The sequence below is a fragment of the Xyrauchen texanus genome, chromosome 16 (assembly GCF_025860055.1).
Source record: "Xyrauchen texanus isolate HMW12.3.18 chromosome 16, RBS_HiC_50CHRs, whole genome shotgun sequence".
NCBI lineage: Eukaryota > Metazoa > Chordata > Actinopteri > Cypriniformes > Catostomidae > Xyrauchen > Xyrauchen texanus.
Window position 1 is genome coordinate 26,187,570 of NC_068291.1, and position 126,531 is coordinate 26,314,100.

Sequence of the window (126,531 nt, forward strand, 5' to 3'; positions counted from 1 at the left end):
AGCAAATGATGGCAGAATTTTCATTTTTGGGTTAACCATCCCTATAAATAAATAGTTTCAAGATTTAAAAAAGTTTAGGACACTATAGAAAAGTCCTTTTTGCAGTCTCTTTAAAAAAAATAAAAAATTATTGTGATATATTTGACTAACCAGAACATGATTAACTCGTATACATGCTGTAATACAGATCTTCTGTTAGATGAATTTCAACACTCGATTCGCAATCTGTTCACCATTTTTCCCTGGAGACTCACTGTCTCTCAGGGCTACAGTATGATGTCTCCTTGATCTATTCTCTCCATTAACAGCTCCAAGAGATCTTGCCAGGACATATTATTGTGTTAGTGTAAGCACATTACTTTGTTTGGTTGCTCACTTGGGGTTTTAGTCCTGCCACTTTGAAAAGCATCACGGAGACAATCTCTACTGTTATATGCACTATAAAAAAGTTAATTAAGTTTTTCTGTCTTTTTTTTGTTTTACAACACAGTACAGTGAGTCCTTCCCATAATCCCCTCTCTCTCTCTCTCTCTCTCTCTCTCTCACCGAGTGTTCCTGCAATGTCCGTCTCTATCCCCACTTTCCATCTGTTCCTTTTCCTCCCACGCTTTCAGACAAGGCATGGATGGATGGATGGAAGATTTCGATAGATGTATGAACAAATGAAAATATATCAAATACAGTGGCACCCAAAAGTATTTGAACACTTTAGCCACAACCTATTGTTCAGAATTAAGACACTTTCTGTATATTTGAACAATTTCTAGTTGTCGAAGTTTGTGGAACATGTCCACGTTTGATGAATTACACCTGTGGTTACTATGTTAGGACACTTATGTGAACTTGAGAGGAACTGATTCCACACATCCACTAAAAATAACCTCGGGAGCAGCTGGTTAAAAGTAAAGGCAAAAAAGTGAGGTTATTTCTGTAGCATCCTTTGTTTGCAGATGCCAGTCGGTTTGATATTTTGGTTTTAATACAATCAAATTAATTTTGAAGTGTAACCTAAGTGTTTAAATTCTTTTTAGGCAGCACCTTATTTAAGGAATATATTTAACAAGTAATGCATTCAACAGCAAGTTTGTGTTTGTATGGCTGGTAGTGCTGAGTGTGTGTGTGTGTGTGTGAGGGATGTGCTGATAGGACAGTTTGTCCTGCTGTAACAGTTTTCTACAGACTGGACAACCCTGTGGGAAATACATAATTTGTACCACCTTGTGTCAGCAGTCCTGAGGAGATTCAGAGTGGAACAACCATAGATGTGTGTGTGTGTGTGTGTGTGTGTGTGTGTGTGTGTGGGGTTACAAACTGGTAATTACAAGGGTATTATGCTAAATGTGGTTTGTGAGGACATTTCTAGTGTCCCCATAATTCAAATCACTACTAAAGATATTTTTTGACAGGTCTGTTTCAGAATGACACAACAGTTCAGATCAGATCACCAAAATGGCTGACACAACAACTCAAGTTATTCAGACTGCTTAAACCCTTCTGAAACTTGTGTGTGCATGTATTTTGAGTTGATCTGTATTAATGAGAGAAATTACACAACTTTTAGATGTAAAAATAAAAAGTATTTGAAAATTGGAGAAGAACACAAAGGTGTAAAGAGTTTGCCAAAAACCGAACATGCTCTCATCATTAACTCACCCTTATGCCATCCCAGATGTGTATTACGTTCATTCTTCTGCTGAACACAAATATTTTTATAAGAATATTCCAGCTCTGTAAGTCCATATAATGCAAGTGAATGGGTACCAACATTTTGAAGCTACAATAAGCACATAAAGGCAGCACAAACGTAATTCATCATACTCCAGTGGTTAAATCCAAATCCAATATATATATTTTTTACTATCAATCTCCACTTTCACATTGTTCTTCTTTAGTTTTTGGTAATTCACATTCTTTTTGCATATCGCCACCTAATGGGCAGAGAGGAGAATTTATAGTAAAAAAATATTTAAATATTGATCTGTTTCTCACACACAATTATAGCACTTCTGAAAATATGGATTTAACCACTGGAGTCATATGAATGACTTTTCTGCTGCCTTTAAGTGCATTTTGTAGCTTCAAAATGATAGTACCCATTAATTTGCATTGTCTGGACCTACGGAGCTGAAATATTCCCATGAAGCCTTGTGATTACATAATAAAACATAAAACTACCTAAAGTTGTTGATTTTAAGTATATAATCAATATATCTAAATTAGATTAACAAAATATTGAGATATATACAAATATATAACATTGTCATTGCATAATGGCATTAGCGCAACCATGTCAGGGCATATGTACTACCCACCAGGCCACATTTACCAAAGAGGTTACAAATATTGAATTCACATGCTAGAACTATGTGATTACATGTAATAGTGTATTAGTAGTTAGAATGTAGTAGTAATGTCAGTTACAATGGTTACTATCACAGATATTACACATTTCACCAACCTGATCTCATGAAAATTAGATGACTGTTGCAACGTTTTAACAAAATGATATTATGTGGTTCATAGAGCTGTTCAGCTTGAAGTCCAAACATCTGTAAGATCATTCGCCATGGGTTCCCTCTGGATATTTCTGTGGGTTTTTATAATGGGGTTTCTGAACTTATAAGAAAAATAAGGTCTGTGGTAAACATAACTTCACAATACTTGGACATTTTGTTCTACAACTTAGATTACACATTATCACACATCAAACATGAATTTAAATCCATACTGAATGAAAAAAAAAGTCATGTAAGTAATGTTTACCACAGACCTTATTTTTCTTATAAGTTCAGAAACCCCATTATAAAAACCTAATGGAAAATCCAAAGGGAACCCATGGTGAATCAGAACAGCTCTATTACACATATCAATGCAGTTTCAAGGTGAAATATCTACTGAGGGGCACTAAAAGAGAATTTAATGTTTTCCCCAAAAAGATGAGGATTTTAAGGTTGGATCCGTACATTTAAGCTCAATGGAGTTTAAATGTATAAAAAGACCCTAACTTAAATGCTACATTTAAACCTTAACAGTTGTGTGATAAAAGCAAATGTGAGATGAAAAACGCAACAACTAAAGCAGCCACGTAATTTTGTGAAAACTGCACGGACAACAAGATATGTAAAAGTGATTTAGCTAAAATTTTGTTATAGTAACATTTTTACTGAGATCAGCTTGCATTTCACCTTTAGCGTATCCAATGTCTTTGGAGAGATATTCAGTTAGGCCTGGCTGGAACTCTGATACGGATCCAAACAGTAACCCAAGATTGCAGAGAATGCAGATCTCCTGAACTTAGCAAAGGGTGACGACCTCTGAGAATGCCCAGTGTGTGATACCAACACCAAGAACTGTCACGTTTACAAAACAATGAGCAACATTTCTATGGCTTTCTCACTCACACACACACTAATCTGCTGATGATAGACGACATGTTGCTATCAACACTGTGCACTGTGAGACAGCAAGGGTCACAGCTTGAGGAGTCATCTTACACACTCTGTGTCTGAATGAAAGTTTGTGAAAAGTATAGATGCTTCATCAGGTTGGTTAATGCTGATGGGACATGAAGGACAGTAAATGTCCTTGTGCAATGTCAACACCCCTCCCTGGGATAATCGCAAGCAAACATGTAGGCGGGCATGCGAGGAGAGGGCATATGGATCCACGGGTAATCACCTTCACATATTTTCAGGAATAGCAACTGAATATGTCAAAAATATCAGAAATATTGCACAGAAAATTGTTTGTTAGTGGAACAGGTCACCCCAAAAATTTAAATTCTGTCATAATTTTCTCACCCTCATATTGTCCCAAACCCATATGACTTTCTTTACTCTGTGGAACTCGAACGGTGATGTTAGGCAGAATCTTGGCCTCATTCAACATTACATTTTAATTGCATCTTTTTTTCAATACAATGAAAGTGAATGGTGACTGAGGCCAACATTCTGCCTAAATCTTCTTTTGTGTTCCACAGAGGAAAGAAAGATGCAAATAATGATGAAATGGATCTTCATTTTAGAAGAACTATCCCTTCAACAGAACATCACCATGGATGCAGCACTCAAACTTTCCCACCGATGAGATGTGAGAATGTGACCACACGCTCAAAAATCAAACTCCCCAAGGTCTATGTTATTGATTCTGTGCTCTCTTTTGTGAGAATTGAGCTTGGCTGCCAATCAGTAACAGGATCAGAGCTATAATACCCATGTTAAAACAAACATGTAAGTCATAAATGACAGGGAGTTAGGTCAAAATAAATAAATAACATAAAATTGCTTTATAAATTCATTTATTTCGCTCACTTAACAGGGTCAAGCCTCGGTCACACTACACTTCGCTCTCCTTTCACTCACATTCAAACGCATCTGAATGCAGGAGAATGGAAACGCAAGATCGTGCAAAAAAATATCACGATATCCACAGGGGAACGTCACCATTAACCTCTTGGCTCAATACAAAGAAAACATTTATCAAATCCGCATTTTTTATTGTTGCAGAAAAGTGATTAAACAATATATTTTAACAGTACCAACTACAGCTCTGCGCATGCGTGAAGCATTAGGAAGTGTAATCCAGCTTGAAATCATTATCGCCAAGGAAACTACTGTCAAGATGTACAGTAAGAAAGGAGTTACATTTTGGTGTTTGTCACCCAAAACCAAATTTATCGCTTCATAAGACATCGATTAAACCACTGGGTGGCAGGGCTGAGGGCAGTCCGGGTCGTGATTCCGCACACACGGCCCCTAATTAGGCTGATGAAGACCGAGAGGGATAAGGCCGACAGGAGACAGCAGTGCGACAGAGAGAGAGAGTTACGGCAGCTGCCCGACATCTGTGGCGGGACAGTGGCGCCCGGTGAACAACTTTGGGGGTGTTCTCACCACCAGGGGTGTAAAGAGTCCTGAAAAATCATACTCAAGTAGAAGTACTGTTACGTCCCCAAAAATTTTGTGTGAGTAGAGTAAAAGTAGCCGTCCTAAAGTACTCACGAGTAGTGAGTATTGAGTACTGAGTTGCAAAACCTATGCCCCATTATAATGAACACTGTATACCATCTTTTTATATAGTACATCACTTATCTATGATAAACACTACATGAATCTGATTCCAAAAAAATAAAAGGGAGACATGATAACAGAAATTAAAAGATTAAAAAGTTATTTTCAATACACTGATCACCATATTAAATTGTAATATATAAAATAATTACATTAAAATCAGTTTATGTGTAGAGTCTAAATTTCCCTGAATGCCGACAGAGCATTATTGTTGTGCATAAAACATGTTCAAACAATGCAAGGAATGCAAAAAAATGCTAAATAAGCAGGATCACTTGCCACGTCATGTCCTGCACAATAGAGGAGATGGAGCAGGCATTGGAAAAGATGTTTGGTACAGGGGCTACATCGCGCTTAAAAAGGAATAATTCACCCAAAAATGAAAATTCTCTCATCATTTACCCTCATGCCATCCTGGATGTGTATGACTTACTTTCTTCTGCAGAACACAAATTTTAGAAGAATATTTCAGCTCTTTTGGTCCATACATTGAAAGTGAATCGGTGCTAAAATATTGAAGCTCCACAAATCACATAAATCAGCATAAAAGTAGTCTAATCCATGTGCCTCCAGTGGTTTAATCCATGTCTTCAGAAGTGATTTGATAGATGTGGTGAGAAACAGATCAATATTTAATTCCTTTTTTACTATTAATTCTCCTCCCTGCTCAGTCAATCACCACCTTAACTTTCTTCATGTGTTTTTAGTGATTCACTTTATTCATGCATATCGCCACCTACTGTGCAGAGATAATAATTTCTAGGAAATATTGACCCTTTTCTCACCCACACCTGTCATATCAATTATGAAGTCATGGATTAAACCACTGAAGTTGTATGTATTGCTTTATGCTGCTTTTATGTGCTTTTTGGAGCATCAAACTTTTGACAAACTTTTTGGGCACCCCTTCACTTACATTGAATGGACCTACAGAGCTGAAATATTCTTCTACAAATCTTAATTTGTGTTCTGAAGAAAGAAAGTCATAGACAGATGGCATGAGGGTGAGTAGATGATGAGAGAATTTTCATTTTTGTGTGAATTATTTCTTTAGCACATGGGGGACCACATTGTCTTCCTTTTGAGATACAATGTTTCACATTGATTTAGTTCTTGTATCTTTTTAGCTCAGAAATAGTTGTGTTCTCATTCTAATGCATGATGCACAACTTTTAAAGTTTGTGGCTGGTGGAATGTTCTGCTGAAATATTGCTCTGCAAATGTTGATACTTTCTATCTTTATAAAGGCTAAGCATAATTATAAATTATTTTGTCATCTCTACTTTCCTAGTAATGTATTATAACAATTAACACACTCTACATCAGGGTCAGTATTATTAAAAAACAAACAATATTAAAAAAAAAAATATTACTATAGCTACTCAAGTTAATCAGCCAAAAGTAGTGAGTGGTTTTCTCATTTCCTTGTTATTGTTGTTTGATTAATATCCTTTATATGACATGGCCTATAGACGGTTACATGTACACTTCAAGTCCAACATTTTTATGCAAATACGCTTTTTGTCCCAATGTTTAAGTTTAATTTAGACATAAACGACTGCGTTTACATTAAATCCTCATCAAGACGGGCATTTGCGGAATTATAACATTAAAAACATTAGCTGCCTGTCAATTAAACAGCACACAGCTACTGACGCTCCCCGGCCTGAGAGAACGTGGGATGAATGTGGCAGGGCAGAGTGTGGGGCTGGATCGTGATTCCACACACCTAATTAGCTCGAGAGGGATAAGGCTGACCGAAGATGGCAGTGCGACAGAGAGAGTGTTACGGGCAGCTGCCCGACACCTGTGTGTTTGTCTTTTTGGTTCAATTTATCATTAAATTATCCTTAAAATTGTCAAGCCAGTTCTCGCCACCTGCTTTCCATTGAACTGCGTTACACACTGGAGTCTGAAGGATTACTTTTCACCATTCCTGATCCCCGTTCACTTGCATTGTATGGAACTACAGAGCTGATATAATCTTCTAAAAATATTTGTGTTTATTTTATATCTTAAATATCTTTAAAAGCACCTTTAATGTCATACTCTTTGGCTTGTTGCTCAACCGACTTTCTGTGACCGTTGAAATTTCAAATGGGAAGCTTCCGTGTTTTTGATCACTAGTGGAAGTTACACGGCTGTAAATGCTTGGCTTAAATGCACATTTGCACTATATGCAGATGCCAGTATGAAATGAATCCGCAAATATACATGCTCAAGATGTTTGATGTTGTTAAATTGCATTTTATGTATGCAATATGTTGTTCAATTATAAGTCAAGAATAGAGATAAAACTGTCAAGTTTTTAGCCTAAAGGAACCTTTTGTGCATAGAGCCTTTTTGGATAAAAGGGTTCTTTGTAGTAGAGTAAAGAATCATTTTATATAAACCCAAATTAACCACATTAAAGTGAGTTCTGGGAGGTCGCTAATTACCCAAGTCAAAAGAGGTTACCTCCAAGTCTCTATGCCAATGATATTCTGATTCCTTGATGTAGATTAGGTAACTCCTTCAGTTTAAGCCTAAATTATTTTTTTTCTTCAAGCACCACAAATGAATGATTAAAATGCAAGATTATAGCCTACCATATAATGTAAATAAAATGATTATAATTCCATAATTAAATGTGAGAGCCTAACTTGGGGAGCTCAACATCTATGCACTAACCATTCAAACTGTTCAATGGTCAGATAAATGAAACCACTCAGCCTGCTCTCAACGCACAGTGATGCTCTACAACAGCAGAAGGAAAGCCCTCAGATATACACTGGTCAAGATTAGTCAAAAGATCTGCTGTAGCATCTACAGACACCAGAGGAATTAACCTGTCAGTAAATGCTTATTAAAGTTCGATGTGCTCCTGACACAGATCAAAGACCCAGTGAGTGACTGTGCTGGGCTGTTTACAGAACGAATGAGCCAAAGACGTCTCTGGGGACGTAAACACTCTAGAACACACTAAAATACACCTCTTTATTAATGACCAAACTCTTTCTGCAGCTCTTTTTTTGTACTCAAAAACCTCCCAGAAGCCTCCTTGGTGTGTGGCCGTTCCAGTAAAGAAGCAAGCTGCAAGCATCATTATTTTAAAACAGGCTAGTAAGTGCATTAAATTATTCACCCTTTACATTTCCCACCTCACATCCTTCTCTCCCCTAGCAGCACAGATGCAGTACATCAGGACAACTTTAGCAGCAAACAATGCTTGTTCTTTTACATAGGTGTTGTGCCGATCTGCCCACCCCAACCCTAACCAATGTAGGAAGTCATTGGTCCATATCCCTTAAGGCCACACTTACAATGACCTCTAACCATTATCATACTAGGGAGACAAAAATCGGCATGACAGCGGCAGAGTTTCTGTTGAAAAAACTGCTCCGCTCTATTAAAAAAATTTAATGTTTATCAGGAGTGAGCTATTGATAAGTATTGATTGTCAAACAAACTTGATTGTCATGAAATCTTACTTACACGATGCTGGTGCAATCTAATGTTATAAGTTTTGAAGAATTCTTTCATGTGGTGACAGCCAATACAATGAGCGCTGCTCATTTCAAACATCATCATTCAGTGGAATGGGGAGGGTGAGGACGATGAGCCTTTGAATGTTGTTTTGCACAACAGAGGATGGTTTGACTCGATCACTCTTAATATAGCTTAATAATATAGTAAAAAATAAGTAATTACGGAATGTACAAGCATTGAATATCAATGTCTCTTTGCTCAAACACCAGCTAAAACTTTGAAGTGTTTAGTTCTTTCCTCTTAAAAAGGACGCACTCCCAAAAATGTGTGTAAACTTACAATCTGCAACGAGCCGATGTAACTGCATCCCACGGTTTTCCCTTAGTTGAGGCCCTATTCCGTGCAAAATCTGCTTTCAATGTAAATACTCTTACCTGTGAACATGGGCACTGAAAAAATATGTGCTGCTTCTGCTCTGGTTTGGTGTGCAACATAGAGGCCATGTCATTAATTTGTTCTTCAGAGGCAGTTGGCCTGGTCTTATCTTTACAGTGTTGTTCTTACTGCTTGTGAGCTTTTAGACCTTCATCAATCTTTGAGAGCATTTTAAAGGTATTCAACCATGCCACAAGACAGGGAAACAGTCAGCTCATCTAACATACATGAGTTATGTTGAGCAGGGTGTACGAGGAAGTACAGTATGTGTGTGAGAGAGAGGAAAAGTAATTAACCGGAAAAAGTCAGCTTTAAATCATTATCTATGCATGTGTGTGAACGCAAATGCTTATAAGCTTGATTTCATAAGTTATTGAGTTTTTAAAGTTGTCAGACCTGAACCATACTCTACAAAAGTATGTAAATGCAAAGCAATCGCATCTAACTTGTTCCTTTGCACATGTCGATGAGATCTGACAATTGTCAGAACAGAATTCACATGACCAGAAACATACTCTACGCAAGTATGTGAACGCAAACGCTTCTTGCTCTCGATTTCACACATTGTTGCATTCCAAAATAATAATAATAATTGCAGTTCGCAAGGCCTGAAACATGTAAGGTTGTAAACAAATGTTTCTAATCTAACAAGCTCAATTTCACATCATTGAGTTCAGGAAGGTGCCAGGACGGAAATCAGAAGTCCTGAAACATACAAAAAAAGTGTGTGATGGCAAATGCTTCAAGCTACGCAAGCTTGATTTCACATGTCGAGTTTGCGAATGTGCCGGAGCGCAATAATTCATAATGCCTAAAACATACTCGATGCAAGTGAACGCAAATACCTCTTGCCACTCAAACTTGACTTCATGCATTGCTGCATCCTGAAATGTGTCAGAAGGAAAATCTTATAGCAAAACAAGTGCACGTTACAAACTGTCTTGAGATAAGGGACAAAACATTTCCATGTACAAAAATCATCTTTATGTTAACAAATTAAGACATTCTTAATCAAAAAAAAAAAAAAAAAAAAAAAAATTACATCTAAAGGAAATGTGTATTTGTAACATATATTTTCAAATAATTTCATTATTTAATTTTTTAAAATGCATGTTCTATACTCGGAAGCACATGTAAATTAACCTGTCCTCAGCAAGATGTCACGATGGAAAACTGCCAAACAAAGTGTTTGAAAATGCAACAAATTCATACAGTAAATATAAATATCTACTGAAAGGTAGTGTGATATCTGTAAGATATCAAACAATAGGTAAAGTAAAATTTTTATTTTAATTCCAAAATCAAAGTGGTGTCCTCAATTTGAGTAAATGTTTTTTATAATCCTGAATAAATCAGACAACGTCATGGTCAGCTATAACTCTGAGTACCCCTTTCCCACTTCCTGCTCATGGTAGATACAAGGACACATGGCCTGGTAATGTTTATATATTTCAAACACACAATTTTTAAGTCTCTGCGGTCACAGCTTTGACATGTCAACACGTCATCCCATTGTGATCACTTCTGTTAAGATTTGCAGAATAATTTTGGCATTTTAGTTTAGGCTGCAGAAGCTGCTTCAACTGAGGACAAACAAAATGGCTCGAGTGTACAACACACGATGTTGTTCCGCATCACTCAAGATCTCGGCAAGACTAAACCTCTACAACTGATGCAATATCAGACCCTTCAGAAATACAGAAAGTGAGACAGAAAGAATTGAATGTTCTGACTATTTATTCTGTTCTATTTTATTGTAAAGTATATTTTACTGAATACTACAGGTACCTTTTGTGTGTGTGTACTAATACTTTGGTAATATTGCCGGAAAAACAAGCATGCCAATAAAATATTAACAACTACAAAAATAAATGCAATTAATGCAGTTTCTGTTTGTCCCCTCTTCCTGTGGCTAAAATTGGCATATATACATTTCCATGAAGTACACGCTCGACTCAACTGCACATCCTAACACATGTCGTATAGGTATAATAACAATAAATGTATTTACTGTACAGAGAACAGAGACATCCCCCTCAAGTGGAGAGCCAGGTGTGAGAGAGATACAGGCAAGATCATTTCTGTTAAGACTTGCTTAATTATTTTGGCATATTAGTTTAGGCTGTAGAGGCAGCTTTAACTGAGAAAAACATAAATACATTTGCTCCAGTGTACAACACACGATTAAGATGGAAATATATTTAATATTGTCAACTCCGTCAGAATTGTCAGAGTAGTGTGAAAACAGAAAAAAAAATTATTATAGAATGCATTTTGTCACTTAACTCCTTTACTGAACACCATTATTCGATAATTAAAGACACTCTTGTTTGATAGATCAAATTAAAATAGCATGTGTTTAGTGTCTGATGGAGTTCACAGATATTACACTAAGATGCAAGTTATAAAGTGAATAAATGTCAATTTTCAGAAAAAAAAAGCGTTTTTATAAAAAACATGTTCCCTTAGCTCATTAGCCGAGACCTTTGTCTACAAATATATCCATTTCAAATTAATATATTATTAAAAATAAAACTAAGATTTTAAATGTTTTGTCCCTCAACTCAAGAATCAGTGCAATACTTGTGTATACAAATGTTTGTGCCGTTAAATCAGATATGTAGTTTTTTTGCAAGAATGCATAGCAAGTACAATGGAACTGCGTGCTTGTAAAGCCTTGGCCAAGCATATGCGTCTTGTGTTCTTGTATAGAGAATGGCAACATTTCACTATCACCAATTTTGTTTTAAATTACTGCATGTTGAAAGGGAAAATAATGCAGTTGCTTAAAACAGATATTAGAGAGAAACCTTTGTGGTGGTTGATATGATTTCTGACAGATATTAGAGAGAAAACTTTGTGGTTGTTGATATGATCTCTAACAGTCAAATCGTTGCTGTCCTGAAGTAAACATTGATACCTGGGAGGAAAAAGCAGATGACCGAAAATGAGAAACACTTAATTGGATCAAGTAATATTTCTACTTAACAAGCATAACCCCATGGATTGTTTTTTTTTTTTTCCAATTAATCATTTATTGACATCATAAAACAACGTTTTCCAGTTGTGTGTTTGGCCCTGTGCATGACATGCTAAGACTTGAACACATATACGATATTTCTCTTTCCTTCACATGGCTGAAGTCCCTCTGACCGTTATGAAGAAAGTGTCTGTATCGGAGTTTGATGTGAGAATTATGCCCATCTGTAACAGTCTAACATCCTCCATGTTCTTCCCTAAGGTACACACACATGGAATACATACATACATATATATATATATATAAAAATATGTCTTCATCTGTCTAACACCCAGCCACTGGAACACAGATAAATTAACATATAACACGTCTGTTAAATCAACAATATAAATCTGACCTCTGAATCATGATACAAGTGGAAAAATAAACAAAACAAAATGTCGAAAACTATATTTTCTTATCTTTTAACAAGAGAATCAAGGTAAAACATTTGCTTTTAAATTAGTTGTGTTCTATTGGCATCCATACATTTGCTTAAAGCGATTTATTTGTACATACAGTATATAAACAGTGTTTGATTTAGAGGGAGATGTAATGTGTCTCTTTGAGTCATGTCATGTCATGGTTGACATACCTGACCTCAAGAATAACAGCATAGAAACACAATCTTTATTACTTGTGGGATCCAATGTAACAGTGTGCAGCAGAGCACTCCATTCAAAGTAAACACACACACACCAGGCCATCACCACATTTAAACAAAACACATACTCTGTCCACTTAAATCTGCACAAACACATGCAGCACACTTAAACACACTTAAAGCGATTCACGCAAAAATGAAAATGATGTCATCATCTTCTCACCCTTATGTTGTTCCAAACCTGAGTGAATTTGTGGAACACTGACAGCTTTAGTCACCATTCACTTGCATATTCTTTTCTATTCCACGAAAAAAAGTAAGTCATACAAGTTTTTTTAACAACATGAGGGTGACTGAATAACGACAGAATTTTATTTCTGGGTGAACTATCCTTTAAAGTTCGCCTCTGTGTCAGTGTTATTACTTATTCTTATAACACACAGGTACAATAATCTAAAGGATGTAGATTTCAGGATGTGTTTTGGGAAAAAGGAAGCACCGTGATTTGATGACATTCTGCATCAATTACCTGCTTCACCCTCACAACAGCTTGTACAGGTGTCACATTGGTCCAATCTTACAGTAATGTGAAACCGACAAGGCCCACAGGCCAATGAGAGTTCTGGAGGGGGCGGAGTTTTGAGGGAGGGCATCACCACCTGAGTGTACAGAAGCAAGAAGAAAGAGAAAATACTAGCAAAGAAAGAAGGAAGAAAAAGAGAACGAGAAGAAACAACAGTGCTGAAAAGATCACAATGATAAAAGCTGTATTGTGAGTGGTTGCAAAGTCTATTGGTCGGAGTTCTCTCACTCTCTCTTTCTCTCTATCTCGGCACGTCACGAGGGGTGATACAGGCATTCCAGGACTGCAGGGGAATTTCAGGGTCTTTAGGGGTTTGCATTGTGTGTAAGGGCTGTAGTTCATGCATGACTCTAGGACAGAGGTTATGTTGGTAGTGAGGGCTAAGAGTCTCAGAGGCTGCGGGGTATGATGGTGAAGGGTAAGATGGGGCAGCTGGCCTCCAGCTCCAGGGCAGTGAGGAAGCATTCGGTTGCTGCCGCGTCGTTGCCCTGTGCCTGCAGAACTTCACCCAGACTGTTCCACACGTCATGGGCTGTGCTGTTCACCTGCACCGCATCACGCAATATCTTCTCAGCAAGACTAAACCTCTGCAACTGATGCAATATCAGACCCTTCAGAAATACAGAAAGTGAGACAGACAGAATTGAATGTTCTGACTATTTATTCTGTTCAATTTTATTGTAGAGTATATTGTACTGATTACTATTACAGGAACGTTTTTCCCAAAAGTCTCTTTTGTGTGTGTGTGTACTAATGCTTTGGTAATATTGCATGCAAAACAAGCATGCCAATAAAGTATTAACAACTACAAAAATGTATGCAATTAATGCAGTTTCTGTTATTTGCATTTCCTGAAACTTTACTAATGTTTTTCCCAGTTCCTGTGGCTAAAATTGGCATATAAAATGCTCAACTCTGTGTACATCATGGAAAATACAGTGCAGTGCATGCATATTCATTACCTATGTTGTATGTCCCAGGCATATACATACATACACACTGCCTAATATTGTTTAGGTCTCCCTCGGGTCGCCAAAACAGCACCAACCCACATCTCAGAAAAGCATTCTGAGATGCTATTCTTCTCACCAAAATTGTACAGAGTGGTTATCTGAGTTACCATAGACTTTGTCAGTTCAAACAAGTCTGGCCATTCTATGTTGACTTCTCTCATCAACAAGATCCATCCACAGAACTGCTGCTCACTGGGTGTTTTGGCACCATTTGGAGTAAATTCTAGAGAATGTTCTGTGTAAAAATCCCAGGACATCAGCAGTTACAGAAATACTCAAACCAGCCCATCTGGTACCAGAGGCAGTTCTGCGGATGGAAATTTTTAAATCCCCTTTTCTCCCAATTTGGAATGCCCAATTCCCACTACTTAGTGGTTCCTCATGGTGGCGCGGTTACTCACCTCAATCCAAGTGGTGGAGGACAAGTCTCAGTTGCCTCCGCTTCTGAGACATTCATTCCGTGCATCTTATCACGTGGCTCATTGTGTATGGCACATGTGGAGACAGTGCCTCCGCATGTGGAGGCTCATGCTACTCTCCGCGATCCACGCACAAATTACCACGCACCCCACTGAGAGCGAGAACCCCTAATCGTGACCAAGAGGAGGTTACCCCATGTGACTCTACCCTCCCTAGCAACAGGGCCAATTTGGTTGCTTAGGAGACATGGATGGAGTCACTCAGCATGCCCTGGAATTGAACTTGCGACTCCAGTGGTGGTAGTCAGCATCAATACTCACTGAGCTACCCAGGCTCCCGGAAACGTCTTGTTGATGAGAGGTCAAAAGAGAATGGCCAGACTGGTTTGAACTGACAAAGTCTATGGTAACTGAGATAACCGCTATGTACAATTGTGGTGAGAAGAATAGATGCGGGTTGGTGCTGTTTTGGACCTACACAATATTAGGCAGGTGGTTTTAATGTTATGGCTGACTGGTGTGTGTGTGTATATATATATATATATATAAAGAACAAAAACAGATTATAGTTAGAATACAAAAGAGTTCAGTGGATGAATTTGCGAAATATGATACGTACATACTAAATATATATACTATCACATTGTATTCCTACTTATTTTGTCTCTATCTTTTCTTCCTTTTCATTTCCTATAATTATTTATTTACATCACTTTTATTTTCTGTACCGTCTATTTCAGTACTATAAGTTATGTATACATTTCTACAACATTGCAAATGTTAATTATCATGCCAATAAAGCTTTGTTGACTCAAGAACCAAAGCAAGATGGGCAGGGATGCCAGATGCCAGTAAATATAATCAAGGTTGTAATGAATTTTGATCTTGTATGAGCAGCGTTTAGTCTTGCTTAAAGGATTCAGACAGAGTCCACTCTCTTAGAACAGTGTCAGACACATAAACAGACATGCACAAACAAAAGAAGGTCACAGAGAGAGAGAGAAAGACAAGTTTGACAGAGACAGGGGTAATACATCCCGCTGCTGCTGCTGTCTAACTAAAGGGGAGTTCCTTTATAAGACATGACATTTCTGCTTACTATTAAGAGACACACACACAAAGCATGAGACCGCAGAATGTGATCACACTCAAACACACACACACACACACACACACACACACACACACACACACACACACACACACACACACACACACATGTTGTGTTTCCATGTTTTATGGGGACTTTCCATAGACATAATGGTTTTTATACTGTACAAACTTTATATTCTATCCCCTAAACCTAACCCTACCCCTAAACCTAACCCTCACAGAAAACTTTCTGCATTTTTACATTTTCAAAAAACATAATTTAGTATGATTTATAAGCTGTTTTCCTCATGGGGACCGACAAAATGTCCCCACAAGGTCAAAAATTTCGGGTTTTACTATCCTTATGGGGACATTTGGTCCCCACAAAGTGATAAATACACGCACACACACACACACACACACACACACACTATCAAACTCTCACACTATCACACCCTCTCTGCCAAGCTTATATATACTGGACTCAACTACTAACACTGGATTGAGGTCTCCTATCTTTCCCCCTTCTCACTGTCTATGTCTCTCTCTCTCTCTCTCTCTCTCTCTCTCACACATGTTGGTATGGCTATCCTTATGAGGACTCTCTATAGACATAATGATTTTATACTGTACGAACTATAGATTCTATCCCCTAACCCTAACCCTCACAATTAAAATTTTCAAAAAAACATAGTTTAGTATGTTTAAGCGATTTGAGTTGATTGATTTGATGGGGACACGAGAAATGTCTATATTTACAGCATAATACCCTTGTAATTACCACTTTGTAAGCTAAAATTTTTTCCTCCTAAACCACCCTCGTTACCCCCCCACACACATACATGTTGCAAGTAGTGAATGTGTTGTGACCAGAGGGAGGACAGTGGTCTTGATGTGGGCAGTATGTGTGTTTACACAGAACCAGGAATTAATTTATTTGATTAAACTTTTGGTATTTACATTAAAGACCCCATGAAATGCCTTAGGAACCCCCAAGAGATCAAATACTGATTGAATGTATACCTTGAATGCACTGTCAGTCCAGTATTGATAATAGCATCTACCAAATGCATAAATGTTATGAAGGTTGAAGGCATAATTTTTGGAGACTGTGTGTTTACATGCTCACCAGTCTCTGCATGGTCTTGACGTGGGTGGGACTGATGGACAGCGCCTCCTCATACCAGCGCTTGGCCTCGTCCACGTTCCCCCGCAGCTCTGCCACCTGACCCTTCATAAACAACACATTATGGGACATGGGGACCAGGTTGGCTGCTTCCTGTGTACACGCTGTGGCCTCTGCCGCCTTCCCCATTCCAATATACACCTCCGCTGTAGAGGCAGAGAGGATAAGAGATAAAGATGTGAAGGAGTGATAAAGAGGAAATATAGAAAGATTTATTGTTGGGGGTAACTGATCAGAGTCGATTATCTGATCTGAAGTCAAACAGGAAATGAGATTCTCAAACAGGCTTTAAGGCTTACATCATCACACCTCAAAGCTATAACTGTTTTTCTCAAATTCAGGTCATAAACAGCAATGAGCAGGTGATGACAGAGGGGGACTGACTCGAGACAAATGATGGAGGTGTCTCTTCCCTCTTCAGGTTTCAGACAACATACACTGTCAACAACAAGCGAAAATGACTACTAAACGAGCTTCACTCTTGACACCTATTTAACCCTGCCAAGCTCTGCCAGGGTTTCCTTACTTGGCTTGATGACAGGCAAACCGATTAAAGAATAATTAGTCTTAACGGAGTTGACTGTATTATCCTGAGACAACAAATTAAAGCATCCACACAGTGAAATACAGAATTAGCGGTGGGTGGAATGATCCAAATTGTATTTCACAGTTTGAGTAATTTTATATCACAGTAATATATATTTAGTAAATTGATAAATTGTATATATATCACAATACAATTATTTTTTTCTGTAAATTATACCCCTAAATGTTTTATCTATTACATGTATTCTTTTTAACTTTAATATTTCAAAAACTAAAAGAAACTTCATCTAATTTTATGTTTGGGCTTTATAACAAATCAATAATAACGGCATATTATAAAAAGCTATACATTATTTAACACTTGAGTAACAAAAGACTAAAAACAGTAATATAATTGTAATACATTGTAAATATTCTAGTTACAATTACATTATAACATGCAACATGTCAAAACTAAATTGCTTCGATTATAATTAGTGCTGTCAGTCGATTAACATTTTTAAATCACGATTAATCGCATCATTATTCGTAGTTAATCGTGATTAATCGCAGCTATTCAAAGTGCTGAAATTTAACACCAAGTAGCCTTCTTTTCCTGTCATAAAGCATTTATTTCCATTTTAAGAAAACAATACAAAATGTAACAATATATTGCTTTATTAACATTTTCCAAACAAAGACTTCCACAATATAAAGATAAAAATGCACTAAAATAGCACCAATTCATGTAATATTAAACATTTCCCAAGTCTAAATGGGAGTTTGACTTATTAAAAGAAGTAATCCCGCCATAGGTTGCATTATCATTGCAATGAGCATTAAATCTCTTAATCTCTCATCCTCCACAATATCAAACTTCCAGTAGATTTTGGCTACCCGCTTTGTTACCGCAATCGTTTAGACATGTTCACCCATTTTGTTGATAGTTAAGACTTGCCGTGCTTCTGTGATAATTAAAATGCAGATTACCTGGGCTGAAAAATGCTTGATTTGTACAACAAATTGAGTCAAGAGCTCCTTTAGTCATCATTTGATCAAGAAACAGCTGTTGTTGTGTGTGTTTGTGGTGTGTACATCAGTGTAACTCCGGGCGGACTCGTCGCAAAGGTTTCGCCCTTCTAACCAGTGTTTATGCTGTGTTAACGGTAAATGCGTTAATCGCGATTAAGAAAAATGTATGCGTTAAAACATTTCAATTTACTGCATGCATTACCGCGTTAATTTTAAAGCAGTCTATACAGGAAGCGATGATCTGTGCCACAGTATGCAGACTAGACTAGGGTTTTCAGATTTTCTAATTCACACTGCAGATATACCATGGAATAAGCAGTACAGCAGATTCTCCACCTATTGACACATTTCTACCATCGCACAGAATGTATACCAGAATGTATACCATCGTAATGCCCTTCCCAAATTGTAACTGTTTTGAAAATGCAATGAAATAAGCATACAGTAGGTTCGGCATGGATATGTTTGGCAAAATGTGAAGCTTTGTCTGCAATCAGCATCTCCGTATAAGTAATGCAAAGTGCAAAAGCATCCAGTGTAATTTCACCAAGTTTTGCCAATGTATTATCCAAGACAATGACAGCTATTAATAACAACATTGGTTCACTAAGGATACAGTGAGGAATATTCTGTCTATTTTTAAAAATGGTGTGCTCTTAAAATGTTATTTTACAGCAGCACTATTTTTTTTCTTCATTATGTACAGCACAAAAAAAAAAAAAAAAAAAGAGATGAATAAAACCCTTTTTTTTTTTTTTTTTTTTGTGAGTTATAGCAATGTGGACAAGGCTTGTGGGCATGAGATCCAAATTAGGGTGGAAGGTATGGCATATACCTGCATGAAGCCAGATCTGGGCGAGGGTCATCCAAGGGTGGAGGGGTCCCTGTTTTGGAGCGCTGCTCTGCAGGGAGGAAGCCACCTCTGACAGTGCCTGCTCCACCCGTGAGGCTGCTATGGAGGTGGCATGGATGGAACCTGCAGTGGAAACACAGACAGTGAGCAATGGCATATCCATTGGAGCTTCTCTCTATTTAGGGTTTGACTCTATATATCCACAACACTCCACATATTAGGGGTTATGTTTTTCAGGACTCTCTGACTGAAAATGCTGAACTAGTATCACCATATAGCTAAACTCTGTCCTCGCATATTTAATACACAGGGGCCGGCTTTGAAATTTCTTAATTCCATAGGGTTTGAAGGTTTCATGGAGACAAGGAAACAATGATTTCTCATCTCAATATTCAAGATTGTAGAAAAGTGGCCCTCCAGGAGTAGGGATGAGAAACTGAGCTTAATTTAAGAGATTAAATATCATACAGGCTTGAGGGTCTGAGACATTTTCTAGAATCTGAATGCATGAAAAAGATTCAGAAAACTAACATTGTGGACTCTGCTGTCGAAGTTTAAAAAATGTGGACAAAACTTGAAGGGTGCTTTCACACTTAGTTTGATTGCTTGGTCCAAACCAGAGTTCTATTTCTACCCTCTCCTCCTGCAGATTTAGTTTTTGTTGTATTATTTGGGTCTGAACTGCCGCACAATTTCGCCATCAATGCGGCAGCTATTTACCAGTGTAACTAGGTAATGGCCTAGTAACAAGAGAAGATGCCAGTTTCACTGTGTTATTGAAGTATTTGTATATTGGATCACTTACAATCAAAACTTGAATGTGCAAAGATGTGAAGACTGTTAGCGTGGCTGCCACGGGCCGACAAAATATATTTGAAGAAATGTGATCGGACAGAATTTGGGAAATGGTGTTTATACCAATCAAATGAAAATTTGACATCAGACAAACCCGGCTGTGTATCAAAAGCACTAGTGTGAAAGCACTCTTACACAAAACACATATGGACATCCAGCAAAAGTATGTTCATAGTAGATAGTGAGCGTGTTTAAATGCACACCAATATGCTGATTACTTTTAAAAATGTGTTTATTCCAAAAATCTGACCACGCAAAAACAAACAAACAAACAATCACGTTCAGAACACTGGCATACATTGGACAAGCTGGTAAAAATGCCGGTAAATGTGTTTACATGCGATACAAATTCAGAGTAATGGGCAAAAATCTTCCATATCGATCGGTTTATGCTAAAACGGATTTCCTTTATACAGTTTATATGGTCATAAACAGTTTAAGGCATTTACACACATCAGCTTATTAAGCATAATTGGCGTAAGATTGTGCATGAAGCTCTAATAAGGTTTAGTAAAGCAGCAGCAAATATGTAAAGGATTAGTTTACCTAAAAATGAAAATCCTTTCATCACACATCATAGATGGCATGAGGTTGAGTAAATGATAAGAGAATTTTCATTTTTGGTTGAACTATCCCTTTAAACCTTGCATTTGAAGCACTGGTTGCAACATACAAATTTCAACCAGAGCAACAGACCAGTGAAAATGAAGCATGTCTTCCTGTCTGAATAGGATTGTTTGGGCATGCCGATGTAGCAGTTATTCATGCTGCAATCCACCGAATATTCAAACAAAATCTACACCTTTGTCTTCTAATAAAATGTTACCAATTTTTTCCAGATTTGGCCTTAGTTGCTTTTTAATTAGCCAGATTCAGAAGATGAACCACAAAGAATGAACAAAAGACACCACAAAAGTCTCCTGCACTGAGTGAACTGAAATTGCAGTTCAGCAATCATGTAGTGCCTATTTGTCTGGACATGTGGCTGCCCAGCAGAGCTCTAGTCAGGGTATCAGTGTGGTCATTAAAGTCTCTGAAGATCCTAATATGTTCCTCTGAACCCCAACAGAGTCTTCATGAGTCATAGGCTGACTTTATTGACCAGACCAGCGGGATATAAAGCACATTCAGCCTGAAATCGATCCATGTACATCCCAGTTTCTCTCTCTTTCTCTTTAGCAATGAGCCTGTTGAGTCAAATCCATGGCTGCTGCTCCTATGTTTAGAGTTTCTATAGTGACTGTGGACAAAGGCATGGATCACTGGACAAAACACCAAGGCTATGAGTTTAAAAGGCTTCCAGGGGATCTCTTACTGAATGTCATATACCATAGCCTTAAAAACCCATGCAGACCACAAGAATGAACAAATAGGAGCCATAAAATAGAACGTTTGGTACATGAGTGTTCCTCAATAATGGATTATCAAGGTCATATAGAAGTCTTATACAGAACTAGACTGATAATGTTTGACCCAGTAAATGTTTCTTACAAACTACTAAAGTAAAGGAAACTATCAGGCAGGTGAGGGGTCACAGAGCTGGTGTCACTCTTTAGGCTGAGTTTCATTAGAAGTACTTTCTAGATAAAGACTAGATTCTAGATTTATTAAGAGATTCACTTTTCTCTTAAGCACATGCGTGTACACACAAATTTAAACAGACTCTCATGATGCATCAGATCTGGCTGTAGGAAGAGCATGACTATGGAGCTCAATGCTAACAGCGGAAGGAGCTTTTAAACATCATCACACAAACACAGAAAAAGCAAATATGTTTTTAAAGAGACAGTACTCTTTTCACCAGAACCTAAATATTCAGTGTGCATTTTTTTGCCATAATCTTTCAAAAAAACATTTTATACGAACAAGCAATTTTAAGTTTATTTAGATATGATTTATACATTTCAGAGGTGTTTATAAATGCAAACACTGTTGCCACAAAGTTATGATGTTTTGGGTGGTTGTTAGTGTTCTGGGTTATTGCTATGTGGTTGCTTTTCTGGACAAAGTCTATGATATTCTGATCCCTAGATGTAGCTCCTCCAATGTAGTTCAAAGTCTAAGATGTTTTCACTGTATTGTCTGACAAGTAAAAATCGTTAGTCTGATTGCTTAGAAAAGTAATAGCGCACCTCTCCTCAACAAGCTGCACAATTCCAAGCATAATTAAAAGTCCATACCATAAACAGTGTGAGATGAGATACAGTTTTGTTCCAATCCCTGACCCTAAATATAAACAATTGTAATTGTGATCTTTGGCTTGGATCAAACAACAAGCCAATACTTTCACCGGCTAAGATTCATTTTGGATCTCATGTCCATCCTTCTTGCCTCTAAATGAGCACCTCTCAGTGAGATCTTGAAATCATTACAGCGCTCCTGTGCTCTGAAATGCTTCATTACTATGTTAACAGAGCCCAGACATGGAGGAGCTGCTAAACTTGAGACACTAAAGGAAATAAGAGCTTTTGGTCTATGCTCCAGAGACCTGTATGCTATTCCATCAGATATCTCCCACTTTATATCAAGTGTTCCTAATGACAAATAATCAATATTTAAACAATAACTTTTGAAGTAATTAAAGGATCAGTAAAATTCACCCTTAAAACACTTTTGGTTGATTTTACTCAGGTTTCAAACTCTTTTGATATAAAATTTAAAAAATAAACAAACATGGATTAAACGGCAGAATGTCAGATGGAATTAAAAAGGCTTATGTCTAATTTTGGATTAATGGATGAAAAATTAGAGTGCTTTTTAGACAAGGTCACTGCTTTCCTCAGGCAACAAATCAATTTAGATTAGTTTACAATTTTTTAACCACAGAGTAAAAAGGAAAGTGATTTGCCATGCAACGATGCAAACAAAGAAAAAACTAAAACAAATACTGAATGCTGATAACAAGAGACTAGTAGCATCTCCCTATCCTTAACTATGAGTAATAGTAATTGTGATGCATGCATTAGCAAGCACAACTAATGATTAATAGTAACAAGCCAGAATACAAAAAGATCTGAAAGTGGATTGTGTACACATTTGTTTGTGTATTAAAGTGTCTAGCTTTGTGCAGATGAGTGTGTTACACCCCATTTGAAAGGCCTGGAACAACAATACTGTCTCTTTAATTATTAAGAACTGAGGCAAAACGAGTGCATTTATGTCTCTTTCCAGCACAAAGAGGCCTAGAAACACAAAATGCCAGGAGAGGACACACAATAAGAGGGCAAACAAAGGTAAGAGGCAATGTGTCCACTAAACACACAATGTGAGAGTGTGTTAACAGACAGGTGGTGGGGTGCACTCTGCAAAGGGGAGAAGGCCAGCAGGGCAATGAAGCAGGTGTATGTATGTGCGTATAGATGCAGAGCAATAACAGCAAGAGCTACTTACAAACCCCAATTAAAGAGTCAAAACCATGAAAGAAAGCATCTGGAAGGTTGCCTTGAAAATCAAAAGAACAACATAAACACAAAAAGGGGGCAATTACTCACCAAAATTTTTAACAAAAATAACAACAGAAATTTTACTAAGAAAAAAAAAAAAAGAAAAAAGAAGAAGAAAAAAAGAGAAATATAACACAAACCCTGATGGTAAATCCAGCTTAGGTTTATAGCTGCATTTTGGAAAATGGTAGCTGGCCCAAACTGGTAGGCAATAGGTTTCCAAGCTGGTTTTGGAACTTGATGCCTGCTTGACCATGCAACAACCAGCTTAAACCAGCCAAGGACCAGCTTGGACCAGCAAATAATCAGCTTGGAATAGTCAATGACCAGTTTGAACCAGCTTTGAGCCAGTTTGACCAGCCAGTGGCCAGTTTGGACCAGCCAATGATCAGTTCAAACCAGTCAATGACTAGTTTGGACCAGCCAATGATCAGCTCAAACCAGTCAATGACTAGTTTGGACCAGCTTTAGACCAGTTTGAACCAACCAGTGCCCAGTTTTGACCAGCTGATAACCAGCTTGAACCAGCCAATGACCAGTACGGACCAACCAATGATCAGCTCGAACCAGCCAGTGACCAGTTTGGACCAGCTAATGACCAGTTTGGACCAGCAAGTGATCAGCTTGAACCAGCCAATGGCCAAATTAAGGCAGCCAATGATCAGCTTGGACCAGCTTGAACCAGCCAACGACCAGCTTGGGCCATCTTAGACAAGTTAAAAAACAGCTAACATATTGCAAAATAGAGCTAGCAGCTTAAGATGTATTTTCCATTGTGAAAAGAAAATAGCTTTTTGTCTTTCTTTATACCACAAACCAAAGATATTGAAGGACTTGGTCCTGAGTATTGGCCTTGTAAACCTAGTATCTGCAGCAGATATAGACTGGCAGGTGCCAAGGTGTGAAACATATTGTGTGTGTGTGTGTGTGTGTGTGCATGTGTGCAAATAATATGCTTTGAATCTACACACAGCATGGTGAGTAGTATTACAGTAGTAGAGAACAGTGAATCAGATGCAGAACATTCAGGAAGACAGAGATAGCGAGTATTTACACTTGGTCAATTCATGTGTTTTACTGTTTGGACAGCTATTTGAACATGAATAGACCATGTGTACTTAAATTACCTCTGGAAGCCCAAAGATAACAAAGAAAAAGTGGCACATAACAGCTTTTGCCTTTTGTACCATAATCAGTTAATCTATTTTTACTATTTTAGCCTCCTACTGTTCTTAATTTTTATGTGCCACATCACGCCCAGAAAAAAACGTGTTGCTCGGATTTGGATCTTCATAGAAGTGAACTTCATTAAATATTTGCACATAACACTGGAAAAATAGATCACATTATGTGGCCAAGTGTAAATGGAATGTGTATACCCAAATTTATAGCAATATGGTCGATTGAGACACAAGTGACTACGCATAAAATGTAAAAAGAGAGAAAAAGCCTTAGATGGGGAGAAAGATGGCAAAATTGCAGTATGAGTGAGTTTTAGAAGAACACATGAAATCTCTTGACGTAAACTCTTCTCTCTCTCTCTCTAATGATAACATTGTGGTGGCTCAGTGCTGGATATGATCCGGTGTCTTAAACGGCTAGCTGATAACAAGTGTCACTCCTCTGTCTTTCATTTCCTCAGGAGCCTCTCAGTGGAGATTAAGAGCTTAGTGTCACTCTCATAGGCCACTGGATCCCTGAACCCACACTATCACAACAACATCACATTATCCAGACAGAGGCATTTAGAGTCTTATAACAGCCCTGTACTCACTGAATGCCTCTTGCAGCTGATCTTAACCATAACTGGACAAATCACTGAAGGCTACATTTACACCCTCCAGAGATCTTGATACCTGGACACAATTTTGAAAGTAGGCTATTTTTGAACACTGCTCACTTTGCCCTCATCATGTTAGGGGATGTCACAACTATCGATTGTTGTCAGTAAAAACTCACCACTTCTCTTTGAAATAAAAGAGGTGTGATCAATTAAACTAGTGTTCTAATATTTCTCAATGACTCCTTGCCACATATTGCATTGGCCAATTTTAGCATCCAATTAAAATGAAGCGTCACGTAATTCACTTAATCAAATATTTCTTCTTCTAGAACTTCTGGACAACCTTCTCGGAGTACTATTTTCAGGACACTTTTAACTATTAACAGTTATTAACAGTTAGTGGAGCTGTTTGGGCAAATGTATACTTACAGGCTAACAGGCTTCCTTTATTTTGGCAAAAATTATCACTAAATTACGTTTTTGTTCTGCTGAGGTGTTTGGTGATATTTCTTTTGTTTGGGCACATCCCTGAAATACTTGACCTAGGAGAACTTGGATAGTCAAAGAGCATAGATGATTGTTCGCTTGAACGTGCAATTCTATATTTATTTATTTTTCTCATCAAACTAATTTTGTTCAGGAGAAAAAAGTTCAGCTTTTTCCACTGTATAAATTATGCTTTAATGTTCACCCACTTAAAGACACAGACGCATGCATAATCTCCCTTGATTTTTCAAAGGCTTATGTAAATGTGACATGAAAACATCGGAAAAATTGTGTAAAAATGTGTTATAGGGCTAATTAACATCAACACATTACCAGTGTTGGGTGTAATCTGATTACAAAGTAATTTTTTACAGTAATCAAATTAACTTTTTACTCTGAATGTAGATGTAATGCACTACATTTTAAATTCTTGTAATCAAATTACAGTTACTGACTTCCAATTAAGGTCGTTACTTTTAAGTACATTACATGGGTTACACATATCTCTAAAATAATATTATTTATGTGTTATACATTTAAAATATTAATTATGTGGATTAGACCTCCTTTAGACCTGTAGAAAACAGGGTCTTTGACAGCAAGTTAAAAGTAAAGTAACTAGCAATGTAATTACTTTTTGCTGAAGTAATAAACAAGTAATTTGAAGTAACTTGAAGTGGATTAATTTCTTTGAGTAACGTACCCAACACTACACATTACAAAGTTGGAGCTGTCATTGCTTGAGAGTCTTTGAAGACTTCAATAACAGGCCTGCAAAGCTCATGCACTGTCAACAGCAGCAAACAAGTCACAAATCCCACTCAATAAAATCACACACAAATTGGGCTACTGGGCACGGGATTAGGGCAGAGCAGTGCGGTTAGTGGCAGGGGATTGGCTGGTGAGCAGAAGGTCATGCCAGATTATTGGCCGAAAAAAATAAATAACTCATGGTGCATGGTGCATAGTGCATTACTGGCTGAGGAGAATTGCTGGTGAGGGGCGTGGTCACAGAAAGCATGGCTGCTGCGCCTCTGGGTGGATTCAGTCTTGGGTGGAGATGGAGAAAAGTAGGATGGAAGAGGAAAGAGAAGAGAGACAAGTTCTGACCCCAAAAGGGAGGAAGAGGTGTGACAGCTAAAAATGAAAAAATGGTGAGAACAAAGTGACTTTTGGGGAAACAAAATACAGAGAATAATCTGGCCCAGTGAACACAAAAAGATAATGGAATGATAAAAGGAATAAATAACCAGAACTGAATTGTTGGAAAAGGACAGGATAAGGTTACAAAGAGGACTGATGAATTAGGCAGGATGACGTGTTTACTGTCTGCATACACAGCACAGAAATCCTCCACCATCAGTGCTGTGCAAACACAGCAAATCACCACCTGGTCTCATTTCAGACCCTCTTTATCTAATTACCTTACTCAGTGCTCCAGATACTGGGAAAAATGTACTCGTAAATTTAGATAAAAACAGAAATGATTCAAAGCAGTTTTTCACATAGTATTTGATGAAGGCCCACAGCTTGTTTAGGAATTTAAGGGATCTCATACTTTATTTTATTTGGTGATTTTTAGGAATAATAGTATTTATTCTATTTCCTCCTAACTAAATTATCACCACTGGGTGGGAAAGATGCAGCTTTGTTTAGATGGGCTTTTTGAACTGGGGAGAAGGTTTTGAGCTCTGAAATTTACAGTATGTTTTCATAGTACATCAAACTGCTTTATTTCAAGAGATTAAAGAAAACTAGATTTTCCATGATATGACCCCTTTAAAGAATGCATGACAAAGTACAGTAACTATAAAGTTCATTCATTGTAATTCTAGTTAAATAAATATTCTGGGTTCAATTCAAGTTAAGCTCAATCGGCAGCATTTGTGGCATGATGTTGATTACCACAAAACATAATTTTAATCGCTTGATTGTCCCTCCTTTTCTTAAAAAAAAAAAACATTCATAATAAAAAAATTAAGGTTAAAGTGAGGCACTTACAATGTAAGTGAATGGGGCCAATTTTTGGAGGATTTAAAGACAAAAATTTGAAGCTTATAATTTTATAAAAGTACTTACATTAATTATTCTGTTAATACTGTAAAGTTGTTTAAATCGTAATGTTAACAGTCATTTTAGGGTTTGTTGTCATTACATCATCATGGTAATAAAGTTGTCAAATTGGCTATAACTTTCCACAGAAAGGTTAGTAAGTGATTTTACATGCATATCCTTTATGTCTTGTGGCTATAGTTTTGAAATAGTGAGTATTTTAATGTTTACGGATTGGCCCCCATTCACGTCCATTGTAAGTGTCTCACTGAAACAAAGATTTTTGCATTTTTTAAAGAAAGTTAAAATTACTTTTTGTGGTAATCAATATTATGCCACAAATGCTGTCGATTGAGCTTAACTTGTGCTGAACCTACAATATTCCTTTAAGTATGTGTATGTGTGAGATAGAGAGAATGAGTGAGCAAGAGAGACATTTGGAGGAAATACAGATAAAATGTCAATAAGCTGATGTCATACAAAGGGAGGCAAAAAAGACATTTCCACAATAAATATAGAGATATAGAGAATGTGATGGTAGTATGAATGTATGCTCACCTGTTTCTGGATCACTGAAGTCAGGTAGTGTCATGGCGCTCAGCTGGCGACGGTCAGCGATAGCTCTGTCTAACAGACTGCTCCCCCTACCAGAATCACTACAGACACAGACACACACACATCCTTATGAGGACTCTACATAGACATAATGATTTTTATACTGTATGAACTATAGATTCTATCTCCTAACCCTACCCATAAACCTAACCCTCACAAAAACCTTTCTGCATCTTTACATAAAAAAAAAAAACCTAGTTTAGTATGTTTTTTTTAAGTGATTTGAATTATGGGGACACTAGAAATGTCCTCATAAACCACATTTATAGCATAATACCCTTGTAATTACCAGTTTGTAAACTCCCAAAAAAGTCCTCGTAAACCACCAAAACCAGCCCCCACACACACGCACATGCGCACACATGCACAGAATGATGAAACCCTCAGAAATTTCACATCTCACGCATTTAGACAGATCTCAAAATCTCATGACACACTACCGCAGCACACACATTCAATGACAATGCTTCTGTAACTGACATTATTCTAAAAATAAAAATAATGCCAAAATGCAAGGGTGATGTGGGTGATATGTTGGAGTGTAGCTATGCAGTTGTGTTGTTAGTGTTTCTTTAGCATGTTGCTAAATGCCATTGTAATTTTAGGCAGAATGACAACCTCAAGCATCATTCACTTTCATTGTATGGAAAAAAGATGCAATAAAAGTAAATGGTGACCGAGTCTAAAATTCTGTCTTGCATATACTTTTGGAAGAAAGTCATACAGGTTTGGAACAACATGTGGGCGATTTTTGGATGAACTATCCCTTTAATAAAATACAAAGAAATCCAAGAAAACAAATAGATTGGTAGAAATACAGACACAGATTTTAAAAAATTAATGATTTGATTACTATTTCATTTGTTACACATGACTAATTTCTCTGCCACTTGCATTTCAAGAAAACCCCTAATCACATAAATGCTAACTAAACCTGGCACAGTCTCTTAAAAGCACACTTGTCATCCACTTCCCAGCAACAACACACCAGCTACCAAGCAGTCTGCTGAGAACTGTACTTCCATGGTGACTGAAATGTAGATGTAGGAGGGGCCTCGGCAACCTCGGACGGGTTTAGGGAAGACCCGAAGGGTCATGGCATATTGGCACTACCCAGTGTATGGAGGGGGACTCTGAATATGAGGCAGTGGTGAGGTTTGGTAACCATGTCCAGATGCTAATTGGTCTCTAGTGGGCTGTCACTGGGTTCTGAGTTCAGGACAGTTTGACAGGAAAAGCTGGAGTGTTTTGACAGGAGGGGGCTGCTATTCAAGCCATTAGCACAAGAGAGAAAGAGAGAAAGTAGGACTGAATCCTGGTATGCTGCACTGGTATGAGCTGTGCTTTTATTTATTTTTAATGAATGTGTGGTGAGATCTTCACAGTCAGAGAGACGTGCTGTGCCGTCTTATGTGTGAAGGTGCGTGCGGACACTTGAGCTTCTAGCATTAATGTGTCAACAGCTGCAGTGTGTGTGTGTGTACCTGGGGTTGGTGAGGTTGTAACAGGACTTCCAGATCTGCAGCATGCGTTTGCAGGTGAGTAATGCCTCTTCGGGGCCTCGACACAATGTCTCCAACTTTACCTTTGTGAATAAAAGACTGCAGAGACAAAGAAAGGTTAAACTCAAACTTCTATCTCATCTTCTCACATTATTGTTATTCATCCAATCATCTCTCCTTTCTTCCTGAATATCTAATAAAGTGTTTTAAGAAACAGAGTGAAGTGAAGAGAGAAGAGTTGAGTTTATTGAACACAGATTAAGGTGAATCAGTCTCTGGGCTTTTTATGGAAAACTGTAACCTGTGTTGAGAAGATTCTGCGTTTTCTGCAAATAAATAGAATGAATAGTTTCAAATAAACATCGACAGTGCTCATCACTAAATTTACCTCTTAATATATGATATAAAGAAATGAGAAACGAGAGATAAAAAATGAGAATATGAACACCAAGTTCAGATATGTACAGAGTATGTATTGCATATTTGTAGTATATCGTGTGCTGAACTGTGTATTGAGTTTATGTACTGTGTATTTGTGGTGCATTGTGTTTTATATTGTGTATACTTTGTTATTGTGTTATATTGTTTGTTGTGTTGCATATTTGTAGCATACTGTGTGTTGTATATTTTGTTTGTGTATTTGGTTTAATGGTGTGTATGTGTTGTGTTGTATATGTGTTATATTTAGTGCAGTCGAAGGTAACACAAAATTCATTTAACACCACTAATTTTTTTAACACCGTTAAATCATAATATGACCCTTTGAATAAACCGTAGTTCATATGAAGAAAGTTAATTTGCACATACGTCAAAACCGCTGCCATTTGGACACCAGCATTGAACTGTGAGGAATGGTGCGAGTTCAAGGCAAAAGTTGCATCATAATCATAATCTGGGGCCTGTTCCCTGGCATTATTACATGACACGTTCTCTCAGACAGGTTTGCAGACAAGCTGAGCACAAATGGAAAAGATAAACTTCAGGTAATGTTTGTAAATGAGAAGTGGTTCTCAAACAGTTTACCTGGATAAATAAAGGTTAAATAAAAAAGGTTTCACATGAAATCATGAGAAATTCTCTCACTATATTCCAGAGGGCAGCTAAGTCTGCAAAGTGCAAATACCTCTCTGATCTGATTACAAAATACTGTCATAAACCCCAAGTTCTTTTCTCCTCATTGACTCTGTGTTTAATGCCCTTTTAAAACTCTTTCCTGAGCCTTCTAAATCTCTTTGAGAAAGTTTTGGGACGTTTTTCACAAATAAGATCACGGCTATAAGATCTCAGTTGTCTCATACTGGGTATACTTTGCCTGATGTTCCTTTATACTCTTCTACATGGTCTGTGTTTGAGATGGGGTTGGCCCGGGTCTGTTCTCAGTAATCAATAAGTGTTTATATACTGGTACCATTCCTGCCGGTCTTAAACTTGCTGTGTTGTCACTGTATCTTAAAAAAACTAATCTTGATCCTACATCCCTTTCTAATTTTCAGCCTATCTCCTGCCTTTCATTTAAAAAATCATGGAGAAAGTTGTATTGTTTCAATTACAATCTTTCTTGTCCAAATATTCTATCCATGAAGTTTTCCAATCAGGTTCTTATGCGTTACATAGCACTGAATCTGCTCTCTTTTAAGAGTCTCAAATGACATCCTTCTCACGACTGATACAGGGAAATCCAAGCTCTAGTCCTATTAGATCCAAGCACAGCATTGGATTTGGTTGACTAGGACATACTCCTATCTTGCCTGGAGACATGTGTGGGTCTTCGTGGTACTGTATTAAAATGGTTTCACTCTTATTTGTCAAATAGGTGGTTTACTGTCCGTTTGGGGCATCATATTTCTTCTAACATACCTATTGGTTGTGGTGTTCCGCATGGACCAATTCTTGGACCGGTGTTGTTTTCCCTGTATTTTCTCGCTTTGACCTCTATTTTTGAAAAATGTGGAGTGTCTTTTCATTTATATGTTGACGACACCCAAATCTATCTTCCCTTACACTGTAACAATAAAAACTCACTTCAGCCACTGTTAGATTGCCTAATTGAATTTAACTATGTTTCAAGTAATTTTTTAAACCTTAACAAAAAGAAGTCTGAAATAATTTTGTTTGGCCCTACTGCAGCTGCTTACACTCCGAACTGAACTGAGATCAGTCTAAGCCTTTAACACACACTGCAGGCTCTGAAGGCCATACTGATCTAAGTTCAGCTTATTCAGAATGCTGACAGCAACATTATCATCACCCATGCTTTCATCTCAGCTGCACACTACACCACTAGGACGCCCACACAACCACTGAATTAATCCAGTACTGTTTGTGTTGAATAGGGAGGGCTGGATGTTCTGTTGCATTTCCTTTCAAGGCAATGAAGCAAAATGCATGAAGACAGTCACATACACACACATATACAGTATATGTGCACACGCATTCTGGAATTCACAGAACTGGACAAACCAAAATCCCCCAGGACAAAGCAGGGTGAAAAAAGAGGGGCATAGGATAAGGGGGAAGAAAGAAAAGCTGTTTTCGTATTATTTGTCTACAAAGCCCTCAATAATCTGTCTCATCAATACTTCACTGATTAATTGCTCCAGTACACTCCTTTTCGAACCCTAAGTTCGTGTGACCATGGCCTACTCACTGTCCCTAGTGCCAAACTTAAAAATCGAGGTGATCGCGCCTTCGCTATCGCTGGTCCGAAACTTTGGAATAGCCTTCCTCTTTATATCAGATATGCTCCATCCATCTCTGCATTAAAATCTTCTTTTAAGATTTATTAACATTCCCTAACTATGTTATTTTGGGGTCTTTATATTCATGATTGTTTATTTATTTCATTTAAATTTTTTGTCTTAATTTATACCTTTTAATCACTGAACAGGACTTTGGTCAACCTCGGATGTTTTTAAATGTGCTTTATAAATAAACATCGATTGATTGACTGAACTACAAAAAATTATGAAATTAATCGTGATTAAATATTTTAATAATTTGACAGTCCTAGCTATATTATGCATATGTGTTTTATATTTGTGCATTATTATGTTTATGTGTGCATATTTGTACTATATTGTGTGTTGTGTTGTATATTGTATTTGTGTTTTGTGAATTGTGGTGCATGTTCTGTATTCTTGTGTGGAGTTTAAAAAAAAAAGAAAAAGCTGTATTTCACACACTAATTATGGCAGGCAGCCGATCTGCTCACAGGCATATAGAGGCTTGAGTGTGTGCTGAGTGAACGTCCCACCATCAGTGCGTCACTGTCGAGAGTACAGATGGGCATTTCTATCATCAGATATGGCAGTGAGTGCAAAGATCCAGCTGGGTGTGTGTGTGTGTGTGTGTGTGTGTGTGTGTGTAAAGCAGACATCATATATAGAGGTTGCTCTTCCACAGCTCACTACTGCAGCTGCTTACACTCCGAACTGAACTGAGATCAGTCTAAGCTTTTAACACACACTGCAGGATCTGAAGGCCATACTGATCTAAGTTCAGCTTATTCAGAATGCTGACAGCAACATTATCATCATCCATGCTTTCATCTCAGCTGCACACTACACCACTAGGACGCCCACACAACCACTGAATTAATCCAGTACTGTGTGTGTTGAATAGGGAGGGCTGGATGTTCTGTTGCATTTCCTTTCAAGGCAATGAAGCAAAATGCATGAAGACAGACACATACACACACATATACAGTATATGTGCACACGCATGCTGGAATTCACAGAACTGGACAAACCAAAATCCCCCAGGACAAAGCAGGGTGAAAAAAGAGGGGCATAGGATAAGGGGGAAGAAAGAAAAGCTGTTTTCGTTTTTCTATTATGTAAGTGGCTAAAGCACATAGCCTGAGGAGTGACAAAACAGAAAACGCGCACACAAACACAGAGATGGAGGGGACTAAAATCAAATGAGAAGAGAATTTGCGTGGGGAGTGCTTGAAACATCCAACACACACACTTCTTCTCACTGCTCTAATTGAAGATGCCAGCAGCAGATATCTACCCATCTATGCCAGCTGCTACAGCAAACACAAACATTCTCATTAGAGTGGGCACTGTGGCACACCTCTAAATGTCTAAACACTGCCTGCCTTTGTGTGTCTGTGAGAGAGTGTCTTTAAAAATGCTGTTTATAAGAACACTTTATCACACCTTCTATGTGTGTGTTAAGTCGACCAATTCTGATTGGTTCTCTGATTCTTGTATAGTCTCCTCGCATTATCTGATTGGCTGCTGACAACCCTCTTGACTCTGACCATATTTGTACACATGTAATAACTTAGTCCAGGTGCATAACAAAACAACAACCAAATGAAAGCTCAAGAGGTTAGATAGCATTTGTGACAGTGAGTGTGTGTGCTGGACTCACATGAAGTTCTCTGGGTATTCACTGAGGGCCATCTCAATGATGTTGAGAGCATCATGGTAGTGTTTCTGAGCAGACAGCAGCAAGGCCAGCAAGTGCAGAGAATGAACATCATCCCCCTGCAGTTGTAATGCCTGACGTACATAACCCAGAGCCTCTGGAATCTACACAGTCAGACAGACAGACAGAGAGACAGAGAGAGAGAGAGAGAGAGAGAGAGATCGACATTTGGGAACAGAGACAGAGAGGGACAAACCAACAAGAAAAGTCTGGTAAAGTATTTGGCACAGTTAAATGCTAAAGACAAAGCAAACTTTGTCTACAAATAAAAGTGATATGTGGCCTGAATAAAATGTATTTTGCCATAAGCATCTTTCCACTGACTGCTATAAGGTATCACCAAGAACACAATAGATGTTGATTCTCCTACCTGTCGAGATACAGCCAGCTGCAGTGCCAGGTAGAAAACAGCCAGATGATCAGTGGGAGATAGACTCTGTGCCCTGTGAGACAGAGAGTACGTTCCATAAGTGTTTTTAGTCTGTAGTCCACTAAACACTAAACTCTCTCACATAGAGCACAATCATTCCCGTCACCACGTATAATATGACTCTCATTTGACAGACCATAAAAAAAACCTGAGAGAATGCTCAGAAGGTCAACGGATCTCCAACCTTCTTTTAGTTATGATTTACAGGTACCAAGAATAGATAGATAAGATAGATGCTAGATAGAAAAAGAGAGAGAGACTTTAGAAAGAGTCTGTAACTCACCTCTGAAAAGCACTCAGTGCTTTTTTCTGATACTCTTCCTGCATTCCTCGAAGAGACGCTGTACAGATAGAGACAGAGAAGAGAGATGATGGCATTGAAAAGAGAGAGTAAGACCTGTAAAGTTTCAGATACCTTAAACCTTTTATAAGCCGCAGTGTGCAGATTAGAAAAGAATGAAGAAATAAAGTATCAATCTATTAATTTAAAAAAATATAAATAAACCAATTTATAAATGGTAAATAAATAGACACATTGAAACGTGTTTATTTCATGTTTAAAATTGTAATTGTACTTAACAAGATTGTGCATTAATAAATCATTTTTTTACTCATGTTTAAAATGCAATTAAATGTAACAATAAAATAGCACATTAATTAGTAATTTTTAAACGCATCTTATAAATTGCGTTTTAAAAAAGCATTTGGCAATTGCTTTTCATCATTCATTTGTCAGTTGCTTTTCTTCATCTATTTGCCAATGGCTTTTCTTGTTCATTTTACTTTGGCTTTTCTTTATCCATTTGACAATCGAGTTTAAAAATGCCATTGGACAGTTGACCCGTGGGAGCAACCAAGGAACTTTCGACTCAGTTTTAAGACACACACTCTCTCCCAAGTCCCACTCGAAGGAGCTGTAATATGTTCTGTCATTGGACAGCAATTGATAGAGGTTTACGTGCACTATGAAACCTGCGGATAAAGTAGTCATATAAAACAGATTAATAACTGGAAGGTCAGGCAGCACAGAGAAGCATTCGCTTCAGGTAAGATCTAACAGCCGCTGCAGCCTGGATGTCCGGCGTCTTTCTCCAGCTGCTTGGTACCTTACCCCAGTGGAGCGCAAGCGTGGCGGCCGCGTGCTTTCTGTCAGTGGCACGGATCGGTTCTGTTTACAGGGTCGCGGTTAATGGCACCCTTCCTGGACACATACAGAGAGGGCCGTGCTCAGCATTTAACTGCAGCAGCAACGTGTGAATAGAGTTATGTGTGTGCCACAATTCTGCATGCATAAAAAGTACATTTTCAGCTCACAATATGATATTTTGAGAGCACAATATGTTCTGTGTGTGCAAAATTATATTTTGATCATGCAAGATTTTATTTTAAGCACACAAAAATGTTCTGCGCTAGCATGATGATATTTTGCGTGCACAAAAAGGTATTTTTGTATGTGCGTTTTTTAAAGCAATTCACTTTGAGCAAACAAAAATCAATTTTGCACTTGAATACAGTTTATTTGAATGTGAATTTGCACAGAATTCTGAAATGTAAATAAGTCCACTGATTTTTGTGTGTTGTCAAGATCTCACTTGCTCTCCTACCCCCTATGCATGTGCTCACAGCTTTGACTGCTTATTTGCACAACAAGGTCACAGCATTATAATGTGCCACAATGTCAGCCAATCAGCCATAATGTGGTACATTTTGATTGGCTGGCTAGACCATAGATCATCCTACTAATAAAAACAAGAGGAAGAGAAGGGGATAGTTTGTTTTCAAGAAAGCAAATGTGTAACGCACTATGACCACATGAAAGCAGCTCTTTTGTTGACTAAACTGTTTTTATTTAACATTTATGTAACATATTATTTAGTCTGTATACTGCCAATAGGCTTACTAGCTAGCAAACAATCTGGCTAGCTCTCTTAGTATGGTTCTCATGGCTAGTATTTGGTTATCTAGGTTACCAAGTTACAGTTACGTAGCTACTAGCATGTTAGCTAACAATTTCATCAGAATTGTTTTTATTAATTTAATCTCTCCCATGTGTAGTCTGTGTAGTTTTGGGGGAACTTAATTTGACTTCTATCTATCCCACAGGATATTCTGAGAGAGCAGTTTATTAGAATAAATGTGACCAGATTACAATATACCATGGATCAGCAACCACTGAACCTTCTTCATTTTGCTATTATTATATGAAATATTTTTTCTTTAATAAACATGTTATTTATGTTATTTATAGTATGTCCTCTCCTATTTTTTCAACAGCCTTGTATATTATAAATATTAAGCATATTATAAATATTGCATAAATTAACATTCTATTCTTGATAATAAATTAGAAAAGCTGTTTATGTTTGCATTTCAAAGTTGTGGGTTATCTTGAAATGTTCAGTATGCTGTTTAGGCTACTATATTTTGAAAAACGTACAGTATTCCTGGTATGTCTATAATCCACAGGGGGAAATAACTTTTGTAATGATAATTGCATACAGTATATTATGTGTGTACTGAACTTGGAGCATTGTGCCTGTTGGCTCTTCTGCTACATTTACACTGAGATGTTCATGGTTGCCGTAACTACCTCAAATGTCCAATCACAGAGCACTTGTAAGCAGCTTCAAATAGCCAATCATGACATAGGAGGTGGGACGTGTCAGAATACGGTTTGGAAAGCAAACGAGCAGCCTAAATTTCTGAGCGCACACAAAAAATTATATAATCTTTGCAAGAAGGTACATTGCTCAAAATACAATTTTGCACGTGCACAAATTTGGCACATATATAACGGCATACAAGTGGCAATTAACTTCTGGTACGCCTCACATCCATTTATTTTGCGCAGGCTTCATAGTGCATATAAACCTCTATCAATAGCCATCCAGTGACAGACCGTCATACATCATCTTCGAGCAGGATGTGAGAGAGAGAGTGTGTCTTAATACAGAGTCAAAAGTTCACTGGTTGCTCCCACGGGTCAACTGTCCAATGGCATTTTTAAACTTGATTGTCAAATGGATAAAGAAATGCCAAAGTAAAATGAAAAAGAAACACCAAAGTAAAGCAACTGGAAAATGAATGAAGAAAAGCAATTGCCAAATGCTTTTTTAAAACGCAATTCTAAACGGTGCATTTAAAATGACTAATTAATGTGCTATTTTATAGTTACATTTAATTGCATTTTAAACATGATTTAAATACATGATTTATTGATGCACAATTCTATTGTTAAATATAATTACAATTTTAAACGTGAATTAAATAAACACATTTCAATGTGTCTATTTTATATCCATTTATAAGTTGTTTCATTTATTCACATTTTTATTTTCAAATGAATAGATTGATCATTTATTTCTTCATTCTTATTTAATCGGCACATTGCGGCTTCCATAAAACCTTAAGGAGAAAGGGAATAGGGTATTAGTAAAGGGATTAAAGCTAGTGGTGCACCGATCAGGAAATTTCTTAAAGTGAACCGTTGCCACACTTTTGCTAAGTTATATGCTGCAGTTATATGTTTATGGCCCACACAGTAGCACTTTACAAAAAAGGATCCATTTATTAACATTATTTAACAACATTACTGTAGTTAACATGAACTAATGATCTTAATGTTAGTTACAACATATACCATTTACATTTTTAAAATCAAAAGTTGTATTAGTTAATGCACATTAATGCACTATGAACTAACATGAACTAACAATGATCCATTGAACTAATGTAGATTATAAATGCTATAAAAATATATTGTTCATTGTTTGTTCATGATTAAATTAAAATTAAACTTTTTTATTTAGTGTTACCAAAATTACATAAAAATGACATTAATAGTGAATTGCTAACATTTATTTGTAATGAAAACAGTTATTAATACTTCTGTTGCCAATATCAAAAGGTCATTGTGACAAACTGGTAAGCAGTAAAAACCATGAGACCATCACACACAGCAGAGATACTTAAAAAAATAAGAAAATATATCCAATACAAGCTCTAAAACCGCTCCAGTGAGAAATAATGAATATCTATGATTTATTTACTGTCTTTGGCATCTTGTTGCAACAACAAATCACTCATTATTAAGCAAATGCAGATGAAGATGCGGTGACATTATTGAAGGTTAAACAGTTAAATCTGATATTAGCGGTATTGTAACCAACATTAATCTGATTTAAATTGGGATCCTCTAATGAGTTACTGAGAGCACATGGACAGCCGCATGTTTGACTGACACGGAGAGCGCTCATGTTAAAGAGAGTAAAGATAAAAGCGCTCATGATCGCTCAATCAGTCTCTATCGCTCAACACAACGTCTGATTGTTACGACTCCCGTTACATCACGTGCACTCAGATTTGTATTTGCATGTTTTACATGTTGTTTAATTAGTTTTTATACCCGTTAGCAGCCTGTTTATCCTCTTCCTGCTCACTGTGCAGTGAGTCAGAATAACTACATTAATGACTCTAGAAAATGGGCTTAATATTCATACACATGTAATTCTTACATATTTAAAAAATAAAATAATGGCATTTTCATCTGAATAACAGCCTGTCTGAAAGTTTAAAATTGTGAATGCTTAGAATTGCCAAACAAATCACCCTCCAAAAGGCCACTCTGTCATGCATCAAGTGCAGAGCAAGCGCTCATTCATTAGAGTAGCAGCGTATGTGTGATTCCCTGCGTGCTTCAAAAAAAGCCATTGGCCTTGATTCAAGGCACGATTGGCCAATCGAGGATTAAAGACGAATATTGGCCGATTTTGATTGGTGGCCGATCGATCGATGCACCCCAAATTAAAGCGATTATAGAAAGGGTATAGAGTGTGTTATAGAGGGCAGATAGATAGATAGATAGATAGATAGATAGATAGAGAGAGAGCGAGAGAGAGAGAGAGAGGGAGAGGGAGAAAGAGAGAGACTGTTTTTTAGAAGATAAAGAAAGGTTTTAGAGTATGTTATAGAGCGTAAAAAAAGGATATTGAGTGTTTTATAGAGGGGTAAAGAAATATTATAGAGTATGTTATAGAGGGTAGAGAAAGGGTATAGAGCATTATAAAGAGATTATAGAGAGGGTATCGAATGTATTATAGAGGATACAGAAAGGATATAGAGTTTTATATGTTTATATGCAGTGTGTCCTGCTTCAGATATACTTACCGTCTGTGGCTTTCAGACTGTAGACCAGACCAATAGCAAGATACCCTTTTGACCTGAATTCAGCTGCCTTCTCACCCATATCAATCACTATTTTAGCAAAGCACTCACCCTCTTCCAGCTGAAATGCACAAATACAAATTCCATGTCATCACCACCTCACTGATCATGTAAGGTCTTACAGTAGTGGATTTATAGAGTTGTAAACAGGTCAGAGTCAATTCTCTGGTTAAGCTTGCACATATTTCCCATGATTCCGGTTTCATTACCCAATGCAGGTTTCCAATACACAGCTTGACAGCCAGCAGTGGAATAGTGGGATCATCCGGCTTCAATCTTATACACTCCTTCAGCACCTTCACTGCTCGAGCCGACTACACAAACACACACAGATGAAAATGTACAGGAAAAACACGTACATATAGTATGTGTATACATATAGTACGATGTTTCTTTTGTGATGTTTAAGACTTGAATAGTTTGGTTTGTCTACCTAGGTCACTGAATGAGATTGTGAATACTAGTGATGGGCAGGATGGTCAATTAGTTGACTAGTTGTCCAACAACCAACTAGCTGATTCCTAGATTAGCTCAATTATTTTATTTTGTTTGCTTGAATTTATTTTAGCAAAGATGCTTTAAACTGGATTTAACAGAATTTAAGCAGAATTACAAGGCAACTACGGTCTGACTTGTGAGCAATATCCCCACTATTCTAAATAATAAAAATGGCTAAGTTATTGAAACTATGACTTTTTGTAGTAAAGGTCATAGCTATTGAGTCAGTTTTCCCTTGAATGGCTTGGATTCCTGGATTTTGTCTGTGCTACTTTTAAAAAATTTTGGTCTGTGTACACATGCAGACGGATGTCTTTGGTCGTTGTGATACAACTTGCTGTGTTTTTAAGCATCTTGCACAATGAGTGTTGCAATTTCAAAACAGCATGTCAAGTAAAAAATTGGTCAACTTTTAAAAACGCACCTCCGCCCAACTGTTTTGAAACACCAGAAAATGTATTGTGTGAACTTAGGATATGAAAGTTGTTTGTGGATCCTAATAATTCAGGTCTTTCTTTAGACCGACTTTTTGACAGGTCTTACAGACAAACAAATGATTCGTTGATTTTAAAAAATACAGTTTTGCACATCTCTAGTGGATACACAGGGGCCGAACATGGATCACTGACCTTCCCAGCAGCCATCAGGGAGAGAGCGAGCTGGAACCAGAGATGGAACTCTTCAAAGGCAAACTTCATGGCTCTTTCGAGACACTGAGAAGAGGGGACATTAAAAACAATACTGAAAACAATAGTTGTAATACACACACATACAACGGTCAAACGCAGAGCCAGGCTGTCTCCAGTTGCATATTACCCATAGTGCCACAGGGTTTCCAACATATCTCTGAGGCATTACAGTTAATCACACTAGCAGCTTAGCAGCAAGCATTTTTATTGAACAATTAAATCTATATAACAAACAGCCACAAACACACACAACCCTGCAAAGGGCATGCACATTAAATATGGCAGACTCTTGGGGCCCTGTACTTGCACATCTACAAAATCTGAATATAAAAGACACAGCCAAAAGGCCAACATCAAAAAGTGATGCTGAGTCCAACATTAAAAACAACAGCATGATCAACAGTTGCTCACTGGAGAGAAAATCTGCCCAGGTACACTCATTTAAACATCACACTACTAACCCCAGAGCAAAATATCTCTCCTCTTTGCCATGCTGTTATGCCCTAAACCTATTTCTAAAAAAATATTTAGGTTGTCCATGGCTAAAAGGAAACTTTAAGTAAAAATTATGAATTATGCTGTATACTTTATGATTTGTCCAAATTTGTGACATTAAATCTTCTGCTGAAATACAGAATCTGGTTCAGTTCTTCTGTTAAAGTCTACAATGCAGTGCTGGTCTTGTTACCAAAGCAACCACACCAGGAGGTATTCCTGTATGTTCCCATGGCGACAAGCGTGGGTGGGGTCTCACCTCTGAGAGCATCTCGTACTGTCCGCGACGGCCCAGCGCTATGGTCAACAGGTCGTACACCAGCGAGGCGCTCTGCAGACTGATCATACGGTCGTTATTGTGCTCGGGTATTCGGCTTAATACAGCATCTCTGTTAGCCTGTGATAGGTACACACAAATTACTACATACACACATCTTGACAGATAAAATTACATTACTCTAAGATAGTATGCAAACAAAAAATAGAGTGCAAGCAATCAGATTAGATATCTGTATTCACTGACTTACAGAGGCGAGTGTTTGTTGAATGTGGCACTAATAGAATTGTTATGACATCTTATGTATTATTTACAGATACTTATGTATTTTATGTTGATTTGAATATATAATTAACAGTCATAATTGTTTACAATGACATTTCTTTGTTAAATAATAATTATTTGCCATAAATTGACTTTTGAATCTATTGACTTACAGCTAAAGGCATCTCATTATGATAGCCCTTTCATACTGAAGAATCTATGTTTCAGATCTCAGATCAAAGTTGCTTCATTTAAGGTGGTAGCTCAATGGTAAAGACGCTGGCTACCACACCAGGGCGTGCTGAGTGACTCCAGCCAGGTCTCCTAAGCAACCAAATTGGCCCAGTTGCTAGGGAGGGTAGAGTCACATGGGGTAACCTCCTCACGGTCGCTATTATGTGGTTCGTTCTCAGTGGGGCGTGTACTGAGTTGAGCGTAGATGCCACAGTGGATGGCGTGAAGCCTCCACACGCGCTATGTCTCTGTGACAACGCGCTCAACAAGCCAAGTGATAAGATGCGCGGGTTGAGGTTCTCAGACGTGGAGGCAGCTGGGATTCGTCCTCCGCCACCCGGATTGAGGTGAATCACTACGCGACCATGAGGACTTAAAGCACATTGGGAATTGGGCATGTCAAATTAAGAGAAAAAAAGAAATAAAAATCAATTCAGAAAGTACAATGCTTACTTACCATAGATTCACTGATCAATAACAGGAGTAAGGCCTCCTCTGTGTTCTCCTGTGGACAAAACAAACTAGAGAAGGAGAGAGAGAGAGAGAGAGAGAGAGAGAGAGAGAGAGAGAGAGAGAGGGGGGCCATCATTAATTTTTCCATCAACTATATCATAAGTGACACATTTCCATGATTTATTTCCATGTGAGAAAAGCAGATCCTTAAAATGTTTAGCCTTGTTTACACCTGGTATAAACAACACTTATGGCGAGCTGTTCACAAGTGGTTAGCTGACCGAGATTTCAGTTTAAACCTGGTATGGTCTCAAATGTGTTTTCTGTGACCACTTGTTTATTCATCAAGGGGAAGGTCTCTAATTTTGAGAATACATACATACTACATGAGTGTGCTACTGCAATTTAATAAAGCAACAACAAAGTCCTAGAAAAATAAAAACTCACAAATCTCACCACAAACATGACTTTTTAAGTAGAATGCTAATTAAAAAAAAATTGTCAGATCAATTGTTTTAACCAAACTTCAATTGTGCTTCACATGATCTGTGTAGCTAAATGTTGATATCATGAATACCGAAAATATTCCATGCAATCTTACATCTAGTTGCATCATGTGTGCTACTGTGATGCAACTAGTTTTACATTACCAACACAGTAAAAGATTAGTGGGATTTCTTATGGTGCTACAAAGCCCCAGTTGTTGCCATAACAATCTGGAGATGAACTCAAAGTCAAGTAATAGGCATTAGGCATGCATGAATGAATGCATTCAAAGACACTGTATGAGCAATGCATAATTTCACCACGTGTCCTGATAAATTTACTACAAACCTTCCCCCAAAAAGTTCTGTATGTATATTCCAATTGTACGGTTGCTTTCTTTTAAAACTGTTCACAGCTCAGTTTTAAACCCTTCTTTTGCTGCTATGACTGATGACCAGATAAAAGGCAGTTTCAGGGAGGCATCTGGGTGTATTTGTGTTTGCACTACAAAAGAGTGGACACATGGGCTTCCAAATGTGGTTTTAGTGATCACAAAATGTTTGGACCCCGTTTACACCAGTATGTAGCGCTGTCTATGTTTACACCAGGTGTACAGTAAACTGGTCATTAGAAATGCCATTGTACAGAAGTGAAGATAAAGAGAGACAGAGAGGACAGAGAGAGATGGACATGGAGAGTGGACAAATGTGCGTTTCCTACTTCTCTCCTGAGTAGATACGTGGGCGGCGGCTGAGGGCGTAGTCCTTGGTGTGTGTGGTGTGTCTGAGCGGGTCGTCCAGTGGGGAGTGGTTAGGGGGGTCTTCCAGGGGGTTCCAGTAACTCTGTTCACACATGCCCCTCAGCAGGATCTCAGCAAGCTGCCTGGCAATAGTCTACACAAACACATATGGCTGTAACTTATGAAATGATACCTTCAGATTCCATACAGGCCATTTAAACAATGCAAAGTTTTGGGAGTGAAAACCAAAATTACATGTGGAAGGGATGTGTGCACAGAATAGAGTCCTTCTTCCCGAAATTGCAATGATTGGCATTTGTCAATCCAATGATGTAAGACATTCATTCTTAAACGGAACATAAAAGGAGACATTTTGAAGAGTATCAGGAAAAAGAACGTCATGTGGTTTTGGAACAACATAAAGGTGAGTAAATTATGACAATTTTTATTTTAAAAAACGCTTTACAATAAGATTGTATTTGTTAACATTAGTAAATGCATTAAGTATCATGAACTAGCAATAAACAATATTTTTTTTTACATGTATTAATTAATTATAAAATTAATAAAATTAAATTTGACCTTTTAAGCTCTGAGTGTGTTTTTCAGTGGCATACCAAAAATGAAAGGCTTATAACTCGAGAAAAAAACAAGGAGGGTCAAGTGTTTGGTATCATTGTAAAGAAGAATTTATCTTTTTTAATGATATAGATTATGATCAATTCTAAGTCTCTCAGCATAAGAAACTGCTGAAAAATCATAAAACAAAAGTTGAGCCAATATTTTACAATGAAAATGGCTTTTGTTTTGTTCCCAATCATGTGAATTGTAACTGAGAAAAATGTTGTGTTGATTCAACAAAGCAATCAAAAGTTAAGCCATTACACAAATAATTTATCCTAGTGTACAAAAACATCTCCAAGTGTCCAAAAGCCTCTCCAAACAAACAGAACATAATAACTAATTACACATGCAAACACAACAATGACTAAAGGTTTGCATAGCATGCAGACATGATTTTGGTAATGAGATTTCACAGAATGGGAGCCATTTGACTCCAGGTGTCTGCATAGAGTCTGATTCATTTACTTGGCGCCATCTCCAGGTGGCCATATGTAACAGTCACCAATCATAAGTCTCTCTGCCAAAAAATGATCTGTGCGCCGATCTGAACCCAAACTAATTGTTTTAGCGTTTCATGATGCTATATCATTTCTGATTATGTCATCTGATACCTAGCTGCTACCTCATTAACGGCTATGTCCATAGAACACTATTTCATAGTATGTTATGTTTACATTTGGCATTTTTAGAAAGTGTAATCTTTTTGCACTACTCAGATTACAAATGTGTACTGGTCTCTCACTGTGCCTATTGTCCTGTTCTTTTAGTAATTCTTGTCTCATACTTTTTGCACATGTTTGCACGTGCTCTTTATGTAGGTTGTAATTTAGTCTGTGTAGTCTCATGTGGTTCTGTGTTTGTCCTTTGTTGTTTTATGTAGCACCATGGTCCTGGAGGAATGTAGTCTCGTTTTGCTGTGTACTGTACTAACTGTATATGGTTGAACGACAATAAAAAACACTTGACTTGACAGCTAATTTAAACAAATAGGATGGTTATATTCTACCCATTGAGAGCTTTCCAACGGCATATGACACATGGTTATTTGATGAGCTTGATGCTTTTTCCGATTACAATAATATGTACAGAGCAAAAGTTTTCCAAATTCATCAAAACAAAACACTTCTGATTTGTCTGAAAATTTCAAAGCACTTGTTCAGTTTTGGTCGTAATGCCTACATGCTTGTAAAAATGCCACCTCGCTGGCCCAGTGGCTGAATCCAGCGAAGTGTTGAAGGTATGTGCATGGTCATCTTTTTTGTGTGCGTGTGGCTGTAGCGTCATACTATTTGATTTAGTTAAGACAGACTCTGACTTGAGATTACAATTGATGTTGATAATCAATTGAGATCTTATCTTGATTTGTATACTTGATTATTCTAGCTAATTCTATACATTTACATTGCACTCTTTCAATTGGATTCCTGTTAGTAGAGTCTATGCACCAGCCGGATTATACGTGATCAATCCACAAACAGGCCAGTTTTGGGAAATTATCCAGAGGTAATTGAATAATACTATTCAGTATAAATTGCTCCATGCATACTTTAATCTGAAAAATAGTTTGGTTTAGTCCCCTTTGATCTGCATACACTTTATTAAAGAGGCCCTGTTATGCTTTTTGTGATTTTACATTTCCTTTAGTGTGTAATATAGCTGTTATGCATGTAAAATGTCTGCAAAATTACAAAGCACAAAGTCCACACCAAAGGGAGCTACTCTGTCCCACAGAAAACATTGCTCCTGAACTGCCTGAAACCAAGATTAAAAATGCTGTAATATTATTGATCATCATTAGTTCATGTTAACTAATGTAGTTTACTATTGTTAACAAATACAATTTGTAAAGTGTTAAAACCCAATGTTCAATAAACACCAAAATATAAACACACCGAGCTCACCATTCTAAGGTTCTGAGTAGTCCTGGTCTCAATGGCTCGGAGAATCTCTCGGAAGCGGCCGACACCACGTGTCAGGTTGCTGCAGCAATGGGAAAATGGAGAGAAAAGAAATCCATTAATTAGCATAAATCTGACGGCTAACATCAACAAATCTCACATTAACTCCAATCTTTTGTCTCACACACACACACACACACACACACACACACACACACACACACACACACACGCACACACACACACACACACACACACACACGCACACGCACACAGAAGTCCTCCATGATTAAATGAACTCTAGCATAAAGCACTCAAACTAAAGCAGTCACTTATCAGTGGACAGTAACTTATCGGGCCTGTAGTGCATTTCAACTTCAGAGGCTCAGGGTACAGTTCAATAAAGCAATAAGCCACAAGAGGCCATGTAACAAGACTGTTAAGGGGTGTTCTTCAGCATGACGTGAACAACCTTACCCACTGTAAAATCACTGTAATGCACAGACTTGTGTGCTTATTGCATTTCTATAATGGCAGCAAGAGCAATATGATAAAAGGTCAAAAAATACTTTTATTACAAATAATAATCAAAAAATACTTCAACTAAGCAATATAGTTAATTAAACTAAGTGTAGACTGTTTGAAGTTGCCAAACAAAGAAACAACTTAGCACATTCATATAAAAAGTGTGATCACAAGTGCATAGTTATAGACAATTTACAACAGCTTAGAAAACAGCTCATCCAAAGTCGGAACTATCCCTTTCATAAATCACCACCTATTATATGAATGGTGCACAGACTGCAAGTGTGTGTGTTTGTATGGTCATTTATTTGAGACTGTGCCTGTCAATGACTGGGGGTCAATATCTCTATCAGACTGCAGTGTTCCCACACCTACTCACAAACTGACAGCACACAAACACATCATGAACGAACAAGTGTGTATGTGTGTGAGATCGAAGAGAAAGGAGAACATAGCTCAAGGCTTTGGAAGTGTGAGGCATTACAGTAATGCGCATTAATGTAGGGAGTCTTGGAACAGAAACAGTGTAGAAAGGGATAGGGCTAGCACATAAAATTGAGTCTATATCAGTTCAAAGACTGTCACAAGCATTTAACTGATTTTTAGGGATGTCATAAAATATTTATATATTGATCGGCACATTATTTATCTATATGTTTTTGAGGCATCGATATATTAAAATTAGCCGACATTTAAATTAGAAGCCTAATTTGCGTGCTTTCTGATTCACTCAGTTGGCTTCTGTTTAACAATCTGGCGATAATTGCGTTGGGAGACCACAAGAGGGTGATATAACATTTACTGAAGCCAGTCGTGGTCAGGACTGTGCGCACACACACACACACACACACACACACACACACACACACACACAACAAGCTAATGCGGTGTAGCAGATGGCAATCCAAAGTTACAGGTTTTTGTACTTCAAGAATTAACAAAGTGATGTTAATGTATGAAACAAGTCATTTTAGTAACTGAAGATATATTGTGTAGGCTATAGGAAAGATACATATACACAATACATCATCCAGCAATGACTAGAGTGAACCCCCTTTTATTTATCCTGCGGTTCACACTTTACCACATTTCTTGAGAAATATGTTTTAAAAAACAAAGAATATTGTGCATTGAGCAGCCTTATTAATATCAGAAAAAAAATCCCAATATACTGTACATTGATAATCATTAGGAAAATCTTCCAATTATCGATGTGTAAAAAAGCCATCAATCTCAAGCCTACCAATCTTAAACCCATAGATTCTCTCTGATTGAAAGTGGTGCATTGACTAACAACAGAATATCAGTACATCTATGTTTACTTAGGTGTAGTGTTTCAGTGGCACCAATCTGAATTGCAAAAATAATCACTGTTTTCAAACATATCCCAGAAAACTGCCTGTTTTCCAATTGGTTGTACAAACAGATAGTCCAACCGCAGACTCACACCACTGGTCGAGCCATATTGCTTAATCATGCTGGTCAGGCCTCTCAAACAAATAAAGCAATAATTGAAAGCACCAATCATAGTTGAAATCAATTAACAAACGGCTTATTTATAGTTGCATATTAAGGTGGAATACTATAAAACAAATACACACAAAAATACATAACATTTAAAACCAGTCTACAGTGTTCTGACAGCACAAAGAGAGCAGAGAAGTGTACATACATATGTGATCCTCTAAATTTTGTGTGGCGTGAGCTTTAAAGATGTGGCTTTGAATCATTTATGGGCCCAACAGATACATAACCCACAATGCACCACTGCGGTCTTAATATTTCAAACTGATGCATTACAAGCACTGACAGATGCTCCACCTGCATCCATATGGAAGATCCCTACCACACGCTTATTGCACAAACAAATAATAACGGAGAGATTTTCAGAAACACAAGCTCACAATTGTGTTTGTAAGAACATACGTACATTTCACAGTAGTGGTGCCAACTGTTTAAAAAAGGCTGTAAAACAGATAAATGTCCAGTTAGGGGACACTATGCAGTACACAAGCATGTTCACCCCAACTCTGTCATTCTCCTCTCTTCTAAGCGAAACTAATTCGATAAAAGAAAGATCACTGACTGGATTGCCTATCTTTTACTCAATATCTTTATATTCAGCAGGCATAAAGTAAAATAAATAACATATTTGAAAAACGTAGCTCTGTCCCAAATGACACACTATACACTACGCTCTTACACTATTACCCTCCCGAGACCAGAGCTTGATTGCTGTGTGCATTTTTCATTTCCTTTTTTGGTTTGTAACAGGTAGCCCCTAATAAACATGAAAAAAAAAAATGCAGTATATTTATATATATATATATATATATATGTATATGTGTTTTTTAGTGTCCTTGGCAACAAACAAGTGATAGTCAGTGCTGAGGCATTATAACAATCAGAAATTAGCATAAATAATTAAAATGTAATGGTCAGAATCGTCCAATCACTGACAACCATGTTAAATAACAATTAAACATTATTTTGATTTTGACCATTGTACTGATTACCATTGTCTGCCAACTACGTTGAGTAGTCCAAACATCTTCTGTAGCCTGAAACAGGCTGTTTAAGCCCAGACATTATGCATAGTGTATAGCGAAGACAAAACACAGTCCAAGCAGAAGGACACGGGGTCGCATGATCTAGTGTATGAATTTTTAGAGAGTAGTATCGTTTCAAATGCAACAATAACTTTTTTTAACTACATGGAAACATTCGTTGTTTTTCAGCTGTTTTAAATGCATGTGTTGCTGCTAGCTTTAGCTAACGTTAGCCAAGCTCAGTCCAATATTTGCAAAATGCTGTCTACAATGAAGTTTCGTTAATTGCCATATTCACCATTAATTATAATTGTTTTGTCAGGCCAGCATCACAGCCATGTAATGCCACCCCTTCTGTTACGTAGAGAAGTCTGTGACCGCTGAGTGCTTGAAGTGTCCAATATTCATCTCTTCCACAACAAAATAGTGCACAATAGTGCAGAAATATACGATTTGGGATGCAGCTAGAGATTCTTTCACCACTGGGATCATCCTAAATATTTTCTTCTTTAAACTTGTCACCAACACTATCTAACATACTATGATGTTTTGTTAAAATGTGTCAATGACTTGTGATGGTCTTGGAATCATCCGTAAGAATGGGTTGAAAATTACAATTTATAAACTTTCTTTTTGTAAAGAAAAGGCCAGTGAAAAAGTTGACAGGGTAAGAAAAAGTCAAGAAGTTCTGGCCAACAGAATACATCCTTCCTTTTGAGCCCCGGACACCCTTCTCTCTTTACCTCATTCTCTCTCAATGTGGAGAAGCTACTGTAAAAGCAAAGGCACTATTCTACATGAAGAGAGTTGAGGGATACATACGAGTAGTCATTATACACACAGCTCCATGGTGCAAAGGCCGCGGTGCAGGGGGGAGAGTGTGACATCAGAACACACATAGATGAGACACAAACACACACAGGCTGAGAAATAATGAAGGGTTAATGAAAGACAGACAGAAAGTTAGTGTACAGACAGAAAGCCCAACGTATTCCTAAACTTCTGCTTTTGAAAAGTAGAGATGCACCGATCCAATACTGATGTTTTTAGATTGATCGGGTATCGGTCCGGCAAGCCCGATCCAAATCTGATACTGTGTGTAAGTCATGTTCGTGACTGTCAAGTTCCAAAAATGACATATAAAGAATAATAAAACACCATTAAAGCAGTTCATATGACTCATGCATTTTTTTTTTTAAATCCACTTTAAGACGTGCAATAGCCCTGTGAATCACAAAAGGCTGTGTTTAATAACTAAATATATAATATTCACGTGCAGCACCAGCATATTATTGAATGGCGCTGCGCTGTGTACAGACACACTCACGGCTATTTTTAGCCTTCAGGCATTGCGCAACATTTGAACGCTACCCATGAACAACATCTCAGATGTGGATGCTCAATAGTTCGGTTCACATGCATTTAGAATGGCACTGGAGGGGCATTTTACCAGAATTTGAATAAGAAGTGAATTAAACTACTATGAACTTGCTTACAAACAGACACATACAGGACTTCCTGGAGAGTTCAGAATGTCAAAATAAAAGCACTTAGACTGGAATTAATGTACATTTTGCCTTAGCATTATCCAGTAGACTAGCTTTTACTAAAGTTTTTCTTTAATAGTTTGTACATTTATATTGAAATAATGTGTAGTTAAAGATTTGTGTTTCTTTACATATAATTAGCATCACTTAGTGAGGTACAGATATTCTAAACTGGTTATGAAAAAAATAACACTGGTATCGGAATCAGCCGATACTGAGATTTGAGTTTTCGGAATCGGAAGAGAAAAAGTGGTATCGGTGCATCCGTATTGAAAAGAGGAGGGATGAACGAATAAATGGAGATAACTCAAAAAGGAAACTTAGTCTGGACTGAACATATAAACAAAAATAAATGTACTCACCCATTTTTGAAATGGATAACATGGGCCCTCTGAAGTCCAGTCTCAAGGAAGTAGCCCAGTTCTTGTTCCTGTGTGACTGGGCCAGGTTTTGGACTGCGGTTCTGAATGCCAGCACTGAGGGCCTAAAGACAGGACACATCATCAATTAATATTGCCAAACGTTACTAAAAAGATCTCAAACTATCATAGCTTCCTATTTCTGTTAATCATTCAGCAAATACAAACCACACCTTCAAAAGAAGCAGAATGCAGAACACTTGTTTCCTACATTTACCAGAATACCTTGATGGATAAGATGGCGCCGAAGATGGCTGCTTCAGTGTGGATCTCTCTAGTGTTTTTGTTACTTTTGTTTGTTTGTTTGTCATATTTTTATCACTCATTTCTGATCAGTTTCACCAGGGATGAACTGCTGAATATACCTGATCATTTTTTGCAAGTGTTTGATTAATCAGACTTTTTATTAGACATCTTATTTGGATGCACAGCAGTGCTCTACAAGCGATTCAAAAGACGCATGTGATGGAAGCAAGCTGACGCTTGTGAAGCTTCGTCAACACAGCTTTAGGACTCCGCTGCCAAGTATTCATCTGTCGAATGTCCACTCACTCGCCAACAAAACAAACTAACTGCTTCTGCTCACTCAAAATAATAAGGACTTTTCTAACTCTGCAGCTCTTTGTTTCACGGAAACCTGGCTGAATGATGCTATCTCAGACAGCACATTTTATCCGCCGGGTTTCCAGCTGTTCAGAGCGATTTGCGTTCCAGAATAATCGGGGAAAATGAGAGGTGGTGGAGCATGCTTTTACATCAACAAAAGTTGGTGTACAGCTGTAACAGCATTGAAGATGTGCTGTCCTAATTTAGAAGTGCTCTTCATCAACTGTAAGCCTTTCAACTCACCATGGGAGATGTCCTCGTTCATTCTGGTGAGTGTTTATATCTATCAGCTCTGTTAATAGAGTATCAATCAGGAAGAACCTTGAGATCATCAACTCAAAAGTTGCTGAAAATTCCACGGACTAAGTTAAGCCAGAAAGGGGATCAGGTTTTTGCAGTAGTAGCGCCAAGACTTTGGAATAGTTTGCCATCATATGTTAGGGATGCTGACTCTGTACATGTTTTTAAAGTACAACTTAAGACATATCTGTTTGCCATGGCTTATTCGTCTTAAATGTTTACATTTTTATTTTTTATTCTATTACTATTGTAGTATGTTTCTCTTTCTATTTTTCAGTGAGAATGTAAAGCACATTGGTCAACTTGTGTTGTTTTAATAGTGCTATATAAATAAAGGTGACATTGACATTGACATTGACACCACAAGCGTGAATAAATGCAGCATTGCAACAGCTGGCTGATCACATCACAGACACGAAGCAAGAACACCTGGACTCACTTTAGTATTATTCCGGGAGATTTTAATAAAACCAACCTCACCTGTGAACTGCCAAAATACAAACAACACATCACATGCCCCACCAGAGACAATAATATACTGGATCACTGCTACACCACTGTAAAGGATGCATATTGTTCTGTCCAACGTGCAGCTTTAGGACTCTCTGATCACTGTCTGGTTCATCTTCTCCCTACCTACAAGCAGAAACTAAAATCAGCTAAGCCTGTAGTAAGGACTGTAAAGAGTGCTTCTCTCAACCAAACTGACCCAGCTCTCCATACCCACCCCAATTTGTCGATGGATCACCAGCTTTCTGACAGATAGGCAGCAGCTAGTGAAACTGGGGAAACTAACATCCGGCACCCTCACTATTAGCACTGGTGCTCCTCAGGGATGCGTTCTCTCTCCACTGCTCTTCTCCCTGTACATGAAAGACTGCACTGCAAAAGACCCCATTGTCAAGCTCCTGAAGATGACACCACAGTCACCGGCGTCATCTATGGTGGTGACAAGTCTGCATACAGATGGGAGGAAGATCAGCTGGCTGTCTGGTACGGTCATAACAACCTTGAGCTGACCCCCCTTCCTGAACAGCACTGTGGCAGCAGTGGAGTCATTCAGGTTCCTGGGCCCTACCATCTCTCAGGACCTGAATTGGGTAACCTACATAGGCTCCATTGTGAGGAAGGCTCAGCAGATATTGTACTTCCTTCACCAGCTGAGAAAGTTCAACCTGCCAGAGGAGCTGCTGACACAGTTCTACCCAGCCATCATTGAGTCTGCTTTGTGTACATCTATAACTGTCTGGTTTGGTTCAGCCCCCAAATCGGAGAAGAACTGCAGAAGGAAACTACAACGGACAGTCAGGACTGCTGAGAGGATTATTGGTGCCCCTCTGCCCACCCTCCAAGAGCTGTAAGTCTCCAGAGTGAGGAAACGAGCAGGTAGAATCATTCTGGACCCCACATACCCTGCCCACTCCTTCTTTGAACGGTTTCCCTCTGGCCGTTGCTACAGAGCACTGAGTGCCAGGACATCCAGGCACAAGAACAGTTTTTACCCTCAGGCCATTTTCCTCATGAACAACTAAACTGCCTCAGGACCCCATAGTGCATTAATGTAAATACATATCTCATGTACATATGTAAATTCACATATTTAATTCAATAACTGTACATACCCCTACCGTGCACATGCATTACCACTTGCACATGTAAATACATACGCCATTCTGTTATATTTATACTCTTACCCTGTTTTATATTCTGTGTCTCACTGTAATTTTCTGTGCTCACTTGTTTCTCCTATCACCAAACAAATTCATTGTGTACGTGAGAACACTTGTCAATAAAGCTCATTCTGATTCTAATACTAAACTAGCACTTTGAAGAGGATGTTGGTTTGGAGGGTGAGTTTCACCAACCTGAAGGTCAATCGTAAATCTTCAACTGCACCCAAAAAATGCAGCATCAACACTGCAGCAGAACACCAGCGTTGACTTTCTCCTTTCCTGCTATTACTCACTTTCTCTTTACTCTCCCTCCCCTCTCCACCAGCAGTAAATACTGAACACCATGCTGTGGGAAGAAATTCACTCTGTGTGTGACTATTCTAAACAGGCCGAGAGAGACAGAGTGAAATCATTCGACTGAAGAGAGACGGGTCTTGAGAATATTCTAGATGGGCAACAGGCTTGTCTGCGAGTGTTTATAATGCTCCACCACTGCAACAACATGTTAAATAGAAAATGGACGCAACATGAGTGGACCAACATGAACTTGAAACTTTCATAAAAAGCTGATTGTTGCACTGTAATCATGAAAATTGATGTGATTATTGTGCAGCCATTTTTAAAGCTGCATTACAGAACTTTGGGCTCTCTAGTGACATGTGGCTAGCTCCAGAGCCGGAGTCATAACGTGCTATTTTCATATTGATATTACGTTATTTGTTAAAACATTTATAACCGAGATGTTACTTGCTTTGAGGACAATAAACAACACATCCACAACACATTAATGATTGTATTGTAATACACATGTTAATTTAAGAGGTGAATTGAAGACACTTTATTTTTATATTGCAGCCTCAGTGAGGCAAGTGAACCGTAATACCACAATAGTAGGTCTATACGCTGTAAACAATAAGACAAAAAGAGAATTCAATAATGACGGGGATGAAGTTTAATTTACTAAACATGAAAATAATTTTAACACACTATCTGCTAAAAGGGATATGGAAAGTGACAACCACTTGCGCATTTATACAAATGGGGTAAAAGGAATAAGAAAATAGTGGCAAACATACACTTAGGAGATCTCGAAACTACAGCAATTTTATAAAATGTATGTTATAAAAGTCATGAAAATTGATAAACATGTTATAGTAAATTCAACCAGAAAATGAAACCTATTTAACACAATATCAGCAATGTTATGTTCGACTCAATAAAAGCATGACAACCAATGCAAGCTTCAACAACCCTACCAGGAAACATATCCAAGTATTTTAGCAAGTTAACAACTTCGCCAAACAGTTAAACATCCATCCGGAGATTAATGTCATACAACTGCTGTCCTTAATTGCGAATTGCTTAATTGCAATAGGCATTGCTTCTATTATGAACTTAACACGTAAGAACGAATGACGTAACCCTGTGATTTTGTACCAAATCTGACCCCCGACAGCTCAAAAATAAATATTTATATTACTTTTAGCTCACCGTAGTGAATCGGGTTAAGACAAGGAAAGAGTTTTGAATAGGGATTTTTGTATGTCCTCACTCAATAGTGGACATCTGTTTATTGTAACCAAATAAATCTTACATAGTACAGCTTTAAGAAGCTTCAGAAAATAAACTTTAGACAAATCTTGTAACCACAGAGCAACACAATAATAAGATCTCTGTGGTTGGAAAGCTGGATGTCTCTGACATCAACAGAGTGAAAAAACCTGGCTTTCATCAGCATCATATTCTTCAAAGTCAAATTACCTTTTCAACCTCCTGAAGATAGAGCAGAGCAATGTCTCCAGACTTCTCATAACAAGTAATGATCTCCTGGTCTCTGTCTGCATTACGATTGGAAAGCGATGGGGACGCTGCAGGCACCTTCTCCAGACAAAGACCTACAGACAAGCATCAACAGAAAAATGACTTCCATATACAGCAAGAAAGGTTCACAAGGCTGTCCTAGCGTACTGCTAGATTCTCAGGGATATTCATATCTAATGGCAATTAATGAGCTTTTAGATCTTATATAGATTTGAATAAGACCTATATAGATATAAAGGTCACACAGTGGCTCTGTGGTGCTATCAAAACATTGCTGTTAATTTTAGCATGACGACCAGCCCATCATAAATGAATCAAGCAATGGCATGAGTTTGGGGTGGGACTTTCTCTTTATCCAATCAATGGCAGTGGGTGTACAAAAACTTGTCTAAAAATAATCCGTATTTTTGCAATTCGGTTTGGCGACACTACTGACACTGAAATTACACACTTCAGCTTTAAACGGAACGAGATCAGCTTTGTTATTTTAACTTCAGTTTGTTTCCTTTGTTTCTGGTGGACAGAGGAAATGAGACCCTGAAATATACATGTGCAAGAAAATCAAAGGCCTCAGACAAACCAGATAAGCTTTAAATGTTTTAGCATGTGCTGAAATCTTTTCCACTGATGGATCCCATTGCCTCATCTGGGTCAGCTGAGAGCCAATCAGTGTGGTAAAGACACAAGCGCGGCTCCTTAGAGATGTCGCATAATGATCAGTTAGAAAAGATATAACCAGAAACAGAACAGTCTGAAGGTCTGTGTCGAGTTAGTGTTAGAAATTCTGGTTTTGGTTTAAGGATTTTTTTTTTTTAATTAAGGGACCTCCTTTCTAAAATATAAAAATATAGCTATATATTTTAATGTATAGCATAAATAATATATACCTATAGCATAAAAAAATAAGCATAATATAAGAGATTTTTGTTTATAAAATAAATATAATATTGTCATTGTATCAAAGCTAAATGTAATTATTAAAATATACAGTACTGTGCACAAGTTTTGGCACTTGTGAAAAATGTTGCATAGTGAGGATATCTTCAAAAATAATGACAGAAATAGTTTCATTTATCACTTAATGTCATACAAAGTCCAGTAAACATAAAAAAGCTAAATCAATATTCAGTGTGACCACCTTTGCTTTTAAAACAGCACCAAGTCTCCTAGGTACAACTGAACACAGTTTTTCTTTGTTGTTGGCATATAGGATGTTTTAAGCTTCTTGGAGAAGTTGCCACAGTTCTTCTATCTGTTTAGGCTGTTTCAATTGATTCTGTCTCTTTATGGCCATGCCATCTGTCGCAGGATACTAGTATCAAGTACTTGCACTACATGTCCAGGGACGCATTGATGCTTGAGTGAGGATTTACCTGTTCATTAATGTGGCCCTGGCCATGACATCACAATTTCACTCCAGCCTGGTATCCAAAATTGGCAAGCCTGCTTTAGACCAGGGGTACTCAATAGGCAGACTCAGGTCTGGATGCAGACCGAATGACACTTCAATCCAAACCGAGATCTAAATCTTTGTGCTAGTTAAGTGATTGCGTACACATACGTGTATACGAGTGAAGAGCGGGAATAGCGCGATCATCACTCAAGATAAATATTTCCCTCTAGAGCGGGATTAAAGCGCTTTGTTAATCAGCATGTTAGGAAAGTAATCAGAGATGTCATCATGTCATGAATGGCAAGGAAAACATATTTATAATTAAATTAAGCAAATGTATTTGAATGCTTCACTGTTGTTATGTAAATTGTTTGTTTGTCATTAGATTCTCACTTTAAGGAAAAGACTTTTACATTTTTATAAATTTTCTCACAAGGGACACCCCTGAACCCCGATACAGTATTTTTTATCCGTCAAAAGGCCTCCTATGTCCCATACACATACAAGATATTCTGAATGTACAAATATCTAAACACATAAACTGTACTGCTGTCATTCAGCTTTAAAACAATCTGTTGATCTTGTCTTTTAATATTCATATCCAAGTGCCCTCGACTGATGAAGTCTTAATGAAATATGTTAATCCTTTTGAAGAAATTCCCTCAGAACCCACTACTTTGGCTGTGTCTAGGCCTCCAATGTCCATATCCCTGCCCAGTTTTGAAGAGTTTTGAACTGTTTAGGATTTATTTTTTATTCCTTTACAACGTCCTATTGCTGCCAATGTGGCAAGTTATAAAACCTATTCAAAAATATTTATTATATACAGTAATTTCATAGTCATACAACTACTGACACCATGTAGGTTACGTATTTATCCGGACCTTTGCAGGGAAGGAGATGTAGAGACCGAACCTCTTGGAACTTTAATTGAGTACCCTTGCTTTAGGCTTTAGACAGACTACCCCAACCCAAACTCACACCATTCGTTGAGCCAGTGTTGCCATGTCAGGCTGGTTGGGATGCTCAAACAACAGCGCAATGTTTATTTTTTGTATGGTGCTGCTAGAGGCTCAGAAATGACACATTGCACTTTTAAGTAAAAGTTAAATGCCATGACTAAGGAGGACGTTTCACATTCTTGTTGTTCCACACTGATTCCCACATGGAAAAATGAGAACACAAAAACAAAACCAGATAGAATGTGTATATGCGTACAAGCAGTATATCTACCGTATATGCCTTATATAGACATATACGGCACGCAAGACCTGAACTTAGTCTTGAAAGGTCTAGAAGAGACACGTTCTTCTCTGTTCTGACACACATATCAATGTCAGAGATCTGTCACTCTCATCCCAAAGATTGCCATGTTGTTCTAAACATACACTTATCCTCCCTTCACATTTATAGGTTTAAGGCCTGTTATACTAACCAGACCCAAGACAAGCCCCATTACTGCGAATAGGCTATTTAATGACCTGTATAACAGCCGCAGTAAATCTGATGCCTCAGTACAGGCTGTGACGAGCAGCTCACAACAGCAAGAGGGAGATTTTATCAATAATAATGAAAATTTAAAAAGATAGTTATCATTTAGTCAATCCCATGTCGTCCCAAACCCGTATGCTAGGCCAAATGTTCATTCTTAGTCACCATTCACTTTCATTGTATGGAAAAGAGATGGAATTGAAGTTTATAGTGATAGAGGCTAACATTCATCCTAACATCTGCTTTGTTACAAAGAAGAAACAAAATCATATAGTTTTGGAAAGATATGAGGGTGAGTAAATGATGACATACTTTTTTTAACTTAAAGTGCCAAAGACACACATGTATTTGTGTGTTGTATGTGAGGAGTGTTGGATTATTAGTATCAAGGCAGGAGGTCTCCTCATAAAGGAAGCTGTCAGTCACAGAGATGCTGCAAGTTGATTGGACGAGACAAGCTCATGTGCTATCATGCAGTTATCCCCCAGAGCCTCTAAGTACCGCCGATCTGTCAGAACTCTGATCAAAGACCTCATACTGCAGTCTTGGCAAGCACATCACTGTGCGTGGTGTTAAAAGTGTGTGTGTGTGTGTGTGTGTGTGTGTGTGTGTTCACAGAGCACAGGAATTAGTTGCAATTTCTCTGCAGAAAACCATGAATGTTTAGACAATGCTGCCTCCCATAGGTTGGAATGTTAACAGCAGAAGCACAAGAAGCATTTCTTTGCTCATCACAGTACAGCATCCTACCAGACAAGATCAACACAAGCCTCTGAATACAAACACATTTACACTTTTGTTTTTATAAGCATTAAGTGTGAGGTCAGTATGAGAGTGTTAGAATGATATTAGAATGAAGTAGAGGAAAATAAAAACACACAACTTCCTGAACTGAATGTTTAGCTTTGCAGGAGCACAGCAGTACACTATGCTGTCCTGGTCAGGTATGTTGATAGTAATATTGTGCCTTAGCTCAGCTACAGTATATCGAAATGTGCACATTTTCACACTATGTACTGGATATTTCAATTCAGAATTTTGAGTCTTTCCACATACTATACTGTAGTAGGTAAGTAGGCATATTCAGACATGTGACTCACCTTTGGTGGCATAGGCCTCTGCAATCATGGAGAGTCTGTATACTGGAGCCCCTACCAGCTGCAGCTCGTCCAGATTAACAAGGCCATACTGATTCAGTGCTTCCCTGTAATCACCCTCCACATAACACAGCTTAGCCAATATCAGACTGGCCTCCTGCATGTATTCAGGCTGAGAAAGAGAGGAAAGATTGTGTAATACACATGCACACACCACCACATGCACATACTACAGAGACTCAAATATACACTCTCGGAGCACTTTATTAGGAAGACCTGTATACCTATATATTCATGTGATTATCTAATCTGTCAATATTGTGGCAGCAGTGCAATGCAGAAAATTATGTAGATACGGGTCAGCAGTTTCAGTTAATGTTAACATTAACCATAAGAATGGGGAAAAAATAATGGATGCACCGATCCGATACAGGGATCTGCTTCGATACTAAAGCTTTTAGACGGATTGGTATCGGTCCGACGAGCCCGATCTAAATCCGATACTGTGTGTTAGTCATGTTCCATACTGTCAAGCTCCAAAAATGAAATAAAAGAACCATAAAAATTCAATTAAAGCAGTTCATATGACTCATTTTATTCAAAGCCACTTGAAGATGTGCAATAGCTCTGTGAATCTTCACAGTGGTGAGCAATATTTGAGCGCTACTCAAGAACAGCATCTCAGATGTAGATGCTCAATAGTTCGGTTCACTTATAATATGCACTTAGAATGGCACCAGAGGTGCATTTTACCAGAATTTGAAGAAGTAGCTAATTAAACTACTGTGAACTTGCCAACAAACAGACACACACAGGACTTCCTGAAGAGTTTAGAATGTCAAAATAAAAGCTTGATTGTTTAAAAACTGCACGATTTAAACATATTACTGTTGTATATAAAATTAAAATTAAATCTTCTTGGCTTGACTTGCAAAGATTTAGGAAGGGAGATGTCCATGTATATTGCACGCACGTTGGTGGCTGACAAGCCCAATATGTGACATCTGTCCACAGAAACTGCAGGGGAAAGTCTGCGTTGTGGTGGGTGCTGCTGATGTTACCATTTTTTTCCCCCATTACTTTTCCTTCAAGTTGGCCCGTCTGTTTCTTCAAAAGCGGTACAGGCACGGTGGGTTGCACGTCGCCAGCTTTCACGGTCAGCAGCTTGTGATACCCATTGGCGGTGATCAATGACACAGGTGGTGAGGGTCTTTTTCAAGGAGTCTTTATATCTCTTTAGAGGTGCCCCTCTATCATGGTGGCCAGTGGACAGCTAACCATACAGTGCGATCTTTGGAAGGCGATGATCCTCCATCCTGGAGACGTGCCCTGCCCAGTGTAGCTGTATTTTCATGAGTATGGCCTCATGCTTGTTTGAGGACATCAGTGTTTGTGACGAAGTCACTCCAATGGATGTTTAGGATGGTGTGGAGGCAGTGCTGATGGAATCGTTCAAGGAAGCAGAGGTGGCGGCTGTAGATGACCCAGGATTCTGCTCCATATAGGAGGGTGGTCAGTACGACAGCTTTGTAGACACTAATCTTTGTAACTCTCTTGAGACTGGCATTGTAACACACACATTTATAGAGTCTGCCAAAGGTACCATTTGCCTTGGCTATTTCTTTGTCAAGCTTGGCATTAGAGGAGATCACACAGCCCAGTTAGGTGAATTGGTGAACTACTCTGTCTGGTCAATGAAGACGCTTGGTGGCCGGTACTCCTTCCTTAGGCGCAGGCTGGTTAAGTACTTCAGTTTTCTTTAGGCTGACCTCAAGACCAACGAGCTGGCAAGCTTCTGCAAAGCAGGATGTTACACACTGTAAGGTGGCTTCCATGTGGGCAACAAAGGCGGTAGCATCTGCAATGAGAAGTTCTCTAATCAGTTTTTCTAAGGTCTTGGTGTGAGCCTGAAGTCGCCTTAAGTTGAAGAGGTTGCCATCAGTACGAAATCGAATATATATGCCATCTTCATCATCAAGGTCTTCTGTTGCTTTGGTGAAGAAGATTGAGAACAATGTGGGGACAGCCCTGTTTCACGCCATTTGCAATGGGGAAGGTCTGTGACAGGTCGTTATTTTTTCTGACCTGACCAAGCTGGTCTTCATGTAGCTGGATGACCATAGAAAGGAACTTTGGAGGACAGCCAAAGAAAGAATCCAATTCTAATCACCTTGCCAAATGCCTTTGTCAGATCCATATATGTGATGTACAATCCTTTGACAGGATTTTAGAATTTAGAAGAGAGTTTAGAATGTTTAAAAAGTGCACGATTAAAATATATTACTGTTGTATTTAAAATTAAAATGCAATAATAATAATAATATTCATAAAAAACATTTATTATTATTATTGTCATCATTAGTATTTGTTTACAATTTATAAAAATATTGCATTTTAATGGGTTCCAAAAAATAACTGTGCGAATGAAAATTGGACTAATGTCTTACAACTAAATTGAACAAAAAAGAGATTTGAATCCTTTAAAGTCCAGATGCAAGTTGAAAAATCTTGAAAAAAAGGGCAAAAATAAAACACTGGTTTCTTTTCTACTGAAGACTTGAAGACTGGAATTACTGTTAATTTGGTTAATTATCCAGTATACTAGGTAGTAATAAAATGTTTCTTAATAAGCTATACATTTATATTGAAATAATGTGTAGTTAGAGGTTTGTGTTTCTTTACATCTTAAATGAGTACTCCCAATTAGTTCCACACAATAATGTAAAGATATTCTAAACCGATTATGCAAAAAAACAACACTGGCTTGAGATCGGCCGATACTGAGATTTCCAATATCGGAATAGGAAGAGAAAAAGTGGTATCGGTGCATCCCTAGAAATTTCTTTATCTCAGTGATTTTTATCGTAGCATGATTGCTGGTGCCAGATGGGCTGGTTTGAGTTTTTCTGTAACTGCTGATCTCCTTGGATTTTACAAGAACAATCTCTAGTTTAGAATGATACCAAAACCATCCAGTGAGCAGCAGATTTACATACGGAAACACCTTGTTCATGAGAGAGGGCTGAGCTGAAAGAAAGGCTACGGTAACTCGGGTAGCCACTCTGTACAATTGTATTGAGCAGAATAGCATCACATTGAACATTAAGGCAGATAAACTACAACAACATTAGCCAACGTCGGGAACTTTATTAGGAACATAGTGTTCCTAATAAAGTGCTAAGTGAGTGTTGTTCCACATGCACAGCAAACATGAACACACAAGCACATACCATCTACTGTACAGTAAAAAATAGCACTTACAGTTGCAACACAGAACAACACCAACTTATGGAACACCAAAACTCAAATAAGACAAATGTGTGATGTTATACAAGATGAATAGCATAACTCCATTCATTCATTTATTCTTTACTTTATGTGACTAAGGACTTTTGAGTAATAATAATCTATTTTCACCGGTGTGAATATGGGTCAGATACACTGATGCAGCACAAAAGGAGCAACACCTGTCTAACAGGCCCTGTCCAGAATTACCTTTAAGTTTCCCCGATCAAGTGCAACCGTCAGGTGTTTCCGGACCTCCTGGAGGTGTGGCCTGGGTCCACGGGGACTGGTTCCCTGCTTGATGGGGTTTTCCTTCAGGTACTGCTGGAGTTTGGCCTCCCCCAGCAGGAGTTCCCCAAGATCATCTACTTAAAAAAAACAAGTATAAGTTCAGTCTTGCACCTGAATTCATTCTATAGACAAATGGTTTCACACTCACACCTACACAGCCAGAGGGGAACTGTGTAGGTGTGAGGGGAACTGGCCCCCACAGTGAGTCTGGTTTCTCCCAAGGTTATTTTTCTCCATTAATCTACATCTTATGGAGTTTTGTGTTCCTTGCCACAGTTGCCAACAGCTTGCTCACTGGGGTTATTAATACAATTATCATTTAATTATTTTTAAACACTATTAAAAATCGTATTTGATCTAAATTACACAATGATGATTAATCGACTTTATAGACATTACAGTTTTATCGTCTGTTAATGCTGATCTTCTGTAAAGCTGCTTTGAAACTATGTGTGTTGTGAAAGGCGCTATACAAATAAAATTTACTTACTTAACAGGTCACACCACAGGACACATGTTCAGTACTGAAATGTGGAATATGACTGTTCTCTACTTGGTTAATTACAATCAGAATGAGCTGAGTATTTCATCAAAGTGGCACTCAGTAGAAGGTGGAACTCATGCACAATCATTCATAAATGTACCACAGAATGAGAAAAATTATATCTAAATCCCTTAAAAATTAAATATCACAATAAAGGAGTAAAGTTGTCAACTGAACATAACATTCCGAAATGTCAAATCCTGTTCAAATTATGTAAATGCTATATTTGTTCCGAAAATTCCTGATATGCTATTAAATGTAACCTATGTTTATAACAAAGTAAGCAATGGCCAATACACAAAACATGGGAAATGTTTAAGGTACCTGTAAAATCAAAATTAAAGTTTTGTCCATATCTATTAGCTTTAAGATTATCGACATACAAGCATTATCGGCTTACTACTAAATGTTGACAAAATTAGTTTTCTGAAGCGTTTACAATCGGCAGTCTCTCTCTTCCAGCTAAAAAGACTAATAGATGTCACATAGAGTTTGAGAAACCTTCAATCAAATGCTTTCTAGAATGAGAACGCAGCATCACCCTACAACTGTTCAGTCTGCCTGGATGAATTTTAACTGGTGCTGATCATGCCTTCTTATGGCACTTTGAAGTGAGCACAATCCATGTTGTAGGGTCCTTCCAAACGAGTACTGACTGACCGTTATCCCCTTTCAGCCATCTGAAGCTCTCACAGTGGAGGATTATTGTCTTCGTAGGGAATAGGACATAGGGATGATCACGTCTGAATGGGATGCACCAATGTAACAATGGGGTGCAAGGAAAGCTGGTGGAGTTTATTTATATTTTTTGTGCAGCCGCAGGTTTCTTGGGATGTACAGCTCGAGTAAGAGTTCTTTATTCCTTATGTTTAGTGTATTGTTATTCAAAACATGGATATATGATCTTTTACTGGCTTGATTCTCATTCATCTGTATTGGACTTGCACAATGGGTCCAGCCTTGTCGTAAGCAAAGATTGCGATTTGCTGTGTGCGAGTTATGGATTAATGTTGTCAGTTAAATCATCGTTCAGTTCTAAAGTCTTTGGAAAAGCTGGCCATTATTGAGATCACTTCGCAAGTTTCCCCGTTAAGCACTTCTGACATGAGCAGCATGGTGAAAAGGGGCATTTGCGTGTGGCTGTAAACTAAAGCCTTTTGGCTATTTAAAAAAAAAAATGGGATGAGTGGTTCGAGTGGCTTCCACTCCAATTTCTCACTGAGGGCATAACAACACATTGCTCTCAAGAATAAAAACTCATTAAATACACTATTAACTGCTGCAGTTTAGCTTTCTAGGAATCTTAAATGTATCAGTAACTTGCACATATCTGCACTGTCAAGATGTTACAGAGACTTTCACAGTGCAACAGAGAAAGGCTGAGTTGTGAATTACATAAGGCCAATTCATAATTCAGCACATTCTTACTAGTCTTATTACAGGAGCAGCTTTGAGTACTGTCACAAGAACTTCAATCAGATTCCTCACGCGAGCATCTGGCGCCCTTAATGAGTCTGTATGATAATAATCAATGATTCTTATTAATATATAACTTTTAATTAACAGAGCCATATTGAAAGGTGGCCAGAGGCAATTAATCCATGCCTTTCTGAATGTTTGCTGGATTCAGTACAGTACAAAATGTCAGACATACTAAACCAACCTTTGTAAACGAGTCATATAATATGACATTACATTACAACGAGAAAATAAAACAAACACTTTTGCTTAATAAACACCCAGGCTTGATAAATAGAAGAATTATAGCCACAATGAAGATGAATGGGCACAAATCTGGAATCAGGAAGTGTGATGAGGAGAACATCTAAAGTTTAGAACCAACAGGACACTAATTTCACAATGTAAACAGCCTGAAATCACAGTATTCATTAGATGCAGCGTTTAAAGTATGGTTGAATGTGAATGAATGCATCTGATACGTATTCTAACCCCCAGGCCTGTCCGAGCTAACGCATTAGCCCTTAGATTATTTACCAAAAAACAAACACACCGTTTGAGATGAGCTTCGCGGACAGCTGCCGCACAAGTTCTGGTATCTTGTCCCATTGTCCCTCTGATCGACAGCGCTCTATTTCAGTCTCTAATCGCGACCCGGACTTTCTGGCTGTCATCTTTCTGCCACCTTCAGACCAAAACACTACCCGTAGCCGCAGAACAGAAACATCAAATACCTAGATAGGATAACAGGGCAAACGTATAGAAACGCTTCTCTGAACCACAATACTGAACGCTGATTGGCCAAACTCCTGTCATATGATATGTCAAAATCGTTGCATTTTTTTATTTCATTTAAATTCGTGTATATTTACAACTACGTTTCTATTTAATGTACCAACGGAGTATCTGTACATTAATTAAACGTTTAAACCCCTTAGACAAAATTACATGTTTTGGGACATTGGAGCGCCATATCTAGCGATTCAGATTGAATGAAGTTGCCCTTCTAGGTTGTTTGTAATTCATCAGTCTGGAGAGCACGTTGCACTGCAACATCCTGTGCTGTTGGTGGCGCTGCATTAAACGCACTCTTGACATTTTGCAGCAGTGTGTTCCGGTCTGCGGCATATGTTGGTCGTGAATGTGAAGAGACGATTAAGTAATTGTAGATTTGAATGAATATAATTATATAGAAATATATTTAAGGGGTTGGATTGATTTTCATAATAACATATTTACGTTTGTGGGCATAAGTGTTTTCGATCGTTGTATTGCCAACGGTAGTGTAAATATTATATGCTTACATCTTATTGCTAATGGCTGTCATATTCTTTAAAATTTATTAATTAATGTGTAGTGAGTATGATAGTGAGTGTTAGGACATCTGGCTTGTAGGACAGGCATGCATGATAAGTTGAACCATAATTATTTGTCTTAGTTCTTTACCATATAAAAGGCAACAGAATTCAAGGTCAGTCAGATTGAACCGGTTAAAGCTCAGTTTTTTGGAGTTAAGCTACTTAAAGGCATAGTTCACCCAAAAATGAAAATCATCTCACCCTCATACCATCCCAGATGTGATTTCTAGAAGAATATCTCAGCTCTGAAGGTCCATACAATGCAAGTGAATTGTGACCAGACCTTTCAAGCTCCAAAAATCACATAAAAGCAGCATAAAGTATGTTACTTTTAGAATGTGAAAGCGGAGATTCATAGTAAAAAAAAAAAAAGGGAACTATTTAAAGGGAAAAATATTTATCTGTTTCTCACCCACACCTATTATTGTTTCTGAAGGCATAGATTTAACCACTGGAGTCATATGGATTACTTTTATTCTGCCTTTATGTGATTTTTTTTGGAACTTGAAAGGTCTGGTCACCATTAATTTTCATTGAAAGGACCTACAGAGTTGAAATATTCTTCTAAACATCTTCGTTTGTGTTCAGCAAAAGAAAGATACTCTTCTGGCATGGCATGAGGGTGAGTAAATGATGAGAGAATTTACATTTTAGGTAAATACCTTTTTTCATATACTTTTAGTTTGTCACATTTTCAGGTGATTGAAGATGTAGTCTTCTATCTATGAGTGTAAAACCATGACATATTGATAATTATTACTCTTACCTCAAAATTAATGTCTGACTTGTCCCAGAAAGTAATGTATGCAGGCTTTTATTGCTTATATAAAGTATATAGCTTATGTTTATCAATTCATTGAAATGTTACAGGTGGTTCAGACAGTACAGATTCTGTTTATGCATCCATCTTAGAACTCCAACATAAAGGAGTAGTTCACCCAAAATAACATTTTGCCATCATTTAGGCTACTCTTTTCGTGTTGTTTCAAACTAGTATGACTTTATTTCTTATGTGGAACACAAAATTAGATGTTAGGCAGAATGTTAACATGTCAGTAACTATTAACTTTCACAGCATTCTTTTTCCAAACAATGAAAGTAAATGGTAATTTGAGGCTAACATTATGTCAAACATATCCTTCTGTGTTCCAAAGAAGAAAGTCATACTGGTTTGAAACAACATGAGGGTGAGTTAATAATGACAGAATGTAAATTTTCGAGTGAACCATTCCTTTAAAATTGGTGGGTCGTTTTTGAGTAAGATTAACCTTAAGACCTGTGTGAATAAGTGTAAAATATGTAGAATAGATATCTTCTTAATTAGTTATCAATACATCTTTTTTATATATCTGTATATTTATGTGTTAATTTGTAATGTTGACTAACTAAGGATTGTGGGGTTGTAACTTTGTATGTTTTGTAAAAAAAAAAAATTCACAGAGTCACACGCATAACCTGTTGCTGGCTGCAGGATGTTCTTGACTTTGGCACTTTTTCGGAAGGGGATCCCAGGAAAGCAGTGGATTGGGAAGCATCGTCGGCCTCGTGCAGTCACCTGGCAGATGAAGCGGAATATGGTGGAACGCCTGGAGCAGGAAGCAGAGAATGAATACTGGATCAGCCGGCCGTTCATGACATTAGAGCAGGAGAGAGGCCATGCAGCACAGAGACGGGAGTGGATGTCACTTCAAATCAAAGCTGCACGACAAGCCAAGTTCCCTGAACACAAATACATTGCAGACCAATTGAACCACTTGAACATCACCAAGAACTGGTCCAGCTAACCAGGACACCAAAGACTGATGGTGCAGATCTCTGGCTTTTGAGAGGGAGCAGAAATTAATTTTCTGTTTGTGCAAGTTATATTGGGCAACTGTATGTGATATTGGCTGTGTTTATAAATGATATCTGATTAACATTTAGCTCCTCTCTTTATTCTGATACATTGTGCAGTTTTAATACTCCATCATAGTTAAATCAATTTAACTCCCTTCCCATAGATAGATTTCTGTTTTGCATTTCACAACACATATTGTTCCAAAGTGGCTGTAAAAAGCCAAAAGTGAGATTGGCAAGTAAAAATCCCTTAGAAGTTTAGAAAAGATTAGGTAAAAAAACTCCAAGATTCAGTGGGGGAGCCCATTTTGCTCTTGCCAACTCATATTGAATTGACTAAATAAGGCATAAAATATAATTATAGTAAGACTTATTGTATATTTTAAGTTTGCAGTGTATCTTGAAGCAGCTGGAGGTATGCAGGCAATATTGTCTCTTTCAAAAATCAAGAGTTTATTTCAAATTTTCCACTGATTATTTTCACATGCAAATGAGCTTTGCAGTAAATTGTCCACTCAAAATTGTCAAAAGGTTTACTCCAGGTCCACCACTACTTATTCAGAGCTGAAAACTTCCAAACATTTGCAGTGAATCACAAGCTCATTTTCATGTGAATATAATGAATGGAGCTTTAGATTTTTTGAGTTGCTTCACATTTTCTGTCTCTCTATATGCAACACTGTAAATACAGTGTTGTTAATGTAAAATAGAGCTGTTTAGCCATGACATCAAATTGTAGGTGAACCCTGCCATGGGCTCCCTCTTGAATGTTCTATGGGTTTTTATTAGGGCTGTCAATCGATTACAATTTTTAATCAAATTAATTACATGGTGTCCCGATACGTAATTAATCGCATATACAAATGTTTGCTGAGAAAGCCCCTCATTTAACAACAATTCAGTATATAATTATACATAGTTATCTTTAAATATTTAAAAATGATATATATATATATAATAAAAAATATTCAGATAATTAAAATGCATTACATTCCTGTAGCAGAAGAGTTAATCATAAGACCATACAAAAAGCAGCTTTAGAATACAATGTATTGTTTACTACCATATTATTGATCATAAGCCAATCATTGACATACAGTTCACAGCAATCCATTTCACAAGTGAATTTGTCAATCAGTTCGAGATTTATTATTTGGGCTTGTTTAAGGACCCGTCAATTTCCACTTGCGTCAGACATGCTTGTGTAGTGTCCGGGTGTGTTGCGTCTTAAAAGTTCTTTTCCTTTGTATGTAATGGCAGAAGAGGATATGTTAGATAATATAAATAGACTTAAACTGTGTATTGCACATAATTGTTGCTCAGTGGGGCAACTTTAACTGTTTATGAGATGGATAGCCTGAGGGAAAAAACTGTTCCTGTACCTGATGGTTCTGGTGCTCAGAGCTCTGAAGCGTCGGCCAGAAGGCAACAGTTCACAAAGGTAGTGGGCTGGGTGAGTTGGATCCAGAGTGACTTTTACAGCCTTTTTCCTCACACTGGAAGTGTATAGTTCTTGACGGGGGGCAGAGGGCAACCAATAATCATCTCAGCAGTCCGAACTGTTCCCTGTAGTCTTCTGATGTGTGATTTTGTAGCTGCACCAAACCAGACAGTTATTGAAGTGCAGAGAACAGACTCAATGACTGCTGAGTAGAACCGTATCAACAGCGACTGGCAGGTTGAACTTCCTCAGCTGGCGAAGGAAGTACAACCTCTGATGAGTCAATGTGTGTCTCCCACTTCAGGTCCTGTGAGATGGTAGTGCCCAGAAACCTGAATGAATCCACTGCTGCCACAGTGGAGTGCTGTGTCAGTGTTGGGGTGTTCCTCCTAAAGTCCAAAATCATCTCCACCGTTTTGAGCGTGTTCAGCTCCAGGTTGTTATGATTGCACCAGTGAGCCAGCCGTTCAACCTCCTTTCTGTATGCAGACTCACTGTCATCTTGGATAAGGCCGATGACAGTGGTGTCGTCTACAAACTTCAGGAGCTTGACAGAGGGGTCCTTGGTGGTGCAGTCATTGGTGTAGAGGGAGAAGAGTACTGGGGAGAGCACACATCCCTGGGGGGAACCAGTGCTGACTGTGCAGGTGCTGGAAGTGAATTTCCCCTGTCTCACAAGCTGCTGCCTGTCCGTCAGAAAGCTGGTAATCCACTGACAGATAGACTTGGGAAAAGGGAGTTGGTTTGGGGACGCCTCAGGCGTGTCCAATCCTGGAAGCACCAATAACACCCAGTCTGTTAATTGGCAGACCAATCACAGCAGTTTATATATCCCTATATAAACCACCGTCATATGGGCCTACTTCATTCTCGTTCACTTCCTTGTGAAGATCTTTGGAACAGATCATCAACAGGACTCGTAAGATGCGGTCGCTTCACAATTAATCAAACGAGTCGTTCAGGTACGTCGCAGAACTTGGCTGTTCTTTTTGTGAGTATATTCACAGTCAAAGTGAATATATTTTCTGCTGTATTATATTGTTTTCTCTGGGTGGCGTGAACCAGCATGTCAAGGTGGGTTTGCGTTTTTTTCTGCGGAGTTTCGAGCTGTTATAGCTTTTAACTCCATGGCAAGAGGATTAACACAGAATCAAGTGGCACATTGTGGTGAACTGCTTCTGTGTTCTTGAGTTGGGGTTCTATACTGCGAGCTCACCGAGCCACGGAGCGAAGGGGAAAGATCCCTTGCGTCCGTGCGCTTGTGGATCTATGATCTCGCTGAAAGATTCCCACCCGCTATGTATCGCCTGTCTGGGGGTCAGGCACTCAGAGGCCACACTCGCCAATCCTGAGTTTTGCCTGCATTGTTCCTGTTTTGTACGGAGGGTTTTGGAAAGGAGGGTGCAGGTCTAATAATGAGGATTCTTATTTTTCTAAGCCACCAGCGTAGAAAGACCCCCCACCCCAGTTGAAAGGAGCTATCCATCAACTGGCCCTCACAGCAGACCGGCAAGGATACAGATAGAGATATGTATGTGTTACAGGGCAGAGGGCGGGGCCACCCTCCTCCACTCTACACTCCTCCCAGAGTTGCCTCAGGCCAGGAAGCCCCCGGCATGACGTACACGCCCCCCGGTAGGGGGGCATGCCTTGCGCCCCATCTGCTGCTGGGTCATCCCGTTGTTCTCGACCTGGGAGGAGGCAGGAGGATAAAAACAACAACAACAAGCAAAATAGGCGAGGGACAAAGGCCAAAAACTCACTCACCGGTTCTCTGATGCACCGTCGTGTGGTTCTCGATCACTCCTCCATCCTCTCAGGCGGACGGCAGCCCCTCCTCCCCGGGTGGACTGAGTCAGACCTACGACCCTGGCGTACAGAACGCCACTCTGAGTTCTCTGTGACTCGTGGGGACACTCCTCCACCCCTGGCAGTGGCCCTACCGCTCCAGGCAGTCGGGGAGTTGCTTCCCCCCCCCAGTGGACGATGGTCCTCTCGACCCCTCCGTTTTTCTGGGGGACGGCAGGGCACGCCTCCGCACCTGGCAGCGGCTCCATCACTCCAGGCAGTTGGGGATTCCAGTCCCCACTCGCCTCGTGGACAGTGGCTGTTCCCCGCAAACGGGCGGTCTGGCTACTCCATCCCCTGGCGGCTGGTAGCGGCGTTCCCCTGGGTGGATGGACAGTGTGGAGGACTCCACGATGGGCATCCCTCCTCCTGCTTCATTGCCGGGACAGATGCAGGGATAGTCAGCCACCATTTACCAAAAGATCTACCGATCTTCAGCCCTAGCTGTCAGGGCTCTTAACATCACCTCGCTCCTCACAGCATATCAGGCTATGGAGGAGATGGGCTGACAAATTGATGTGGGGTGCCCGATGCGGCATTGTGGGAAGAGATCTGCGTTATTGCGGATCTCAACCTACGTACATCAAGAGGGGCTGTCCAGAGCGGCGGCCGCAGCATGGGTCTCACTGTTTTGGGTGAACAAGCTATTTGGCTTGGTTTGTCTGGCCTGTCTGAGAGGGAGAAGACAGATTTCCTCGATGCCCCAGTTGATCTTTTCAGGGCTACGGTGTCCACAATGCAGCAGCAGTGTGATTTGAGGAAAATGGATGGGGAAGCGTTCGAGACCTGCCTTCCCCAAAAATCCACTGATTGCCCCCGCAGCCGTCACGTTCTGGGTTCACAACCCATTTTAGAGGTGGACAATCTGGTTTTAGAGCCCAGTCTAGGACTCCCCCACCTCCCCAACAGGCAGGGAGGGGCACAGCCGAAACAGCCCCAGCCAAGAAGCAAGGATTCTTTCACTGCGGTGGCGTCCAAACATCGTCTGTCTAACCTTCAGGGGAACAAGAAGAGACGGGCAACCTAACTAGTGTTCTTGTTTGGGACATGGAGTAGGTGAACACCACTCGAGACTCTCTGTTCCACTCCTCCCTCTAGAAGTGACTTTGTTTTCCACCCCTCCAGCTAAGAGGACTCGGAAGGAGAATCAAACCATAAGTTTTGTGTTACATGATTCATACACAAAAATTTTTATGGGAGTGTTGGCAGCAGTCTCCCCTGTGCCTCTCAGTTTGCATCTACCCTCTCCATCCACGGGGTCAGAAAAGAGAGAGGAGGATTTTCATCACAAAAACATGTGAGTGACAAAAATAATAATCTCCACTGTGCATCCAGCCAGTGGACAAAGGGCACAGCAGTGTGTGAAAATAAATCACAAAATAATACTGAATTCAGAGCTGCTATCCCCAGCTCCATTGCAGCACCATCAGTTAGCGAGCGCTTCAGCAGGCCCCTCTCTGTTCATGCAGAAAGTTGGTGCACATGTGCAGTTCATCCCTGGGTTTTACCTAAGATAAAACAGGGTTATTGGCTGCAATTCACTGTAAAACCACCTCTGATCAACAGTGTGTCTACAGGTGAAACTCGAAAAATTAGAATATCGTGCAAAAGTTCATTCATTTCAGTAATTCAACTTAAAAGGTGAAACTAATATATTATATAGACTCATTACAAGCAAAGTAAGATATTTCAAGCCTTTATTTGATATAATTTTTATGATTATGTCTTACAGCTTATGAAAACCCCAAATTCAGAATCTCAGAAAATTAGAATATTGTGAAAAGGTTCAGTATTGTAGGCTCAAAGTGTCACACTCCAATCAGCTAATTAATCCAAAACACCTGCAAAGGGTTCCTGAGCCTTTAAATGGTCTCTCAGTCTGGTTCAGTTGAATTCACAATCATGGGGAAGACTGCTGACCTGACAGTTGTGCAGAAAACCATCATTGACACCCTCCACAAGGAGGGAAAGCCTCAAAAGGTAATTGCAAAAGAAGTTGGATGTTCTCAAAGTGCTGTATCAAAGCACATTAATAGAAAGTTAAGTGGAAGGGAAAAGTGTGGAAGAAAAAGGTGCACAAGCAGCAGGGATGACCGTAGCCTGGAGAGGATTGTCAGGAAAAGGCCATTCAGATGTGTGGGGAGCTTCACAAGGAGTGGACTGAGGCTTCAAATGTCATATTCCTCTCGTCAAGCCGCTCCTGAACAACAAACAACGTCAGAAGCATCTTACCTGGGCTAAAGAAAAAAGAACTGGTCTGTTGCTCAGTGGTCCAAAGTACTCTTTTCTGATGAGAGCAAATTTTGCATCTCATTTGGAAACCAAGGTCCCAGAGTCTGGAGGAAGAATGGAGAGGCACACAATCCAAGATGCTTGAAGTCCAGTGTGAAGTTTCCACAGTCTGTGTTGGTTTGAGGAGCCATGTCATCGAGCTGGTGTTGGTCCACTGTGCTTTATTAAGTCCAGAGTCAACGCAGCCATCTACCGGGACATTTTAGAGCACTTCATGCTTCCTTCAGCAGACAAGCTTTATGGAGATGCTGACTTCATTTTCCAGCAGGACTTGGCACCTGCCCACACTGCCAAAAGTACCAAAACCTGGTTCAATGACCATGGTATTACTGTGCTTGATTGGCCAGCAAACTCGCCTGACCTGAACCCCATAGAGAATCTATGGGGCATTGCTAAGAGAAAGATGAGAGACATGAGACCAAACAATGCAGAAGAGCTGAAGGCCGCTATTGAAGCATCTTGGTCTTCCATAACACCTCAGCAGTGCCACAGGCTGATAGCATCCATGCCACGCCGCATTGAGGCAGTAATTAATGCAAAAGGGGCCCAAACCAAGTACTGAGTACATATGCATGATTATACTTTTCAGAGGGCCGAAATTTCTGTATTTAAAATCCTTTTGTTTTATTGATTTCATGTAATATTCTAATTTTCTGAGATTCTGAATTTGGGGTTTTCATAAGCTGTAAGCCATAATCATAAAAATTATATCAAATAAAGGCTTGAAATATCTTACTTTGCTTGTAATGAGTCTATATAATATATTAGTTTCACCTTTTAAGTTGAATTACTGAAATTAATGAACTTTTGCACGATATTCTAATTTTTCGAGTTTCACCTGTATGTCAACAGCAGAGGGGGAGTTAGCTCAAATTTTAGAGGAGGAAATAGCCAATTTGCTGATTAAAAGAGCAATAAAGGTTGTGGTGCTGGAGAATAACCGTTGGGGCTTTTACTCCAGGTATTTTGTAATTCCCAAGTGAGGAGTTCTCTGTCCCATTCTGGATTTGCGAAACCTCAGCATCTCCTGTCCAGGGGGAATCCTCTTTATAGAGAATGGATACTTCACCCTCAGGTGGCGAGTCAGCTGTGGGAGAGATACGGGTGAGCTGGGAAGATTTCTTAACATTGCACAAAAATTCTTATTGTCTTCTGTTCTTCTCTCTGGCGAGAGATGGTGTTCTTATGGGTGTGGATGCTCTAGTTCATCCAGGGCCGTATCAAGACAGTGTGGTGCCCCTGGGCACTATACCTCAAAAAAAAAAGTTCGATCACGCGCGCACACACAAACACACACACACACTCCAGCATTGCAATCTTGATCAGACTGTTCATTATGCGAAATAGAGCAATATGTATCGCTATTTAGTTTTATTTATTTTTATACCGTGTATTCTCCGTGTAAATTCGTGCACCGAGGCGTGGCGCCCGTACCGTTTCGGTTCAATACTGAATAACTTACATGTACCGTCCCACCCCTAATATTTATCTTCATTAATGTCCTCTTCCTCACCCGAGTCTTCCTCGCTCCTGTCTCCCCAAGGACAAGGAGAATATCCTCATTCAGCCTGGCAGTCATCGCCGACGCCCTGAGTAACATTAGCAGCTGCTGCATCTCCCCGCTAGCAGCGCCAGCGGTGTCAGACTTAGTGCTGCTGGTGTCTGCAATTCCCGTGTTCTCCCAAAAATCTAGTGATTTAACAAACATTTTTGTCGATCCCTGGAACATTTTTTATTGTAGCTAAGCGTCTAGCATCCTTCTCTTTCTTTAATCTTCTTTTTGCGAAACCACTCAATTGCCGTCTGTCCATTTTGGATTTTGATTCATTTTCTGTAGTAGCCGTTAAAAAATGACACATTTGCGTGTAATTGTTGTGGACCAACTCAACTGTGACAGATTGGGGAGGGGGGGAGTGATAGTGGTCATGTAATCTTCATTTATTTATAATTTATTATTATTATTATTATTGTTAAATTAGTGTTCATAAACAAGTTATGTATGGTCTTTCAAGAATTTCAAGTTAATAATATAACAATTTACGAAAAATATTTTTAAAGCTTGTGTCATGTGGTGCCCCCTAGTGGTTGTGAATGGTTGGTGCCCCTGGGCACTGGCCCAAGTGCCCTTATGGATAATCCGGCTCTGAGTTCATCCTTGGCCAAACGCTCTACTTTACATGTCTGATTATTCCAACTCTAAAAAGAGGTAAGAGAATATGGTCCCTCAGTCATACTGATCACCCCTAACTGGTTGGGGAAACTCTGGCTGGCAGACATAATTAAACTTTTGTGTGCCCAGGCTTGACAGCACCTGCTGCTCAGGGATCTCCTGTCGCAAGCACAGGGGGAAATATTTCACCCCACGCCGGACCATGTAGGTCTTTGGGTCTGGTCCGTGAGAGGCTAAATTTGAGTGTCACGGGTTTACCCCCCAGGGTGATTGAAATGATTAAGAGCACAAGATCTGTTTCAACATGCTCTGCGTATGATCGGAAATGGGCTGTATTTGAGCAGTGATGTCCACACAGACTCATTATTCTATTTTTATGTTCAGTGGCAGATGTTTTATGTTTTCTGCAGAGACTTTTAGATAAAATCTGGTCCTTTTCTACCGTCATGGTTTATCTTGCTGCTATATTGGCTTGTCATGTGGTAATATACTCTAATACAATGGGTCAACACCCACATGTTTGCATGGAAAATGTTTGAACAGGGTGTCAAAACCACTGATTCTGTCATGGGATATTTCTGTGGTCCTGAATGCGCTTTTTCAGCCTGAGTCAGTTGAAAGTACAGAATTAAAGCTCCTTTCGCTAAAGGAAGTTTTATTATTGGTCTTATCAACTGTAAAGCGGGTTAGTGAACTACATGCTTTGTCAGTTCATCACTCTTGTATGTGCTTTGCTGTGGATTTATCGAGAGTGTCTCTTAAAACGAATCCAGCTTTTGTGCCTAAGGTGAGTGGCTCTGCACTCAGCTATAAGCAGGTTGATTTGATGCATTTTCACCTGCCAATTTTTTCCCTGCCAGAGGATGAGCGGCTTCACTGTTTGTGTGCAGTTTGTACTCTATGTTTGTATGTGGAAAAACGAAGGCATTGAGGAAGAGTAATCAGCTTTTTGTTTCTTGGGCTGATTCTTGTAATGGCAGACCCATATCACGACAGCGCCTGTCTCATTGGGTAATTAAGTTAAATTAGTCTGGTGTTGGGACCTATGGAGGGCTTGAGAGCTCATTCTACCAGAGGCATGGCTACCTCGTGGGCGCTGTATAAAGGCATTTCAGTCCAGAACATTTGTTCAGCTGTGAGTAAGGCAGCACCCCCCTCCCTCCTCCCTATCCATTCTTTGCAAATGATTGGGTGGGTGTACATTGGACACTACAAGTTGGTTGCAGTCTGCTTCGGACAGCATATCTGCAATACAGGAGTTGGCTATATCCCATATTGAGATACCAAACGAATGTTAGAAAGAGAACGTTGTTACTTGCGTAATCCTGTTTCTCTGATAACAGGAGTGAGGTATCTCACCACACTTCCCTCCTTGCAGTGGGAATGAAGTTGGCACCTATGACAGTGGTCTATATAGGTAGGTGGGGCTCCATCATCACTGCTGTGATTGGTCTAACAACTGGCAGACTTGGTGTTATTGGTGCTTCCAAGATTGACCACACCCAAGGCGTTACCCATAGTGAGACACCTCACTCCTGTTATCAGAGAACCAGGGTCATGCGAGAAACCTAAAGATAACATTTTTGAGGAAAAATAAGGTCTGTGGTCAACATTACTTAAAGATACTTGTATGTTTTGTTCTACAACATAAATTACACACAGTCACATGTCAAAAGTGAATTTTGAAGCGCTGCATTTAAAAAAAAATTATGTTACTATGGACTTCCTAGATAAGGACTACAAATACCACAAGCATGTGAGTGAATGTGCAGAACAAAACAGAACAATTTAATATCTTGCATGCAACTTTTAAGCAACATACTTCAAAACACACACACAAACACAAACATGGTGGCTTCAAAATTCACGTCTGTGGTATGACTGTGTATAATTTGTGTTGTAGAGAAAAACGTCATAGTATGTAATGTTTACCTCAGACCTTGTCTTTACTCATAAATTAAAAACTGCCATTGTAAAAACCCATAGGAATCCTGAGGGATTCAGTGGCTCGAAAAAGCTAATTCTCTTCCAGGTGTTTTGGACTACAAACAGAATAGCTCAATGTAGGTCTAACTTTCTGTGACTACAAGTTTCCATTATGCAGGCTGAAAACGTGCCTTTTTTGCACACAGTATTTGATGCTGTACACCAGGGGTGCCCAATACGTCGATCGCGATCTACCTAAAACGATCGCAAAGGCAATGCTGGTAGATTGCACGAAATTTAAATGTGCTTTCGTTCAGTTTTAATTAAAATGAATAAATATATGATGTCTTTCCTTCTTTTAGTTTCTGTCTGACTTGCACTTGACGAGTACATTTTGACCAGGTGAGATTTTTGTTTATTCAGTTGCCATGTAACTAGGTTCAGGCCTTCCAAGGGCTTCTGAGAACAGAGCCCGAAATTGCGAAGCTAGCAGTGTTTGAGACTAGCTACCAGCAGCTACTGCCCGGATTATGCAAAACTGTCTGATTCCATTCAGTGCAAATCATCAGAATAAGGTAAATGCCCTGGCTATTGTAATCTATTGTGCTCTAGGTGTTTTGGGTTTAATGTTAAAACTGAATGATATCAACATTGAACATTATTACATATATATTTTTTTATTATTAATTACATGATTAATTCCATGTAGGGATACATGCAGTAGTCCCAACAAGCATTTTAAAAAAATTAAACTGTGATTTTTTTTAGTTGGTAGATCTTATTGAGTTGGCCATTTAAAAGTAGATCATCATGCAAAAAAGTGTGGGCACCCCTGCTGTACACAAAAAGAATGGCAACCCATTGTGTTTCATGTCATGTTGTAGCACAAAGGAGTTGTTTTAGTCTCATGCGAAATTCAGATAAATACTCAAGTATTCATATAGATTTCTAAAAATACACCGTATGACATTTTAGAAAAGCACAATTAACTTTGTAATCTTCAAGGAGTTGTGCTAGTTGCCCGCGTCATTACTCCAATGCACTAGAGGGCAGTGTATACATCTGGACAGCCCGTTCCACATTAAAAACTACACTTCCCATAAGTTATTGCTCACTTGGTCTCCATAACAGTCTTGTTGCTGTTGTTCAGTAGGTAGTCATGGATGAATTAAATGTTTAACTGCTTTTCTCTTCATGTAGCCATTCCCAATAAACCACACTCCGATTTGCTGGAATGAGCCAATATTCCTTTCATGTTCGCGGACTCTCGTCAATCTTCTTCGCCTGGTTGAATAGATCAGTTTCGGCCCAGCTCTGTGCTGGATAATAGATTCTGTCCTCCAGCTCAGTGTAATCCAGTCTGTGTTGTTCCGTGTCATCTGAATCGTTGTGGTTCTGAAGCCGGTAAAGCATGAGAGGGCAGCGGTGGTTCAACGGCCCGGTACGGACACAGGCTGCTCGGAGTCTGATCCCAGGATTGATGGAGGAGATTCGCCTGTAACAGCATCAGAAGAATGATTTCAAGATATAGCCGACGGACTGTATCTCACAGCATTGAGATGTGCGTATAGATCACATTCACCATTCACAAAAAAAGGCTGTGTATCGAAACCTAATGACCTACATACCAAGACAGAATTTTTAGGCTTGTGGAGGTAGGAAGCTTACTAGGTTTTGAGGCACAGCCATATAGTGCGCATATGAGGCAGGTATATCTATTCATAGCACTCTGAACTGTGTTGCTATTAAGAGAATTTTCAATGCAGACACTTTGTTAGTATAATTCTCCACATGGATACGTCACTATATAGGTGTTTATTTGGCTTGGTATACCTACTGGAATCTTACATTTTAGTACATATGCCGTTTTTCTGCCCTTTTACAAGAGAGATGTGTACCAGTTAGAAGTGGTCCTATCCTATGATTTTATGGATCCTCGTTCTCTCTCTTTGTCTCCTGGTTTTGGTGAATCGATAGCCGTGGGTTGTCCCGCAGCTGTTTGGACCAGCATCCTCTTCCAGAGGAGGTTGATGATGATAATGTGCATCCTTCCAGACTCCTGCATGATCTACAGGAGGATATGTCCTCATACAGTGGGTGAGTGACTGGTAGTAATCACATGTCTGTTATTACCAATTACCAAATAATGTGGGTGAACTTGCACATGTTGTTACCATGTTATATTTTAATGTTATAAAGTCACTGGAAATATCCTAAAACACTAGTCATAGCAATATTTTGCCTTCCGTTCTTTTTTTAAAGAAAGTCAAAAGATTTCCTTGAACTGGTCTCTTGGTCATTTGAAGGTGTGCAAAACTGATGAAAACTTGCATTACCTTAATACACGGCGCTATGGAAAATTATATTATTTTTGGCTAAGTGCAGTTAAAATCTGCTATTTTTAATATACAAAGATAATTAAAGAATTGTAATTGGATGATTACTTATAAGTAATAAATGACACAGTTGCTCTAAAGGGGATGGTAAGGGTTGTTTTACAAGGCGGATGGCATCTTGCATCCACACCCTCAAATTGAGACCTTTGCACCAGAATATGTTAAAGGTATTGTTCAACCAAAAATGCTAGTTCTCTCATCAATTACTCACCCTCATGCCATCCCGGATGTGTATGACTTTCTTTCTGCTGCTGAACACAAACAAAGAATATTTCAGCTATGTAGGTCATCACAATGCAAGTGAATGGTTACCAAAACTTTAAAGGTCCAAAAGCACACTAAGGCAGCATAAAAATAATCCACACAACTCCAGTGGTTAAATCTATTTCTTCAGAAGTGATATGCATGAAGAAGGCGAATTGCCAAAAACAAAAGAATGTGAAAGTGAAAATTAAAGTGCAGATTGTGAGTAAAAAAGGACTTAAATATTGATCTGTTTTTCACCTAACACCTATCATATCGCTTCTGAAGATATGGATTTAAGTTAACCACTGGAGTCATATGGATTGCTTTTATGCTGCATTTATGCCCATTCACTTGCATTGTGATGACCTACAGAAATGAAATATTCTTCTATAGATCTTCGTTTGTGTACAGCAGAAGAAAGAAAGTCATACATATCTGGGATGGCATGAGGGCGAGTAAATGATAAAAAAATATATGCAATATGTTAGCTATTCTTTAATTATTATTTTGGCTACAGACCTAACGGAAACTGTTCTTTCTCTTATACAGAGGTTATTGTCTTGGTGTGTAAATACAGCAGATATTGTTTTGTTGAAAATATGAATCTCTCTCTCCATAGGTCTGAGCAGTCCTCCGCTACATCTGTCAGATCAGAATGTCAGACAGTCACCACAGATGACACAGCGCAGTCCTGGTCTGGTATCCATAGTTACACTGGCACTGGCATCTCCACAGAACGCAGCTCTGTCTTCTCCTGGGGCTATGATGTGAGTGATAGAATGATGACAGCAAGTGTAATGATGCTTAAGCTTCAATATATTAGAGTCTATGGAGTGAAGTGTCAGCATTGGCCCAAGCGCAGCATAGCACTTCCTCCAAGCATTGTAACACGGGCCTCAAAGTTGAAATAATTTCAACTTTGACCCTGTTGCTGCGGACCTTTTGAAGCGTTAGACAATGATTACTATCAGTGGTGTAGCTACAGGCAGTGCAGGATGTAAAAGGAACCATTAAAACGACCAAGGGGGGCCATGATCTTTCACTTAAAACAGTTCACAGCCAGTTGTACACAGTCAGACGTGATGACCAAATATGGGGAATAAAATGTTCCCTTTCTCACTTTTCCTGTAGGAGTTTGATAAAGCTGCCTCTAGGCAGGTCCAGCAGATGTTTGAAGAGATTGATGAATTGTTGTATGAGAGGAAGGGAGAAACTCAGCTCAAAGGCCTGCAAGAAGAGTGTCATGAGTGGGCGTCGAGATTCCCTCACCTACGGTGCATACACTCACACTTGCTCAAAGCATAACAAACTGTGGAAGACAACTCCATATTTTCTGATTATTGAGACTGTTTTGTGTATCTGTGTGTAAAAGGATCCTTGGAACACAGCTGGTTTGTCCTACGGACGAAGGCTTCCAGTGGTATGCTACGCCTGCTCACACACCCATCTCCTCCATCGGAGGACAAAACAAAGAGAAAACAGACAATGAGTGAGTTCAGTGTGTGTGTATAATCCTTAAAGGGATAGTTCACCAAAAATAGAAATTCTGTCATCAAATACCCTCCCTCATGTTCCAAACCCCTGTGAATTTCTCTCTTCCATGGACCACAAAAGATGAAAGGTTGAGTGTTGGGGACTGACAGCCTCAGTCGCCATTTACTTTCATTGAATGAAAAAAGATGCAATGCAAGTAAATGGTGACTAAGGTTGTCATTCTGCCTTGCATCATCTTTTGTGGTCCACGGAGGAAAGAACATCTTAGGGTGAGTAAATGATGAAACAATTTTCATATTTGAGTGAATTATTTCTTTAAATGTATTAGTGTTCTGTATAGCCTAATTTTCATGCCTCTCTGTGTGTGTGGTAGGTTGTGTGTGCAGGGTCAGAGGGCTGTTTTGTGTCGGCCCTCTGAGGAGGTGACCCACCCTAGTGCCACTCCCAGCTGTAACCATGGAGATGAGTTGCCCAGGGTTATCGAAGCCGAGGGGCTGATGGAAGAATATCTCGCCTTTGACTGCCGGGACTTGTGAGTGTGTGTGTGTGTGTGTGTGTGCATTTGTGTGAATGCGTTAAAGATGTCTTCACATATGACAGATGGTGATATGTTGGTTGATTATTAATATGCATCTGCCTTTTTTTCTAAAAGCTTCTTATTGATGAACATGTGTGTGTGTGTCTAGGGATGAAGAGTGGGAACGTGAGTACATTAATAGAAGGCGGAGACACTGCCTGCCCCCTGTCTCGCCCTATCGCTGTCGTCGGGAGGCGGTGCTTAATCTGCTTTTTGATGATGTGTGGCATGAGCTTATTGGCTGGATGGAGGAGCTGGTACGCAGGCATTGGGATGGTTTTGTGTCAGGTAGGATACATTTTCTGATGCTTGTTCAAATGGGATATTTGTAAATTATTTTGACTTATGTTTTACAATAACAAAATTAGAGATATTTGTTTAGGGATTAGAGGTCGACTGATTGTGGATTTTGCAGATACTGATTACTAAGTTGGTGGGAAAGGCCGATAAATGATTAATTGGCCGATAGAAAGATTTTATTGCTTATATATTTCACCAGATGAGGTTTCATTAGGAATAAGGTTTAATATTAGTCACAATATACAGCATGAAGTTGGAGATACGAAGTATGCGCTGACAGGGCACATTTCCATATAGTCACATTTTCTTTGCATGCCCTTGCTTCAATTTAGAACATTTGATTATCTAATCAAAATAATGAAATATGCATTGAAATGAGGATAAAAATATGGATTAATATTAGGGCTGTCAATGGATTACAATTTTTTATTGAATTCATTACATGGTATGCCGATTAATCACAATTAATCGCATACATAAATATTTGCAGAGAAAGCCCCTCAAATAACAATAATTGAATATATGATTAAATAATTATAAATAGTTATACTTAAATAATTATCAATAATATATATATATATATATATATTATTAAAATAAATACAGATAATTAAAATGCATGACATTACATTATTTTGGCACACAAGTGAAGCATTAAAAAACACAATACAAAAAGTGGCTTTAGAATACAATATATTGGTAATTTCCTTATTATTGAATGAAAGCCTATCATTGGCCTACAGTTCACAGCAATCCATTTTGCAATTTAATTCATCAAGCCCTTGTCTAAGGACACGTCAATATACACCGGTATCAGACGGACACTTTTGGAGCATCTCGGTTGTGTTGCGCCATAAACATACTGTTTTTAGTTAAACGAAATTTGGAACTTCGAAGTTTTGAAAAACATATCTTGAGATCCTTGCCTTCGGAATTGTGCTCCATAAAGCTGTGTTTTTACGCAAGAACGTGTTCTCGTTTTGTGTTGTCTGCTCTTGGTAAGTGTGCTTTGTTTTGTCTCCGTATATGCTGCTCGTTGCTTATACAGCGTGTTGCACTTACAGCCCCCTGGAGAAAAGAGGTGGTACTCCAAGCTTGAATTGGTCATATGAAAGGAATATATTTTATTACGGTCCGGGGACATGAATAATTGCATAATGTTTATTAATACATTATTTTTATTTTTTATTAATTGCACTGAAACAACACATTAAATCAACAGCCCTTATTAATACAATAAATATTCAATGATGGCTGATTTAGATATAGCAAATCTGCACGAGGTGATTAGATTGTTTTTATTTACATTTTAGAGGCCGCATTTATGCTGTACAACCAAGCCATTCTGTAGTCCTCTCCAGCACTGGCCTTAGAGGAATAATAAAAAAATTAAAATGATCTGTTTAAAAAAAAAAAAAAAAAAGATTTTTGCAGATAACCTATAGTTCAAAAAAGCAACTAGGCACAGATTAAACTGTAAAACCGATATATCAGTCTACTTCTATTAGAGATATACTTTTCTACCAAGCAACTTGCTTTCAGCATTTGAGTATTATTATGATAATGCGACTATGGGGTTGAAAACAATGATGATATTGAATAAGAATCTCTCTCTGACCCTCTCTTTTGATCAGATGATGAGAAGAATTCTGTGGCCCTCAGCCCTGCATGCACTAACTCCCAGAATCCCTTTCTGCTGCTGTCCACCTTCTCAACGGTGCTTCCGCCGCTGTCGCAGAGCCGAACACAACAGCTCACCGCCAGCATGCAGACACAGGTTAGTGAATTAGTGAAGTGAGCAAGTTAGTGGGGCCAATTTTGTTTGAACACAAAAATGTGAAGCTTATAATTTTATCAAAGCACTTACATTAATACTTCGGTTACATTAAAATTTTCAGTGTCCGTGTTGTTACAGTGTAATTAAACAAGCAATTACTGAATATTACTAATTAACAACATAATATAGGTTTAAGATTAGTTGCTTGTATTATACATAATTCACCATTATTACTATAGTCAATACATGTAATATGTGTAACAAGGACACTGTAAAATAAAGTGTTCAAACTCATGTCTTATTTGAACGGAAAAGTTGTTTAAATCTTCGTTTTTTGGGTTTACAGTGTTACGTCGGCAACCAAGTTGTAAAATTGCCTATAACTTTACACAGAAACGGTTAGCAAGTGATTGTATCACACTAAAATAATTTTAACACACATATTGTTTACATTTTGTGGCAAACCTTGAGTATTTTAATCTTTATGGATTTGCCCTATTGACTTCCATTGTAAATGCCTCACTGTAACCCAGATTTTTGCTGTTTTTATAAAAAAAGAATTGGAAGAAAATGACTAGATTTTTTTCTGGTAATCAATTGACAATTGAGCTTAAATTGTATTAAACCCAGAATATTCCTTTAAAAACTACTGAAATGGTAGTTTTAACAAACCCAGATAATGCAAAGTAGCTCAGCTTCGTCCAGCATGTATATATATGCTAATTGGATCGCAACTGGCGTTGATGTTGATGAAGACAGAGGTGACGTGTATTTAACAGTTCCTCAGCTGATGTCCTTCAGATATTCAATTACGCATTGTGTCATGTATACTTGGACAAACAGATGATGACTAGCTCAACTATGCAAAAATCAGTTGTAGCCCAATTATAAGTGCACATGTAAACATAGTGATTGACATATGGATAATAATCAACCCTGCCTGACCCATCAAGTAAGATGTGTGTCTCCAGGCAGCTAGTCTGTTTTTGTAGGCAGTTTTATGGTACCGGTAATGGACAGATCCAAAGCTTCTTTGGTTAAAACAGAACAGGAGCTTGTAAACAATGTGCACATGCTAAAATTGACAATCAAAGCATAGCTTTAAAAAACTTAGTGAGCTCTCTTGCTCTCTTCTGCCTACATAGGCATCTGCTTTTAAGGCAGCATCCTAACTGAAATGGGACCACCACACAAATAGTGCTCCTCATGTTAAGCACAAAAATGACTCTATTCACGATTGATTCAAATACTTTGACATTAGCGTTGCTAAACTAACAAAGCGATACACCAATAAGCATATTTTTTTAACCCGCACTATTATGACTTGAAAAGCACTTTACAAATAAAAATGGCTTGACTTACAATTACACAAAAATATTTTTTTCATTAGATTTTTTTTTTATCTGCTTTTCAATATTTGTAATTTTGGCCAAAACAAAGTTACTGTTTTTTAGAAGGCAGCATGATGTTGCTGCCTATCTTTTGGAACAGCCTTAACATTGTGACCATGTCTATGTGTTGCCTATAAATGCTGTCTAGGTAGGCAGCTCACTGTGTTTTGGAATGGAGTTCTTGTATCATTCTCTTCCCATAATAATGAGCATGCACACAAAGGAGAAGGGACTGTCCAAGAAATGTATTTGTAGGAATGAAACCCGTCATCTTCTTATAATACATTTTTGTGTAGATATAAGACTAGTTATTGTTGACAGTACATCACTGCTATGCTTCCTCTCAGTCTTTACACATACTCGCACATAATCAGAATGCAAAATGCTGTTTTTCGCTGCTGTCGGCATTTGTCTTCAGCTTTTTCCCAGGCTTTCAATTCATTAACCTTTTACCTCCTTTTTTTCTGTTTTCCTCTCTGTCCCTGTTTCTGCCTTGCTTTCCCATCATCCATCTGTCATCTATATTCTCCCTTTCTTTATCTCTCTATTTTTATGCTCTATCTTTCTATCTCTGTTCCCTCCGTTTTCTTCCCAAAGAGCTCAAAGTCATGGGGTTCAAATCACAAGTCAAGACGGAAATCCAAAAAGCAGAGAAAATCATCGACTGTATGTAACACTCTCCTAATAATGGCACTTAAAACAGAGAGTTTTCTGTCTATTGACAGGTTTCTCTCTCTTTCTCCCAATCTTGTCTTTGTTTTTTAACACACAAGGCCACTTTTCTAACAACCTTTTATTCTGTCTGACTTTATTTCATGCTTGTCGTTTTTATCTTGAGTGAACATGTTTATAATGCTTGTTTCCCACTCTCAGTTTTGTGTCTGTTCAATTTCTTTTCAGTGTCATTTTTTCTGTTGCTTGTGTCTGTTTTACACATAATTGCATGCTGTTTAGATGATGGATGTCAGATGTTGTGAATGCAGTCTCTGTTTGGAAAAAACCCCATTGTGATAATGCAGTTGTGCATTATATGAAAAAAGTTTATTAAAGCCTTTCGGCCTTTTGTTTATTTTCCGCTCTTAACCATTTTTTTCTTTCTCTCTCCCTTTCTCTTTCTCCCCTCAGTCCAGTCGAGTGCCTGTAGGGGCGGCCGTGACTCATCACAATCTCAATGACCTCATCATGATACATGGCATTCCATTGCAGCAAAGGAACCTGGGATCTCTGGACCGAATAACTCAGTATGAACACCATAGGAAAGACAGAATGGATAAGCAAATATATATACAAGTTTTACGGTTTATATTAAGCAACATTTATACTGAATTTCTAAAATGAATCCCTGTGTTCATTTACTCACTCTCATTTAGATTCAAACCTGTATTCTTCTGTTGAACACAAAAGGAGATGTTCGGTAGAATGTTTCCATATAGTGAACGTGCATGGGGACGGCTGCTGATGCTCTAAAAAATAAATTAAATGAATGAATTATACAGTCCGTTTCTATCATATGTCTTCAAAAGACCTGAAATATAGAGCACAAGTTATATGTAATATTATGCCACCTTTGTAAATTTTGGACCTTGACAGCACCGGTCCCCATTCTATTAGAGCAGCGTAATGTTAGTGTAACAGAACAACACTAGGGAGAGTAAATGATTGAAAATTTTCTTTTTTGGGTGAACTATCCATTTAAGGGTTTGTACATTATTTTAATAGTCCTCTTTCTCTGATTTAGGGACTCTGAAGAGAAAGTGTCTCGTCGTCCTGGCTCTAGTGCCCTTTCTACCAGTAAACCTCGCCCTCGCCGTGCCCTGGAGCAGAGCACCTCCTCCTTAACCCGTCCTCCTCAGTCGGCGCGGCGACGGAACCCGCCTCCTCGCACTCTGATGCCATTGACCTCCAGTGTAATGCAGCCCCTCACAACCGGGTCCATGGAAGAAGTGGTTAGAGGGACAAGATTGTAAGGGCTCCTGTTATATCAACTCTTTCTCCCTTGTGAAGCCCTTCCCTAGCAATAGTTTGTTTGTGGTCAGGTTTTGCCTACATTAGCTGCATTTCCACTATCGGGCCAAATGAGGGCGTGCTAGTGCATGCCAGTGCCAGTTGCTTCCCACTGTTACTTTCAGGGCTTCATCGTGCCTCCTCTGGGCTTTCTCGGGTCAATGGCCTTTGGCCTGCTGATTACCTGTGGGCCAAACAAGGCAAACTGGGGAATGAGGTGGGAGCAATGTCAAAGGCGGAGGTTCACCGAACATGCCAGTTTGAGTATCCAGCACACAAATGTAAAGGTTCGGGAAAAATGTACAAATTGCGGAGACAGTACAAATCCGTTTTGTACTGTTCGAGATCATGGATGTGTGCTAGGACATGCTGCACACAGTCCCTCTGTAAGAGGAGAGACCACTCGGGACACCATGGCAGTTACATACATTGAGTTATCAATGCTAACTTATGTTGCTAGATAGCTAATTTTTAGAATCAATATAAACTTTATATTCTAGAAAACATGATACTTCAGCTTGAGCATTCCTCTTACTTGTGAAATGAGCGGGATCTGTGACGTTGGCACTTGGGCGGCGTATTAATGGCAGATTTTTAAAGTAACGCTGCAGGCCTATAGAGCGAAAAACAATAGAAAAAGTTCCTATTAATTGATCCCATAGACGAATTGATTTACAACAATAACTTATAATGTACATTATGTATCAAGTTTCTTCTTTATAGTCAGTTGTTGATCAAAAAAAAATATATAAAAAATAAAACATTTATTTTAATCACACATAGCACAGATGTTGCAAAGAAGCCATGCAACTATCATTAATATGTGCTCAACACTTAAGTAGCGTTTTAGCACTTGTTCTACATATCAAAGTAAATACATATAAATAGCACAAATTATACATTGTAAACAATAAACTTAGCTTTTTAAAAATATACAAATGCCATGTTTTCCATCCATTTGGAATTGCATATATATATATATATATATATATATATATATATATATATATATACACACACACACACACCGATCAGCCACAACATTTAAACCACTTGCCTAATATTGTGTTGGTCTCCGTCATGCCACCAAAACAGCACAAACCCGCATCTCAGAATAGTACTCTGAGATGCTATTCTTCTCACCAAAATTGCAGAGTGGTTATCTGAGTTACCGTAGACTTTGTCAGTTCAAACCAGTCTGGCAATTCTCTGTTGACCTCTCTCATCAACAAGGCATTTCCATCCACAGAACTGCCTCTCACTGGATGTTTTTGGCACCATTCTGAGTAAATTCTATAGACTGTTGTGTGTGAAAATCCCAGGAGATCAGCAGTTACAGAAATACTCAACCAGCCCATCTGGCACCTATATACGTGTATATATATATATATATATATATATATATATATATATATATATATATATATATATATGACATGCAATTCTAAATGGATGGAAAACATGCTAAGTTGTGACCAAAATTATTAAAACAATTTGAGAGAGAATTTCTTTCATATGTAAGCAAAATGGACATTATAACTGAAAGAGTCAATGGAAAATCCCCACAAAGTTAGAAAAACAAACGTGTGTGTGTGTGTTTCAGGACAACAGCCAGCGATCGTTTGTCTTCACCTCAAATGCCTCTAAGCAGAAATAATCTCCTCCCACCTATTGGTACAGAAGACACAGAGCACATGCACTCTGGACAACACTCCCGACTTATGCAGGTGCTTTAAACACAACACATACAGGCATAAATTTGTTAGTAAAACATATTTGCGGTACTTGATCATAAACAGAACTTTTTCAATGGAAAGATATGACACAAATGTTTTTACTGTGTGTGCGTGCTTTGTCATATTTGTATGTGTATACTGTATATATAATTTGTGTGTGTGCATCTACGCGCAGAAACAGAGAGGCTCCTCGAGTCATGCATACAGTGCAGTGACTGATGAGTGTGTCAGTCTGCAGCCCAGAGACAAACTGCACCTGCTGGATGTGTTTTCCAGACCCAACACTACACACACATTTAGGGTGAATCTCTCTCGCACATCATACGATTTTTAAGTCTTCAGCAGACACTGAGATGTGTGTATTCTTCATGGGAGTGTCTTGGTTGTTTTTCAGTCGGACACCCCTTATCGCCGTTCATTCATTGGTATAGACAACATTGGGCAGGGACGACCTGGCAGAGCATCTGTCGGCATAGGTTGGTGCATGCACACACAAATAACACTTCCTGAAAATTTGCACTTTAGATCTATGAAATCAGTGTGCCACAGATATCACCCTCTATTCACTGTGTATGTGTGCAGATTCTCTAGGAATTGGTGTGACTGGAATCAGTTTGGGCATCAGCAGCAGCTCTTTCATAGACTCATTTTCCCATCATCCCCTCGGCCACTTCCCCATCGAGCATGGAGAGGAGCCAGATGCAAAAGCCCTTCATCCACGTCAGTGAGAATCAGTTTTTTTAATCAGATGTTTTAATTAGTGATGGGTGTTTCAAGTAATTTTGTAGTTGAGTACTCTAACACATAAAAAAATGTGTAATCAATTTGAAAATATAATTTAACTTACCTTTTGAACCTGTTTTTCTTATGAAAAAACTTAGCACAATGCATAAACAACAATATCTAGATATAGAAATGGGAATATAATAAAGACATTTTAAATGTTTGGGTCAACAATTCCTGTAACAACATCATGCAGGATTATAATGGCAAGATTGAGGTGAGAGAAGCATTTTTTGTTGTTAACCATGGCAGGCAAAGGCACAGAGGAAAGTCAAATTGTGACATTAGAGTAGTGTTTTTCTAGTCAAATATTTAAACCTGAATGAGTACTTGATTAATCGTTTTAATCATTAAATAAAATTGTAATTGTTATCTCCTGAAGGAACTTTTAGTTATATATATGTGTATGAAACACGTTAGATGTAAAAAAAATATAAAAAAATAAAGACCAATCACAATTAATTATGCAAATATATGCAAGAAGGAAGACCAATCTCGATTCAGCATGCACTTAGTATTATGATGTCATTGTTGTCTGTGAATTCCAAACATTCTAAAAATGTAGTCAAGGAAGATTTTCAATATTTTATATATTAATATAATCTAATATTAATATAAAATTTTCTTAAAAGTATGAAGTTTATAAAATCAGAAATTCACGAGCACTCCTATAACAGAAATTGTCTACAAATCCAAATTGGAATGAGTTAAGTGTTGAATGAAGTATGTTAAGCAGTTTGAACAGAATCAATATAAAAAAATTGTGAAGAAGAACATTTTATATTTTGAGGAATATCAATACAGTTGCCTTCCAAGCACTATAGTAAGACTCATGCATGGGCTTCTTAAATTCTACCTTTCTCAGTACTCATGAATATTATTATTATTGTATTTTTTTACGTTAAGGGTAATGATGAATGGAGGGAAATGGAGAAAGGAAGTTATTTATTTTTCTGATTTATTGTCAATGTATTATTTAATATTTGATTAATTATTATCTACCATACCCAACTCAAGTGTCTGAGTAAGAAAAAGATCTCAAATGTAATATTCCTTACAGACTTTTGAATAATCATAATGCGATAACACTGGTTAATTTCAACATATAAATTTTTAAAATGAATACTTTACATTTATTAAAGGTATACATTAACATTAGGTAATGCTTTCTGAAATAACTTAAACTAAACTTGTTAGTGTTACTTTACTTCTTTGCAACTTATGCGCTGAAAAACTAGTCATTTTGGTAGGAAAGCATCTGCTAAGATTATAAATGTACCTTAGAAGGCATGTAACCATTGTTCACATGTTTGTCTCTTTCTCTCTCCTTTTTAAAATGACTGATCCCAGTGTCTGTTCCAGCACGCTCCCACAACCGAGGCGGTACGACGGCACGCAGTAGCAGACCAGGGCTTTAACACACACACACACACACACACACACACTCTTTCTCTCCCCTCCCTCTTTGAACCAAACTCGCTTTTGTTCAGTACCGACAGACACTTTATACGCCTGCTGGACTTTTGTATGGCACGCCGTTTGGGCGTGGACTTTATTTATGAACCACTATTACTATTATAAGTAGTATTGTTATTCATGTTGTTGTTGTTTTACATTTTCTAGAACCCTATTTTTGTATATTGGATTATTCAGCTTCATTTGGCTGCAAAATGTCTTATCTTTTACATCTGTAGATGTACTGAACATGCCGTACTATTGAGTAACAACTTTTTTTCCCCTTAAGACGGCTCCATGAGGCCTACATTGAATTTCTATGCAGGTTCATAAAAGCAGGGTTTTCAGCACTATGGGCATCATAAGTGTAGAAGATAAATTTAATTGCCTGAACATTGCCTGTATTGGAGTGTTCAAGACTTCTTCAGCTCTAGGTATCACATATGAACTGCAAAAATGGGTTGTGGAAACTGCTGAAGATGATACTAGATTCTAAAATGTTTTAAAAAGTTCAAGTCATCATGATGCAACTGCAACAACCAAGTGAAAACAAGTCAAGTTGTTAACATAGGCAATGCTTTTACACTAGTTATTTCATAGGTTTGTAAGAACTATTACATGGTTTGTACATGAAAACATCCTTGAAGATTCCGCATTTGGAACCCTGTTTACTGTAGGATACCGTAGATTAACATTCTGATTCCGTAATCGCGGAATGTGCAATAGTATAGTGTCATTTGCATTTGTTGAACAGGGTTCTATTGCGACACCAGAGCCTCAGTCTAGGAACATTATAACCTTGTATTTCAGAGGAAAACAATACATATTTTAATTCTGGAACAACTCCTGCAATAAGAGGGCAGGCCAGTACAATAGTACAGGCTAAATATTTACCATTGAAAAAAGGATTTCAAGTATCTTATTTTATTTATTTTTTAAACTATTGGTTTTTCACAAAATTAGCCTTTGTGATTGAGCCTTAGTCCAATGAGCCATAAAGAGCATGCAGTGTTTGCCCTTGCAAGAAGGAAGGGAAAGTGTATTATTATTGCATATAGGTATATATACACAGTACAAACGCACACAAAGAACAACAGAGTTCAGGGTTCATTCAATTAACTGCTTAAAAAATATTTTTTGTCAACATGAGATGGACTGTACTGGAATAAAATAAGGAGGGTCTAATTATTAAAACTATCATGGCCATCTGGTTCATTTGGTGCCTGGAAATTCTGACTGGTAAAATATTTTCTCACACAGCATTTTCCTGGCAGATACTGAATGTGGCTCTTACAGGTTTGTAATGTTTATGTGGCAGCTTCACCATATTTTATTGAAATTGTACCAACTCTAACAAGCATTGATCCTCTGTATTAACTGAGCATTTACAGTGAGTATTGCATTTGATCTACTTTTATAAATATTTATGGAGATTAAAGGAATATTACGGGTTTAATAAAAGTTAAGCTCTAGCGACAGTATTTGTGGCATAATGCTGATTACCACAAAAATTAATTTAGACTTGTTCGTCCTTTTCTTTAAAAAAAATTAAATAAAAATTAAGCTTACAGTAAGGCAAGTACTCTGAAATATTTTGTTGTGAAGTAAATATAGCAGAAGAAGTACTTTCTACTGAATGAGTTAAAGCGTAAACTTGAAAATATTAAGTAAATTCTACATTTGTACTCAATTCAAACATGTCAAAATTAATGCCCTAGCTTATAAAGAAATATTATTTATGATTGTTTGTTATCTTTACAATGTGTATCTTGAATCACTCCTAAAGTATAAAACAGTCATATTTATTTGCTAATTTGAGTAAATTTCACAGGAATTCAAAGATGGTGTTCCCAGCATGTACCCGGCTTGAATAATGAATAAGCTTGCGTGTTTCACTGTTTGCAAATTTATTTACACTGTTTTTATTGTTAATTTTGTTGTTACGTTTGGTAACTTCTTGTTTTGTTAAGTCTGAAGTTAATTTTATTTACTCAAAATTAACCATTCATGATCAAAAGATGATCTGTTGATTGTAACTATCATAGAGTTTTGTGCACCAAGTGTTCAGGTCTGCAAGCACAGGTCTAGTCTTTATTCTATTGCCTCTAAAGTGAGGTGATGTTGTCTAACAGACTAACATCATACATTAAGTGTTCCTGTGGAAGGTTTCTGTGTGCCATGCGGTACAGCCTTTACTTAAAAATGTGGTCTGATATATGGACTATTAATTTCTGCTTGGCAATTGCTTTCCTTTTTGTGTACAATGGAAGGGAATGGGTCCAATCGGTAAACGTTAAATAGCGACAAGGCGTAAACAATATGTGTGTTAACATGATTTTTTTTTGGGGATAAAATGTTACGCTTAGTAGGCTACCCTTTTCTGTGTAAAGTTAGAATACATTTTACAAGCCATGATGACATAACACCAGAAATCCTAAAACTACGGTAAAAACTCAAATTTAAACCACTTTACAGCTCAAATAATACACAGAATTAATGTAAATATAAATATATTGCTCCATTCACTTCCATTGTAAGTGTCTCACTGTAACCTTAAAGAAAAGGCGGGACCAGTTGAAAGGACCTTTTGTGGTAATCAACATTATGCCACAGATGTTGTCGATGGAGCTTAATTTGTATTGAACCCCGAATATTCCTTTAACCACGCTCAAATGCGCAAAATATGAGTGTACTGTAAAAGCCATTAAAGTCATACGTTTTTATGATCAGAGAGATATGGTCTCCTCTACAGCCACATTGATGCGATTTCATAGGTAGATTGATTTGTTCTCGTCTACGTCATCTCTAAAATACCCCTGCCTCCAAGACAGACCCAACAACTCTTAGCTCAGCAAGGACAATTTATAGTTGCAGCCATAATTGAGTTCTAGAGGTTGTTTTGAGCAATTGACTGAAATCCCGGTAGACATTCTGCTGTCTGACAGCAGACCACAGACTGAGACCACATATCTGCTGATATGAAGTTGGCAGGTTTCAAGAGCAATTGCACTTCAATCAAGTATGCACTGGTCTTTTAAACACTGATGCATACAGATAATTTTTTTCTTCAAGTGAGCATGTGAGGCGAGAATTTCTCATTTAATTTGTGCTGGATAGGAGTGAGTGAGTGTTTATGTGAACCCAGAGCAGGTCTGTGATAGCTCTCGGCAGACGGCTCTATCTAAGATTTCCCCTGAATGTTTACCTCTGTATCAGAAATGAGAATGGGCATTTTAAAATAAAGGCGAGTAATTGAATAACATTGTCTTTGCCTTGTATCTTTGACATTGTGACACTGCGTTAACTCTTTCCCCGCCAAACACGGAATTTTCCGGGTTTCCGTGTTTTAGGTGTTACACGGTAAGGAAGACCCCTGCGCATATTTTGAAAGAGTACGCAACTCTTTGATCAAAGAAACAGACTGCGATCGTCTCAAACATGAAGAAGTGGAGTATATCAGACATAAACATGCCTTTTTCTCAGCTTTTTGTCTGAAATGTTGTTTTTTGACAAAACCTACCTCTGTTGAAGTCGCAATAAAAAAAGAACAAATGAAGATAAAATAAAATCTTTTTTTTTTTTTGCCTAAAAGCAGAGGCTCAGATCTTTATTGTGATATATAGAATCTTCATATATTCATGGAAGAAAATATTCTGCGGGCCATTAAATTTAGCGAAAATCGTCAAAAACCCTGGCGGTGGCTGGCAACTTTTTTTAAAAAAAAAACGCTGGCGGGGAAAGGGTTAAAGAACACATTCGCTGATCCTAACATTGTGATAAAGAACATCCTATTCCGTGATATAATGTTGTTAAAAGGGAAAGGTCACTTTTAAAGCGTCACTAATCTCACCATGGCCACACCAAGCACTTACAGTCTGGATGTTTTAAAAGCCTCCTCGCGGTGAACAATCAACTGGTTTCCAACCATTAGCTAAGTCAGGGCTAAATGTGATGTATAATTGTGTACACAGTAGGCCTATATATAATACTGTTAACAGTTATTTTTAAGTAACCGTTTTGGTGTTCGTTCCGAAGCGCGCGCTATCGTTTGTAGTATCTCCAATCAGCTTATTAGCGCTCGCTATTGTTTGTAATATCTCCAATCAGCTTATTAGCAGGCGCCATCGTTTGTAATATCTCCAATCAGTTTATTAACTGTATCATGACACACATTTTTAATCCACGACAGCTCCTACAACGAAACATTTACCAAAATGAGCGCTAATTGGTTCTCTTGAGCCATCTAAAAATTTCCCAACGCTTGTTAGACTGTTGGACGGCAGAGGGAGCCACTTGAGCAAATTTAATGGAGACTGTGGCAAGTTCTTGGTAGGCTAATAGTCTATTTTTTTTTTATTTGACCAAACTTGATAAATATTTCCCCAACGTGTCTATTCATTATTTGTATTATTAATTGTAAAGCTTTTCTATGGGTATTTTGAAAGTTATTTTGATAAAAATGTGGTAATTCAGTGTGCTACTTTCACATAACCTAACACAAATTTAAGTTAATTTTAAATTAGTAGTAGGCTAATAGTAATGGTAAGTTCAAGTCCTCAATGAAAGTTTTTTACGATGTGATGTGCGTTCAAGTGATTTTAGTCGGACGATCCGTTTGAAATTTCTAATTTCGTTCTCTTTTTCACTTAGGCCTACTAGCGATGGCAGGAAGCTTTTTTAGGACTACACGAGCAAAGCCACACATTAGCTGTGTAATAATGCTTTTTCTATCCATTTTATGCATAAACCAGCTAAATGAGTCTTATCTTCTGGCAGGCTTTTAATCGTCATTCTTCATTAACAGTGCAAAAATGCATCAAAACCGAATTGTCAAAAACATGAAATGAAACAAATTATTTCCAGTTGCAATTTGGTTACACCATGATTCTTTTATGGTGCTTTCAAATCATTTCGGAATTATCTATCGTATTTACGAGTTGAACACGCATGAACGCCACCACAAAATCGTAATTATGAGATTAATCGGGATTTTCTTTGAGCCCGACTTCCCGATTTGTGGGCGTGTCAATATTAGAAACATGGCGGAAGGAAATTATTATTGGTAATAATTCAGTTTTACATGAGGATTTTGACTGTGTTGTTTAGTTTGTATGCATTTTTTTGTACTGTTAATGGAGAATAACGATACAACTTGCTAGAAAATAAGACTAGATTTAGCTGGTTAATGCACGGCAAGCGTTTGCAACAAATACATTTCCCATCATTATATGAGGCCACGCAAAAATGACAAAATAGGTAGAGAACGCATTCATTATACACCTAATGCGTGGCTTTGCTCTTGAACTTTGTTGCATTGGTGATAAAAAAAAGCTTCCTGCCTTCACTAATATAAAAACAAATAAAAATGAAATCACAAAATGGGTTTGTACTTTCCAGCTATAATCACTTGAACGTACATCACATCGTATTTAGAATTTCAGACATCGTAAGTAAGAAATTCCCAAGAGGACTTGAACGCACGATAAAATCATCACGCCCAAAACTCGGAAAGTCAGGGCTCATAGAAATCCAAAGTTTCCCACTTGTATTTCTGACTTTAATGTGGCATTCATGTGCACTTAACTCGTAAATATGATCATTCCGGCATTATTTGAATGGACCATTATTCAGTGTAGCGCCTTATTTCATATTTGAAAGGAATGATAACGAGGCTGTAAGGGATAGGCTTGCAGTCTTTTCAGTGACATTAACTGTAGGCCTAAATGTCCTAGATTACATCTATCTTTCAAAGCTTGTGTTTTCTGGAGTTTTTTGTCTTCTTAAAATAGTTTGGGAAAAATACAAATGTGTCATAAGCGGAACAATCGGACAGTACATGTATTCATCACACCCTCGTTGCCATTTGTGTCAAAATTAAATAATATCTTAATAAGGGCTATGAAAATTATAAATATATTTTTTAAAGGAATTTTGCAGCCATCACCCTTGATCAAAGTCAAAGCTTGACTTCAGATAATTTTAACGTCTGGTTGGTAACTGGGTTTTTATTTGTGCACTAAAGCGCATCGCAACAATCACATCAAAGACAATGAAGCAAAATGGTAACTTGTTTTTCCCTGCTGCATGCTTTAGCAGAGCATAATCAACACACACTGACTTCACACAACTCTTTCGCTCCCCCTCTTTTTCCCTTGCTCTCCATCTCTCTTTTACCCACCCCTCCTTCACTCTCTTTGACTTTCTCTGATACTGGTGGCAGATTGAGAGATCTGAAACACAGCTCTGCTTAGTGCTGGTCCTCAACCCCCCTGGCTGTTTTTCTTGCATATTTTGGCACAGTCTTCTTTTGTGTTAGAGATGAGGGAGATTGTCTGTTATTCAGACACTCAATACTGTATAATTAACAACAGAGACAGAATCACAGACATCAACAACAACACAAACATTAGTACAGCAACATTGTACAGTAAAGTCTTTGCTGATGTGAGCTGGATCTCACCTCTCTTGGTATCTGTGTTTATGAGTTTTGGCATATGTCTCAGTGATCTGAATGAGAATGTAGACTTCCTTTAGTGTGTTTATATGTCAGTGGTCACATCTGACCTCCACTGCACCAGATCTTGGCCCCAACAGTTTCCTCTCTGGCCTTATCATGGCTTCCCTGTGGCTTAATGTCTCTTAATTGAGTCCTCCTCAAGAGTGAGATGTTTTTTGAGATGTCCCCCATGTTCACTTAACATTCATTCCTGGTTCTCACCATCTTGCTGTGGTACTTAATTGGAAGTCCCCAGCGTCTCATAAGATAGACGTCAAACACATATACCACCCCTGGATCTAATCCACCAATTACAGCTGTTGTGACTGCCCGACGTGGGTTAAGCTCTTGGAAATACTTACAGAGGACTCTCTCATTGGCTGGTCGGGCCTCTGGGTCGAGGCAGCGGTCCGTAGAGCTGTGTCTGATGTCTTTTGCATCAGGTGGGATCTGCCTCCGATAAACACAATAGAGACTTCGCTCTTCTGTCCCCATCCAGGCAATCGTAATGGAGTTGCAGGTACGCAGCTTGTTAAAAGACTTAATTTGCAGAGTGGCAGGAAACACTGGTGCTGCTCGGCGGTGGTAAGCTGATGATGCTTGCATTTTGAGACAGAATTTGGACTTGTTTGAATCACCTTTAGAGATTGAAGATGAGGAAGAGCTTTGAACCAATGCCTGAATCTGGAGGCGGTATGATGGGCCACCATGCAACCATATCTGGGCCAGCTGGTGTCCCACCTCCTCAGAAGACAGAACCTGTCCTTTACTGGAAATGGTGACCTTGACTTTACTAGTGCCATTGCAGGTGTGCAGGGTGAGAAGTCCATTCTGTTGCCACCCACGAGGCTTAAACCGGAACAACTGCTCCCCCTTTTGACTGCTTGCATCCCCACTCAGGGTGACCCATTTGACTTGACCCTCTCGTAAGGATGTGACGGCTTGCCGAGCCTCCTTGTGTGTGCGGGCAAAGGTGCCAGTGTAAGCTGCATTTGTGCCATTAACCCTGTCCACCACAAACACATCAAAGTAGTATTGTGTCTCTGGAAGCAGGTCTGATACCGTGCACACACTTTCTACATCCCTGCACACACATCCAGGATCCTCAGGGTTGTCCCACAAAGAGGATGCATGATCCTCAAGGGCATCTGGCTGCTGCCACCACCAGTCTTTAAGTGTTGCCCACACAATCTCTTTGCCTGGTTTTTCTCTCCTCTCTCTTTTCTGTACGTTCTGTCTCTCCTTTCTGATCCCCTCACGAGCAGCGCAAAGACTTTGGTAGTTATGTTTGTGGTTAACTAAGACACAGTATTCATGATATGGCAGACTACCATGGTGACCATCTTTAACAACAACAGATGAACTCGGAGACCAGCTCAAAGTGACACTGGTCATGCCCACCCCCAGAATGTGTACTTTAGGGTCAGATGGCAGCTCTGGGAAAGCACCTGAGGGACCAGGGCCTTCATGGATGTACGCAGACACCTTGGTGTTCTGCTCATTTGATTTCAGCCGCAGGATGTAGATGGATGCTGGTGCATAGACGGGACCGGTGTAGGTGTCTACATCATTGCCGGTGTAAGAGTAAATCCTGACTTCTCTTGCAGATCCTCTCCACCAAACCTCAGGCATGCTCTTTTTTGAGCTCCCTGCAGAAAAGAAGCATTTCAAAAGATGTCTGTTTCAAGATCAAGATTCTTTAACAGACAGCTCTAGTCAAAAGATGGCCTGAAACACATTTGGGCAGCATACGCACACACATACAACCCTGTTTTTCATGCAAACCATCATTACTTTTGTTGGCACACTTTTAGAGAGAACATTTGGTTATCAAAGTGAATAATTTAAAGGTGTAGATGGGGACCCCTGAGTTCACAGTCTAAATTATTTATATGTCATTTTATGACTTTATAATGCTGCTTTGCTTGCTAGACTTACACTTCGTTTCAGAACATGCGCATGATTATGAAAGCGGAGTGCAGAAAATGCAGTCGCCATAAAACACCAAACAACAGTAAGAGAAAATCAAGTCATCAGAATTGTATTGGTATAGTTGGCCCCCAAAAAATTAGATTATCCATAATTTACTCACCCTCATGTTGTTTCAAGCCCATGTGATTTCCTTTCTTTGTGGAACACAGAATATTAGGGACTGACAGCTACAGTCACCACTCAATTTGTATCTTTTTTCCATACAATGAAAGTGACTGAGGCTGCCAGTCTCAAACATTCTGCCTTTTGTGTTCCACAGTCACCAACATGAGGGATTTTCATTTATGGGTGAACAATCCTTTTATGATGCATAATACATACACAAACTACACCAAACCAAGTATTTGCCTATTAGAGATAGTTGTCTATGCATTTTGCAGTAAATTTGTTTTAAATGTACAGTATTTATTTATTCAGCATTTTGCATGAATTACAAATGTCAAAATAAAACATTTATTCATTAAATGTATTTATGACCTTAAACAGTTTTTATTATCATTCGAAACAGGCTCTATTGCATATTCCTCTAGAATGTGCTTGTATGTGTTGTGTTTCTTTGTTTCAGTTTATTTCTCTTTTTCTTTTGCTCTATCAGGGAAACAGCCTGGAGATTTGGAGCTAGATAAGAGGAGAATCTACTGGCCACAGAAGCCCTAAAGCAGCACAACAGCAGTTTTACACCTGCTAATTAAATCAGTGAGCCTCGAGCGACTGCTTCGTTTCTTCATTAGAGTCTCTGGAGGCATGTAACCTTCCGGCCTTTGGATACAAAACCCCTGAGTTGTCTGTTAGCCCTGCTAAGGTCTGTGCCCAGACTCCCCGAACACACATACACACAACTACAGTATGTGTTTGTATGCATACACAAATAGACCTTAAAACAGACAACATCCAATTAAAAAGTGTACATACACACACAAACTCACAGTGTGGTTTCTTAGGGGGTTTATCCTTTAGGGTCCGAACAGCCAAGCTCCATTCGATGGGCACTGCGCAGGGGCTCACAGTAACAGACATCAAATCGGCTCTCTTCTTTAATGTGAAATAAAGTCTGAAACACAGAGGGTATGAATGTATTAGACATTTCAAGGCTTCACAGATAAGTTTTTCTCTAATTGTTCATAAGAACTATCAAATGCAGTTCCATAAATTAAAGGGATAGTTCATCCAAAAATTTAAATTCATTATTCATTATTTTCTCACCCTCATGAATTTCCAAACTCATGTTCTTTATTCCGTGGAACACAAAAATAAATTATGTTAAGCAGTATTTAAGCCTCAGTTACCGAACACTTTCATTGCATCTATTTTCCATTTAATGAGTAAATGGTAACATTCTGCCAAATAGCTCCTTTTATTTTCCAGAGAAAACAAGAAAGTCATATGGGCTTGGAACATCATGAGGGATCAGTAAATGATGACAGAATTTTAATTGTTGGGTTAACTATACCAGTGTAACCAGTGCTCGAATTGAAGGGGGGCTGGAGGGATCCGGAAACCCCCATAAGGCATTAAGTACAAAACAGACTTAGAGGGGTCCTATAGATACTTATATTTTTATAAAAAATAATAATGCTAAATCTAATTAAATTCATGCCGTGGATACAGTAAATTTCGTGAATTAATTATTTACAATCATTTATATGAAGTTTGTTTATAGGCTAGTTATCATGTCTCTTTAAAATGTAAACGCCCCACCCCACATCTAAAGACCGTTAAGCACATGACATCCTTGAAACGACTGCTTGCTTGGCACCGCTCCGGTGAAGCTAACTTTAGCTAAACCTCCACTCGTAGTCGTGAAGAGAAAGCTTCTAACTGACTTTTTTGAGGGGTAATTTTCTCTCTCTCTATATCTTTCTACTATATCAATCCACTTCATGTCGGGGCTTTTGTATTGCTTGCTTAATTTGGAAAAATTTAGTCTTACTCTACCTTGTTTGCCTGCGCTCCTTCCCAGAGCATTAAAGAGCCACATCAGATGCTCCTTAGAGCGTTTGGTGTGCTTTGAAAACACAGCACTGACAATCAGTCTTTGTCTGGCCTTGAATGTTGTAATACTTACTCTCTGTGCACTCATGGCAGGACTCTTCATCTTATGTTTTCCTGGATGTTGTTTGTGTCTCAGATTGGACTTCATATAAGTGTTTTCTACAAGTGCTGTTTCTATTGAAAAAGAGACTTTCCTTGTTTGATTCCTGACTGTTATTTCTAAATTTTCTTACAATATTCACTCCGCTACTTCAGAGTTATATTTTGGAACATCTACATGCATTTTCTACAATGCATGTAGTAGTTCTGCATTGAGAAACATGTTATGTTCGCTTCTCCATTTCAGTTGTGGGCAAAGAGACTGAGTTTATACCAAGCCTGAGTGTGCATTTCAGTTTGAGTTTCATTTCTCATTTGAGATTTTTGTTATCACTGCTTCTGAAGAAATTGTATTCTTACCAGCGATACGTCCTGAGTTCTGTTCTAAACCAAGGAGATGTTTATACTAGCCAGCGAATACTTAGCTATCATGAGTTGACCTTTGAGAATATCCTTTGGACATGCATATGTTAAACTTATGAATCATTCTAAAGACTGTATCCTGTTTGCCCAGTTGTCCTGAACTCTTTGAATAAAGCTCCCACACGGTTCATGCCCAATCTCCTCTCTATAGTATAATTACAGCATGATAGTATTAAATGGGTCCTTTTGAAGTAACTGACTGCTCCTTTATTACTGCTTTCTGAGACATTATGAAAGAATTATTCCCGTTCCACTTCTGAATCTGACAGCGATACCATCCAGTGAGTCAGGAAGCCATCTGGTTACTTTCTTCTGTTTTTGAGACATTTCAATATATTTTGAAGTCGCATGCATTTATGGGTCTTCAAGTGCCTTATATGTAGTCCCTGGTATAGTTGCCCTTTTGGGTCTGCTGCTTTGTCACTCTCTAAATCCAGTATTACTTGTGAGTAAGCCGTTTAAAAGAAGAATAGTATCTTATCTCTCTTTGTTATATAACATTGGACTAAAAATGCATATTTATTCTTTACCAACACACACAATACTTTTTTTTTTTTTTAATGTACACCTGTTTGTAATAAATAGTATATAGTTATGCATATTATGATCATATTATGATCCCCCCCCAAAAAAAGACTGTTAATAACTGGGCACCGCAGAGTAGCGTCACACATATGTGTTACTGCAACAGCCAGTTACGCTAGAAGCTGCCAGATTCTTTCGTGCCGACACCGGCTGCTGGTCAAGCGTCTGTTATTCTATTTGCTCAAACAGTTACTCATACAGTCTGTTAAACCACATAATCAGTTTATTTTATATACATACATCCAACTTATCACTAAAGTACCATGATTAAAAGTTTACAGCTCTTATACGCACAGTCAATTCAACAAACGCAATCTTCCTCTGATGTGTGCTGTCATGTTGGTTTACATTAGTAGGGATTGCCATTCATCAAAAAAACAGCTACTAAAGAGTCTTTTTAAGCACAAAATATGTTTATTTTATGTAACAATCAGCCAACTTGTCACCAAAGTACCACGATAACAGTTTGCAGCTTTGTAAATGCACAACCATCATATCTAAACATGATCTTCCCATGCACACAGCCACATCTGCAGATTAGGTGCAGATGTAGTTTTCATTCTTACAAACAGCAACTCACACTGTTTTTTCAGGCCCATAATACAATTGTTTTCTGAAACAGACAGCCAAGCTATAACAAAAGCTCCACGATAACAGTTTAAAACTTGCATACTCACAGAGAAATCATGCTGATCGAGCATGATTATCCGATGTACGCAGCCAAGTCTTTAGTGCTTGACACACACACACACACACACACACACACACACACACACACACACACACACACACACACACATGTTGTGTTTCCATGTTTTATGGGGACTTTCCATAGACATAATGGTTTTTATACTGTACAAACTTTATATTCTATCCCCTAAACTTAACCCTACCCCTAAACCTAACCCTCACAGAAAACATTCTGCATTTTTACATTTTCAAAAAACATAATTTAGTATGATTTATAAGCTGTTTTCCTCATGGGGACCGACAAAATGTCCCCACAAGGTCAAAAATTTCGGGTTTTACTATCCTTATGGGGACATTTGGTACCCACAAAGTGATAAATACACGCTCACACACGCACACACACACACACACACACACACACACACACACACACACACACACACACACACACATGTTTGGTTTCCATGTTTTATGGGGACTTTCCATAGACATAATGGTTTTTATACTGTACAAACTTTATATTCTATCCCCTAAACCTAACCCTACCCCTAAACCTAACCCTCACAGAAAACTTTCTGCATTTTTACATTTTCAAAAAACATAATTTAGTATGATTTATAAGCTGTTTTCCTCATGGGAACCGGCAAAATGTCCCCACAAGGTCAAAAATTTCAGGTTTTACTATCCTTATGCATATATGGGTCTTCAAGTGCCTTATATGTAGTCCCTGGTATAGTTGTGATAAATACACGCTCACACACACACACACACACACACACACACACACACACACACACACACACACACACACACACACACACACACACACACAATTTCTGAGATGTCAAACAGTGCATATAGGCAAACCTGACTGCTGATATTATTTGTTAATAATTTTTTTACAGCTATAAAAACAAAATAAATAAAACAGAAACAGTACAGCAGACATAACGAATTTGCAGTTTTTATGACAAGAATAAAAAGAAATTATAAAAAAAATACTCGCCTACACTCTAACGGCTGTGCAGTGTCACGTGCAAAAATAACTCACTCCATGGGGCACTGCAGAAGAATTAAGACCCTACTCGTTAAAAGGTTAATGATCTCCTGACACTGCAGCTTGGGTTTTTAACAATTAAAGGGCTCGTAACATAACAAATCAAGTTTTCTTTCTTAATTAATTTATTTTTAAATAAGAAATTTTGTATTATGAAAACATAACTTTCTGACCTGAAAACTTTCTCCCTAGTTCAAAAATACCATGTGTTGATACTATTGTGCAAAAACCGCTCATTCTGTCACAGTGAGGTAATAACAAGGAAAGTATTATAGAGGATTCACACATTCCAAGGAATGCATGAAGTTTATTTAACAATATCCCTGCTCATTTCAGTCTGACTTCAACAGTTTGTGTGGCATATTCCAGTGCAGATTGTTTTATGAATTGGTTAAAATGTAATGCAGGCTTTGCAAAGAGGCTGTTTTTGAAGAATCCATCAATGCAAACTATAACAGCAATCTCATCCCATACCCATGTGTAAGCATATCATGGTTACTCATTTCATATGCAAAGAGGGTGTTTATTTAGAAGTCTTCAAAGCACAGCAACAAAAACGGCTTGTTTAATTTTAATGGTCTAGAAGAAGTAAAAAAAATTTGAAAAAACAATTATGTAAACATTGTACTGTAAGTGGACCTCAGGGAAATGTACAATAATAAAAAAATTATGATATTACCTTTACTTTATTACTTTAAATAAAGAGTCATGTGGGACTACTTGGTTGCTGATTTTTGCACAGGTAGTTCTGCTAATGAAGGAGTGGGGAAACAAAGGCAATGTCTCTAGATTGACTTATCTCTGATAAGCTTCTATCGATCCATCACTGCTGTTTAGATATGCATCTCCACAAACCCTAATGTTTACAGATCACAGATGATGCCAGGTGCACCATCACTATAGCATACTCTGCACAGACAGGAAATACATACACTCCCCCTCTGCGAATAACATCACACTGGGCGGAATCTGGTGAACCTCCCTTGGTGCATTCTGGTAACACCAGCCATTTGGCAACCGCCACTTCCTCTGACCTTGAAACCCTGCTTGTTTGGCTGCCTTCCGTCAGTGGTCTTTGAGATCTGTTCTGCACCTTCAACAGCTTCTCATTATACTATATTATTTCTATGGAAAAATCCCAACATCAGATTTAAGACTCAGCATTTGTTTAATGTAATTTTGATTTCTTATTTGCATGCCACTGGCTCACCGACAGCTCATTATCATAATATTGATTTAATTCTTCTGGTAATCTGGTTTAACTTTGACCTTGATGACAGAAAGGAAGGGGTGCTAGTTTTAGTTTGAGGGATTATTGGCAGTGTACAACTAGTGCTGGCTTTTACCTCTTTCTTTTCAGGAGTGTCTGCCCTTCACCCTTTTAATGTGTTTTAAGTTCGATTTTTCTGTGGATGATAGAGTAACAATCTTGTAATTGATAAATTAATTTGATTTATGATTGGGTTCTCCTGCCCTGTGGCTGTGCATGAGAGACGCCTGCATATACAAACTCGCTGTGTTCTTTTTTCTCTTTCTCCCTTTTTCTCTTTCTCGCACTCAGACTGAAGCCTGATACCACCCCTGTTATGGGTGAGGAAGCAGTTCTCATTGTGTGATTCTCACTGGCTAATGTTGCTAATGGAAAAAGAAAGCTGAAATTTTCGCTGCTTGAATCCAATGAGTTTTATATAGAGGAAACCGGGAAATGTGTGGCGTGATTTTAAGGCCATTAACAAGAATCAATTCGATAAGGAGAGAAATTACCCATCCCTTAAGACCCCATGAAATCTCTCTCCAAGCATGATTTCCATGATTTGCTACTTGCAATTGCTAGTTGGTGGCAGCTGATTTTGAATGGAGTGATGGTAGTGTAGTGGGCTAAAGCATAGAACTAGTAAGCAGAAGGTTGCCGGTTCGACCACCACAGCCACCACCAATGTGTCCATGAGCAAGGCACTTAACTACAGGTTGCTCAAGGGGGATTGTCCCTGTAATATCTGCACTATAATTAGCTTTGGATAAAAGCTCCTGCAAAATGCATAACATTCTCATTCCAGAGTGAATTTTATTGGACAAAATGAGTGAGTGCTAGATTAGTCATCAATATCTTTGGTCTGTTTTTCTCAAAACTGTAAAGACTCAATTTGAAATGTCTCCTTGTTAACCAAACAAGCTAAAATTGTAGTTTTAGTATCTGTGAAGAGGAGGAGGGCATGGCAGGGCCATGATGGAGCAAGGCTTGTGCTGAATCAGCTGATCAGCAGGAGAGCGAGATAAGGGGCAGCCAGAGACGCCGGTTCGAGAGAGAGAGAGAGAGAGAGAGAGATGCATGTGGCCGCGTTGCATGTGTATCTGTGTTTGTTTATGCTTGTTTTAAGTTCATTTATATCATTAAAGTTTAAGTTGACTGTTCAGCCGGTTCCTGCCTCCTCCTTGCCCATTCTTCTACTGTTAGTGGTGCCGAAACCTGGGAGGAAGGAGGGATTTGCTGTCGCGGAGTACTCACCACTGCCATCCGGAGGAACTGCAGCCGTCTGCTGAGAAGGGGAGGAGCGGTTCAATCAGCCAGTGGCCAGAGGACTCGCTGCTATCCGCCGGGGGAGGAGCGAGCTGGCGTCCACCAGAGGGCGGAGGAGCGGTTGAGGACCGGGCGACAGCACGTCCGGGAGCCAGCGAGCAAGTTCTTCTCTCTCTTTTTCTGTGTCTCCACTCGCCCTTTCCCTCTCTCCGCGTGGCCGGGGCTGAATCAGCTGATAAGTGGGAGAGCGAGAAAAGGGGCAGCCGGAGACACCGGTTCGAGAGAGAGAGATGCACATGGGCGCATTGCATATGAGTCTGTGTTTGTTATGTTTGTTTTAAGTTCAAATATGTCTAAGTTTATGTTCTGTTCAGCCAGTTCCCGCCTCCTCCTTGCCCATCCTTATACTCTTACAGCATCCTATCCTTGTCAGGGCGTTTTTTTAGCTGACTCCAAAACAACTCTGTCATGTGGAGCTCACCAAAATAATAACAGGAATGCCACATAAACATAAACAATTGTAATAGAGGGGTTTAGGATGATATCAATGAACTCAACACTATTAGACAGAGTAGATCTATCTCTTACATAATACCTATTCTCTATGTTCCCATGGACTGTGTTTAATCCATTGTTGAGGAAGAATCCCCTAGAGGACAGCTATTAGTTTCCTGTGATTTTTGGATGAGTCTATTCCCTGCTAAGTGATACTGCAGTATTAGTAATCTCTCTGGAGGTCTAGAATGTTGCTTTAAACTCTTCCTGTCTACTCACTAGTCACAACTCCAGTATGGATAGAAGCTGCAAAACACACCCAATCCAAACCTTTTCATTTTGTTTGCACTGTCCTGTTTGTGCTTTCCTGTGATTGGTCCACTTGACTTACTTTAGTTGTGCCTGCCTCTAACTGGTCAGTTTCTTTCATGTCTGCATTACCAGATTTAATGTCTTATTTTTTCTTTTATTTAAAGGTGAAGTGTGTAACTTTTTTTGATGTCAAAATATTTTCTACTATCCCAGTTTATTGTTCATTGACAAATATAAGTAAGCCATTTGTGAGTTTACCTCCCCAAAAAGTATAAATACTGAGCCACCCAGGCTTTATCAAAACATTGATGTTTATATTTTGAGCAGCCTGCTCAGCTCCACCCATCCCTTTCAAGCTCAACCTATAGCCTGAGTTTGGGGTGTGGCTACTTGTAGTAAAGTGTTCAACCAGGAGAATATGAACATCCATGACAAATGTGTCTAGGGTTAAATAAATTAAGCTTCGGCAAATTCGAAGATACAGAGAACTGACATATACACTGGCATCTCATTTACAAGGTGGAGGACTTTGAGGGAATTTTGGAGGTTTTTGGAGATGTCAGACTTGCCGAAGTTGCTTCTTGAAGGTATTGCCACAAAAGTTAGCTCATTACTGTCGAGCTCCAGATAAATTCATAAAATACTCTGAATATGTATTGTTACGCTTACTGTTTATCAGAAGAACCATCCTACCTCATGTGCTGGATCCCCCGCACACCCAGCTGCCGTTCAATCTGACGATGTTATCGGATGACATCATTCCTCTGCCAAGCTTTCTATCCGGTGTTAAATGTTTATTACTTTTCATTTAATATGGCCTATTTATTCAGTGCAAAAGGACCTGATGAGTCCAAGGGTGTTGACAAAGTTATTTTGAAAGCATACTTTATTTTTGTAATTCTGTTTGTTGCCACCAGTAGCACAGAAATTGCCTTTAATAATATACATTTTTTTCTCCCTGAGATGTGTGTGTGTGTCTTTTACCTGCGAGTGCGTCCTTTAGGCAGATGTACTGGTGTGACCTTGTTCTCACCAAGCCATGTTGTGGGGTGTAATGGAACTTCATTTTCAGGTGCGAGGGCAAGGATGGCACCGGGACCAGAAAAGAGGGCCATGGCCAGGCAGAAGCACAAATAGAGAGTCATCTTTATTCAGCACAAATGGCCACTCACCTACACTTGTCTGGAAAACAGAGAATGACATTTTAAAACATGAAAAAATATGTGAGTATACTGTATGAATGGTTTTCGTCTCTTGATAGATATAGAATATTTCTGACTGAAAACCACAAGGGTGACATGATCAAAGAATGGGAATAGAAAATAAAGTTTATTTTTAAATTATTTATAACTCTGAAAACTATACCATTAAAACCCACATTTGGTCCAGATTTACACTGACATCTAAAAAGCACACACATAAAGTATACACACATAAAGTATACAAATGTAATTTTATGCAGCTCCTGTGGTCAGTTCTCCCTGTCATAAGTGCACTGTAGTGAAAAGCTCTGATTTATCTTGTCAGTCAGTCCTATCACCATCCATTTTGGATTAAAAATGTGCAAAACTGCATCTTATGAAAGCTGCATGACAAATGAGGACATCGGGAAGTTTAAAAAGAGCTGACAATTCAGCAAAATTTAGATTTTATCATGTTTTACAAAGAGTAAATTCATATTTAAAACATCCTTGATGTTAGAGTTGAAGATAAAACTGCAAACTGCTTAAATTAAGATTAAAATCTTACAAACCTGTCAAAAATTCAACTTTGAAGTGATTTGTCAAGCCTGAAGTGTTTAACTTAAGATATGCACTCTGTGCTGATGTGGTGATAGATGACAGTGTTGTTATTTATCTCCCAAGGTGCTGACAAACTGGCTTGTGTGTTTCTACTGACATACCGCACAAAGGTTATTCATTATGGCTGACAAGTGAAGAAAAGATCTATCAGTCAATTAGTTGATTCCCACACTCCATCTGTTGTGAGGGCAAGAAGGGAGAGATAGAGGCTGGTGTGGAGATGACGGGAGAAAAAATGCAGGAGAGAAAGTTAGCCTCATCCCAGCTGATGATTCATTGATAGCAGGAAACATTTGCTTTTATTCAGAGAGAATTATTTATATGAGCAAAGAAAATTTGCTATCCATGAACACTCAGGGATCTTTCAGTGCTCTCTGCTTTGACACTCCACACAGAATGCTCACGCTGAGAGACGAGAACAGTCTCGAGTACCTCAGTAATGCATTGCAAACACTCTCATTTGAATATGACTTTATTTATAACAGGCAAATTCAAATTGCATATGCGCTGAAATAGAAAGTTCTTTATTTTCTCTGTTGTTGAATCTGTCTCCTCTCATTATGTACGAATGGCAGGCTGCTTGGTGTTTTTAAAAACGTTTCGAAAAAAGAACAAAACCGACCTAAACTGCACCTGGAGCTAATCCAAACACGGAGCAGAGCGGCTGTTGTGGGGAGTTGAGGAAGTTTGGAGCTCTCAGATGTTCTCGCAGTGTTTATTTGCAGCTGATGAGCCCAGTGATGTGAGTTCACATCCCCGGGGAGAGAGAGGCAGTGATCAAAGCCGTCGTGCTGAAAAGTGGCCCCATAACAACACGCATGGTTGTCGCTCAGGAAACGTTGCACTGTAGATCAGATGACAGGCGCTCTTTCACACCCAATGTCTGCTCTGATTATGACTGCTCAACAGACCCTCATTAGAAACAGAAGATAGGGATGGAGGATGAAGTAGCAGGGGGTGGAAAAGATGCAAGGAAAGTGTGAAGAGAGAGTGAAGGAAAAGGTCCAAGATGAAGACGTGAAAGATTAAGAAATGTGAAAAAAAACAGTGAAGGTGAGAAAAAGAGGATCAGATGGGGAGAAAAGGAGAGATGAGTGATGTAAGGAGGATCCGAACATGGGCGTAGGAGGTGAGAGAGAGAGAGAGAGACAGGAGGAGGAAGGGATGGAAAGAACTGTAGAGGAAAAATGCAAGACTAAATTGACACATGCATATAAATGGAGAGGAATGGAGAGAAAGGATGCAGTAAAAAAAGCTTGATGGCTGGTGATAAAGCATCTATGTGAATCTCTGGAAAACTGCATGTCTGGATCATATTTCACCCCAAAATTGAAAGAAAGAAACAAGAAAGTATATATAGATTTATGGCAATCAAACCTTTATTCATTTTAGTACAAAAAACTCTAAAGTAAAACATCCAGACACTTTAACAGAATATTCTGTGTTCAATACAAGTTAAGTTTCGCCTTGTCCCTCCCTTTCTTTAAAACAGGCCAAAATATGGGTTACCGAGAGTAAGTGAATGGGGCCAATCCGTAAACGTTAAAATAATAACCATTTATAAAGTATAGCCACAAGACATAAACAATGTACCTCACTGTAACCTCGATTTTTGCTTTTTTGTTTTTTTTTTTAAAGAAAAGAAGAAACGACTTGAAAATAATCAAGTGCTGTCGACTGAGGTTAACTGAATCCAGAATATTCCTTTAAAGGAAAATATGCTTAATTGTCATGAAAATAATGAAAAGAAATAATCAACTTTCATTATTTTTAATGCAAAATACAATTTCTTATTTTTTTCCTTGTGATTTTGGCATGAAATATGTCATAGACATATTTTTGTGAGATTCACCCATCCATATGGTCACTAAATCAAGAAATAAAATCACACCCATTTTATTTCTCTCTTTACTGCTCAATCTCTGTGTTTACTGTGTCCAGCAAGCTTGTGTTACTGTACACACTTTCTCTCAATCTGTTCGAGAGCTTGTTGATGGCGTTGGTGGCTGTGGTGTCATGTGACACATGCTCTTTGCAGGGGTCCTGACTACTCCCAGGGGAGCCAGATATAAAGAGAGAAAGAGAAAAAAGGGAGAGGTGGAAAAGAAAGAAGGAAAGACAGAAAAGAACTGCAAACTTGAATGGTACAGAATGGAAACTGAGAACGCATGTAAAGATATGGGCCGTAGGGGGGTAAACAGAGAGAGAGAGAGAGAGAGAGAGAGAGAGAGATGGTGCTCAAACAAGGAGAAAAGGGGTTTAGTGAAAGATTGATGGAGATTATAGAAAGAAAGAGTGGTGAGGACAGACCAGAAATGATTGTAGTCATGTAGTTTACAAGATCTAATACAAGATCGACTTCAACAAGTCTATGAATGTTAATTTCTTGTCTTACTTTTCTGTTCTGTCTCACTCACACTCTCTAAATTTCAGCTCAGAGAAGCAGTACCATCATAGGAATGGGCGATATGTAAAAAATATTTTTGTGATGATCGCCTTAATAAATATTGCGACATACATCGTCAACCCCCCTGCCGAGGGTCGGTGAATTATTTTGCTTTGTTGATTTTGCCTTTTAAATGTAATTTCTAAAGACATTTCTAAATTCAAAGTGCACTTTAAACAAACAAACAAAAAAAGCAATAAAATAACGTAGTGCTCAAAAAATTTTATTCCCCAAATCCAAATATTTACCACCTCCAACAGCTCCATTTGCCATCATGCAAGCATCCATCAATGACAACAGGTGGAAAATTACTAATAGCTTTTAGAGATTAAGAACTAAAGACAATTATAAATGTAAAGACAATAATCAAAATAAATAAGCTTAAAAAATTCCCTTGTGTTCCCAGAACAATGCTGCCAAATGTGTGTTCTTATTGAATTTGTGTTTGTATTGCATTTTGGTAATACGTTTAATTCTGCCAAAAGAAAATTTAATTAAATAACATTTTAGGTTCAAGGTGAATGTGTCTCATATTACTTTATGACTAAACATATAATAAAGTATGTTTCTTCAAGCGTGTGTCTTCGTGACTAACAGCATTTCTTGTCATGAGTCACTCGGAAACGTCTTACAGGTCGCCCGCCTGTTGCGAGTAGATGAGCAAAATTACCCTCGCATGAAATACATTTGGACAAGGAGCTCGCGAACTGGATTCAGCCTTGTTGCATTTGGCGGGTGCTAGTTTCGCACCCTGGCCACTGTTTAATATACAGTATTTGGCGACTTTCCGGATCAATGATTTTGCCATTTCCCAAAATTATAGATCATCGTCTGTTTTTGAGTGTCGCAATCGGCATCAGGATCTTTGTAAGACATTGTCGATATCCGATAACATCGTCCTATTGCCGAGACCTATACCATCATACCTGTTAAGTTACAACACTGCCAAAGCATTGTGATGTCAACATGTTTACAAAATGCTGTAATTATATAATATAACCTAATATAATATGATTATGATATAGTCTTTAAAAGGGAGGGGAGGGGTGTTCTTGCAGCAATGCCATAGAAGAACAATTTTTTAAGAACCTTTTTATAATCTAAATAATTTTGTTTCCACTACACAGAACCTTTTGTGGAATGGGAAGGTTCCACTGATGTTAATTTCTTTTTACTCTTATGATGTTCTTTAAACAAAAGGACAAACATGGAAACCCAAGATTAAAAATTTCAGAAATCAATCTAAATTACACCTTTATTGTAGCCTTTTCTATTATTTTGATTTAGTTTGAGTTTTATCAGTACTATTAGAGGTGTTTCTCAGCCCTGTTCCGTATTTTCCTGAAACTGTACCCCCGTCCCAAACCACAGAGCATCTCGCTGCTGTACTTATGGGCTATTTCGTGGTCAAACAGACAGGGGTAATAGAGAGACACAGCCAGATGGAGAATAACAGCAATACAGACTGAGAGAGAGAGAGAGAGAGAGAGAGAGAGAGAGAGAGAGAGAGAGAGAGAGAGAGGATGATAGCAGTCCCATAATAAAGTAATGTGAAAAAACAGAAAGAAATGTCTACCATACTGCTGACTGAATGACCTGCTATTCATCTGCCACTCTTGTAGTATCTTATAGAATCTCTACTGACATGTAATCACAGATACGCAAACACGCAGTCGTATATCCTTACCTTTGTCAGCGTTTAGGACTTCTCCTCTGTAGAAAGAAAGCAGAAGAGATGCAGAAGTGTAGAAGTAAAGGATCTGATGTCTCCTCCACTTGTTCAGAGTCACAGAACTCCCCTGTCCTGCTAGAGGACAGAGTGAAAGAAAGAAAAAAAGGAAGGCCCTCCCACCCTTCTCCTCTCCTCTTTCTCTCTTATTCTCTCTCTCTTCTCTCGTTTCCTCTCCTTTTCTCTCACCTCTCCCCCGACCCAGATCGGTGCAGTCTGATAACCGAGGCGCTAATCAAACAGACATATGCGCATGTGGAGTGTGTGTTGTCTGTGTGTGAGATAGAGGAAGAATAGATGGATGATGGAGAAAAGGATGGAGAAAAGTGAGAGCTGTCATTGCATGTAGAAGACTGGGAGGTCTCTTGTTAAGAGGGGTGTGTGTCTCTGTGTGTGTCTCTGTAGAGTAAATGCAAAGAGAATTGGGCAGGAGACGTGTGTATGTGTGTGTGTGTGTGTGTGTGTGGGGGGGGTGGTTTGGGTGGTTTACGAGGACATTTTTTTAGGTTACAAACTGGTAATTACAAGGGTATTATGCTATAAATGTGATTTATGAGTACATTTCTAGTGTCCCTATAATTCAAATAGCTTAAAAACATACTAAACTATGTTTTTTGGAAAACTAAAAAATTTTGAAAGTTTTTTGTGAGGGTTAGATTTAGGGTTAGGGGTCGTGTTAGTGGATAGAATCTATAGTTTGTTCAGTATAAATATCATTATGTCTATGGAGTCCTCATAAGGTTAGCTGCACCAACGTGTGTGTGTGTGTGTGTGTGCGTATGTTTGCTGAATATTACATTTGGATGTGTTAATTACATTAGGGGACCTACACTAAACCCAAAGATCATTTTTCATTTATTAACACAGGCGTTAACATGAACTAAAAACGAACAACACTTTTACAGCATTTACAAATCTTGGTTAATTTCCACAAATACAAATACATTTGTTTTACACTGTAAGCTAGTACAAGTTCATTGAACTTAAACATTTTATGGAAACCGATTGCCCTAAAAAAGTTTATTTTTCTGTGGTAAAAAACTTGTGTTGATCTTTGATTTGCCTCAAGTTACACTGATATAAAAAGATGTAAATATTTTAAACTAAAGTAGTCTTTTTGAGACAACAGATAAAGTAACTGAAAAGGCATTTGATGTAAGGAGTGTATACTTGACCTGTTTTGTTCCAATAACGTCAATATAATTTTCTTAAAGGTGCACTCAGAAATGTTTCCTCATTCAAAAAGTTTAACTCCTAAAACTCCTAAATACATGAATTTGTCAATGTATGTAGGAAATCATGAATGTTCACATTAACATGAAGACTACAGTCATATCAGTAACCTTATAAAATATGTTTTATTCTACACGGAGAGGATCCCCACATGGGGGCTGCCATGCTAGAATCACCAGCTGAATACTTTATCTCAGTAACTGTCCTGTTATTTGACATGTTCACTCATTGATTAAAGAAATTGTGGCTGACTATGAATACAACATTTTTACAATGGCATCTGAAACTGAAAAATATTGATTTTAAATTATGCTGCATCCAAGCCACTAGTGTCATGGAACCTTTGCCTCTAATGTAAAGACTCATCCTCAAAGCCTTGGGTATCGATGCCATATGATAAGACTTTATTAAAAACATAACAAAGCCAAGCTGATCCATGGAGCATCTGAAATTACACTTCAAAATCATGCATTTTTATATAGTTTCTGCTCCCCTTAACTCTTTGAGGGATGGCCTCTTCATCCAACGAATTTGTCTTATGCCTCCCTAGTTTCATCTTTGCCATTTCAATTCCAGGTCACCTTTGGCCCCAACTTGCTGTTTCATTTTAATGCTAGCACTTAGTAGAGCACATATATCGTTTGCCTTTTTGGTAATATTGGCATTATTTGCATCAGTCCTGCTCATTAAATTGTCCTTTCAATATCCACATGCCCACCTCCATTTGGGCCCTACAAAATTTGATAGAAAGAAGCTGTAATTATTTCCATAGAAGCCAAGCTGCTACAGGTGTTGTTCAGAATCTAAAACTCCTGACTCATTCACGTGACACAGGCATCTCGTCTCCAAGGTATCCTACTTTCTGTATTACATCAATTAATTGTCCCTTGACACAAAGGCCAACACAGAGAGAGACTGCAAGCTAAGCTGTTCTCTTACGAGAAGTTCTCTCGTATTGCGTAAGCTAGCTTACGCTACGGGAAAGATTCATCTTTTCTGAGATATTGAAGCCAAAAAATTATCCTTAATTTTGTATCATTTGTCAACGCAGTGCAGCAACTGCAGACCTTGAGCGGGCTAGCTAGCGAGCTCATTGGTTGCTCTGCGGCAACTGCTGCAGCCTATAGACGAACTTGCGTGAACTCGCGCCCAATAAGAGGCGCCCGCGCGCTCACTGTCCCAAAGCCCGCCAGAATGGGCATGGCTAGGGTGCATATAAGAGCAGTTCGTAGGCTGGAACCCTGATTTTCATCTCTTCAGCGAAGCTCTTCGCATCTCTGAAACTGCGAGGGGCATCAAGCAAGCTTGGACAGCGCTCGAAGAAGCCGGCCGCCGCCACCTTCAGCCATCCTGCGAGCTACGCCATCCGGCGACGTATCCTTTTTAAAGCAAACTAGTTCCTCAGTGAACTTCACAAAAGAGCACGAGCGTCTTTTTAAAGATGCCTCGCACCTGCGGTTCATGCCGCACCCCTCTCAGCGCCGGAGACCGCCACATCATCTGCGCTCTCTGCCTGGGACTGGGGCATGCAGAGCTCGCCGCCGCTGACGGCGGATGCGACCTCTGCGAGGAGCTTCCGATGTCGACCTTGCGGGCTCGACTCGAGCGCTCAGGACCGAAGCCGCCAGCCGCCTTCTGTTTCGCCGCGCCAGAAGAGCGCCGCTCCCAAAGGCTGCCGGAACCGGGTTTAGAAGCGACTGTCTTGCTGGAGCCTCTCCCTCGAGCATCGCGTTCACCCTCCCGCCCCGGCGCCGCGCAGTTGCCGCCGAGCGGCCGCACTGCTGCCACCTCGGAGAGCAAGGCGGAGGACAAGGGCTGCTGTTCCATCATGGCTTCGGACAGCGAGGAGTGGTCACAAGCCTCCTCATCGGCCCAGGAATCCAGCAGGACCCGCGCCGGAGTCGAAGGGGAACTGATACGCCTCCTCACACAGGCCGTCGACCGCCTCGGGCTCGAGTGGTCACCGCCCCCTGAGCAGGCTCCCAACAGACTCGACGGCTGCTTTCTTCAAAGCCGTCACCGCGCGGCGCCCGCGGCCGGAACTCCACGGCGAGCTCTCTAAATCGTGGAACGCGCCTCTCTCGGCCAGGATTCGATCCCACGTCTCCACCTCTCGCTTCAGTGGACGGCGCCGCCGAGAAGGGCTACTTCTCGAATTCGAGGATTCGGTAGCAGCACACCTTTGCCGGTCTAAGCCAGCAGGCCTGCAGAACTACTTCCGCCTGTGTTGGCCGCGCCTATTCCGCCGCCGGCCAAGCCGCATCTGCTCTGCATTCCATGGCCGTCTTGCAGATCCTCCAAGCGGACCTTCTTCGGGAATGGGATGAGAAAGGCAGGCACCCAGAGGCTGTTACAGATCTAAGGAGCGCGACGGACCTCGCCCTTCGCGCCACCAAAGCTGCAGCTCAAGCCCTAGGGAAGTGCATGGCCTCGCTGACTGTAACCGAGAGACACCTGTGGCTAACGCTAGCCGACATGGGAGAAGCTGAGCGCTCCACGTTCCTCAACGCGCCGCTCTCTCCGTCCGGTCTCTTCGGTTCCGCGGTAAGTGGCATTGTTGACCGTTTTTCGGAAAATCTGATTTTCAGATTCAGATAAATCCCCGTCACAGGCCATTCTTGAGATTCGCCTTCGACGGTCCGGTTTATCAATACACCGTCCTTCCGTTCGGCCTGTCCTTAGCACCCCGTACTTTCACGAAGTGCATGGATGCGGCACTCGCACCCCTGCGGAGTCAGGGCTTGTGAATTCTGAACTATTTGGACGATTGGCTGATTTTGGCACAGTCACATACGGAGCTTCTGTCTCACAGGACAGTTCTCCTCAGTCATCTGAACAGTCTGGGTCTTGCAGTCAATTGGACCAAGAGCTCACTACAGCCCAGTCAGGCAATTTCCTTCCTTGGAATAGAACTAGACTCTGTGGCAATGACGGCTCGCTTATCTACACGGCGCGCACGTCTTTTCAGATGAACAGCCTCATGCCTCTGAAAAAATTTCAGAGAGTGTTAGGTTACATGGCCTCAGCCGCAGCAGTACTTCAGCTGGGTTTGCTGTGCATGCGCCCGCTTCAGCATTGGCTAAACACCCGCGCATCTCGCCGGGCGTGGGCCACAGGCCGCCAGCCGATCAGAGTGACTCAGACCTGTATATCAGCTCTGCAGCCTTGGACGGTGGCCGAATGGTATCAGCGGGGAGTGACGATGGGAGCTGTATCTCGCCGAAAATTCATATCGACAGACGCGTCCAACACGGGTTGGGGCGTGGTCTGCGAGGGCTCACCGGTTTTCGGCCTATGGTCAGTCCTGGAAAAGCTCCTTCACATAAATTGTCTGGAAATGATAGCGGTCGAGTACGCGCTCGTGCGCTTCCTCCCGGTCATTCAGGGTCACCACGTCCTGGTCCGTTCGGACAACAGATCTGTGGTATCCTATCTAAACCGTCAGGGCGGTGTCAGATCCAGGAACCTCTTCCATCTGACAAAACACATACTAAGTTGGTCCCAGGGCCACCTGCGCTCGCTGAGGGCGACGCACGTGCCAGGATACCTGAACGACGGCCCAGACAGACTGTCCAGAGACAATGTTCCCCCAGGGGAATGGTCCCTGCACGCTCAAACAGTCCAGAAATTATGACAAATATTCGGCAGAGCAGAGATAGACCTCTTCGCGTCAGAAGAGAACTCTCACTGCCCAGTATTTTTCTCGAAAAGCGAGGACGCGCTGGCCCAGGACTGGCCCAACCGCCCACTTTACGCCTTCCCTCCCGTCTCGCTATTGCCACAGGTAATGCAGAGGATCAGGGAAACGCGTCATTCGGTGCTCCTCATAGCCCCGCGCTGGGAGAATCAGACATGGTTCCCGGAGCTTACGCAGCTGTCACTGACAGCCCCATGGCCCATCCCAGTGAGAGCAGGTCTCCTCTCTCAAGCTCGCGGCACGATCTGGCATCCCCACCCAGAGCGCTGGGCGCTCCATGTGTGGGTGATCAACGACTACCCGTCGCTTTGCCAGAAGGAGTAATGAACACTATCATACACGCTAGAGCCCCTTCCACGAGAAGACTCTATGCGTCCAAATGGTCGGTGTTTTCAAAATGGTGCACCGACAGAGACCTGGACCCACGGACATGTGGGGTGTCGTCACTGCTCGTGTTTTTACAAGAGCTGTTGGATAAGGGCAGATCCCCATCCACGCTCAAAGTGTACATGACGGCCGTCGCGGCGTTCGCCGAACCCCTGCACGGCCAGTCACGGGGAAAAAACGAGCTGGTCATCCGCTTCCTCAGGGGAGCTAGAAGGATGAACCCCCCGCGCCCCCCATCGGTTCCTATCTGGGATCTTTCTGTAGTTCTTGAAGCTATGAAAGCCCCCCCTTTCGAACCGCTTGAATCCGTGGATTTGAAATACCTTTCACTCAAAACCGTTTTTCTGACTGCCCTGTCATCAGTTAAACCTGTGGGAGACCTTCACACGCTGTCTGTCAGCGCTGCGTGTATGGAGTTTGGACCAAGTGACTCCAAGATCATTTTAAAGCCTAGACACGGCTATGTCCCCAAGGTGATCGGTACTCCTTTCAGAGCACAGATTATTTCCCTATCGGCTCTGCCAGCATCCGATAGCGAATGCGACACAAATCTTCTTTGCCCAGTCAGAGCACTGAGATTGTATACTGCGCGCTCCGCCTCTTTCAGATGCGCTGAGCAGCTTTTCGTTTCGTTCGGAGGGCGCACCAAGGGTCTCGCCACCTCGAAACAGACACTGTCTAGATGGATAGTGGATGCTATTGCTGCCGCGTACGTGTCGAAAGACCTGCCATGCCCGTTAGGCATTAGGGCTCACTCCACCAGAGGCATGGCCTCCTCGTGGGCATGGTCCAGCGGGATTTCCATTCAGGACATATGTGTGGCAGCGGGCTGGGCTTCCCCCTCCACCTTTGTCAGATTTTACAATCTGGAAGTGCCCGCTCTGCAGGCAAAACTACTAGCGGTTTAATACACTACAGCTCCCCTGGTGAGCTGCACTAATGGGACACATTCCACACAGACCGGCACCGCTGCTCTGTTTTTCCCTTCCCACTATGTGCTTATGTATCACACACACACTCATTGGGCGCGAGTTCACGCAAGTTCGTCTATAGGCTGCAGCAGTTGCCGCAGAGCAACCAATGAGCTCGCTAGCTAGCCCGCTCAAGGTCTGCAGTTGCTGCACTGCTTTGACAAATGATACAAAATTAAGGATAATATTTTGGCTTCAATATCTCAGAAAAGATGAATCTTTCCCGTAGCGTAAGCTAGCTTACGCAATACTCGTTCCCTCATCTAGAGAGAACCGAGGTTACGTAGGTAACCGAGACGTTTTCTGCACTTTCAAACTGTATATAAATAATGAGTAAATCAGAGTATGAAATTAATAAAAGAATGATTAAATATGTAACATACTGTATAAAAGTGATAATGCAGCTTATCATAATACATTGATAGCACATTGTCATTTTTAGATCATTGCATATTTCTTACATATTAATTAATTGATTTAAAACATATTAATTGAATGATAATGAAACCCCAAAACAATCCTTAAGTTAAAATATTTATGGCTACATTTGCCCTGTTGCATGAGATAAATCAGATCATAAATATCAGTATAGAACATAAAGTCCTTCTACAGCACACACCCAAAGCGTGGGTGTGTGTGCATTTGTGCGTGTGTATTGTTCTATAGGTCAAGTGCTCTTCTCAGAGAGATTGAATATGTACATGTAATTGTAAGTGTTTTTCCCGAACTCGACACTGTGCTTCTCTCCTTCACACAATGCTCTCCATCTTCCACCCCTCCTTCACATTCTGTCCATCCTCCACACCAGAATGAAAAGAGCTATTTTCATTGTAAGTGCGTGTGTGTGAATGTATTCTATGGGTGCTTCAGACACGCCATTGAAGTAATGAGAACACTCCACCCATCTAGGCATTGTATGTATGTGTGTGTGTGTGTGTGTCTGTGTGTGTGTGTACAGTCTTAATGTTTGTGACCCTAGATCCAGTAAGGCACTGCATCACTCACAAATAAAACTAAAGCTCAGATGTCTTCTTGAACTCTTTTTTCACCCTTTTCCTCTTTTCCTTGACCATGAGATATGTCCACTCCTGACTGTGAGAAGTGATGGCTGACCGCCATCCGTGGCTTTGGTTAAGATCAGGACAGCAGCTCAGCAGAGACGAAAGGAACCTGATATGACTGACAATCAGTCGTCATCAGTCGGTCTACTCTGTGTACTCCAAAACACACCAGCGTCCTAATGAATGTAGAATGTGCTTGAAGGTCACAATCATGCCAAATCCACTAATGTGGAAAAGGGAACTTCATCCTATGAAACCTTGAGAATGTATTTGATGTTGGCCTTGATCATTTTCTTTTCTCTTGGCTTCAGTAACATTTTGAGTCCTGTTTCATCTAGAAATGTAAGCGCAGCGTAGTTCTAGCGGGAAGACTGGCAGCTGTACATCATCGCATAATTTGCTAGGTAACTCCTAGCCAATCACATGTAAGCCATTGCTTTATGAGTCTGCTCACAATCTATCACATTGCTGTTTCAGTGTGCTAAACACAGGCCCTTTTATTAACATTTGTATTGATTCTTATACACATGACAGAAAAAAGCTTAAAACATATGTGAAGAATCAACATTTTACATTTAAACCCCACTAATACAATCCCACCCTGACCCCCAACGAACACCTCTGTGGTCCCACATAATAACACACAGAAACCAAAAAGACATAAATAAATAACCTAATATAATAATAAACATTCATGATTAAACTAAACTACACTCTCCACATCCTCTACCTGAGATTCCCCCCAAAAAACCTAATATCTGCCCCATTTTTTAACAAATAAGTCCCTAAACCCCAGCCTTCTACTTACCACCTCCTCAAATGGAGCCACCCTCCCCATCTACACTCACCACTCCGAAATGAGGGTGCTCCACTTGACTTCCAACCCCGTAAAATGACTTGCCTGCCAATCATGAGACTGGTCAGAACCCAATTTTCAATGTGATTATCCCCCAAATTCATGACCGCGCCATCACCCAAAACACAGAGCCTGGGACAAAGCAAAATTTCAACGTTCAGAACATCACACAAATAATTCTGAACATTTAACCCAAAATCTTGGATTTTAGCACACCCCCAAAAGACATGGGTAGTGTCTCCAACTTCTGATTGGCATCGCCAACAGGTCATTAAGACCAAGCCTATATAATCTAGAGGGGGTCCAATAAAATCTATGTATCTTAAATTGCATAAGGCAAACCCTTGCATCTCTAGATACAGACTTGACATTTTTCAGAATCTTAATCCAAACTCCATCCTCCAAAAACAAATAAAAAAATTCTCCCATAATCTCTTAATAGAAGTTAAAGCTCCATCCCCCAGACACTGAGTTAGCAGGGAGTAATACACTGATGCCTCATGACCATTCCCAAAAGCAGCAATCACCTCTCCCAAAGCACCTTCCGCCTTAGGGGTGTGTTTGCAACTCCCAACAACAGTACAGAGTGGTTTTACTCAGAACTAGGGACAACACCGGTGTGAAATTGTATACTGAGTTAAAAAAGGGGAAACTTTATGAATGGAAATTCCAATATCACTACAATAGCCTAACAAATAGTATAGCCTTAGTTAAAGAATAGTTGTCTAATGAAGAGTTAGCGAACCATGATAAATTAACTTAAATAACGCATTGAAAGCCAGATATTCTTTACCAACATATCAAATTGACAGAAGATGTTTATTTGCAGGTAGCAAATATTATGTGCATGGTGGGTAACTGTAAGAAGTCTTGGATTAAGAATGACACAAGAAATGCTGTCAATGCAATTGGACATTGTGATATTTAAAATAATTTTTGTTATAAAAATTGGTGAACATATTTCTTGCATATTGCCCAGCCCTGGGAGGGAACAAAACTAATTTATTCACACGCATTCAAAGTCATTACCCTTCCGAAGCAGATAAACTGGGTTCTGGGATGAAAGGTAATAAAACACCAACATTAAAACAGCAATAACTCACAATATATCTACAGCACATTTTAGAAAGTGGTGTGAGGATAACTTTCTGCACCTCAATATTTTAAAGACTAAGGAACTGGTCTTTAGCACCTCAAAAACACAGATCCATGCTTCTAGCATTATCATTGATATCTTGGCATTATTTTGGACCAAAATCTCAATTTTAACCAGCATACTCTAGGGGTTTACAAATACTGTCAACAAAGACTGACAGCTATTCGTAAACTTAGGCACTTGTCTGTTCAGCCACATCTCCTTCTGCTTCTGTATCGTAGTATTATTGAACCGGTCCTTACTTATGGGGCCATTTGTTTTTTTCATATGCTTACAGTTACCAACAAGAACAAATTCTTAAAGATAACTCATTTAGCAAGTAAAATTATTGGTATCCCTACCCCCAATTTATCGGATAGTGTCTCGACATTCACGTTGCGCAAGGCACAAAAAATCTTAAATGACTCAGAACACCCACTTTACAAGTATTTTATCCTTCTGCCTTCTGGCCGCAGGTATAGGTTACCGATGTGTAGGAAGGCCAAGTTCAGTAAGAGTTTTGTTCCTGTATCTATACGAGCTCTAAATACATAGGAAATCAGCCTTTGATACGTCAGGTATGCTCTCTGTCTCTGTTTTTTTTTTGTAGATGTTTATATGTTGATGTTTCTAATATGTTGTGTGTCGGTATTATGTACGCACCTATGGTGGAAACAAATTTCCTCTCGAGGACAAATAAATCAATCAATCAATCAATCAATCAATCAATCAATCAATCAATCAATCAATCAATATGTGATGTATTTGCCTGGACAACAAAATGATGGAGAGAATGCACTGATGAAGTAGGTTCGTTGTCAAAGAGATGTTGTCCTTCACAACTGTTGAACAACACACATTTTAATTTAACTTAATTTTTTTTCAGTTTCATTTGAAGTTTTTGTTAAAATAAATACAAAAATAAAGTTAAAAGTTTGAAATCAAGTTGCATTGTGTTATTGTGTAGACTACTGGTTAACGAAAATTACCCCATAGTACCACTTAACTTCCAATCAGTGGTAATACTTGTGTTAGTCGGTTTGAATGTGAACACCACACCGGTGTGAAAATTATGATATCGTGGCAAGTCTACTGTCTACTTCCTATATAAGCAGCTGCCAACAAAGGGAGCTTCCTAACTGGAATGGATCATCTCTTAGTAACTACATAGATAGTAACCCTGTGTGCCACAACTGATTTAGAGTAGAGTTGGATATTAGCATGGTCCTAAGACTATATATTATGCAAATATGCGAACGCTGACCAGAGCACTTGGCCAGCACATTGCCAATGCTTGGTCCAGCTGAACATACATAATGTGCATTCTTTCATTACTGTGGTAGTAAAAAACATCAGAACTTAAGGGGGCTGTATAGTTACCTTCTAAAGTTAAGGCATAAATCCGGATGTGTTAATATTCAGGTAGGTTGCAATATGTATTCACTCTAACTTACTTGCTCTGCAGTATCTCTTAAAACTGTTGCTCCATCATGACAGTAGTTCTGTTGAAAAAGAAACCTCACTGTAGAAGCGGACAGTTCACACTAATACCTGCTATAGTGCCCCTTGTGGCCACGTTGATAATGTATGGTGTACTTGCATTGAGTAATAAATTGTGGTCTAATATGGAGTTATAATGCTGCCAAATGTCGAGAGTGCTTGCATGTACTGCCACTGTACTTTTTTGTAAAGGTACCTAGCTTGCAGACTAATGGATATGCTCTGTTTTAGGAAATTAGTTGAAC

The 126,531-nt window shown here is 39.1% G+C and overlaps 4 protein-coding genes across 14 annotated transcripts; 2 read left to right on the plus strand and 2 right to left on the minus strand.

The window, feature by feature from the left end:
• Nucleotides 1–11,998: 11,998 nt before the first annotated feature.
• Nucleotides 11,999–66,481, minus strand: LOC127657273 (tetratricopeptide repeat protein 7B-like). Of its 7 annotated transcripts, none has more exons than XR_007972260.1 (22): nt 66,334–66,481; nt 63,698–63,852; nt 60,206–60,374; nt 56,162–56,295; nt 51,765–51,886; nt 46,785–46,863; nt 44,241–44,413; nt 43,039–43,102; nt 42,066–42,203; nt 41,252–41,335; nt 40,334–40,438; nt 40,068–40,185; nt 35,185–35,242; nt 34,842–34,914; nt 34,415–34,575; nt 30,017–30,133; nt 28,476–28,573; nt 23,544–23,594; nt 19,281–19,421; nt 16,832–17,034; nt 13,125–13,789; nt 11,999–12,208 (listed from the first exon to the last, which is right to left on the minus strand). XR_007972260.1 is itself a non-coding variant. In XM_052145998.1 (22 exons), exons 1-22 carry the CDS (start codon nt 66,452–66,454, stop codon nt 13,568–13,570), a joined length of 2,748 nt encoding a protein of 915 aa, XP_052001958.1. In that variant the 5' UTR covers nt 66,455–66,481; the 3' UTR covers nt 12,537–13,567. The 7 variants fall into 7 exon arrangements, 5 of the variants coding, with proteins under 5 accessions (XP_052001958.1, XP_052001953.1, XP_052001954.1 ...); XM_052145998.1 differs by lacking the exon at nt 11,999–12,208 and adding an exon at nt 26,842–26,993 and having other exon boundaries at nt 12,537–13,789; nt 28,466–28,573; XM_052145993.1 differs by lacking the exon at nt 11,999–12,208 and having other exon boundaries at nt 12,537–13,789.
• Nucleotides 66,482–66,849: 368 nt separating this feature from the next.
• Nucleotides 66,850–69,046, plus strand: LOC127657254 (ribosomal protein 63, mitochondrial-like). 3 transcript variants are annotated; one of them, XM_052145970.1, is made up of 2 exons: nt 66,850–66,939; nt 68,579–69,046. In XM_052145970.1, the coding sequence occupies exon 2, from the start codon at nt 68,611–68,613 to the stop codon at nt 68,920–68,922; it is 312 nt and encodes a 103-aa protein (XP_052001930.1). In that variant the 5' UTR covers nt 66,850–66,939; nt 68,579–68,610; the 3' UTR covers nt 68,923–69,046. The 3 variants fall into 3 exon arrangements, with proteins under 3 accessions (XP_052001930.1, XP_052001931.1, XP_052001932.1); XM_052145971.1 differs by having other exon boundaries at nt 66,915–67,060; XM_052145972.1 differs by lacking the exon at nt 66,850–66,939 and adding an exon at nt 67,115–67,760.
• A 10,736-nt stretch (nt 69,047–79,782) lies between these two features.
• Nucleotides 79,783–96,321, plus strand: LOC127656951 (protein FAM149B1-like). 2 transcript variants are annotated; one of them, XM_052145522.1, is made up of 16 exons: nt 79,783–80,212; nt 80,629–80,748; nt 81,913–82,060; nt 82,425–82,567; nt 82,666–82,782; nt 83,161–83,319; nt 83,474–83,652; nt 85,299–85,441; nt 87,430–87,498; nt 87,958–88,073; nt 88,571–88,795; nt 90,440–90,563; nt 90,748–90,873; nt 90,967–91,048; nt 91,155–91,292; nt 92,706–96,321. In XM_052145522.1, the coding sequence occupies exons 1-16, from the start codon at nt 80,166–80,168 to the stop codon at nt 92,771–92,773; spliced, it is 2,004 nt and encodes a 667-aa protein (XP_052001482.1). In that variant the 5' UTR covers nt 79,783–80,165; the 3' UTR covers nt 92,774–96,321. The 2 variants fall into 2 exon arrangements, with proteins under 2 accessions (XP_052001482.1, XP_052001483.1); XM_052145523.1 differs by lacking the exon at nt 87,430–87,498.
• A 2,484-nt stretch (nt 96,322–98,805) lies between these two features.
• Nucleotides 98,806–115,788, minus strand: LOC127657127 (protein NDNF-like). Of its 2 annotated transcripts, XM_052145784.1 has the most exons (4): nt 115,405–115,788; nt 110,454–110,651; nt 102,225–102,349; nt 98,806–100,955 (listed from the first exon to the last, which is right to left on the minus strand). In XM_052145784.1, exons 2-4 carry the CDS (start codon nt 110,612–110,614, stop codon nt 99,505–99,507), a joined length of 1,737 nt encoding a protein of 578 aa, XP_052001744.1. In that variant the 5' UTR covers nt 110,615–110,651; nt 115,405–115,788; the 3' UTR covers nt 98,806–99,504. The 2 variants fall into 2 exon arrangements, with proteins under 2 accessions (XP_052001744.1, XP_052001745.1); XM_052145785.1 differs by lacking the exons at nt 110,454–110,651; nt 115,405–115,788 and adding an exon at nt 108,651–108,669.
• Between the last annotated feature and the right edge of the window lie 10,743 nt (nt 115,789–126,531).

What these genes read in the sequence shown, in the direction of transcription:
- LOC127657273 (XM_052145998.1), bottom strand. Translation starts at nt 66,454, where the DNA reads ATGACAGCCAGAAAGTCCGGGTCGCGATTAGAGACTGAAATAGAGCGC. An exon ending in CTACTCAGAACCTTAGAATG is followed by an intron (nt 44,414 to 46,784) that starts GTGAGCTCGGTG and finishes GTGTTTGTGTAG; the next exon opens with ACTATTGCCAGGCAGCTTGC. An exon ending in GCACTGAGTGCTTTTCAGAG is followed by an intron (nt 34,915 to 35,184) that starts GTGAGTTACAGA and finishes TCTGTCTCACAG; the next exon opens with GGCACAGAGTCTATCTCCCA.
- LOC127657254 (XM_052145970.1), top strand. Translation starts at nt 68,611, where the DNA reads ATGTTCTTGACTTTGGCACTTTTTCGGAAGGGGATCCCAGGAAAGCAG.
- LOC127656951 (XM_052145522.1), top strand. Translation starts at nt 80,166, where the DNA reads ATGATTTCAAGATATAGCCGACGGACTGTATCTCACAGCATTGAGAT. An exon ending in CCGCCAGCATGCAGACACAG is followed by an intron (nt 85,442 to 87,429) that starts GTTAGTGAATTA and finishes TTCTTCCCAAAG; the next exon opens with AGCTCAAAGTCATGGGGTTC. An exon ending in ACACTACACACACATTTAGG is followed by an intron (nt 90,874 to 90,966) that starts GTGAATCTCTCT and finishes GTTGTTTTTCAG; the next exon opens with TCGGACACCCCTTATCGCCG.
- LOC127657127 (XM_052145784.1), bottom strand. Translation starts at nt 110,614, where the DNA reads ATGACTCTCTATTTGTGCTTCTGCCTGGCCATGGCCCTCTTTTCTGGT. An exon ending in CCTAAAGGACGCACTCGCAG is followed by an intron (nt 102,350 to 110,453) that starts GTAAAAGACACA and finishes TCTGTGTTTCAG; the next exon opens with ACTTTATTTCACATTAAAGA. An exon ending in ACCCCCTAAGAAACCACACT is followed by an intron (nt 100,956 to 102,224) that starts GTGAGTTTGTGT and finishes TCTTTTCTGCAG; the next exon opens with GGAGCTCAAAAAAGAGCATG.